The sequence below is a fragment of the Mobula hypostoma genome, chromosome 9, assembly GCF_963921235.1.
Source record: "Mobula hypostoma chromosome 9, sMobHyp1.1, whole genome shotgun sequence".
NCBI classification, from domain to species: Eukaryota; Metazoa; Chordata; class Chondrichthyes; order Myliobatiformes; family Myliobatidae; genus Mobula; species Mobula hypostoma.
Genome location: NC_086105.1, coordinates 35,444,287 through 35,588,465, shown reverse-complemented (window position 1 = coordinate 35,588,465; position 144,179 = coordinate 35,444,287). Strand labels below are relative to the sequence as shown.

The following is a 144,179-nucleotide window of genomic DNA, read 5'->3' as shown; positions in this document are numbered from 1 at the left end:
TATCATCCAGATAATTGATATAGATGACAAATAACAATGGACCCAGCACTGATCCCTGTGGCACACCACTAGTCACAGGCCTCCACTCGGAGAAGCAATTCTCTACCACCACTCTTTGGCTTCTTCCATTCAGCCAATGTCTAATCCAGTTTACCACCTCTCCATATATACCTAGCGACTGAATTTTCCTAACTAACCTCCCATGCGGGACCTTGTCAAAGGCCTTACTGAAATCCATGTAGACAATATCCACTGCTTCCCTTCATCCACTTTCCTGGTAACCGCCTCGAAAAACTCCAATAGATTGGTCAAACATGACCTACCACGAACAAAGTCATGTTGACTCTCCCTAATAAGTCCCTGTCTATCCAAATCCTTGTAGATTCTGTCTCTTAGCACTCCCTCCAATAACTTACCTACTACCGACATTAAACTCACCGGCCTATAATTTCCCGGATTACTTTTCGATCCTTTTTTAAACAACGGAACAACATGAGCCACTCTCCAATCCTCCGGCACCTCACCCGTAGACAGCGACATTTTAAATATTTCTGCCAGGGTCCCCACAATTTCAACACTAGTCTCTTTCAAGGTCCGAGGGAACACCCTGTCAGGTCCCTGGGTTTTATCCACTTTAATTTTCCTCAAGACAGCAAGCACCTCCTCCTTTTCAATCTGTACAGTTTCCATAATCTCACTACTTGATTCCCTCAATTCCATAGACTTCATGCCAGTTTCCTTAGTAAATACAGATGCAAAAAACCTATTTAAGATCTCCCCCATTTCCTTTGGTTCCGCACATAGCCGACCACTCTGATCTTCAAGAGGACCAATTTTATCTCTTACAATCCTTTTGCTCTTAATATACCTGTAAAAGCTCTTTGGATTATCCTTCACGTTGACTGCCAAGGCAACCTCATGTCTTCTTTTAGCCCTCCTGATTACTTTCTTAAGTATTTTCTTGCACTTCTTATACTCCTCAAGCACCTGATTTACTCCCTGTTTCCTATACATTTCATACAACTCCCTCTTCTTCTTTATCAGAGTTGCAGTATCCCTTGAGAACCAAGGTTCATTATTGCTATTCAATTTGCCTTTAATCCTGACAGGAACATACAAACTCTGCACTCTTCAAAGTTTCCCCTTTAAAGGCTTCCCACCTACCAATCACATCTTTGCCAGAGCACAACCTGTCCCAATCCACGCTTTTTAGATCCTTTCTCATTTCTTCAAATTTGGCCTTCTTCCAGTTCAGAACCTCAACCCTAGGACCAGATCTATCCTTGTCCATGATCAAATTGAAACTAATGGTGTTATGATCACTGGAACCAAAGTGCTCCCCTACACAGACTTCCGTCACTTGTCCTAACTCGTCTCCTAACAGGAGATCCAATATTGCATCCCCTCTAGTTGGTCCCTCTATATATTGATTTAGAAAACTTTCCTGAACACATTTTACAAACTCTAAACCATCTAGACCCCTAACAGTATGGGAGTCCCAATCAATGTATGGAAAATTAAAACCCCCTACCACCACAACTTTATGTTTCCTGCAATTGCCTGCTATCTCTCTGCAGATTTGCTCTTCCAAGTCTCGTTGACTATTGAGTGGTCTGTAGTACAATCCCACTAATGTGGCCATACCTTTCCTGTTTCTCAGCTCCACCCATAAGGACTCAGTAGACAAGCCCTCTAATCTGTCCTGCCTGAGCACTGCTGTAATATTTTCCCTAACAAGCAATGCTACTCCCCCACCTTTCATTCCTCTGCCTCGATCACATCTGAAACATCGGAACCCTGGAATATTAAGCTGCCAGTTCTGCCCCTCCTGTAGCCAAGTTTCACTAATTGCTATAACGTCATAATTCCACGTGTCAATCCACACCCTCAACTCATCCGCCTTCCCCGCAATACTCCTAGCATTGAAATATATACACCTCAGAAGATTTTTACCACCACTCACAGCCTTTCTATTGGCGGATTTGCTTGAACTTTTAACATCATTTATTTTCACCCCATCCACACTGTCAGCTCTGGCACTCTGGTTCCCATCCCCCTGCACATCTAGTTTAAAGCCTCCCCAATAGCACTAACAAACCTCCCTGAAAGGATATTGGTCCCCCTGTAGTTCAAGTGTAACCTGTCTCTCTTGTACAGGTCCCACCTGCCCCAGAAGAGGTCCCAATGATCCTGAAATCTGAAACCCTGCCCCCTCCACCAGTTCCTCAGCCACTTGTTCCTCCTCCAGAGCATCCTATTCCTACCCTCACTGGCACCTAGCACAGGTAGCAATCCTGAGATTACCACCCTCGAGGTCCTGCTTTTCAACTTCCTACCAAGCTCTCTATACTCACTCGCCAGAACCTCCTCACTCTTCCTTGCTATGTCATTGGTACCGATGTGCACCACGACATCTGGCTGGTCACCCTCCCACTTCAGAATGTCATGCAAGCGATCAGAGACGTCCTTGACCCTGGCACCCGGGAGGCAACAAACCATCCTGGATTCTCTGTCACAACCACAGAACCTCCTATCTGCACCTCTAACTATCGAATCCCCTATCACTACCGCTCTCCTCTTTTTCCACCCTCCCTTCTGCACTGCAGAGCCAGACCCAGTGCCAGAGATCCGGCTACTGCAGCTTGTCCCAGGTAAGTCAATTCATGGCTCAATTTATTTGTAACATTATAAATGCTATAAAGCTAGAAATTTTATCCTAATTCAATGAATATTACAGAGGGTGTGCTGAGAGCAGCACTAAGTATACTTAAAAAATGGAACATGACCACTCAACACAAGGCTATATGCTTTTTCTGATTACCCCCTTTTTGTTGAAAAACTTTGCCAATCTACTTTGAAGGAAACATTACATAGATTGACTAGAATGACATTTAGATTCTAAAGATTAACTCACAGAAATGAGAAATTTATTCCTGAAATTTAAAAGGTTCAGCTGTTCAAAGTTTGGGACCTAGAGAATCAGATAGGGACCTATTTCTACTATTAGGGTATCTAGACTTAGTAGTGTGTCTTAAAAATTAGAGCCATGATTGGTGAATTTTAAATCTAAATCTCATGAATTATTTAGACCTGTGAGGGAAAGGTTTATATGGCATAAGGTCAGAGAGATCTGCCCCACTGTGATTTCACTGAATTTGTTGATTGACTAAATAATCTATTCCTGTTCCTAAGTTCACTGAAGAAAAAAACACGTATATTTAAATAGATCTTTGCCTATTTCAGTTATCGGCCAGCTCCTTTTTTTGTGCTTGATGAAGTTGATGCTGCTTTGGATAACACAAACATTGGAAAAGTAAGTCATGTGCTGTAAAGATTCAAGATTGTTTAATGTCATTTCCAGTATTCAAGTGTAAATGGGAACAAAATAATTATTACTCTGGATCTGATGCAACACAAGAAATAATAATAAAAACTTTAAAAAAACACAATAAATACAAATACTTAAGCTGGCTTATATACATTGATTGTATTTACATAATAGGTTGCTAGGTACAGGAGTGTCTGTACATAAATTGACTGACGTATATGATAAAGTTGTGGTGGGAAGAGTTGTGGGTTGGGTTAGTGGGTGAAACCTTACTCCTTGGAGAAAGTATTTTTGAGTCTGGTGATCCAGGCGTGGATGCTCTGAAACCTCCTTCCTGATAGGAATGGGACAAACAGTGTCTGAACAGCGTGGGTGGGATCCTTCATGATATTGCTGACGTTTTTCTAGCACCTTTCTGTATATATGTCCTTGAAGTAGATTGCCCAACATTTACCAAAAAAATTAAGAATTCTCACTATTATTGTAGCAGTGTTAAAATGTTAAGACTGTAAGATTTAAGACTACATAGAATTGTATCTTATTCCAGAATATTCAGGAATTATATGCAAGGCTTTTATCGTTCTTTGTGCTGTTTAATACAGCTATGTGGAATGCTGCAGCTCAAAGCAATATTGTACACATTTGATCGTGAAGTACCAACTCTTTCTAATGTGCTAAAGCTTACAAAGGGAAAAAAACTTAAATGCATTTCAAATAGGAATGGAAAAGTAGGGAAAAAAATGTACTATTTCCAGAATCAGCTAGCCATTTATGAGCTATAGTGCCTCAGCTGTCATTTTCAAAAATCTTATGTTCCTCTGCTCAGGTTACAAATTACATCCGAGAACAATCCAAGAAGAACTTTCAAGTGATTGTGATTTCACTAAAAGAAGAATTCTATTCAAAAGCTGATGCATTAATTGGTGTATATCCAGAGGTACGGTTCCAATCAGGAAATTTGCAAATTTAAATAACATGTTTTTGAGTTACTGTTTTATGTTTCAGTATTGACCTTACATTATTGATTTGCTAGATGGGATAGATTCAGATCAGATTTGGCGGTTCATACTGGGTCTCCTTGAACAACTGTGGACTGTCAACAGCAGAGAACATAAACAATCTGTAAGCTCTTGGCCCGTTTTATCCTTCTCAATCATTACAACCAATCCAGAGGGTCTATATTCTATGAAGAGGCTGTAGGGCAAATAGCATGCATCAGATATAGCTAAAATGAGGAATCAACCTGATGAAGCTGTAATATAAGACTTACAGATGCTTAATGATCCTGCAAGTTCCATCAAATTATATTTAAAATCTAAGTTCTACCACATCTACTCATCAAGTAGTGAGGAAGGGAACTCTACAAATTCCTCTATTATAGCAGGATCCAGAATGTGAAACAAAATTCAACCAAAAGCACCAAGGAGATGATTCATTCTTTCCAAGGTTCATACCATTACAGAAGCTAGTCTTCACCCATTCCATGTATTATCAAGAAATGGCTAAGAGCACTATGCTTGGAATACAGGACCAGACAAGATCTGCAGATCATTACCAAATTTGGATTTTGCCAAGACTACTCAGCTTTAAAGCTCTTAGAATCCTTGGTCCAAACACAAACCAAGGAGCTGAATAACAGATGAGATGACAATAACTGTCTTGACATCATCAGTGACATGAGAGGACATCAGGAAGGGAATGCTTTTCATGCTTTTTGGAGGTCACTCATTACAATTCTAGGGCATTATAGGAGTTTCTCAGGGCAGTGATGTAGTCTTAACTATCTTCAACTATTTCAATGACTTTCCCATATGGTCAGAATTTAGTTCATGTTTGTGCAATATTCAATATCATTCACAATTCCTCAGTAAATAAAGCATTTGGTACCTGTACGCAGCAAGTCCCAAACATGGACTGGTAACTTAAGTAAACTTCATTGTCATAGCGTCTAAATCTGAGGACTCCCTGTCCAACTGCATTGTAGCACTCTTTAAGTAAAATTGCTGCCTCATAGTTGAAGTGACCTGTGTTCAGCCCCGATCTCTGGTATAGACAATAGGTGCAGGAGTAGGCCATTTGGCCCTTTGAGCCAGCACCACCATTCACTGTGATCATGGCTGATCATCCACAATCAGTACCCTGTTCCTGCCTTCTCAGCATATCCCTTCACTCCACTATCTTTAAGAGCTCTATCTAACTCTTTCTTGAAAGAATCCAGAGAATTGTCCTCCACTGCCTTCTGAGCCAGAGCATTCCACAGATCCACAACCCTCTGTGTGAAAAAGTTTTTCCGCAACTCTGTTCTAAATGGTCTACCCCTTATTCTTAAACTGTGGCCTCTAGTTCTGGACTCCCCCAACATCGGGAACATGGTTCCTGCCTCCAGTGTGTCCAATCCCTTAAAAATCTTATGTTTCAATCAGATCCCCTCTCATCCTTCTAAATTCTAGTGTATGGAAGCCCAGTCGCTCCAATCTTTCAACACATGACATTCCTGCCATCCCTGGAATTAACCCAGTGAACCTACGCTGCACTCTCTCCATAGCAAGAATGTCCTTAAATTTGGAGACCAAAACTGCACACAATACTCCAGGTGGGGTCTCACCAGGGCCTTGTACAACTGCAGAAGGACCTCTTTGCTCCTTTACTCAACTCCCCTTGTTATGAAGGCTAACATGCCTTTAGCTTTCTTAACTGCCTGCTGCACCTGTATGCTTACTTTCAGTGACTGTTAAACAAGGACACCCAGATTTCATTGTACTTCCCTTTTTCCTAACTTGACACCATTCAGATAGTAAACTGCCTTCCTGTTCTTGCCACCGAAGTAGATAACCCCACATTTATCCACATTAAACTGCATCTGCCCACTCACCCAATCTGTCCAAGGCACCCTGCATTCTCATAACATCCTCCTCACATTTCACACTGTCACCCAACTTTCTGTCATCCGCAAATTTGCTAATGTTACTTTTAATCCCTTCATCTAAATCATTAATGTATATTGTAAATAGCTGCGGTCCCAGCACCGAGCCTTGCAGTACCCCACTAGTCACTGCCTGCCATTCTGAAAAGGACCCGTTAATCCCTACTCTTTGTTTCCTGTCTGCCAACCAATTTTCTATCCATGTCAGTACCCTACCCCCAATACCATGTGCTCTAATTTTGCCCACTAACCTCCTGTGTGGGACCTTATCAAAGGCTTTCTGAAAGTCCAGGTACAGTACCTCCACTGGCTTTCCCATGTCTATTTTCATAGTTACATCCTCAAAAAAAATTCCAGAAGATTAGTCAAGCATGATTTCCCCTTCGTAAATCCATACTAACTCGGACCTATCCTGCTACTGCTATCTAAATATGCCGCTATTTCATCTTTTATAATTGACTCCAGCATCTTCCCCACCACTGATGTCAGACTAACTGGTCTATAATTGCCTGTTTTCTCACTCCCTCCTTTCTTAAAAAGTGGGTTAACATTAGCTACCCTCCAATCTGCAGGAACTGATCCTGAGTCTGTAGAACATTGGAAATGATTACCAATGCATCCACAATTTCTAGAGCCACCTCCTTAAGTACCCTGGGATGCAGACCATCAAGCCCTGGGGATTTATCAGCCTTCAGTCCCATCAGTTTACCCAACACCATTTTCTGCCTAATGCGAATTTCCTTCAGTTCCTCCGTTACCCTAGGTCCTCTAGCCACTATTACATCGGGGAGATTGTTTGTGTCTTCCCAACTTGAGTTTACACTTACTCCGCATCCTTGCATGGGTTTTGCTTGGATCCTCCAGTTTCCTCCTACTTCCCAAAAATAGGTGGGTTGGTAGGATGTGATCAATCTAAATTGTCCTTTGTGTGTTGGTGAGTGGTAGAGTCCGGGGTGGAGGATGAGAAGTGAGTTGTTTATGAGAATAAAATATCAGTGTAACAGGATGAGTAAAGATTGTAGAGACTTTGTTTCTGTGCTGTATGATTTATAAATGCATTAGAGTATCTTCAATAGATGAGCTGTAGTGATTCAAGGAAACCATTCATCAAAGTTAAATAAGGACACGGAATAAATGGTGGATCTAACAACATTACCAAAACAATAATTAAAGATATCAGATCTTAACATTTCCCCAAGGTGACAAAATTTTCTTGATGTGCAAGTTAGGATTCTTTGGCATTCACCTAGCAGCTTTGTTGACACATACTGCTGGATTATAATGGGCCGTAAAATAACTCCACTGTTCCCTGTAAGGTTGGAAATCTAACCCTCAGTATTTTAGAGTCAGAGAGAGATATAGCATGGAAAAGGACACTCTGCTCTCCAAGTCCATGACAGCATGAAGTACTTACTTTTGTACTCATTTTACCTTCAGCCATTTATTTTTCCCACATTTAAGGAAAACCAGAGAGTGGTAGGAGTGTGAAATGAACGGCCAGTGGAGGTGGTGAATGCAAGTCCAGTTGCAATTTGTAAGAGAAATTTGGGTAGGATCAGAGAGCTATAGTTCATCTAGATGGGATTAGGCAGAAAATACAGATCAGCACAGATTGGATGGATTGAAGTGCCTCATCTATACATTGAGAGCAATTTACAGAATTTACAGTGCTTATAAAAAGTATTCACCCCCCCCCCCCGGAAATTTTCATGTTTTATTGTTTTACAACATTGAATCACAGTGGATTTAATTTCCCTGATCAACAGAAAAACTCTTTCATGTCAAATTGAAAACAAATCTCTAGAAAATGATCTAAGTTAATTACAAATATAAAACACAAAATAATTGATTGCATGAGTATTCACCCCCTTCAAAAGGAGATACACCTTTAGCAGCAGTTACAGCTTCGAGTCTGTGTGGATAGGTCTTTATCAGCTTTGCACACCTAGAGACTGCAATTTTCCCCCATTTTTCTTTACAAAAGTGCTCAAGCTCTATCACATTGCATAGGGATTGTGAGTGAACAGCCCTTTTCAAGTCCAGCCACAAATTCTCAATTGGATTGAAGTCTGAACTCTGTGTCTTGGCCACTCCAGGACATTGACTTTGTTGTTTTTAAGCCATTCCTGTGTAGCTTTGGCTTTATGCTTGGGGTCATTGTCTTGCTGGAAAACAAATCTCCCAAGTTGTATTTCCCTTGCAGACTGCACCAGGTTTTCCTCCAGGATATCAGTGTATTTTGCTGCATTAATTTTACCCTCTGCTTTCACAAGCCTTCTGGGGCCTGCTGCAGTGAAGCATCACGGTAGGAATGGTGTGATTTTCATGATGTGCATAGTGTTTAGTTTGATGGCCAAAAAGCTCAATTTTGGTTTCATCAGACCAAAGAACCTTCTTCCGGCTGACTAGAGTCTCCCACGTGCCTTCTGGCAAACTCTAGCTGAGATTTCATGTGAGTTTTTTTTCAACATTGGCTTTCTCTTTGCCACTCTCCCATAAAGCTATAACTGGTGAAGCACCAGGGCAACAGTTGTTATATGTACAGTGTCTCCCATCTCAGCCACTGAAACTTGTAACTCCTCCAGAGTTGTCATGGGCCTCTTGGTGGCCTCCCTCACTAGTCCCCTTCTTACATGGTCACTTGGTTTTTGAGGACAGCCTGCTGTAGGCAGATTTACAGCTGTGCCATATTCTTTCCATGTCTTGATGATTGACTTAACTGTACTCCAAGAGATATTCAGCGACTTGGGAAATTTACTTGTATCCATCTCCTGACTTGTGCTTTTCAATAACTCTTGCGGAGTTGCTTGGAGTGTTCTTTTGTCTCCATGGTGTAGTTTTTGCCAGGATACTGACTCACCAGCAGTAGAACCTTCCAGATACAGTTGTATTTTTACTACAATCAATTGAAACACCTTGACTGCACACAGATCTCCATTTAATTAATTTTGTGACTTCTAAAACTGATTAGCTGCACCAGTAATGATTTAGTGTGTCATATTAAGGGGGGTGGGGTTGAATATTTATGTAATCGATTATTTTGTGTTTTATATTTGTAATTAATTTAGATCACCTTGTCAAGATCTGATTTCCCCATGACACAGAAGAGCCTTTTTCTGTTGATCGGGAAAATTAAATCCACTGTGACTCAATGTTGTAAAATAATAAAACATAAAAACTTCCAAGAGGGTGAATTTTTTTATAGGCACCGTACAGTGATCTAGAGAAAGCCTGCACTGTCACTGAAAGAATGTGTGAATGCCACAGACAGGACCCAAGGTCAGGATTGAACCCCAGATTGCTAAAGCTGTGAAGCAGCTGTTTTACTAGCAGTGCCTCTGTATCACTCTCAGTGCTTTGGGTTCAGTTGGGAATGAAAGACCATTTTTCATCGATAGAGGGAAATTGGAAATATTAAAGATACATGATGTTTATTTTTTTCAAACAAGATGGAGAAGCAGTTAAAAGCTAGATGGTATGTTGAAAAAAATATAAGTTACAGCAAAATTAGTAAGATACCAGATAAATTAAAACTTGAAAGAAAAATCTGGCATGAACAAAACTTTGCAAGCATTTACAACTCTGAGTCAAGAATAATACACTATAGAGTTGTTTCTAGAAGGTTGTGGAGGTGTTGGAGAGGATGCAGAGGAGGTCAGCTAGGATGTGGCCTGGATTGGTATGCAGACATCCCACCCTGCAAAAACTCATTTCAGGGAGGTAGCACCATCAATTTGCGGGAGACTTCCGGGAGAAGTGGAATGTCTGTAATAGAGTAGCTCCTTAGCAGCTAGCCAGCTAGTTTAAATAACGTTAGCTATGCTAATGAATGAATGACACCTGTTAAAGTTACCTCAACATGTCTTTTACAGTCCTAATCCACCATGGGCAATAGAAAAGTCACTGTTGCAAATAATGCAGCAAGCAACACTGTCATTATTTTGACCCCTATTAGGCAGGGGTACACTTTAGTGTAGTCTGGGGTGATGTACGTTTTATATTTTTTTGAAACACTCTGCCATGGCGCGTGCTCGCTCTCTCTCGCTTTCTCTCTTGTTCTCTCACGCTCTCTCTCTCACTCTTGCTTGCTTTCTCTCTCGCGCTGTCTCTCACTTGCTTTCTCTCGCACTCTCGCTTTCTCGCACGCGCGTGCTCTCTCATGGTCGCTCTCGCGCTCTCTCTTGCTTGCTCTCGCTCGCTCGCTCTCCAAAAAATTGATTTCCATGACATTTTATATAATTTGCGGGCATCAGGGAGCCACTATTCATATGCAGAATACTCCCAGAATTTCCGGGAGAGGTGGGATGTCTGGGTATGTATTAGCTGTAACAAATTGGACAAACTTGGATTATCTTCTCGGATTAACTTTAGATATTTCTCTGATAGAAATGTGTAAAATAATGTGAGGCACAAATTAGGTAGAGTCTTTTACCCGCAGGCTGGAAATGTCAAATAGTAGAGGCATAAATTTAAGGCAAGGGGGCGAGTTTTAAAGCAGATTTGTGAGGCATGTTTTTGTTTTACACAATGTGTGGTAGGTGCATGCAACACACTGCTGGGTGAGGTGGTAGAGGAATTTTGACAGATGCGTGAATGGGCAGTGAATAGAGCAAAATAATAAGGTGCTAGTTTGTTTTGATTGAGATCATGGCCGGAAGGGACTGATCTTTGCATTGTATAACAGAAATTCAGTTCTACCAACTCCTATAATTCTATTGCTCAGATGTAAATCTCACTATATATGGAAGTAAATGGAAGAATATCTTTCTTTGTAATGAACCTTGCAATTGGAAAAAAGTTTAATCAATCTTAATTTTATTTACAATGCTTGATTCCACGTGCCATGGTTTTTTGGAGGGAAATTTTAACTATTCACCTGCTTCAATTATTTTTTAAGTTGCAAAGTATGACTCATGGAAAATAGTGGATAGATATTGAGAATTCACCAAGTTGCCAGTATCTCATTCACACCAGCTGTACTTTCAAGCACAATGTATAATACATATAATATCCAGAAGTTTATATTAGCATCTTCTCACTTGCAGTCCACTGTAGAAGTTGTACAGTAGATAAACTGAACAGATTCAATTAGTAACACGCTTAAAATGCTGGAGGAACTCAAGCAAGTCAGGTAGCATCTATGGAGATGACTTGGCTTTCGGCGGAGACCCTTCATCAGGACTGGAAACGAATGGAGAAGGTGCCGGAATAAAAATGTGGGGAAAAGAAAGGAGGATAAGCTAGAAGGTGATTGGTGAAGCAGGTGGGTTGGAAAAGTAAAAGGCTGGAAAAGAAAGAATCTGATAGAAGAGTGGACCATGACAGAAAGGGAAGAAGGAGGGGCACCAGGGGGAGGTGATAAGCAGGTGAGGAGAAGAGGTTAGAGTGAGGAATAGAAGAAGAGGGAAGGGGCAGGGGGAACAATAAGTTACCTGAAAGAGAAATTGATGTTCATGCCTTCAGGTTGAAGGCTACCTAGGCTGAGTATGAGGTGTTGCTCCTCCACCCTGAGAATAGCCTCATCGTGACAGAAGAGGAGGCCATTATTAGTGTGGAGGAGCACACCTCATATTCTGTCTAGGTAGCCTCCAACGATGGAATGAACATAGATTTCTCCTTCCAGTATTCTTCCTCTGCCCCTTTCATCTTCTATTCCCCATTCTGGCCTCTTAACTCATCTCCTCACCTGTCTGTCACCTCCCCTGGTGCCCCTCCTTCTCTTTCTCCCATGGTCCACTCTCCTATCAGCTTCCTCCTTCTCCATCCTTTTACCTTTTCCAACCATCTGGCTTCATCTATCACCTTCAAGCTTGTCCTCCTTTCCCTCCCCTCACTTTTTTAGTCTGGCATCTTCCCCTTCCCCCTCCTTTCCAGTTCTGATGAAGGATCTAGGCCTGAAATGTCGACTGTTTATTCATTTCCATAGATACTGCCTGACCTGTTGAGTTTCTCCAGCATTATATCTGTGTTGCTCTAGATTTTTAGCATCTGGGGAATGGGTTTAATACTTAAATAATGAAACACTGAAATATATTGATTTCCATTGCAGCAAGGTGAATGCATGTGCAGTCAACTTTTGACCTTCGACCTTACGCCTTACAAAGAAAATACCAAATTGGAACAGCAACAACGGCCAAGTCAGGACGATTAACATGATACATACTTAGGTTTAAGATAAAACCAGTGAGTTGAGCCAAAAAGTTACATTTCACTTGTTACCTTTAAACACTGGTTATCTCTATTGTTTCCAACTCTGTTGAATAAGGAATTATTGTTGTACTCCCATTCAAATATTTTGCATGTTTTGGTTGCTCTGAAAGTTTAAGGACAGACGAAAAAAGAAATAAGGCACCAGTTAATTGATGTAATTTTGACTTTGCAACTATCCCACAAGTGCTACTTGACCATCAGTTAAGATTCAGCTTCTCCACACCTCAACCTACCTTAAATCAGGTCAGTTGAATATAAACAATACATAATACAGATTTTTAATCAATTTCAGAAATGTTTTCAAATCTTTAAATAAACCACATCAGACATTCTTGGTTAATGTAACACTTTTGTACTTAGGTTAAGAATAATTACTATTTCTGAGAACAATTACCTGTCCAAGTCAGAATATGGCATTGAAGAGGTGATCAATATTATGCTTAATACAGGGAACCTAATGATCACATTTATTCTTTTAAAAAGTTGCTATACAAAAAATGAGTAACAATAATGATGAGTTATTCAAAAGATTTTAAAGGTAGATACAGCTTCTGCAGTGAATTCCTAATAAAATGATAGTATTTCAGTCTTGGGGAGAAAAGGATGAAGTAATACATGGAGAATTATTTTAGTAAGTATAAAAATCACGTTTGACAGTTTTACTGTTGATACATACTCCCATTGAAGGATTGATATTCTGTCTTTGTATTGCATATTGCTGGTTTAGTTGCCACAATGCCAGCTACAAATTCATATAAACTTTTGCAACGGGGTTCACATTGAATATGGCCTATGTACACATTAGAATCCAGCGGCTCAACTTTTACTTTACAATGGACACCAGTCAGTCAGCGTCTTGAACGCAATGGAACCGTGAAGTTATTAGGGCAATAGTACAATAACAGTGCCAAAATGATAGCTCCATGCAACAGGATGTTCATATCTGTAATGCATTGTTTGTTGCAAACAGTTGAATTGAAAACATTTTGTTGTCATCTTTTTCAATTGCATCTCAGGCTTTTAATTTTGTTTCTTAAACCTGCTCAATTTTTATCTAAATGTACATATGTTTCATTTAGATTTTAAATATTAGTTCTATATTCATTGCCTGGATGATACACAATTTCTTCAGACTTTTTTTGTATTTTTCAGCTGAAGTTGACACAATTTAAAAGTCTGAAAAGTGGAAGTGTCAATTTGCGTAACACTAAATGCCATGAAAGTCCTAATTTTGAACAGACATAATTCTGAAAAAGTGAGCAGAAGGCTGATGGGTACCTGAGTAAACGGTTGGGAACATAATGTATTAAATTTAATAGACGGCCAAGGCAAAACAGAGAAATAGAGATTGAAAGGATTATTGCCTGAATGATTCAGTTGCCTGAAAGGAAACAATTATTGCCTGCATATTAATAAGCTGATAGAGTGAAGGACAAAAAGGAGCCATTGTTGACATAGCTTTCATAGGGAAAACAGAAAATGAGACAAGAAAAAGACCAACAGCAGACAAGGTAGCAGAGAGAAGCACGATTAACTATGTAGGAAACAAGTCACAGATTGTGGGATGATGCACTGGTTCTAAAATGGTCAGAAATGTTGAGTTTCAACTAACGATTGAGATGGTTACTTATGTAATGTTTAGTTGGAAAATATTATTTTTCTTAAGTGTGTATAATAAAAGTTGAGCATTTCCATTTTTACTCATGATTTTAAATTAGAGAAATTAAAAACTTTCAATATGAACAAGTTTTTAATTAAACCAATGCCTTGATGTTGGCAAGAACTTGTATAAATATGGCATTATATTGAATTATTATTCAACCAAAATACTAAATACACAACACTCCTCCTGGTTAGCTATAAACTCCAACTCAGTATAGAATGCATCTCAACATATATACATACAGTATATTACAGAATACAATTATTATATAGACATCCACAGCATAGTAAATTGTAAATTAGCCCAGTCAGGCCAAAAAGATTTAATCACTGGGTTAATCTCTTTGCTGACAAGGCAGGGCAATACCCAGGGATGAGAGGTGCTGCTCTTGGCATCTTCTGGATGTGCTGACATTTGGCACAGTGCATGGCAAGCTGCTGGTCCTACTGATCTATCCCAGGCCACCAGACAAAGCTTCAAGCCAATGCTTTCATTTTGAACACACTCAGATGACCAGCATGTAACTGCTCCAACACTTTAGCTCTCAGTTTAAATGTTACAACAACTCTCAATCCTCACATAAGGCAACCTCTATCAAGAGCAAGTTCATCCCGCACTGGTTAAAATGAGGGAACTGGAAATTCTGCTGCGCTTTCCAATCATTTTGAGTTGCCATGTAGACCTAAGATGGTGTGTGGTCTTTTCTGGTTTCCCTTTGGATCATCACTGCTGTAATAGGGATACTTTTGATTCATGTTTGGAAGAATATATCAAGAAGAGTGTCCTCTTGTAAATTTTTCAGGTATTTCCTTTTCCAAGGATAAAACAAAACAATCCATAAGCATCTCCATGATTAGTTGTCCTCTTGAATTTGATCTTGTAATTGTGTCCTCCAAGAAAGAGAGCCCATCCCTACGTTCATGCTGCTGCCATTAGTAGAACAGTATTCTGTGGATTGAAAATGGACACTAGTGGTTGATGATCATTTATGAGGGTAAACTATCTCCCATAGATGTACTATTTGAAATGTCTTACACGCCTTACCAAGCTTAAGGCCTCTCCATGCACATTTTTTATCCATACGTGATGCAAAGGCTATGGAATGTTCGCTTCCATTATTCATAACATGTGACATGACTGCACCTGTACCATAAGGCAAGGCATCACAGGCAAGCTTCACTGGACAGTGTGTGAGTACAGTGTCTGAATTTTGGAAAGCCACCTCACACTGCTTTGTCCATTGCCATTTCTTCCCAATCTATAAGCCATATTGCTTGTTTCTCTTTAACTTTCACATATAAATCTCAATGCCTGTGTCATTCTCACCATCATCAGACTCTTCATCATCAGCATGCAGACTAGAGCTCTTTGATTTTGTTTTTGTCTTTTTCTCCAACTTGTGCAGTCCATTTATTTTAGTCTGCCTAGCCTGTTCTTTGTATGTATCCTACTTTGTTGCATCTTCTGCAAAGTTTCATCTTTAAACTTGCATGGGTCTGCTGTGTGTATGAGCCCCTGCCACAACAGTAACATAGTTTGTTCGGCCAGGCAGTTTCTGTTTTGACATTGCAATTTTGTTCACACTTACTTTTGTTCCTCACTGCAACTCATTTGCGTCTCTGCCTGCTGTTTCCATTGATACAGCAATTTCAACTACTCTTTTAAATGTGAGTTGTGCTTCAGTTAGGCGTTTTTGAATGCTTTCTTGTAAGATTCCACAAACTAATCAATCTCAGTGCATCATTAAGTCCATCACTGAATTGACAATGCTCAAGACAATCTCTTCAATTCCGCCACGTACACTGAAATGGACTCCTTTTCCTTTTGAGTCCACTTATGAAACCTAAAGCATTCTGCAATCACAATGGTTTTGGTCCTAAATGTTCTTGCATTACTTTTCGAATGTTCACTTTATGAAACCTCGTTGTTACGAAAGACCTACATTAGTTACCTGTTTTCGCTAACAGAAGGTGTTTTCACTGTTACGAAAAAAGGCAGCGTGCGCCCTGAGCAGCCAAGCTCCTCCCCCAGAACTGCATTCTAGCTGGCGTTGCTTAAACACGTGCCTGTGAGCATTTGTTAACAAGACGAGTTCTAAGGTATTAGAAAAGCCTAAAAGAGCTCATAAGGGTGTTACACTTAGCGTAAAACTAGACATAATTAAGTGTTTCGATCGTGGTGAACGAAGTAAGGACAAAATGAGTTTGGCTTGTGGAAGTTGATGAAGATGATGTTGATGAGGTTTTGGCATCTTATGACCAAGAACTGATAGATGAAGAGCTGATGCAATTGGAAGAGGAAAGGATAACAATCGAAACTGAATGCAGTAGCGAACGGACCAGAAGTGAAGTCGTCCAGGAACTGAACGTGAAGCTACTGCGTGAGATTTTCACTGCAATGATTGCAGAAAAATACGACTTTAATTTTGAAAGGGTACGTCGGTTTAGGGCATATTTGCAGGATGGTTTGAATGCTCAGAAAGAACTGCATGATAGAAAAATGCACGAGGCTAAGCAGTCAAGCATACTGTCGTTTTTCAAGCCTTTCACATCAGCCACAGCAGACGACGAACCTCGAGCTTCGACATAGAGGCAGGCAGAGATAGAAGAAGATGACCTGCCTGCCCTGATGGAAACAGACGACGAGATGACACCCTAGTGTCCCACCACCCCAACCCCCGGGCTGCGGACCAATACATTGCCATGGAGAATGCAGCGGTAGCCAGGATGCACCCAGCACATCTTTAGGGAAAAAAAGCTGAAATAAGCTAATTCATTAGGTGCCACCTGGCACGTAAATGTCAGCCCAGAACAGAGGCATGCTTCGCAGATCGGTATCGGTCGGCGGCCTGGAGGTTGGGGGCCATTGCACCACCCTAACCTCCGACAACACAGCCTAACACACCATCATCAGTGTGCTCGTGGCTGTCTTCCCAATTCCAGTAAGTGATACTACACTGTACATACATTATTTCTACTTTATATAGGCTGTGTATTTTGACATGTTATTTGGTATGATTTGGCAGCTTCATAGCTTAAAGGTTACTGGAGAGAGTGTTTTTGCCAAGAGCGCTTGCGCGAGATTTTCGCTACGGAGAACAGTGCGGCAGTGATTGTAGAAAAGTATTTCTACTTTATATAGGCTGTGTATTTATCATATCATTCCTGCTTTTGCTGTATGTTACTGTTATTTTAGGTTTTATGTGTTATTTAGCATGATTTGGTGGGTTATTTTTTGGGTCTGCGAACGCTCACAAATTTTTCCCATATAAATGGTAATTGCTTCTTCGCTTTACGACATTCCGGCTTACGAACTGTTTCATAGGAACGCTCTACCTTCGGATGGCGGGGGAAACCTGTATCAGCAAACCTCATTTTGGCTGAAGTAGTTGAACTTCTAAGAAAACAATGTGCTTTTCCACCTAATACACTCAGTCTTTTGGATCAGGACAAGCAGAGCGGCGTGGGAGCTGAATTCTGAAGGTAGGCAGTTTTTTAAAAAGCTTCTTCGAGTGCAAGAAGGACGAGACTATGCAGGCGCGTGACGTAGACAGGACAATACGGAGAGTTTAAAAAGGAGGCCACCCTATACAGTGGGCAGCGGAGTGAGTGGCAGCAGAGTGTAGGGCTTTGGCTTCAACAGGCTTCAGTGGTAACGGGAAGAGGCAAGAGCGAAGCACCAACTCTTTTTTTTACCCCCCTTGGCAAATCGGCCCGGACAGACAGAAACAGCAGGGCTCACACAGCTAACAGTATGAGCTAACGGTTTAAAAAGTTCGTCTGTTGAGGTAAGTGGGTGAGTAGAATTATTTTTTCCTGTTTCATTCCTGTAGAATTAGATAGCATGCCCTGCAGGTTTAGTGCTTTGTTCAGGGTGTCAGATGTGGGAATCCTGGGAGACCTCCAGCCTCCCTGATGGCCACATCTGCGCCAGGTGCACTGAGATGCAGCTCCTCAGAGACCGTGTTAGGGATCTGGAGCTGCAACTTGATGATCTACTGCTTATGAGGGAAAGTGAAGAGGTGATAGACAGGAGCTATAGGAAGGTAGTCATCCCTAGGCTACAGGGGTCAGAAAACTGGGTGACTGTCAGGAGAGTGAAGGAAAATGCCCGCATAGTGGAGAGCACCCCTGTGGCTGTCCCCCTCGACAACAAATATCTTGTTCTGGATGCTGTTGAGGGGGATGACCTGATGGGACGCCCACAGTGACCGGGTCTCTGGCGCTGTTGTGCAGGAGGAAAGGAGGGAGAAGAGGAATGCGGTAGTCATAGGGGATTCCATAGTCGGGGGAACAGACAGGAGATTCTGTGAGCTTGATAGAGATACCCGCATGGTGTGTTGCCTCCCAGGTGCCAGGGTACGGGATGTCTTGGATCGGTCCAGAATATCCTGAAGGGAGAGGGCGAGCAGCCAGTTGTCTTGGTACATGTTGGTACCAATGACATAGATAGGAGAAGGGAGGAGGTCCTGAAGAGAGATTTCCGGGAGTTAGGAAGGAAGCTGAGAAGCAGGACCTCCAGGGTAGCAATCTCAGGGTTGCTACCTGTGCCACGTGCTAGTGAGGGCAAGAATAGTAGGATCAGGCAGATGAATGCATGGCTGAGAGACTGGTGCAGGGGGCAGGGCTTCAGATTCTTGGATCATTGGGATCTCTTCTGGGGGAAGTATGACCTGTTCAAAATGGACAGGTTACACCTGAACCCGAAGGGGACCAATATGCTGGCAGGGAGGTTTAATAGAGCTGTTAGGGAGGGTTTAAACTAATTTGGCAGGGGGATGGGAACCAGAATGATAGAGCGGAGGGGGGGGAAAACAGAAATAGTGAGCAGTAAGGATGACAAGAAAGACAGGCAGGTGGTGGGGCAAATTTGTAGCCATTGGGATGAGTTGCAGTGCAATCAAAGTGAAAAGTACCAAATACTGGTCTTAAGGCGTTATACTTAAATGCACGCAACATAAGGAATAAGGTGGATGATCTTACAGCTACAGATTGGCAGGTATGATATTGTGACCATCACTGAGAAGTGGCTAAAGGATGCATGTCTCTGGGAGCTGAACGTTCAAGGATACACGGTGTATCGGAAAGATAGGAAGGTAGGCAGAGGGGGTGACATGGCTTTATTGGTAAGAAATGATATCAAATCATTAGAAAGAGGTGACATAGGATCGGGAGGTGCAGAATCTTTATGGGTTGAGCTAAGAAATTGCAGGGGTAAAAGGACCTGATGGCAGTTATATACAGGCCTCCAAACGGCTGCAGTGATGTGGACTACAAATTACAACAGGAAATAGAAAAGGTTTTACAGAAGGGCAGTGTTATGATAATTGTGGGGGATTTTAACATGCAAGTGGATTGGAAAAATCAGGTCGGCACTGGATCTCAAGAGAGAGAATTTGTAGAATGTCTACGAGATGGCTTTTTAGAACAGCTTGTTGTTGAGCCCACTAGGGGATCAGCTGTACTGGATTGGGTATTGTGTAATGAACCGGAGGTGATTAGAGAGATTGAGGTGAAGGAACCCTTAGGAGGCAGTGATCATAACATAATTGAGTTCACTGTGAAATTTGAAAAAGAGAAGCCAAAATCCGATGTGCCGGTATTTCAGTGGAGTAAAGGAAATTATGGTGGCATGAGAGAGGAACTGGCCAAAGTTGACTGGAAAGGGACACTGCCGGGAAGGACGGCAGAGCAGCAGTGGCTGAAGTTTATGCGAGAAGTGAGGAAGGTGCAAGACAGGTATATTCCAAAAAAGAAGAAATTTTCGAATGGAAATAGGATGCAGCCGTGGCTGACAAGAGAAGTCAAAGTTAAAGCAAAGGAGAGGGCATACAAGGAAGCAAAGATTAGTGGGAAGACAGAGGATTGGGAAGTTTTTAAAAGCTTACAAAAGGAAACTAAGGAGGTCATGAAGAGGGAAAAGATGAACTATGAAAGGAAGCTAGCAAATAATATCAAAGAGGATATTAAAAGCTTTTTCAAGTATATAAAGAGTGAAAGGCAGGTGAGAGTAGATATAGGACCGATAGAAAATGATGCTGGAGAAATTGTAATGGGAGATAAGAAGATGGCAGAGGAACTGAATGAATATTTTGCATCATTCTTCAGTGAGGAAGACATCAGCAGTATACCGGACACTCAAGGGTGGCAGGGAAGAGAAGTGTGCGCAGTCACAATTACGACAGAGAAAGTATTCAGGAAGCTGAATAGTCTAAAGGTAGATAAATCTCCCAGACCAAATGGAATGCACCGCGTGTTCTGAAGAAAGTAACAATGGAGATTGCAGAGGCATTAGCGATGATCTTTCAAAAGTCGATAGATTCTGGCATGGTTCCAGAGGACTGGAAGATTGCAAATGTCACTCTGCTATTTAAGAAGGGGGCAAGGAAGCAAAAAGGAAATTATAGACCTGTTAGCTTGACATCGGTGGTTGGGAAGTTGTTGGAGTCGATTGTCAAGGATGAGGTTATGGAGTACCTGGAGGCATATGACAAGATAGGCAGAACTCAGCATGGATTCCTTATAGGAAAATCCTGCCTGACAAACCTATTACAATTTTTTGAGGAAATTACAAGTAGGCTAGGCAAGGGAGATGCAGTGGATGTTGTATATTTGGATTTTCAGAAGGCCTTTGACAAGGTGCCACACATGAGGCTACTTAACAAGATAAGAGCCCATGGAATTATGGGAAAGTTACATACGTGGATAGAGCATTGGCTGATTGGCAGGAAACAGAGAGTGGGAATAAAGGGATCCTGTTCTGGTTGGCTGCCGGTTACCAGTGGTGTTCTACAGGGGTCCGTGTTGGGGCTGCTTCTTTTTACATTGTACAGCAACGATTTGGATTATGGAACAGATGGCTTTGTGGCTAAGTTTGCTGATGATACGAAGATAGATGGAGGGGCCGGTAGTGCTGAGGAAACAGAGAGTCTGCAGAGAGACTTGGATAGATTGGAAGAATGGGCAAAGAAGTGACAAATGAAATATAATGTTGGAAAGTGTATGGTTATGCACTTTGCAGAAGAAATAAACGGGCAGACTATCATTTAAATGGGGAGAGAATTCATAAGTTCTGAGATGCAACAGGACTTGGGAGTCCTCATGCAGGATACCCTTAAGGTTAACCTCCAGGTTGAGTCAGTGGTGAAGAAGGCGAATGCAATGTTGGCATTCATTTCTAGAGGAATGGAGTATAGGAGCAGGGATGTGATGTTGAGGCTCTATAAGGTGCTGGTGAGACCTCACTTGGAGTACTGTGGGCAGTTTTGGTCTCCTTATTTAAGAAAGGATGTGCTGACGTTGGAGAGGGTACAGAGAAGATTCACTAGAATGATTCTGGGAATGAGATGGTTAACATATGAGGAATGTTTGTACGCTCTTGGACTGTATTCCTTGGAGTTTAGAAGAATGAGGGGGGACCTCGGAAACATTTTGAATGTTGAAAGGCTTGGACAGAGTGGATGTGGCAAAGTTGTTTCCCATGATGGGGGAGTCTAGTACGAGAGGGCATGACTTAAGAATTGAAGGGCGCCCATTCAGAACAGAGATGCGAAGAAATTTTTTTAGCCAGAGGGTGGTAAATCTATGGAATTTGTTGCCACGGGCGGCAGTGGAGGCCAAGTCATTGGGTGTATTTAAGGCAGACATTGATAGGTATCTGAGTAGCCAGGGCATCAAAGGTTATAGTGAGAAGGCGGGGGAGTGGGACTAAATGGGAGAATGGATCAGCTCATGATAAAATGGCGGAGCAGACGCAATGGGCTGAATGGCTGACCTCTGCTCCTTTGTCTTATGGTCTAAAAACTGGCACTTGCTTTTCGTTGGTAATTTCATTTGCTTCAAAATACTGCTCAATCCACTCCACATAGAATATCCATACTGTTGTGTTATCAAATGTGTCTGTTTCCAATCTTTCCACTTCTGCTCTTTTTATTTATGATTATTATCATCCATTACTGTTTGTGAACCTGTGAATTAATCCATTTCTGCCTTTTTAAAAAAATTTGGCCATCTTTTTCAATTCCTGAAGAAGCGAGTACTGTGTTTTTTTTAAATCTCAAATATCTCACTGTGCCTCAATAGGTAGGTAATCATCACAGGTTCGTTTTAAAACTTACTCATCACTGCTATTATGTTTTATTACTCCAAAACATATAACTAATTGAAATAAAAACAAGGGAACCCAAGAGATATGTGTAAACTTTGTTTTTACTTTCAGCAAGACATGCACTTATGACATGGTAGCATCATGTGCTTTCAACTACCCTGAAACTACATCCTTAATAATCGACTCCAACACCTTCCCAACCACTGGAATCAGACTAACTGGCCTATAATTTGCTTTCTTATGCCTCTCTCCCTTCTTGAAGAGTGGGGTGACTTTTGCTATTTTCCAGTCTTACCCCGCTTCTTGTAAAAAATGCCATCCCCTTCTCTCAATTCCTCCGCCGCATCTTTCTCAGGATGAGGCTTTTCATTCTAGAACGAAGGAGATGGCCTCCTTTTTCAAAGAAAGGGTCTTCCCTTCCTCCACCATCAACGCTGCCAACCGCATCAGTTCCATTTCACGCACGTCTGCTCTTAACCCCTCCTCCTGTCACGCTACCAGGGATAGGGTTCCCCTTGTCCTCATCTACCACCCCACCAGCCTCCACGTCCAGCACATAATTCTCTGAAACTTCCACCACCTCCAACTGGATCTCACTACCAAACAAATCGTTCCCTCCCCCCCCCCCACATTTCTGCTTTCCGTAGGGCTCACTCCCTATGCGACTCCCTTGTCCATTCATCCCTCCCCGCTGATCTCCCTCCTGGCACTTATCCTTGCAAGTGGAACAAGTGCTTCCCCTGCCCCTACACATCCTTCCTCACTACCATTCAGGGCCCCAACAGGCCTTCCAGGTGAGGCAACACTTCACCTGTGAGTTTGTTTGGGTCATCTACTTTGTTCAGTGCACCCAGCGTGGCCTCTTATTCATCGGTGAGACCCGACATAGACTGGGAGACCACTTCGCCGAGCGTCTATGCTCCATCTGCCACAACAAGTGGGATCTCCCAGTCGCCACCCATTTTAATTCCACTTCCCATTCCGATATGTCCATCCACTGCTGGGATATGGCCACGCTTAGGGGCGAGGAACAACACCTTATATTCTGTTTGGGTAGCCTCCAACCTGATGGCATGAACATCGATTTCTCGAACTTCCAGTAATGCCTCCACTCCCCCCCCCTTCACTATTCCTCATCCCCTTGCCCCTCTTTTGTGTTATTTCGGTGCCCGCCCATCACCTCCCTCTGGTGCTCTTCCCCTCCTTTTTTTAATTCCATGGCCGTCTGTCTCTTCCACCAATCAGCTTCCTAGCTCTTAACTTCATCTCTCCCCCCTCCGAGTTTCACCTATCTCCTGGCGATTTTCCCTCCCCTCACCCCACCTTTCAAATCTACTCCTCAGCTATTTTCTCCAGTCCTGCCAGAGGGCTTTTTTCCATACCTGCTGCCTGGCCCGCTGAGATTCTCCTGCATTTTGTGTGTGTTGCAAGAGTTTCAGTTGTTGTTCAGACCAGCCATTAAAATGGGAAGAAATGTGATCTAAGTGACTTTGACTGTGGAATGATTGTTGAGTGACTTTGTGGAATGATTGTTGATGCCAGAATGGGTTGTTTGAGTCTCTCAGAAATAGCTGGTCTCCTGGGATTTTCATTCACAACAGTCTCTAGCGTTTACAGAGAATGATGCAGAAAAACTGGTGTGCCTCTAGAGCTGTACTGACACTAGCTGAAGAGTCTGCACACAACCTGACTGATAACTTGAAGCCACCTAACATGAGTAGTTGAGAGCTTTGGTCAAACCAGCTTGTTGCAGGCGATCTAGCTCTTGCTAAATGAGGCCTCATATAGTACTAGTCTTTTGGGACAGAAGCTTAGCTTTGCATCTGGATAGAGATGAAGTTCGGCTTGCAATTTGGTGCAGCACCCTAAACCTTCTTGAAACACTGCTGCATAGCACAGTTACAGTTGTTGTATGGCCTCATGTATTGATGGTGGTATGGCTTCGACTGACATGATTCGAACAGCCAGTGTTTTCGTACAGACCTCATCAAGAGATAGGCTCCAGAGATCAAGCTTGTCCATCCAGTCAATGCCAAGGACATTCAGATCTGGTTGGTCTGTTAAGTAACACACACCATTGACTTGGTTACTGTCAGCTTCACCATGCAATACAGTTCACCAGCCAGCTGGAGGGTTTCACTGGATGCACTGGAGGCAGAGTGATGAGTTAATTTGACTGGTGGGGACTTAAGTGCCCGCCATGTGTGCTTGGAGGTAATAGTAATGTGTGACACCATATTAGGTTGTAGCTTGACCAAATTATTTTGCGCACAGTTCATTACGTACTGTCACCTGGGGGCAAAGTCAACTCTGAATGTGACCATTAAACACCTTGTAGATTTTGGTGGTTTTTGAAACTTCTTGTCTTTGTGTTTCACTGGCCTTGTAGACAGTGAGGAAGGCAAAAGTTTTCCTTGTGACCACAGTGCTGGCATTTGCTGCAGATGCGTTTCTTGTATTGGCAGTTTCTTGGCGTAATGCCACGCACCACCGTTCCCACAAGCTGTGTTTAGCCGCTTGGAGACCTGTTGAGTGATGATTTCTGGGTCATGAGAAACTGCGTCAGCGTGGTTCTGTTCAACCAGGTTAGAATCGTGCTTCAGGCTGATCAAATGCTGACAGCTTGTAGAATCAAATCAGGGTCTTGCCTCTTGCTCCAGTCTGCTCCGGGAGCTATTTGTGAATGTCTGCATCGCCAGTTGCCTGAAGTCCGCAAATAAAAATTAAGACATTTGAACTGTGATTCAGTCATGTTACCCAGCTTGAACTGTTCACGTTCGCGACTGATGACACCGGCATATGTGATGAAGTCATTGGTGTCGTGTTTAACAAGTTTTAGGCAATGGTAGCAAACACTGCAGAGAGATACCTGTTCTCTAAAAATGTTTGTTAGCTGTCAGACAATTTCATCGAACGATAGTTCTTAAGCAGAATGAAGTTGAAATGATGCTCATGGTTCAGCAGTGTGCAATTTTCAGAGCAAAGTGTGTGTCCTTCATGAGTGGTCTTTACTGGCAAACTCAACCTGGAATATATCTTGGTAACATTTGAACATTAATTTAAACATAACATAACACCATTGAAGTGGAAGTTGGTAATAGACTCAACAAATGATTCATCAGGCCTGAGCTGATAAAAGATCTCAACCTGAAACGTCAACTGTTGACTCTTTTCCATAGATGCTGCCTGACTTGCTGAGTTCCTCCAGGATTTTGTGCGTGTTGCTTTGGATTTCGGACATCTGCAAATTTTCTCATGTTTCGAATTTCTGCAAATGTACCATGGAGAGCAATCTAACTGGTTGCATCACAACTGGTATAAAAGGGCCACTGCACAGGAACAGAAAAAGTCTGCAAAGGGTTGTAGACTCAACCAGCTCCATCGTAGGCACTACCCTCCCCACCATTGAGGACATCTTCAAAAGGTGATGCTTCAAGAAGGTGCCATCCATCATTAAGGACCCTACCATCCAGAACATGCCCTCTTCTCATTGCTACCATCAGGGAGGGGTTACAGGAGTCTCAATGTTTCAGGAACAGCTTCTTTCTTCCCCTCCACAATCAGATTTCTGAACAGTCCATGAACTCACGAATATTACCTTACTAGTTTGCTCTCTTTTTACACTATTATCGATCTATCAAACTAACTTTTTATTATTGCCAGTTACAGTAATTTTTGTATGTATTGCACTGTACTACTGTTGCAAGACAACAAATTTCACGACATATGTCCTGATTCTGATTCTGATACTCCTGTGTTTATAGTGTAAAAAAAAACTTGTCCACATTGATTGAGCAAGGAGTGAGCTGGGAGTGACAGTACTGGGGATCACTCAGAATCAAAGTCCCACTCTGAGAGAGAACAGAACCGTTTCTACATAGAACAGTACAATATAGTACATGTCCTTCAACCCACAAAGTTGTGCCAACATTGTTACCTACTCTAACATCAATCTAACCCTTACTTCCTGCACAGCCCTCCATTTTTCTTTCCTCCACGTACTTATCTAAGGGTCTCTTAAATGTGCATAATGTATCTGCTTCTGCCACCAATCCCTGGCAGGATGTTCCACACATCCACCACTTTCTTTGTAAAAACCCTGACTCTGACATCCCCCCTATACTTACCTCCAATAACCTTAATGTTAAGCCCCCTTATGTTAGCCATTTTCATCCTAGGGAAAAAAATCCTTGGCTGTCCACTCTATGCCTGTTATCATCTTATACACTTCTATCAAGTCACCTCTCATCCTCCTCCACTCCAAAGAGAAAAGCCCTAGCTTGCTCAACTTATTCTCATAAAAGCATTTCTCTAATCCAGGCAGCGTCCTTGTAAATCTCCTCTGCATCCTCTCTAAAACATCTACATCCTTCCTCTAATAAAGTGACCATAACAGAACACAATACTCTAAGTGTGATCTAATCAGAGTCTTATAAACCTGCAACATTACATCATGGCTTTTGAACCCAATCCCCTGAATAATGAAGGCCAACACACTATACTCCTTTTTAACCATCCTATCAACTTGCACGACATCTTTGAGGATTTTACAGATGTGATCCCCAAGATCCCTCTGTTCCTTCAAACTGCTAAGAATTCTGCCATTAACCCTGTATTTTGCCTTCAAGTTTGACCTCTAGAGTGGATCTTTTCACACTTTTCTGGATTAAACTCCACTTCTCAGTTCTACATCCTATCGACGTCCTGTTGTAACCTACACCAACCTTCTACACTATCTACAGAACCATCAACCTTCATGAACTCTGCAAACTTACTAACCCATCCATCCATTTCCTCATCCAAATCATTTATAAAAATCATACACAGCAGGTGTCCAGAACAGATCTCTTTAATTATTCTCCATTGCTGACAGACAAACCTGTATTTCTGTAGTTTCTGTCACAACATCAAGGTTGCCTCCACTAATGAAGCATTCTTAGAACAGAGCATATCAAAACATCAGAAAAAGATAGATTTCTCACAGAAACCCTTCATGGGGGAAAAGGTCAGAATTGTGGACCAAAGGGAATGATTTTAATTTTAATGTGAGGATGTGTAAATTCAAAGTAGATGGGGGGGGGGGCAAGTTTTTTTTTACACAGAGAGTGGTTGATGCCTGAATTGTGCTACCAGAGATGGTTGTGGAGGTAAATATAACAGAGGCTCTTAGAGAGGCATATGAATGTGCAAGGAATGAAGGTATATAGACTGTGTTTAGGAAGGAGGGATTAGTTTGGTTAGGAATTTAATTACTAGTTTAATTAGTTTGGTATAACTTCGTTATCTGAAGGGCCTGTTCTTGAGCAGTACTGTTCTATATTCAATCTCACAGGTGAAGATTGATAGCAATAAGATTATCATTATAGAACTATTTCCTGCAATGATTATGTTATTTGTGAAAGGTCCCACCACACTGGACAAGCACATTAGCCTTCAGTGTCACAGAGCTTGGCTCTGACTCCACTGAGACCAATGAAGCAGTAGCCTGTGGTATCTCCACTGTTCACTGACTGTGAAGTGTGCATTGAGGAATGGGTCTGAACAGGAGGGACCCTGTTCCCTGTACATCCAAAACCGTGGCACAGTGCCACCTCCAATTCATGGCTAATTAGCAGACTTAATGAGAGGGAAGGAAGGCGGCCAAGGCAAGCTCTAGGAGCATTGCTGTAAGGATGTCTGTTCTGCTGAGGCTCAGACTACGGCAGAGGCAGGGGTGATACACCCAGACAAGTCACTACTTTCTTCGAAACAACAATCTGCTGGAGGGACTCAGCGAGTTGGGCTGTGTCTGAGGAGGAGGAGGGGTTGTTGACATTTCGAGCTGAGACCCTTCACAGATTATCAAGAAGGCAAATGGAATGTTGGCCTTCGTTTCTAGAGGGATTGAGTTTAAGAGCAACTGCAACCGTACAGGGTACTGGTGAGGCCACAACTGGAGGACTGCGTGCAGTTCTGGTCTCCGTACTTGAGGAAGGATATACTGGCTTGAGGAAAGATGTACTGGAGTACATTTAGAATGGAGGTTGTTTTTCCCAGAGAGTAGTGGATCTATGAAATTCTCTGCCCATGGAAGTAGAAAAGGCTACCTCATTAAATATATTTAAGACACAGTTAGATAGCATTTTGCACAGCAGCCAAATTAAAGATTATGAAGAAAAGGCGGGTAGGTGGAGCTAAGTCCACAGCCAGATCAGACATGATCTTACTGAATGGCAGAACAGGCTCGGTGGGCCAGATGGATGATGCTTACTCCTGTTTCTCGTGTTCTCATGAGAACCTCACATCATACATCATACAACAGACAAAAAAGAACTAGTTATTCAAAACACCTCATAATTCCTCTTTCGCCCCACCTGTATTTAATTATTTTTAAGTTACAGTGATTTTTATGTATTACACTGTACTGCAGCCACAAAACAGCAAATTCCATAACAAATGTCAGTGATACCAAGTCTGATCCTGATTCTGATTATCACTCTCCCCATTTTAAGCAGCTGCGTGCCTGGAAAATATTTAAAGCAGAAGGCAAAGAAGTATTCACAGCATCAGAGAGCAATACAGTGCAGAGAGAGATTCAGAATCAAAACATATGTTGTGAAACTTGTTGTTTTGCGGCAGCAGAACAGTGCAATACATGAAATATACTATAAATTACAATGGTGCAAAAAAAGACTAAAAATAGTGAGGTAGTGTTCATGGATTGGTTCAATGTCCGTTCAGAAATTTGATGGCAGTTGTTCCTAATCCGTTGAGAGTGTGTCTTCAGGCTCCTGTATCTCCTCCCTGATGGTAGCAATGAGAAGAGGACACATGCTGGGTGAAGGGGGTTCTTAATGATGGATGCTGCAATCTTCAGACACCGCCTTTTGGAAAAGCCCTCAATGCTGGGGAGGCTGGTGCTCATGATGGAACTGGCTGAATCTGCAACGCTCTGCAGCTTTTTCCGATCCTGTGCAGTGGCCCCTCCAAACCAGACAGTGATGCAACCGTTTAGAACACCCTCCATGGTACATCTGTAAAAATTTATCAGAGGCTTTGGTGACACACTGCAGCAGATCTCCTCAAACTACTAATGAAGTCTAGACGTGCCTTCTTCGTAATTACATGTGCTATAATTGAATCAGTATGTTGGACCCAGGATAGCTCTTCATTGATGTTAATACCCAGGGACTTGAAACTGCTCAGTTTTTCCACTGCTGATCCTTCGACAAGCTCTTCAGCCACTTATCTTGTCTTCTTCATCCCTTTCTGTTCATGGGACCCTGTTGTGTACAAGTTAGCTGCCATACTTCTGTTACCAGCTGAGAGCTTCATTGCTGAGACTAGTGTTTACTATTCATCCCTGAATGTGCCTGGGAAGGTGATGGGTGAGTTGCCTTCTTGGATCACTGCAGTGCACTGATGTCATGGAAGTTAAAATCAAAGTTGAGTTTATTGTCATCTGCACAAGGACGTCTACACTCCCTGTCCGTACTCTTAACTGTATTTTTTCTATATAATAGAGAAATGTTATTGTTTTTTGTTGCATGTTGTGCAAACACTCCACAGAAAAGTCCTAAAAAACATGCAAATGTATATAGCAAATAAAGCTGATCCTTGATCACAGGCACATGGCATCAGAAAGCTGCAAACAGAACATAGAACAGTACAGGCCCTTCGGCCCACAATGTTGGGCTGACCTTTTAACCTCATCCAAGATCAATCTAACCCTTCCCTCCTGCATAGCTCCATTTTTCTATCATCCATGTGCCTGTCTAAGAGTCCTTTAAACGTCCCTCATGTACCTGCCTCTACCACCACCCCAAGGCAGAGTGTTCCACACTCCCATCACTCCTGGTGTAAAAAAACTACCTCTGCCATAAACATACGTTATGTACAATATTTTACAAGAAAGTATGCAATTGGAACTAAAGAAAGTCCATTTTAGTGCAAAGTGATCACAACTTTACTAAACTACTGTTATTTGGGCTGTGCCTGGCGGTTCAAGAATTGAATGGTTGGATGGAAGTAACTGTTCTTGAAGCTGATGATATGGACTTCAGGCTTCTGTATCTCCTTTCTGATGGCAGCTGTGAGAAAATGGCATGGGCTGGATTGTGGGGATCTTTGATGATGGATACTGTCTTCCTGAGGCAGTGCCTCCTACCGATGGTACGGATGGATGTGCCTGTGATGCATTGGGCAGAGTCCACAGCTTCTCACATTCCTGTGAATTGGAATAGCTGGATCAGACCATGCTGCCACCAGTCAGAACATCAGTAGAAGTTTGATAGAGTGCTTAGTGACAAGCTGAACCTTCCTAACATCTGAAGGATGTTGAGACACTGGCGTGTTTCCTTTGTGATTGCATCTTTGTGCTGGGCCCAAGACAGGTCATCTGAGATGTTAACACACAGGAATTTACAACTGCTGACTCTCTCCGTCACCAATCCCCTATAGCTGATAGAGAAATGGCACCAACCCAGGAATTTAAAGCTGCTGACTCTCTCCACTGTCAATTCCCCTGGAGCAGATATAGAAATGGGTTATAGAAATGCAGGTTCATTCGCAGGGCTTGAGGAGTTAGTACAACATTGAGAGATTAAAGATTAGCTCTATTTCTTGTCACGTGTGCATCGAAACTTCAAAACATACAGAGGAATGCATTGATTGCGTCATCAAATCAATGAGGTTTGTGCTGGATGAAACCCACTTGTGGCGCCAATGTAGCATGCCCACAACTTGCTAAAGTTTGGGAGGAGACCCACGTGGTCACGGGGAGAACATCAAAACTTACAGACAGCAGCGGGAATTGAATCCCAATCACTAGTGCTGTAGAGGGATTGTGTTAACCGCCATCCCACCGTGCTGCCTGTGTTACGCTGTGTATACTCATCTCCAATTGTGCAGCGCTACTGGAGTTGGTGTGACTGAGCTAACACTGGCCCCAAAACAACTCAGAACCACCAGCACCCTTTGACCAAGCTCAGCCACCCCTGTCATTATGCTCACGACTCTGACCAACCCAGACTGCACGCACCTCATCAATCACTTCTGTCTGAAGAGACTGGCCATGTGAACCAGAGGCTTTCCTGTTAAAGTGAAACCTTAAGGTTAGTGGCTTGCAACTATCACCCAGAATGTAAAAGCCATTCCAAATTTACAGAGAAAATTTCAAAGGATGTTGCCGGGTCTTGAGGGCCTGAGTTATAGGGAAAGGTTGAATAAGTTACGACTTAATTCCTTGGAGCCTTGGAAAATTAGGGGGATTTTATAGAGGTATACAAAATTATGAGGGGTATAAATGGGGTAAATGCAAGCAGGCTTTTCCCACTGACGTTGGGTGAGTCTAGAACTAGAGGTCATGGGTTAAGGGTGAAAGGTGAAATGTTTAAAGGGAACCTGAGGGGGAACTACTTCACTCAGACAGTGGTACAAGCGTTGAACGAGCTGTCAGTGGATGTGGGTTTTATTTTAATATTTAAGAGAAGTTTGGATAAGTACATGATGGGAGGGGTATGGAGAGGTTTGGTTCAGGTGCAGATTGATGGGAGTAGGCAGAACAATAGTTTGGCACAGACTGGATGGGCTGTAGGGGGAGTTTCTGTGCTGTCGTGCTGTATGACTCTATGCCATTCCTTTGTTGTGACAGTCCAATGGGAGGCAGAGTTTAGCAAACCCCACCCCCCACCAACCTAGAGCAGATAAAGATATTTTTAAGATTAGCTTTATTTGTCACATGAACATCCAAACATACAGTGAAATGTGTCATTTGTGTCAACGACCAACACAGTCTGAGGATTGTGCTGTGCAGGCCGCAGTTGTCGGCACGTCTCCAGTGCTCACAGCCTACTAACCCGAACCCAAACGTCTTTGGAGTGTGGGAGGAAACCCATACGGTTACGGGTAGAAGGTACAAACTCCTTAAAGACAGCAGTGAGAATTGAACCCCAATCACTGGTAGCTTGCACTATGAAGTGTTACACTAACCACTGCGCTACAGTGACGCCCACAGTGGTTGTAATGGAAATCAAACCGTGGGCCCCTCCAGCCAGAATCGTAAATCTTTGCGTGTTTCATCTGCTTCTGCTTGCTCTCTCTCTCTCTCTCTCTCTCTCTCTCTCTCTCTCTCTCTCTATTTCCTAGTGATTCACACAACTCCAAAGGCCATTCAGCACATCATGCTAGCACCCTTCCCCCAATTAGTCCTGCTCCCTCCCCTTTCTGCAGTGGGGCATCATGGTAGCGCAGTAGTCAGCATAATACTTTACAGCGCCAGCGAACACTGGTCTGGATTGAGTTCGTACCACTATTTCCTCCCACATTCCAAAGATGTATGAGCCAGGGTTAATGAGTTACGGGCAAGCTGTTTTGGCACCGGAGGCATCAGACCCCCCCAGTACAATCTCGGACTGTGTTGGTCTTACACACAAGCAATGCATTTCACTGTATGTTTCCATGTACATTTAACAAATAAAGCTAATCCAGTCTAATGACTGTTTCCTCCTTTAGATATTCAACTGGCTTTCTTTGGAAGTTCCCACTGCCCCTACTTCCACTGCCCTCCCACCACAAACTGCAACAACTTGTTGTGTTGAAAGAAACCCCACCTTGTGTCCCTGACACTTCTGCAAGAGACCTTAAATCTTTGTGAGCGGAAGGAACGGTTTCACTTTACTTACTGTGTCAAATCTCCATTCAATCTGCTCAAATTCCAGCTTCTCATAGTGTTAGAACTACAGCCCAGAAACAGGCCCTTCAGCCCAACTAGTCCATTCTGAACTATAATTCTGCCTTGTCCCATTGGCCATAGCCCTTCAGAATAAACTCATTATCGAAGTACAAATATGTCACCATTGACATTCACAGTAAATACAAGGAAACACAATGGAATCAATGAAAAAACCACACACAACAAAGATGAACAACCAGTGTGCAAAAGACAACAAACTGAAAATACAAAAGAGTGAAAAAAAATAATAATATATAAATAAGCAATAAATATCATGAACCCTTCCCATCCATATACCTGTCCAAGTTTCTCTTAAGTGTTGCAATCGAGCCTACACCTACCACTTCCACTGGCAGCTCCATGAGACTATGTCATAGGAGAAGAAATAAGCCATTCAACCCATCAAGAATGCTCCCTCATTCCATCAAGGCTAATTAATTATACCTCTCAACCCTGTTCTTCTGTCTTCTCCCCATAACTTTTGACACCCTTACTAACCGAGAATCTAAAAACCTCCGCTTTAAGTATACTCACTGATTTGGCCTCCACAGACATCTGTGTAAATGAGTCACACAGAGTCACCAACTTCTGGCTAAAGAAATTCCTCCTCACCTCTGGTCTAAAGATTGTCCTATTTTGACTACTGTCTCACTACAGGAAATGTCCTCTCCACGTCCACTCTATCTAGGCCTTTGCCTTTCAATATTTAATAGGTTTCGATGAGATCCCCCACCCCATTCTTCTAAACTCCAGCAAGTACAGGCCGATCAAATGCTCCTCAAATATTTCACCTTTCACCCTAAACCTATGATCTCAAAATCTAATTTCACCCAATCTCAGTAAAAAAAAAGCCTATTTGCATTTACACTATCTCTAACCCTTATCGTTTTGTCAACCTCTATAAGATCTCCCCTCATTCACCTGTGCTGCAGGGAGTTAAGTCCTCACTTATTCAATCTTTCCCTGTAACTCAGGAACAAGAAAGGCAATGTCTTCTCAGTCACCTTACCTATGACTCCTGTCCTCTTTTGGGAATTATGTATATACACTGCACAATCACACAATTCCTCTACATAGTTTGATTTATTACCTTTTCCCCTGCCTTGTCTCTTTAAATACGTCGCCTGGTTTCCTAACTGTTTTCAGTCAATCGTTTCCAAACCTTCCATGGGTCTATCCACACAGACCTCTGTTGGGTCGGACTTCATCATCGGTTTTGTGCAGAAACTAGTTCCGACCTTGTGCTGCGGTGTTTACTACAGAATTTAGGACAACAGCAGGCCTGTCAGCCCTGCATGTTGTAGTCTACATCATCAGGAGTCTGAGGAAATTTGGTACATCTGGTACGAATTTCTACAGGAGTATGGTGGAGTGCATTCTGACAGGTTGTATCACAGCCTGGGATGCAGGTTCCAATACACAGAATTGCAAGAGGCTGGTATGCAGGCTCCAATGCACAGGATAGCAAGAGGCTGGGATGATGGCTGCAATGCACAGAATAGCAAGAGGCTGGGATGATGGCTGCAATGCACAGGATAGCAAGAGGCTGGGATGATGGCTGCAATGCACAGAATAGCAAGAGGCTGGGATGATGGCTGCAATGCACAGAATAGCAAGAGGCTGGGATGATGGCTGCAATGCACAGAATAGCAAGAGGCTGGGATGATGGCTGCAATGCACAGAATAGCAAGAGGCTGGGATGATGGCTGCAATGCACAGAATAGCAAGAGGCTGGGATGATGGCTGCAATGCACAGGATAGCAAGAGGCTGCTCAGCCACGGGCACAGCCCTCCCCACCTTCGAGGACATCTTCAAGAGGTGATGCCTCAAGTAGGCAGCATCCATCATGACTGATTCTGACTGCCCAGGACATGCCCTCTTCTCATTACCATCATTAGGGAGGAGGCACAGGGAGCCTGAAGGCACACACTCAAGATTCAGGAACAGCTTCTTCCCCTCTGCCATCAGATTTCTGAACGGTCCATGAGTCCATGAACACTATCTCATCATTCCCTCTTTTTGCACTTATTTAGTTTTGTTTTGCAATTTATGCACTTTTATTGTACTGCTGCCATAATGCATCAAATTTTACATCACTGATAATAAACCTGATTCTGGTTCTTGTGCTGAACAAATTAAACTAGTAATTAAACCCATAACAAAAGTAATCCCTTCCGCCTACACAATCTCCATATCCCTCCAATCCCTGCACATTCATGTGCCTATCTAAGAGCTTTTTAAAAACACCCGTCTCGTATCAACCTCCACTACCGCCCTTGGCAATTCATTCCAGGCACCCATCATTCTCTGTGTAAAAAAACAGGTTCCACATATCTCCTTTGAGCTTTAGAACATGAAACAATACAGCACAGTATAAGCCCTTCACCCCACGGTATTGTGTCGATCTTTTTGTCATGGTCCGGTCCGTGAAATCCGCATTCCGGTTCACGGTCCAGTCCATGTTCCTTATTCCAGGTTTTCTGGTTTTCCCCAGTGTCTGTTGAGGCAGCTGATTCTCATTTGGGCTGGCTTCATAAATACCTAGAGGATTCAGCCTCTGGCTGCTGAATTGTTCCTGTCCATACTCCTGTCTTCGGTTTCCTTGCCTGAAGCCTCGTCTCAAGCCCTGCCTCATCTGAAACCTACCCTCACCTGCACTGCTGTCAAGTTCCATCGCTCAAGCAAGATAAGGAACTGTCTATCGTTGTTTTGAACTGTCTCTGTGTCCATGCCTTCGCTAGGTAGGTCTGGCTGTTTGCCTCTACCTAGTGTTGAGATCTGTCTTTGTGTCCTTGCCTTCACTAGGTAGGTCCGGCCATCTGCCGCTACCTTGTGTTGGGAACCGTCTTGTCGTATTCTGCATTCTGTTTAATGAGTCCTGGCCCTACGTCCTGTACCCAAGGAGGTGTCCTGGCTCTATGTATGAGTCCCAGCCCCACGTCTTGTTCCTAAGGAGGGGTCCCGGCTCTGTGTTCGTGTCTCCCGCTCTCCCAAGACCGAGGCTCTGTGTTCCATGTTCCTGCTCTCCCAAGACTGAGGCTCTGTGTTCCATGTTTCTGCTCTCCCAAGACTGGGGCTCTGTGTTCCATGTTCCTGCTCTCCTAAGACCATGTTATGTCTTTGTCTAGTTCTGGGGTCCAAGCCTGAGGCAAGACCCAGGTTCTGGATCCTTGCCCAATCTCTGGCTCAGAGTCCATACCTTAGCCTCGAAGAACCCAAGCCTCGTCACGTCTTCGCCTAGATCCGGGGTCCAAGCCCGGGTCAAGACCCAGGTTTCGGGTCCTTGTCCAGTCTCTGGCTCGGAGTTCATACCCAAGCATCGAAGTACCCTAGCCTCGAGGAACCCAAGCCTCGTCATGTCTTTGCCTAGATCCAGGGTCTGAGCCCGAGTCAAGACCCAGGTTTCGGGTCCTTGTCCAGTCTCTGGCTCGGAGTCCAAGCCCAGGCTGCTAGTTCCACGTTCCATGTCCTGGTTCCGCTATCCTAGTCAAGTCCTAGCCCAGGCCCTGTATCCTTGTCTCATCCAGGGCCTGTGTCATGGCCAGTGTCGTTTCCTCCCGACTCCCCTTGCCTTCTTGACACTCCTAGTCCAGTTCCTAGTATATCAGTGTCTGTGCCTTGCATTTGGGTCCGTTCCCAACGCCCCCCACTATGGCACTTTTAACCTACTCCAAGATCAATCTAACCCTTCCTGCTACGTAGCCCTCCATTGTTCTATCATTCATGTGCCTATGTAAGAGCTTTTTAAATGTCCATAATCTGCCTCTACCATCACCCCTGCAGCGCGCTCACCGCTCTGTGTAAAAGACGATTCTCTGACATCCCCCTCACCTTAAAATTATGCCCCCTTGTATTAGAGACACACAGACACACATACACACACACTAAATGGAAGCCCTCTGATATTAAAATTATTAAAGCTACCAAGTATATTGTCGCTGGCTTGTCCTTTGTGCGGATTTAAACTCATTTGCTGTACTCTGCTGCTGCCTTCTGGACTCAATAGGCACGGCAGCAGGATTCGCTTCTTTGGCCACCAGCCCCAACTGCAAACCAAAATCAGAATCAGGTTTATTATCGCCAGCATGTGACGTGATATTTGTTAACTCAGCAGCAGCAGTTTAATGCAATACATAATCTAGCAGAGAAAAAAAGTAATAATAATAAATGAAATAAAATAATAATAATAAATAAACAAGTAAATCAATTACTGTATGTATATTGAATAGATTTTAAAAAACAAATACTGTATATTTTTTTTAAATTAGGTAGTGCTCAAAGATTCAATGCCCATTTAGGAATCCGATGGCAGAGGGGAAGAAGCTGTTCTGGAATCCCTGAGTGTGTGCCTTCAGGCTTCTGTACCTCCTACTTGATGGTAACTGTGAGAAAAGGGCATGCCCTGGGTGCTGGAGGTCATTAATAATGGACACTGCCTTTCTGAGACGCCGCTCCTTGAAGATGTCCTGGGTACTTTGTAGGCTAGTACCCAAGATGGAACCGACTATATTTACAACCCTCTGCAGCTTCTTTCAGTCCTGTGCAGTAGCCCCCCCGCCCCCAATACCAGACAGTGATGCAGCCTGACAGAATGTTCTCCACAGTACATCTATAGAAGTTTTTGAGTGTATTTGTTGACATACCAAACCCCTTCAAACTCCGAATGCAGTATAGGTGCTGTCTTGCCTTCTTTAGAACTGCATCGATACATTGGGACCAGGTTAGATCCTCAGAGATCCTGACACCCAGGAACTTGAAGCTGTTCACTGTCTCCACTTCTGATCCCTCTATGAGGATTGGTATATGTTCCTTCATCTTATCCTTCCTGAAGCCGCATGGAGAGCCATTGAGATTGTGTCTGCCATTGACCTATTGTGGCGAGAGGCAAATTGCAATGGATCTAGGTCCTTGCTGAGGCAGGAGTTCAGTCTAGTCATGACCAACCCCTCAAAGCATTTCATTACTGTTGATGTGAGTGCTACTGGGCGATAAACATTAAGGCAGCCCACATCATTCTTCTTAGGCACTGGTATAATTGTTGCCTTTTTGAAGCAAGTGGGGACTTCCGCCCGTAGCAGTGAGGGATTGAAAATGTCCTTGCATACTCCCGTTAGTTGGTTGGCACAGGTTTTCAGAGCCTTACCAGGTACTCCATCAGGACCTACCGCCTTGTGAGGGTTCACCCTCTTTAAAGACAGCCTAACATCGGCCTCTGAGACAGAAATCACAGGGTCATCGGGTGCAGTAGGGATCTTCACAGCTGTAGTTGTGTTCTCCCTTTCAAAGCATGCATAGAAGCCGTTGAGTTCAGCTAGTAGTGAAGCATCGCTGCCATTCATGCTGTTGGGTTTCGTGTCAGGCAGCGGCATCACACCACATCAAAGTCAAAGAAAATTGATCATCAAAGTATGTATACTGTGTGTCACCATATGCTACCCTATGCTACCCTGAAATTCAATTTCCTGCTGGAATTCACAGTAGAACAAAGAAATAAATAACCCATGGGCAAAAGAAGACAAATTGTGCAAACAATGTATGCTTGAGAACATGAGTTGTAGAGTCCTTGAATGTGAGTCTGTAGGTTGTGGAATCAGTTCAGGGTTGAGGTGAGTGAACTTATCCATGCTGGATCAGGACCCTGATGGTTCTAGGGTAATAATTGTTCCTGAACCTGGTGCATGGGACCTAAGGCTCCAGTACCTCCTTCCCGACGGCAGCAGTGAGAAGAGAGCCCAGCCTGGATGACGGGGATTCCTGAAAACTGTGCAAGTATGTTCAAAGGTGGGGAGGGCCTTACTTGTGATGGACTGGGCCTTACTTGTGATGGACTGGGCCATATCCACTACTTCTTGTAGGATTTTCGGTTCAAAAGCATTGGTGTTTCCATACCAGGCCGTGATGCGGCCAGTAAGGGTATTCTCCACTGTGCACCTATTTGTCAAAGTTTTAGATGACATGCCGAATCTACACAAACTTCCAATAAAGTAGAGATGCTGTTGTGCCTTCTTTGTGATGGCACTTACATGCTGGTCTCAGGACAGATGCTCTGATATGATATGATAACACCAAGGAACTTAATGCTAGTGACCCTCTCCACCTCCGATCCCCTAATGAGAACTGGCTCAGGGAGGTTGGAATAGACTGTGTACTTGCCTTTGTCGTTGCGGTTTAAATCTTTTTTAACCTACTTGTATTTTATATAATCACAGTATGTATATGCCCTGGCAGTGTAGCGGTTAGCACGATGCTATCACAGCTTGGGTGTTCCAGACTTTGGAGTTCATTTCCACCGTCATTGTGTAAGGAGTGTCTCTATATCCTCCATGTGGAATGTGTGGGTTTCTCCCGGACAATCCGGTTTCCTCCCACAGTCCAGTGACATACAGGGTAGGTTAATTGGTCATTGTAAACAGTCCTGTGACAGGCTAGGGTTAAATCGGGGGTTGCTGGGTGGCATACCTACTCCGTGATGTATCGGAATATAAATAAATAAATAAATATTGCGAAGGTGTATCTGTTTCTGTCATGTAATGATGCTGCTAATCAAATTCACACCTTTACATCAAGTAGACTAGATTACTCCTCCTTCCCCATCCCCTCCATCACTCACCTCCCTCGCCTCTTGCAGAGGCAGATCGAGGCTCTGACAGGGATGAGGGAGCAGCCAGCAGGATCAGAAGGGACCCTCACACACCGACATAGCCCGGTGTCATACTCACAGGCTACAGGAGTGGGGTGGGGGGGGGGGTCTCCGGAAGGACGAGCTCCCACCTCCACCAACCCCTCCTGTCTTTCACATAAATAAAACGCCCCCCTTTCTCAGCACGACAGAGAACTCTTGAAGATCAAAGGGAATGATTGTCTAGTGGGGCACTAAGTTTAAAGTTAAATCCCCTCTGCTTGCCCAGACATAATTCTTTAACTATCTTAAATTACTATTTCTTGCAAAGGTGGTATCCTCGATTTAAGATTTTAATTTTAAAGCCCACATAAAGAAAGTGACCAGAGCAGCATTTCTATACTTAAGAAAGGCAGCACAGTAGCACAGTGTAAGCACAACGCTGTACAGTATCAGCAACATAGGGTCAGTTCCCACGGCTGCCTGTAAGGCGTTAGTACGTTTTCGCCATGACATGTGTACTTCTTCCTGGTGGTCCAGTTTCCTCCCACTTTCCAAAGACGTACCAGTTGATAGGTTAATTGGTCATTGTAAACAGTACCGTGATAAGCTAGGGTTAAATCAGGGGTTGCTGGGTGGTGTGGCTTGAAGGGCCGGAAGCACCTACTCCGTGATGTATCTGAATAAAAATAAATTTAAATATTGCAAAGGTGTATCTGTTTCTGTCATGTAATGATGCTGATAAACGAATTCGCACCTTTACATTGAATAGACTATATTACTGTAATGCACTTTTCACAGGTCTTCCAAAGCAACCTATTGACAAGCTACAACTCATTCGGAATGCCGCTGATAGCCTTCTAACTAAAACCAGAATGAGGGAACAGACTCTTCCTGTATCGTTCAGAAATTATTTTAAAGTTACCTGTTTTTATAGCTCCTAATGGTCTGGGAACGGAGTGCATCACAGAATTGTTTTCGTTTTATAATCCTGCTCGAGCTCTCAGCTCTTCCACTGCTGGTTTCTTAAATGTAAACAATCTCCCTCGAAAAGATAATTGGCAGGTCAGCTTGTTTGGACTATGCTCCTAATCTGTGGAATTCAATACCTAAAACTAGAAGGGACGCAGACGCAGTTGAAACTTTTAAATGCACAAAACCTATTTATTTAACTAACATCTTTCTGTCTTTTATTTTCTTGTTTATTTTTGTTTCTTAGTTTTATTTTCATGTTTGCACTTTATCCCATTGCAAAGCATTTGAACTACATTGTATGAAAAGTGCTCTAAAAATAAGTTATTATTACATATTATTATTAAGTTAAAAGAACTTCCCTCACCACCTGCCAATTCAGTTCCTGACTTCATCAAATGTATAATAGGTATCTAGGTGTGATTATAGTTTAATCTAGGAATTGAGGCCCTCCATCGGTCAGTGTGAGCCGGCTGGTTGTGTAATGGCGTCAGTGCCAGATTTCGGAGCGAAGGCTCCTGAGTTTGAATCCAGCTGGCTCCCTTGCATGCTTTCCATCCATGCTGGGTTGAGTGTCGAGCTAGCAAATCGGCCTCGTAAAAATAAGAAAGCCTGCTAAAAAAACGCCATCAAAAACGGCGTCCCGATGACTCCACTCGGAGTTAAGGGCTTGCTTCTTCTTCTATTGGTCAGTGTGGACCATAGATGTTGCATCTCAGAAGTCTAGTGATACGCCAGCCAGGACAGTACGATGTGGAGAATAAACTGCAGCCCATGCACCAGACTTCCCCTCTCCATGTAGCTGACAAATCCAAAGGAACTGTAGAGATCTACACAGTGTGGCAACCACAGCATTGCAGGACTTGCTAGCCAGCACTGAACTGCCTTAGAGGCTCCATCTCTGGATTTTTTTTCTCAATGTTTACTCCCAAAGCCTTCCCCATGAGTGGGTATAGCCGAAGGGCAACGGAGGTAGGAGATTAAAAATGCAAACAGGAGGAATTCTGCAGATGCTGGAAATTCAAGCAACATACACAAAAAATGCTGGTGAAAGCAGCAGTCCAGGTAGCATCTATAGGAAGAGGTACAGTCGACGTTTCAGGCCGAGATATCGACTGTACCTCTTCCTATAGATGTTGCCTGGCCTGCTGCGTTCACCGGCATTTTTTTGTGTGTAGAGGTTGGCGATCACAGTTTTCCTTCTCCTAGGTAAGCTGCCAACCACGGCTGATAAGCCCCATCTGCCCGAAGTGTATGGTTTTAAGGTGCCTGTAAACCTGCCTTTGCCTGTTCTTCTGTCAGTAGAAATGGTTCTGCTGGGCTTCGTAGCTAAGCTACGTGTGACGGCCAGGAGCTGGACGTGGTTGTCAGAGACTATTTGAAACGCACTCCACTGGGAACATTTAATAGGTAGTGGGAGATTACCCCCATGATCACAAACAAGAGAAAACCTGTAGGTGCTGGAAATCTGAGTAACACCTGCAAAATGCTGGAGGAACTCAGCTGGCCAGGCAGCATCAGCCCTGCTTATAACAACCTTAAGGATCCAATCTATGAATTCAGTTAACAACATAGGCAAAATAATATAGCCAAGGAGAGCTTTAATAAAGGGCTTTTATAAAGTGGAAGATGTCTTGGGGTGATGTGGGAACTTTAATATAAGAACTCACATCCTCATAGCAGGGAAGATCTTGTCACTGACCCAATTTTTTTTTTTTGAGGAGGCAACTGGGGAGACTGATGAAGACAGGGTGGTAGACACTGCTTCCATGGACTTTAGTAAGGCTTTAACTAGATCTTACATGGTAAGCTGGTCTAGAAGGTTAAGGCAAACACTAATTAAGATGCCATGATTCGCATAATGCTATTACAGCTTGAGGTGCTCCGGAGTTTGAAGTTTAATTCTGCCATTGTCTGTAAGGAATTTGTACATTCTCACTGTGAACTGCATGGGTTTCCTCCAAGAGCTCCAGTTTCCTCCCATAGTCCGAAGATGTACCAGTCAGTAGGCTAATTGGCCACGGTAAGTTGTCCCGTGTTAAATTGCTGGGCAGTGCAGCTTGTTGGGTTGTAGGGGGCCTGTTGCCTGCTGTATCTCTAAATACATACATTTCACAACATACGTCAGTGAAAATAAACCTGATTCTCATAAGAGAGAAGGGATCCAACACTTGTATCAAACTCATTTCAAAACTGGTTGGTGATAGGAGGCAGAGTAGTGGTGGATGGATGTTTTTCTGACTGGACTTTATTATCAGTATTATTTATTTATTATTATTATTTTTGCACAGGTTGTCTTCTTTTGCATCTTAGCTGTTTGTCAGTCTTTGCGTGTAATTTTTCACTGATTCTGTTGCACTTCTTTGTTCAACTCTCAATGCCCACAAGAAAATGAATCCCAGGGTGGCATATGGTGACATATTGTATGTGTACATTGATAAGAAATTTACTTTGAACTTTGGAAGTCTATAACAAGTGGTATACTACAGGGTACTACGGTGCTGAAACTCTTATTGCTTGTAATTCTTATAGAAATGACTTGAATGGGAATGGAACTTGGGTGATTAGTAAGTCTGCAGTGGGAGTGGAGATAAAGGAGGTTATCCAAGGATGTAATGGGTCATAGATCAGCTGGAAAATTGGGTGGAGTGGTGGCAGATGGAATTTCACCCAGACAAATGTGAGGTAAAGTGCTTTGAGAAGTCAAATTCCAGTAGAACATATAGAGTAAATGACAGGGACCTTGACCGTGTTTGATGTAGAGATCGTGGAGTGCCACAACTCTTCAAAAATTGATAGGGTGGTGAAGAAGTCACTTGATATGCTTCAAGCAACATACATCAAAGTTGCTGGTGAACGCAGCAGGCCAAGCAGCATCTATAGGAAGAGGTGCAGTCGACGTCTCAGGCCGAGACCCTTCGTCAGGACTAGTCCTGACGAAGGGTCTCGGCCTGAACCGTCGACTACACCTCTTCCTATAGATGCTGCTTGGCCTGCTGCGTTCACCAGCAACTTTGATGTATGTTGCTTGAATTTCCAGCATCTGCAGAATTCCTGTTACTTGATATGCTTACCTTGTTTAGGTCAACTCATTGGGTTAAAGAGTTGGGATGAGATGTTTAAGGCTGTACAAAAAATTGTATTTGAATTCCACAGATTCACCACCTTCTGGCTGAAAAAAAAATTTCTAAAGGGATGGATAAGACCAATATTGTGTACAGTTCTGGTCACCACATGACAGGAAGGGTGTGGTAGCAATAGAGAAATTGCAGAAGAGATTCACAGGATGTTGCCTGGAACTGAGGTTGTAGTTTAAGGAGGGATTGGATAGGCTGGGTTTATTTTCATTGGAATGTAGGAAGCTGAAGGGTATTCATGCAGAAGTTTATATAGTTATCAAAGGCATGGACAGAACAAGTCTTTTTCCCAAAGTAGGGTGGCTAGAACTAAACAGCAGTGAGAGGAGAAGACAAAGTCAGCCAGTAACATCATGAAGGATCCCACCCACCCTGTTCAAGGGACTGTTTGTCCCACTCCCATTAGTGAGGAAGCTACATAGCATCCACACCAGGACCACCAGGCTCAAAAACAGTTACTTTCCTGAAGAAATAAGGCCAATCAACACTCCCAGCCGCTGACCCACCCCTCCACAACCCCACCACCACTGCTTTATCCTTTCCTGTCAGTCACCTTGTGAACAGACACTCCTGTGTCTAGCGTCACTTTATGGACATACAAGCAACCTTATGTATATAAGCTAAGTTTGTCAAGTTTGTAGATGATACAAAGATTGGTGGAGAGGCAGGTAGTGTTGAGGAAATAGGTAGGAGCAGAAGGACTTGGACAGATTAGGAGAATGGGCAACAAAGTGGCAAATGAAATATAATGGAAAATGCATGGTCATGCACTTTGGTAGTAGAAATAAATGTGTGGACTATTTTCTAAACAGGGAGAAAATCCAAAAATCTGAGATGCAAAGGAACTTGGGAGTTCTTGTGCAGAACACCCTAAAGCTTAACTTGCAGGTCGAGTCAGTGGTGAGGAAGGCAAATGCCATGTTAGCATTCATTTCAAGAGGTCTAGAATACAAGAGCAAGGATATGATGCTGAGGCTTTATAAAGCACTGGTGAGGTCTCACCTTGAGTATTGTGAACAGTTTTGGGCCCCTCATCTTAGGAAAGATGTGCTGGCATCGGAGAGGGTCCAGAGGAGGTTCACAAGGATGATTCCAGGAATGAAAGGGTTATCATATGAGGAACGTTTGATGGCTGTGGGTCTGTACTTGCTGGAATTTAGAAGGATGAGGGGAGATCTCATTGAATCTTTTTGAATGTTGAAAGGCCTAGACAGAGTAGATGTGGAAAGGATGTTTCCCATGGTGGGAGAGTCGAGGACAAGAGCACACAGCCTCAGGGCATAGGGGCACCCTTTCAAAACAGAGATGCAGAGATAGGGTAGTGAATTTGTGGAATTTGTTGCCACATGCAGCTGTGAAGGACAGGTCAATGGGTGTACTTAAGGCAGAGATTGATAGGTTTTTGATTGGATGTAGCATCAAAGGTTACAGGGAGAAGGGCGGGAACTGGGGTTGAAGAGGAGGGGAAAAATCATCCATGATTGAATGGCAGAGCAGACTCAATGGGCCAGATGGCCTAATTCTGCTCCTGTCTTATGGTCTAATGTCTTTCTCAGTTCACTACTTGGTAAGCCTTTGATTAAGGGGCAATAATAGCTGGCTCTCCCAGTTATGCCCAACACACTGTGGCTCAATGAACTAGAGATATTGGGCTTCACAGCATACTTCATTATGAAAATGTTTACTGACTGAGAATTAAGGAGAGTTATTTTTACACTATTCTACAGAATCAAAATTTACCAGACTGAATTAATAAACTTGCATCTGTTTGTCCCCACGTGCTCTCAATTAAACAAGCCAATAGAATTAATAAAGAAGCAATTTGTTTAACCCATTTCTATATGTTGTACCATACTAAGGTACAACTTGATATAGTGATAAGCAGCAGTGCGGCTTGAGGGAGACACAAAGAGGCTTCAGGAGATGTAGACAAGCTAAAGGAAGGGGCAAGCAAAGGCAAATTAAATATAGTGTTGAGAAGTGCAGGGTTATCAACCATGATAGAAAAAAAATGGAAAGGCAGTGTAGTCTTGAAGTGGTGACAGATTAAAATATTGATGTTCAGAGGGACCTGACTGTCCTTGTATATAAATCAATAAAAGGTGTAGGGTGAGCATGCAGTTTGGAAAGCAAAATGATATTTTGGCAGTTATACTGGAGGAGTTGAGTACAAGAGTAGAGACATCTTGCTCTAGTTAAAGAATCTGAATAGCACATCTGGTTCCTGTCCATAAATCCCTCAAAGTTGCCATGCAAGTTGATAGGAGCGTTGAGAAGGCATGTGGTGTCTTGACATTCATTGATCTGGGGACTGCATTCAAGAGCCATGAGGTAATGTTGCAGTGTTGGTTAGACCACACTTTAAGTATCGTGCTCAATTCTGGTCGCCTCATTATAGGAAGGATGTCGAGGCTTTCGAAGTGAGGGCATAGGAGATTTATCAGGATGTTACTGAGATTAGAGGGCATGTCTTATAAGGAAAGGTAAAGCTTTTCTTCTTTGGAGCAAAGGAGAATGGGAGGTGACTTGATAGAGGTGTAAAAGGTGATAAGCATAGATCGAGTGCACAGACACCTCCTCTTTCCCAGGGTGGAAGTGGCTAATTCAAGGGGAATAATTTTAAAGTGATTGGAGGAAAGCATCGGGCGTAAGTCAGAGGTAAGATCTCCACCCCTCACAGAGCGGTAAATATATGGAATGTACTGCCAGTGGTAGTAGAGGCAAACACGTTAGGAACTTCTTGTATTTGCAGTTTGTTCTTTTTTTGCACATTGGTTGTTGTCCATCCTGCTGAGTGTGGTCTTGCATTGATTCTACTATAAATTTACTCTGCACTTTGAAGACTAGCTGTATTGTAGTGGACTACAGATTTCTACGGCATTCGTGAACTGGGGGTCTGGACTTTTTTTTTGTGGCTGTATTTTACTGATATCTTACATGTGCCTGCTACCTTGTATGTGCTATGTGTGCTTTGTGCTGTGTAACTGTTGGCACTGTGTTTTGCACCTTGGCCCCAGAGTAACGCTGTCTCGTTTGGATAATTCATGGGTATTCATATGTGGTTGAATGTCAATTAAATTTGAATTGAATTGGAAATTTTTTAAAACTTTGAACATTTAAGAAACTTTATAACACACATGGATGAAGGAAAAATTGAAGGCTATATGGGAGGGAAGGGTGAGATTGATTTTGGATAAGGTTAAAAGGCTGGTGCAACATCATGACTGAAGGGCCTGTTTTATATGAGGGCATCAGTCTGTGGACAGTTGTTCTCTTTACTGGAGATTCAACTTCACTAGATAGTCTCTTTGACATAGCCCATACCTCCGTTCCCTGCTCTTGCCCCACTCACCTTCATTGAGACTTTTGTTTTACTGTTTATTTTTTTTATTGAGAGGATAGGGGTCCGACGTGTTATTGAGCATGGGAGGGGTGCTGACGACTTGGACCAGGGGTGTGAGTGATTCAATATGTTTGTGGTGATAGCCGTAGGTACTTGAATATGCAGAGAATGGAGGATATGGACATTGTGAAGGCAGAAGCAATTAATTAATCATTTAATGCCTAGTTTAATTAGTTCAACTCTTCCCTTCCCTCTCCACCTTACTCACTTCCTTTCCTGTTTCCCACTCCCTCTGCTTTGCGCTCTCCCTGCCTTCCCTAATTCCCATTCTGTCCCTCCCAGGGACATCCTGGGGGTTGGGGATGTTCTGGGTCTTCATCTCCATCCATCGACCCACTGGTGCCTTCCCTGCCCATCAAGAATACCCTGCAGTACCGACATTTCTGAATGTCACAACACCTCTCTCTCGTGGTGCCAGGAGGGTACCGGATTCTTTTTGTGTATAATATACATTTTGTTTCACCTCAGTGGTGCTAATCATGGGACTCCCCTGCTGCCTTGATTTTTAGCCTGCCCCTTCTCTCTGCTCCCCTTGGACATGAGAAGAAGGGGTTGAATTGTTCACTTCCTACCTTCCACCCTTCCTCTGTACTTACAGGGACAGAAGGAGGACCAGGCAATGCTTGCTGCCGAGGGAGTGGTGGCCAAGAGGAAAGGCGAGAGTGGGATATGTGGTGAGGAGGGAGGGGACGCCACAGGAAGGTGGGAGCGGTGCAGAAGGAAACAGGATGATGAAATGGAGGAGGGTTACTGTGTGTGGGGGGGGGGAGTTACAAGCGCACTCAACTCTGAGACACAAGGCAAGGCAGTTTGTTCCAAACAATTACCTTATTGCTTAATACAGAACATCTCCTGCTCCCCTCCCACTATATCTCCCCTCTTCATCACCACTACCACTCCTGCCCCCCTCTCCATCACCACTTCCAGCTCCTGCCCACCCATCCCCATACGACCCACACAGGGTTACTAGGAACAGAGACATCAGAGGAGTCTTGTACTAGGCCATGGACTCGGCCGACTCTGGTCACTGACGGGGCCTGACGCTGACACTTTGTTTCTCTGATCCAGGAATTCCCTTCTTTCCGTGGCATAGCCTCCTCATGATTTGACCCAATGGGGCTGCGGCCTTCAGCCGGTGCTCCCTCGGCAATGACTCCATTCCTCTGGGAAGGTCGAAAGCGGCCCAGTGTTTAAGATTGGTACAGGACATGCACACCAGCTGGCTCTCCAGCAGAGGAGAGGCCTGGTTGCCTGTTCACCCTGACGTTGGATTCAGTCTCCTCTCACACCCAAATGGGACCTCTCCCATTAGATAGTAAGAGCCAAAGAACAGTTGCCATGACAAGGCCAGTCTGGTGTTGGAGCTCCAGCAGGGTGCGAGTGTGTGGTCACAGGGGAGGTTGGCGAGGGCCATGATGAAGGTGATGACGTATGGAGACGGGGACTGCTGCATCCTCACCACCAAGACCTGGGAGCCGATGAGAACCACTATCCTCCTCACCACCAGGACATAGGACTCCAGCAGCACCAGAATGCAATCCAAAACCACGACTTGGAGATAGCCGCTGACAAAATGGCCACCCAGCAACAGCCTAAAGGGAGTGTTGAGCTGTGTTGCAGAATGATCCCATGTCAGGAATCCTTGTATTTGCACAGTTTGTTCTCTTTTTTTTTGCACATTGGTTGTTGTCCATCCTGTTGACTGTGGTCTTGCATTGATCCTATAAAGATGGGCTGAGTGGTAGGTCCAATCCTGGGAGAGGAGGGAGAGGTTAGAAATGCCAAACAAAAAGAAATTACGCCAGAATTCTCACATGTGAATGGTGCTCACAGTGTGGTTTGGACCCAAGAGATACAGAGACAGGATCTGTGCACAGTGCTCCAAATGTGGTTTTGATCCGGGGACACAAAGTTGGGAACCATGCATGGTGCTCCTATGGTGGATCTGAACCAAGTATAGCAATGGGAACTGTGCATGACACTCGCAGTGTTGGTGTGACCAAAGGATAGATATGAGAACTATGCATGATACTCTTGGTGTTGGTCCGATCCAGCCCATTCCAGATTTAACCCACATTAGACAGTCCCACTGCCACTAAATACCCGTAACTGATTCTCCATAGGTGCATGCGTTTCTTCGGTTTTCCACGTCGGGAAGTGTTCTCTGCTGCTCGTCCTGGGGAACTGCAGATGGGCAATCTGTTGTTCAGCAACATTGGGAACCCTGTGGGAAGAGATCACACAAGGATTCTGAATCATTACACTGACTGGGACTGATCAGTGTGATCCGACCTAGTGATACAGGGATTGGAACTGCGTACGGTGTTCTTAGAAGCAGAGATCTGGCATTGGTCAGCAAACTGGCATTACCTCAAGCCTCACAAGTGAAGATTTTAAAAAATATATAAATGCAGAAGCAGCTGATGGTGTAGTAAAGCAGGTTGGTTTTACTGAGTTACTGCCCTCTGGTTATAGGATGGTAGGGCAGAAATTCCTGCTCAGGGACTGTTGAATCTTTCCCAGAGTCTTTTTGGGGATATCAAACAGGCCACAACATTGTATGGAACTAATTAAACTCTAGTAACTAATCTCTACCTACAATGTCCATATTCCTCCATTCTCTGCACATGTATATGCCTATCTAAGGGTTTTTTAAACCACCTTTACCATATCTGTCCCCACTACCACCCCTAACGGTGCATTCCAGGAACCCAGTGTTCTATGTGTAGGTAAAGTGCAATACACATCTCCCGGGAGCTTATCCCTCCAACCTTAAATGCATGATATCTAGTATAGACAATTCCACCCTAGGGGAGAAAGATTCTGGACATTTACTATATACCTCTAAATCTTATACACTTCTATTATGTCGCCCCTCAGCCTTCATCACTCCAGAGAAAACAACCCAAGTTGGCCAACTTATCCTCTTATCCAGACAGGATCCGGGTGAATCAAATCTCTCCAAAGCCTCTGCATTCTACCTATAATGGAGCGACCAGAACTGAATGCAATGCTCCAGTTATGCCTTAGGCAGAATCCTATACAGCTGCACTCCAACTTATTGACTGCTGAACAGAACTCAGATAACCTTGCACTAAAGGCAGACTTGTTTAGAGCAGGTGCAAATCAATCACAATGTGTTAATGGTTCATATGCGGAATGGAGTTAATTTTCTAGACGGGTGGTGGTTACCAGTCAGGCTACGTCCACACTATGCCGGATAATTTTGAAAACGAAGCATTTTCTCTTCGCCTTGACCCTCTGTCCACATTGAAATGGCGTTTTCATCCCCTGAAAATGGAGCTTTTCTAAACCATAGAAACCATAGCACAGAAACAGGCCCTTTGGCCGTTCTTGGCTGTGCCGAACCATTTTCTGCCTAGTCCCACCGACCTGCACACAGACCATATCCCTCCATACACCTCCCATCCATGTATCTGTCCAATTTATTCTTAAATGTTAAAAAAGAACCCGCATTTACCACCTCATCTGGCAGCTCATTCCATACTCCCACCACTCTCTGTGTGAAGAAGCCCCCCCTAATGTTCCCCTTAAACTTTTCCCCCCTCACCCTTAACCCATGTCCTCTGGTTTTTTTCTCCCCTTGCCTCAGTGGAAAAAGCCTGCTTGCATTCACTCACTCTATACCCATCATAATTTTATATACCTCTATCAAATCTCCCCTCATTCTTCTATGCTCTAGGGAATAAAGTCCTAACCTATTCAACCTTTCTCTGTAACTGAGTTTCTCAAGTCCCGGCAACATCCTTGTAAACCTTCTCTGCACTCTTTCAACCTTATTTATATCCTTCCTGTAATTTGGTGACCAAAACTGAACACAATACTCCAGATTCGGCCTCACCAATGCCTTATACAACCTCATCATAACATTCCAGCTCTTCTACTCAATACTTTGATTAATAAAGGCCAATGTACCAAAAGCTCTCTTTACGACCCTATCTACCTGTGACGACACTTTTAGGGAATTTTGTATCTGTATTCCCAGATCCCTCTGTTCCACTGCACTCCTCAGTGCCTTACCATTAACCCTGTATGTTCTACGTTGGTTTGTCCTTCCAACGTGCAATACCTCACACTTGTCAGTATTAAACACCATCTGCCATTTTTCAGCCCATTTTTCCAGCTGGTCCAAGTCCCTCTGTGGGCTCTGAAAACCTTCCTCACTGTCTACTACACCTCCAATCTTTGTATCATCAGCAAACTTGCTGATCCAATTTACCACATTATCATCCAGATCATTGATATAGATGACAAATAACAATGGACCCAGCACTGATCCCTGTGGCACACCACTAGTCACAGGCCTCCACTCAGAGAAGCAATTTTCTACCACCACTCTCTGGCTTCTTCCACTGAGCCAATGTCTAATCCAATTTACCACCTCTCCATGTATACCTAGCAACTGAATTTTCCTAACTAACCTCCCATGCGGGACCTTGTCAAAGGCCTTACTGAAGTCCATGTAGACAATATCCACTGCCTTCCCTTCATCCACTTTCCTGGTAATCTCCTCGAAAAACTCCAACAGATTGGTCAAACATGACCTACCACGCACAAAGCCATGTTGACTCTCCCTAATAAGCCCCTGTCTATCCAAATGCTTGTAGATTCTGTCTCTTAGTACTCCCTCCAATAACTTACCTACTACTGACGTTAAACTCACTGGCCTATAATTTCCCGGATTACTTTTCGATCCTTTTTTAAACAACGGAACAACATGAGCCACTCTCCAATCCTCCGGCACTTCACCCGTAGACAGCGACATTTTAAATATTTCTGCCAGGGCCCTCGCAATTTCAACACTAGTCTCCTTCAAGGTCCGAGGGAACACTCTGTCAGGTCCCGGGGATTTATCCAGTTTAATTTTCCTCAAGACAGCAAGCACCTCCTCCTTTTCAATCTGTACAGTTTCCATGGTCTCACTACTTGATTCCCTCAATTCCATAGATTTCCTTAGTAAATACAGACGCAAAAAACCTATTTAAGATCTCCCCCATTTCCTTTGGTTCTGCACATAGCCGACCACTCTGATCTTCAAGAGGACCAATTTTATCCCTTACAATCCTTTTGCTCTTAATATACTTGTAAAAGCTCTTTGGATTATCCTTCGCTTTGACTGCCAAGGCAACCTCATGTCTTCTTTTTGCCCTCCTGATTTCTTTCTTAAGTATTTTCTTGCACTTCTTATACTCCTCAAGCACCTGATTTACCCCCTGTTTCCTATACATTTCATACAACTCCCTCTTCTTCTTTATCAGAGTTGCAATATCCCTTGAGAACCAAGGTTCCTTATTCCTATTCAATTTGCCTTTAATCCTGACAGGAACATACAAACTCTGCACTCTCAAAATTTCCCCTTTGAAGGCTTCCCACCTACCAATCACATCTTTGCCAGAGAACAACCTGTCCCAATCCACGCTTTTTAGATCCTTTCTCATTTCTTCAAACTTGGCCTTCTTCCAGTTCAGAACCTCAACCCTAGGACCAGATCTATCCTTGTCCATGATCAAATTGAAACTAATGGTGTTATGATCACTGGAACCAAAGTGCTCCCCATACACAGACTTCTGTCACTTGCCCTAATTTGTTACCTAACAGGAGATCCAATATTGCATCCCCTCTAGTTGGTCCCTCTATATATTGATTTAGAAAACTTTCCTGAACACATTTTACAAACTCTAAACCATCTAGACCCCTAACAGTATGGGAGTCCCAATCAATGTATGGAAAATTAAAATCCCCTACCACCACAACTTTGTTTCCTGCAGTTGCCTGCTATCTCTCTGCAGATTTGCTCTTCCAAGTCTCGTTGACTATTGGGTGGTCTGTAATACAATCCCACTAATGTGGCCATACCTTTCCTGTTTCTCAGCTCCACCCATAAGGACTCAGTAGACAAGCCCTCTAATCTGTCCTGCCTGAGCACTGCTGTAATATTTTCCCTAACAAGCAATGCTACTCCCCCACCTTTCATTCCTCTGCCTCGATCACATCTGAAACATCGGAACCCTGGAATATTAAGCTGCCAGTCCTGCCCCTCCTGTAGCCAAGTTTCACTAATTGCTACAACATCATAATTCCACGTGTCAATCCACGTCCTCAACTCATCCGCCTTCCCCGCAATACTCCTAGCATTGAAATATATACACCTCAGATGATTTTTACCACCACTCACAACCTTTCTATCAGCAGATTTGCTTAAACTTTCAATATCATTTATTTTCACCTCTAGAGTGTGTAAATTTGAAAATGATTGTTGTGTGTTGTAGTGTGGATGGGGTAAACGGAGATATTTAAAAATGCTGTCATGACAACACCACAACAACAATACTTTTTCTGCTTCTGCTTGGTACTGCACAAGCACTGCCGGACGGCTGTTATAACGTGTAGTTGGTGTGAACGACGTGAGAGTTAAATTGTAAAGTGAGCTTTTTTGACTAGATCCCCTAAATTGATTTGATTGAGTCTATCTTTAAAAATATTAATGTCAGAAATACTGCACAGGTCTGGCGGCAGAAGATTCCGCTCTCTTGTTGATCTTGGGTAGAGGACGGCTTCATGCGTGTATTGTTTACTTTATTGTCTATGTTAATAGCTTGTTTGGAGTTAGTCACGGGTATAGAGGGAGTAGAGCAGTGAGCTAAGCACGCATCCTTGAGGTACACCGGTGTTGATTAGCAGCCAGGAGATGTTATTTTGGATCTGCACTGACTGTGGTCTCCTGATGAGGAAGTTAAGGATCCAGTTGAAGAGGGAGGTACAGAGCCAGGTTTTTGGAGCTTGTTGATCAATACTGCAGGTATGATGGTATCAAACTCTAAGCTGGAATGAATAAACAGCAGTCTGACGTAGGTATTGCTGTTGTCCAGATGGTGCAAGGCTGAACGGAGAGCCAGTTGATAGACCTGGGGACTGTCTTGTTGAGCACCTTCACTTTGTCTGCCACAAAAGGTGGGATTACCTAGTGGTTAAGGAGACGTGCAGGAGTGTAATAGATCTGCTGGTTGACTGGTGTTGCAACAACAATCTTGCACTCAAAGTCAGGAAGACCAAGTAACTGACTGTAGACATCAGGAAGGAGAAGTCGAGGAAACACGCCAGTCCTCATCAAGGGGTCAGAAGTGAAAATGGTGAGCAGTTTCAAGTTCCTGAGTGTCAACATCTCTGAATTTCTAACATATTCTTGCAATTACAAAGAAGGCACTACAGAAACTATATTTCATTAGGAGTTTGAGCAGATGTAGTATGTTACCAAAAACAGATGTACTGTGAGTAGCATTCCAACTGGTTACATCACCATTTGGTATGGAGGGACCACCACACAGGCTCTGAAAAAGCTGCAGAGTATTGCAAACTCATGCAGCTCCATCATGGGCACTAGCCTCCCCAACACTGACGAAGGCAATGCCTCAAAGAAGCAGCATCGATCATCAAGGACGCCCATCACCCAAGACATGCCCTCTTCTCATTGTTACATGAGGAAGGAGGTACAGAAAGCACAGTCACCATTTTAGGAACAGCTTCTTCCCCTCTGCCATTAAATTTCTGAATGGACAATGAACCATTAACTCTACCTCACTATATTTTACCCCACTCTTTTTGCAATAAATACAAATATAAATATATAATTGTCTAAAGCATTGTATGAAGGCAGCCCATTATTTGAACTGTGTCTGCACTGATTTTGGTCATTTACAGTAAATCAAAATAACGCAGCATGTGAATTTCTCCTTCAATAACCATTGGGAACTAATAGTTTTATAGTACAATAGAGGTATTAGTAGTGTTATAATTTGTTCTGCAGTTGTAATTTATAGTGGTGCATGGTGCATATTTTCAAAAGAAAATAAACTGCAGATGTTGAAATTTTGAATAAAATCAAAGAATGCGGCAAGCATTTAGCTGGTTAGCTAGCATCTGGGAAAAAGAAGCAGATATAAGGTTTCAGATTCTGATGAAAGGACATCGACTGGCATTATTAATACCTATTTTTTTTTCTTCACAGACACTGCCGAGCCTATTGAGTGTTTCCAGTTGTCCGTTTTCATTATGTAGTTTGTTCTTTTCCCACATTTTTCATAGATTGAATGGATACTCTTAGTTAGTATCTTCAAAATGAAAGGTGGGGGGTGGGGGAGCAAGGAAAGGCAGAATCAAGAACTGACAATAACAACAACAACAGAATAGGGCTGTGCTTCCAATTTGGAGTCATGTGCAATCAATTTGCCATGAGTGATTGAGATCCTTCCTCAAAATTTTAGGATTGCACTAGAGGCGGCAGCGAGCGTCATGTTATCAGACTGGAGAACTGAGGTAAACTGGTTAGGGAGGGATTTTTTTTTTCCAGAACCTTTGTTTGCAGAAGTAAATTAAATTTAGGCAGAAAAAGAGAAGGTGCCAGATAAATAGGATACAAAAAACTATAATTTTCAGGAGAGGTCAATAACATTGATAGAGGTAACTGGTAGAATGGAGCAAAGATGATTTTTTTTTCCTCTACAGAAGCACTGTGATAATTAATTTGAAAGTGACAAATACAGAAGCCTTTGTAGCAGAATAATTACATGGATATAAACTTAGGGCTATAATGTTTTAGGCTCTGGGCAAACAGCTGCAAGGTGAGAGTAGGCTAAATTGATCTTGTTGGTGGCAAGAAATAGTGAACAGGATATTTTTCTGTGCCTCGAAACTCAAGAATTGCAAAAATGAGATCTATATTCAGTAAGACAAATGGAGGATATTCTATCACACTTGCAATATTCCTTGTTGCCTGAGGAAAAGTATTGTGGAATCAGGAAATATTATTCAAAATCACATACTAGGCAGATTAATAGTTTGGCACAGACTAGATGGGCTGAAGGGCCTATTTCTGTGCTGTAGTGCTCTACAATTCTAACTTCCTGTTGTCATTAACAATTTGGCCAAAATGTAAACAGAAGAGCAGATACTAAATGTTCCTACTACAGCAAGTCACTGCCCAGGTAGCAATATGTGGTGATCCACCATAAAGCAAATTAACAATTCATTGTGAATAATTACTGTATGCCTACTCTATGATACAAATTCCTCTCTCTATAAGAGCTTTGACCACCAGCCAATCTGGACATTGGAAGTTTTGAGAGGAGGGATCTTCTTTGCCTGAGGATAAAAGGCAGCAGTAGGTCGCTACAGCAAGAAAAAGCTTTGACCAGTGACCAATGGCCATTTGGGATTGATTACTAAGAGCAAATTAAAGGAAGGCAGGTGCAAGCACAGCAGTCATTGTAGTAGACACATTCAGAGTGATGATCTTGAGGCTTTAGCTCTTCAAGGCCTCAGCGAAGAAAGGCTTCAATCAAAGAAAGCAGAGTAAAGAAAAGCTCAAGTTTTTTCGTTCTCTTCTTTATATCTGCTCAGGTATAAAAGTAAGGATGCCAGGCAGGATAGTGAAATGCTCCTCTTATGGGATGTGGGAAGGCAGAGAGACCTCCAGAGTTCCTGGCGACCCCATCCGGAGAAGTGCATCCAGCTAGGGCTTCTAATAAACTGCGTTAAGGAGCTGGAGCTGGAACTGGATGAACTCCAGATTATTCGGGAGGCTGAGGATAGGACATATAGAGGAGGCAGTTACACACAAGGTGCCGGACACAGGAAGCTGGGTGACAGTCAGGAAGGGGGAAAGGGAAAGGGGTTAAGGAGGCAGTGCAGAGTACCCCTGTGACCATCCCCCTCAACAACAGGGATATCACTTCAGATACAGTTTGGGGGGGGGGAGCGGTGGGGTGGAAATGCTGTAACAGAGGAAAGCCACAGTGATCGGCTCCCTGGCACTGAGTCTGCCTCTGTGACTCAGAAGGGAAGGGGGTAGAAGAGGCACACAGTGGTGATAGGGGATTTGTTAGTCGGGGGAACAGACAGGAGGTTCGGTGCGCGAGAACGAGATTCCTCGATGGTACATTAACTCCCTGGTGCCAGGGTCCAGGATATCTTGGATCGAGTCTTCAGCATTCTTAGATGGGAGGGTGAAGAGCCAGAAGTCGTGGTCCATGTAGGTACCATGGGTAGGACAAGTGATGAGGTTCTGCACAGGGAGTTGCATGCTAAATTAAAGAGTAGGACCTCCAGGGTTGTGATCTCAGGATTGCTACCCGTGCCGTGTACCAGTGAGGCCAGAATACAATTAATACGCGGCTGATGAGCTGGTGGGGGAGGGAGGGCATAATATCTTTGGATCGTTGGTCTCTCTTCCAGAGAAGGTGGGACCTGTACAGAAGGGACGGTTTGCACCTGAACTGGAGGGAGACTAATATCCTAGCAGGAAGGTTTGCTAATGCTGCACGGCAGGGTTTAAACTAAAGTTGCAGGGGAAAGGGAACCAGAGAGCCAGTGGTGAGGTTGTGGAGGCAGATGTTGGTAAGATCTCAGACAAAGTTAGGGATCAAAAGGTTGAACATTGTGTCCTGAGCTTGCATATTTCACTGCAAGAAGTATCGTAGAAAAGGTGGGTAATAGTGCTGAAGATGAGGTATCTGACTTATAAACAGCGGCAACAGAGAGAGACTGCTGATAGGGCAAAATTGCAGTCAACAGGATGAGTGGCAACATAAAAGGCGGACAAAATCAAAGGATGAATACAAGACTGAAGGCGTTGTATTTGATTGTGCGCATAATGTGAAATAAGGTAGATGAACTTGCAGCACAGTCACAGATTGGCAGGTGTGATGTTGTAGGCATCACTGAATCATGACCGAAAGAAGGTTATAGCTGGGAGTTTAATGTCCAAGGAAAGACATTGTGTCGTAAGGACAGACGGAGGCAGAGGGGGCAGTGTTGGTAAAAAAATGAAATCAAACCATTAGAAAGAGGTGAAATAGAGTCAGAAGGTGTTGAATCATTGCGGATCGAACTAAGGAACTGCAAGGGTAAAAAGACCACGATAGGAGTTGTATACAGACCCCCAAACAGTAATAAGGATGTGACCTACAAACTATGACAGGACATAGAAAATGCATGCCAAAGGGGCAATGTTATAATAGTCATGGGGGACTTCCATATGCAGGTAGATCGGGAAAATCAGGTTGGTGCTGGATTACAGGAGGGGGTATTTCTGGAGTGCCTACGAGATGGCTTTTTAGAGCTCGTGCTTGAGCTGATGAGAGGATCAGCTATTCTGGACTGGTGTTGTGCAATGAACCGAAATTGATTCGAGAGCTTAAGGTAAAAGAGCCATAAGAGAAAAGTGATTATAATACAATCAAATTCACCCTGAAATTTGAGAAGTTAAAGTCAGCTGTATCAGTATTACAGTGAAATAAAGGGAATTACATAGGCGTTAGACAGGAATTAGCCAGAATTGATTAAAAAAGAAGATTGGCAGGGATGATGGCAAAGCAGCAATGGCTGGAATTTCTGGAAGCAATTTGGAAGGCACAGGATATATACATCCCAAAGAGGAAGAAGTAGTCTAAAGGAAAGATGACAAAACCGTGGCTAACAAGGGAAGTCAAAGCCAACATAACAGCCAAAGAGGGGACATACGATAGAGCAAAAAATAGTGGGAAGTTAGAGGATAGGGAAGTTTTCAAAACCCAACAGAAGGCAACTGAAAAAAGCCATGAAGAAGGTAAAGATGGAATATGAAAGTACGCTAGCCAATAATATTACAAAGAATACCAAAAGTTTCTTCAAGTACATAGTGTAAAAGAGAGGCCAAAGTGGAGAGCAGACTGCTTTGATAAGGTGCCACACATGAGGCTGCTTAACAAGCTACCAGCCCATTGTATTACAGGAAAGATTCTAGCATGGATAAAGCAGTGGCTGATTGGCAGGAGGTAAAGAGTGGGAATAAAGAGAGCCTTTTCTGGCTGGCTGCCGGTGACTCGTGCTGTTCCAGAGGTCTGTGTTGGGATTGATTCTTTTTACGTTATCTGTCAATGATTTGGATGATGGAATTGATGGTTTTGTTGCAAAGTTAGCAGACAATATGAGATAGGTGGAGGGGCAGGTTGGTTTGAGAAAGTAGGGAGGCTACAGAAGGACTTAGATTAGAAGAATGGGCAAAGAAATGGCAGATGGAATACAGTCTTGGGAAGTGTATGGTCGTGCATTTGGTAAGAAGAAATGAAAGAGCTGACTTTTTTAAATGGAGAGAAAATACAAAAAAGACTGAGGTGCAAAGGGACAGCAGTCCTTATGCAGGATTCTCTAAAGGTTACTTTGCAAGTTTAGTCCATGGTGAGGAAGGCAAATGCAATGTTGGCATTTATTTCAAAAGGACTAGAATATAAAAGCAAGGACATAATGTTGAGGCTTTATAAAGCACTGGTGAGGCCTCCCTTGGAGTATTGTGAGAAGGTTTGTGCCCCTTATTTTCGAAAGGATGTGCTGAACTGGAGAAGGTTCAAAGGAGGTTCATGAAAATGATTCCAGGATAGAATGACTTGTAATGTGAAGAGTGTTTGATGGCTCTGGGTCAGTATTTACTAGAATCCAGAAGAATGAGTGGTGACCTCATTGACACCTATCAAATGGTGAAAGGCCTTGACAGAGTGGATCTGAAGAGAATGTTTCCTATAGTGGGAGAGTCTTGAACCAGAGGACACAGCCTCAGAATAGAGGGGTATCCTTTTAGAACAGAAATGAGGAGGAATTTCTTTAACCAGAGTGGTGAATCTGTGGAAATCTAATAAATATTTATATTTGAGTCAGAGGTTGATAAATTCTTGACTGGTCAGGGCATGAAGCGATACGGTAAGAAAGCAGGAGATTGGGGCTGAGAAGAAAATTGGATCAGCCATGATGAAATGGCAGAGCAGACTCAATGGCCCAAATGGCCTAATTCTTTTTAAGGAATCTTATAAAGGTTCAGGGGTGGAAATTCTACCTTGAACAAACCAATCATTTAATTAGTTTCTGATGGTACGTCACTCAACATAGGGCAGCATTCTACGTAGGCCAGTTCTACAGCTGTGCCCTGCCTTTGGTGATCCATGGATCACCAAAGCAATTAGAAGCAATCTAACCTGGCACCAAAAGGCAGTCAGGGACTGGACCGGAATTGTCGCTAGTGGTCCCAAACTGTCACATTGAAGGAATGGAACGGATTGGTTAATAAAACTAAGCTGAATAATGGGAAATTTTAAGGCATAGTGAACACATATTAAAGCTATTTGGAACCTGTGGCATGAGTGCCACTCAGGTGAATCCTCTGTCATTATTCATTTTAATTTAATGCTCCTCCACTGCAGAGATCCTCAGATACCACCACAACAGTAACAACAGGAAAAAATGTTTCTGAAATCACCTTCAGTAGCCTGAAAGGCAATCATAACAGAAATATTTACCATTACCTCAGCAGCTGCAGCAAGGACAAAAGGAAAACTCTTGTGTGTGATGCTTCTGCTGTTCTCAACAACGGCTGCCCTCTGTTCCCAGTATAAAGGAACAATAGAGCATATGGTGCATTGGCAATACAAGGAATATCATCTAAGTCAAAATTAAATTCTATAATAATTTCAGGAATACAAACCACAAAGAAGTCAGCTTAATACTACCTTCTCTCTGCAATTTGAGATCTGCAGTGCCTACATGAGAACAAATCAAATTTGTAAAATCAAAAAAATGTTCTGTTTTCATAAAATCCAGGATATTCACAGTGTAACTGAAATCTACTCAAGAGTACAAAGTATCACTTAACACCAAAGGGCACATCTTGCATACCATCTTGTTGCTGATTCATAGCTTTAAAATAGTAAGGTATAAAAAATGGAAAATAAAACGTAAAGAGCTTACAGTGCCTATAAAAAGTATTCAGCCCCTTGGAATACTTCATATGTTATTGTTTTACAACATTAAATCCACCGTGATTCAATTTGGCTTTTTATGACACTGATCAATAGAAAAAGACTTTCGTATCAAAGTGAAAACAGATCTCTATAAAGGGATCTAAATTAATTACAAATATAAAACAAAAAATAATTGATTGCATAGTTACTCACCTCCTACAAGTCAGTATTTAGTAGATGCACCTTTGGCAGTAATTACAGCCTTGAGTCTGTGTGGATAGGTCTCTATCAGCTTTGCACATCTGGACACTGCAATTTTTCCCCATTCTTCTTTACAAAACTGCTCAAGCACTGTCAGTTTGCATGGGGATCATGAGTGAACGGCACTTTTCACTCACGTCCAGCCACAAATTCTCAACTGAATTGAAGTCTGGACTCCAACTTGGCCATTCTAGGACATTAACTTTGTTGCTTTCCACCCATCCCTGTGTAGCTTTGACTTTATGTTTGGGGTTGTTGTCTTGCTGGAAAAGAAATCTTCTCCAAAGTCGCAGTTCTCTTGCAGACTGCATCAGGTTTTCCTCCAGAATTTCCTGTATTTTGTGGCATTCATTTTACCCTCTACCTTCACAAGCCTTCCAGGGCCTACTGCAGTGAAGCATCCCCACAGCATGATGCAGCCACTAGCATGCTTTACAGTAGGAATGGTGTGTTTTTGATGATGTGCAGCATTTGGCTTATGCCAAACTTGGCGTTTAGTCTGATGGCCAAAAAGCTCAATCTTGGTTTCATCAGACCATGGAAACTTCTTCCAGCTGACTTCAGAGTCTCCCACAACTTCTGGCAAACTCTAGCCGAGATTTCATGTGAGTTTTCTCCCCCCCAACAGTAGCTTTCTCTTTGCCACTCCCCTATAAAGCTGTGATTGGTGAAGCACCCAGGCAACAGTTGTTGTATGTGCAATCTCTCCCATCTCACCCACTGAAGCTTTTAACTCCTCCACAGTTGTCATAGGTCTCTTGGTGGCCTCCCTCACTAGTCCTTCTCATAGTCTGCTCTAGGCAGATTTACAGCTGTGCCATATTCTTTCCATTTTGTGATGATTGACTTAACTGTACTCTAAGGGATATTCAGTGACTTTGAAATTTTCTTGTATCCATCTCCTGACTTGTGCTTTTTAATAACCTTTTCACAGAGTTAATTGGAGCGTTCTTTTGGCTTGGCCAGGGGTGCCCAAACTTTTGCATGCCACTGTACGTGTTCAGCACAGCATTATAAGCTGAAGGGCCTGTATTGTGCTGTAGGTTTTCTATGTTTCTATGATACAGAGGGATATAAGCTGAACAGTGATAGCAGATGAAACGTAATCCAGATAAATGTAAGGTAAACAACAGGAATTCTGCAGATGCTGGAAATTCAAGCAACATACATCAAAGCTGCTGGTGAACGCAGCAGGCCAAGCAGCATCTATAGGAAGAGGCGCAGTCGACGTTTCAGGCCGAGACCCTTCGTCAGGACTAGATGTCTGGATTAAATGTAAGGTAATGCTTTTTGGGACATCAAATGCTATACAGAACATGTTCAATAAATGGCAGAGACCTCAGGAGTTGATGTACAGAGGACCCCTAAGGTGCATGTTCATGGTTCCTCATATTTTTGAGAGGTTGGTGATGAAACATATCAACTCCTGCCAGAGAAGCAATTTGCATATGCTCCAATTTGCCTATCAACACAACAGGTTCTCATCTAATGCCATTTCCTTGGCACCCCACTCAACCCTGGAACATCTGGACAACAAAGGTGTACACATCAGGATGTTCTTTATTGACTGCAGCTCGGTATTCAATACTATAATCCTCTCAAAACTAATCAATAAGCTTCAGGACCTTGGCATCAATATCTCCTTGTGCAATTGGTTCCTTGATTTCCTCACTTACAGACCCGAGTCAGTTTGGATTGGCAAAATCTCCTCCTCAATCTCCACCACAAGACCGTGTGCTTAGTTCCCTGCTCTGCTTGCTTTATATTTATGACTGTGAGGTAATAAGTTTACTGCCAACACCACTGTTATTGATTGAATCAAAAGTGGTGCCAAATCAGCATTTCGGAGAGAGATTGAAAATCTGGCTCTCACTCAATTTCAGCAAGACCAAGGAGCTGATTATTGACTTCAGAAGGAAAGCAGAGGTCCATGAGCAAATCCTCATTGGGAGGGATCATAAGTCAGCAACTTTAAATTTCTTGGTGTTATCTCTTCAGAAGACCTGTCCTGGGCTCAGTATGCAAGTGCAATATGAAGACAGCACAGCCACGCCTCTACTTCCTTAGAAGTTTGCAAAGATTCAGCATAACATCTAAAACTTTGACAGACTTCTATAGATGCATGGTAGTATACTGACTGGTCGCATCATAGCCTGGTATGGAAACACCAATGCCCTTGGACGGAATATCCTACAAGAAGTAGTGGATACATTCCTGTCCATCGCGGGTAAGACCCTCCCCACCACTGAGCACATCTACACCAAGCGCTATTGCAGGAAAGCACCACCCAGGCCATGTTGCTGCCATCAGGAAGGTGGTTCAGGACTGTCAGGACCCACACCATCAGGCTGAAGAACAGTTATTACCCTCTCAACCATCAGGGCCTTGAGTCAGAGGGGATAACTATACTCACCCCATCACTGAACTGTTCCCACAACCTACGGTCTCACTTTTAAGGACTCGGCACCTCATGTTCTCAATATTTATTGCTTATTTATTTATTATTATTTCTTCTTTCATATTTGCAGTTTGTTGTCCTTTGCACGTCGGTTGTTTGTCCTCCTGTTGCTTGCAGTCTTTCATTGATTCTATTGTGTTTCTTGGACTTACCAGTAGGTCCACAAGAAAACAAATCTCAAGGTTGCTTATGGTGACATACGCACTTTGATAATAAATTTACTTCAAAATTTGACCTTCGAAATGTGCAAAAATTACAACCATTTTATAAATACAAAAATCAGCTATTTCACCAATATGGAATGGAGGCAACTGTATGAACGACGAGATTTTAGCCACATAATACATCCTTTTAAGTTTAATAGATTTCTGGAACTATTTCCTATTCACTGTAATAACCATCTACAAAAGTGACAGTGATGCTGCTATTTTATCAAAGGAAAGTTATACACCCACCCCCAACAAGGGTTAACATTTAATCCCATATGAACAACCCCAAGCAGTGTTGTCAGGAGCTAAAGTTGCAATCATGTCATATAAACAAAATGAAATTGATAAAAATACATGATTAATAGCATAAATAGGATTAAAGATGCACAGAAAAAAAAGTCAATTTTAAAATATTGACCAAAATAGCTAAGAAATCAATAGGTGCTCCCATAAGAGCAGCTGAAGCTCCATGTAGAACCGAACAAAAATATATTGGCTCAGAAAATAGCCACTATAGTTAGATTCTGGACTAGTTCCTGAGGATTGGAGGGTGGCTAATGTAACCCCACTTTTTAAAAAAGGAGGGAGAGAGAAACTGGGGAATTATAGACCGGTTAGCCTAACGTCGGTGGTGGGGAAACTGCTGGAGTCAGTTATCAAGGATGTGATAACAGCACATTTGGAAAGCGGTGAAATGATCGGACAAAGTCAGCATGGATTTGTGAAAGGAAAATCATGTCTGACGAATCTCATAGAATTTTTTGAGGATGTAACTAGTAGAGTGGATAGGGGAGAACCAGTGGATGTGGTATATTTGGATTTTCAAAAGGCTTTTGACAAGGTCCCACACAGGAGATTAGTGTGCAAACTTAAAGCACACGGTATTGGGGGTAAGGTATTGGTGTGGGTGGAGAATTGGTTAGCAGACAGGAAGCAAAGAGTGGGAATAAACGGGACCTTTTCAGAATGGCAGGCGGTGACTAGTGGGGTACCGCAAGGCTCAGTGCTGGGACCCCAGTTGTTTACAATATATATTAATGACTTGGATGAGGGAATTAAATGCAGCATCTCCAAGTTTGCGGATGACACGAAGCTGGGTGGCAGTGTTAGCAGTGAGGAGGATGCTAAGAGGATGCAGGGTGACTTGGATAGGTTGGGTGAGTGGGCAAATTCATGGCAGATGCAATTTAATGTGGATAAATGTGAAGTTATCCACTTTGGTGGCAAAAATAGGAAAACAGATTATTATCTGAATGGTTGCCGATTAGGAAAAGGGGAGGTGCAACGAGACCTGGGTGTCATTATACACCAGTCATTGAAAGTGGGCATGCAGGTACAGCAGGCGGTGAAAAAGGCGAATGGTATGCTGGCATTTATAGCGAGAGGATTCGAGTACAGGAGCAGGGAGGTACTACTGCAGTTGTACAAGGCCTTGGTGAGACCACACCTGGAGTATTGTGTGCAGTTTTGGTCCCCTAATCTGAGGAAAGACATCTTTGCCATAGAGGGAGTACAAAGAAGGTTCACCAGATTGATTCCTGGGATGGCAGGACTTTCATATGAAGAAAGACTGGATGAATTGGGCTTGTACTCGTTGGCATTTAGAAGATTGAGGGGGGATCTGATTGAAACGTATAAGATCCTAAAGGGATTGGACAGGCTAGATGCAGGAAGATTGTTTCCGATGTTGGGGAAGCCCAGAACGAGGGGTCACAGTTTGAGGATAGAGGGGAAGCCTTTTAGGACCGAGATTAGGAAAAACTTCTTCACACAGAGAGTGGTGAATCTGTGAAATTCTCTGCCACAGGAAACTGTTGAGGCCAGTTCATTGGCTATATTTAAGAGGGAGTTAGATATGGCCCTTGTGGCTATGGGGGTCAGGGGTATGGAGGGAAGGCTGGGGCGGGGTTCTGAGTTGGATGATCAGCCATGATCATAATAAATGGCGGTGCAGGCTCGAAGGGCCGAATGGCCTACTCCTGCACCTATTTTCTATGTTTCTATACAAGAGAATTAAGATTTTAGAGTGTCTTGTAAGGAGAAAGCTGCCTACCAAACATCTGGCAATACTTGAACAGCTTCAAAAACTATCTGTTGAATTGATTTAAATCCGAGGCAGGATCATATAAGCACATCAATCATTTGTATATATCCTTTTCAAAAAGAAACAAAATCTTCCAGGCTCTCTTAGTTATCTTTACTTGGAGAATTTATCCTCTATGGCTTCAAAAATACATGGATACATCTACTCAAGTGAAAAAGGCAGCACCAAGTATTGAGATGATATGCTCATCTGTTTGATGTAAATGAGTGTCAATACTAGAAGTTTACATAAACATGTTATATTTTAGTATAATGTGGTTGAGACCACAGAAATTACAGTTTTAATTATATATTAGACACCAAAAAGCAGCCTAGATTTGTCCTCATCAAAAGTACTCAAATATTTAAATATATTAAAAAAGAGACAAAAAAAATAAGCTTATGAATTGTGTCTACTTTTATTTACGTGCATCATTCTGTTTGAAAGTAAACTTGGAGCAAATAATTAACTGCAGCAGATGATGCAAAATTATCATTTATCTAGACAAGTGAAAAATGTATTGGATATCCAAGACCACAGGAATATGCCATCTGGACAGTCAAGGTTGCACACATTTTAATATCATGGATGATCTCTACTCGTCTTAACGCCTTTTCTATGCGAACTCTCCATTACCCTCAACTCCCTGTTCTTTCAAAAATTTAATGGCTCAACCTTAAATGCTTAAATAATCTAGTCTCAAAAATCTAGCCTCCTATATATTCTGTTAAATAACATATAATTACTATTGGGACCAATTATTGGTTTTGCATTCTGCTAATTCAAACATCAAAAGGTTTTACTTTGAAATGATACTGGCTTCCATAGCTATGTTGGTATTAAAGTAATTAGTTGAAAAATGGAAGTAAAACCAAATATTTTAACTGACTACAGCAGAAGAAATATTGTGTTCATATCCTTTCCAGCTGTATTTACTGTATTATGGTAATATGCTGAAATAATGTGCCAAAATCTCCATATTTCTTCATTGCTGAGTCCAAGCCAAACCTTTAGTTTTGGCCTCATCAGAATTAGCACTATTCTTAATAACTTTACAATTAATTAATTTTTCATTTTTTAAACTTTTTACTCCTTTGATGAACTCAGTTAAATATTGGTTCTAAAAATAGCATAGTGCAATGCTTACCATTAAATTTTGATCATGCATTACATCCTTGTATCCCAGTGGATCTAACAGCAGAGTCCATGTGTATGAAGAACAGTGTAGTTTTGAAGACCTCTTGTTTGTAGAACTACATAACAATACATAAAAAATATGAACATTAAATCAATGAATGGACAAAGCAAAATAAAGACTAAATATTCAGGACTGACCTAAAAATTATATGGAAAATTAAATTGTCTTCCATATTGTTACATTTACTTCCATCTTGAAAAATCTTTTCATTCTTACTTCATAGCTTCTTCTGCAAGATATGAAAGATAACTCGGTGACTTGCAAGATTCTCATTGACTTAAAACAATATATACAAACCTTTACTTGCACTTAAGATCTACAAATTCCATAGGTTTGCCTTGTTATTGACCAAAAATCTCAAGCAGATTATCATAGTTTGTGGTGAGAATCAATGTTCGCCGATCCATAAACTGTAGAATAGAATCCAAGAGCATGGGATTTTGAATTCGACAACACCTTCATCAAACAGTCTTGGAAGAAATTTGGCTTAGGATCTCCATTTCTCTGCAAACAAAATTAAAAAGGGATTGCAGAATATGCAGTCAAATCTGTTTAAATCCTTGCAAGTCAAAAGTTGCTATGGAAGAACAAGTGTAGGAAATATATTCAGTTATCTATGGAATTTTAAATTACAGGAACATGGCCATCTATTATTATCCAGTATTACACAATTGGGCAAATACGAATGAATAGGCACAGTAAGCCAGTTACCAAAAAGTATTCAAGTCAAGTCAAGTTTATTGTCATTTCGACCATAAGCTGCTGGTACAGTACACAGTAAAAACGAAACAACGTTCCTCCAGGACCATGGTGCTACATGAAACAACACGTGGGAGGTTGTGTAGTTAAGGTTGCTATGGGAGTCCATTGCTACAGTACATGGTAGATAATGGTAGACAGTTTCTCTTCTGACTTGGAGGCAGATCTAGAAAAAGAAGAGCAATGTCAGAAGAAGGAAAATGTGTTGGGGGGAGTGGGCAGGTGGCAGGGTAGAAGTTGGTAGTAGAACATAGAACATAGAAATGTACAGCACATTACAGCCCCTTCGGCCCACAATGTTGTGCCGACCATGTAACCTACTCTAGGAACTGCCCAGAATTTCCCTAATGCATAGCTCTCTATTTTTCTAAGCTCCATGTACCTAGGAGTCTCTTAAAAGACCCTATTGTATCTGCCTGTACCACCGTCACCAGCACCTACCACTCTGCGTGAAAAACTTACCTGACATCCTCTCTGTACCTAATTCCAAGCACCTTAAAACTATGCCCCCTCGTGTTAACCATTTCAGCCCTGGGAAAAAAAGCCTCTGGCTATCTACACAATCAAAGACTCTCATCATCGTATACACCTCTATCGGGTCACCTCTCATCCGCTATCGCTCCAAGGAGAAAAGGCCAAGTTCACTCAACCTATTTTCATAAGGCACACTCTCCTATCCAGGCAACATCCTTGTAAATCTCCTCTGCACTATTTCTATAGTATCCACATCCTTCCTGTTGTGAGGTGACCAGAACTGAACACAGGACTCCAAGTGGGGTCTGACCAAGATCTTATATAACTGTAACATTACTTTGCTGCTCTTGAACTCAATCCCACAGTTGATGAATGCCAACACACCATATGCCTTCTTAACAACATTGTCAACCTGCTCAATGGTTTTGAGTGTCCTATGGACACGGACCCCAAGATCCCTCAGATCCTCCGCATTGCCATTGAAATTAGTTTTCCACAGCAGCACAGTACACTAGTAACACAATAAACATAACTTACATGAACTTAAAGCTCATTATAGATTTCAGGAGAAAAAACCAGAAGTCCATAAACCAATCCTCATCAGAGGATCGGAGGTGGAGCAACTTTAAATTCCTAGATGTTACGATTTTGAAGGACCTGTCCTGGGCCCAGCATGCAAGTGAAATAAGTGCAATAACCAAAAAAGCACGATTGCGCCTCTACATCCTTAGGAACTTGCGGAAATTTGGCATGACATCTAAGACTTTGACAAAGTTCTACAGATGTGTAGCGGAGAATATGCTGATTAAGTGCATCAGAGCCAGGTATGGAAACGCCAGTGCCTTTGAACGGAAAATCCTATGAAAAAGTAGTGACTATTGCCCAGTCCATCACAGATAAAGCCCTCCCACCTATTGCGCATATCAGGAAAGTAGAGTTCATCATTAGGGATCCCCACCACACAGTGCATACACTCTTCTCATTGCTGCCATTAGAAAGAAGGTACAAGAGCCTCAGGATTCGCATCACCAAGTAGAGGAACAGTTACTATCCCTCAACCATCAGGCTTTTGAACCAAAGGGGAAAAATACACTCAACTTCACTTGCCCCCATCACTGAAATGTATCCACAACCAAGGGACTTACTTTCAAGGACTCTTCATCTCATGTTCTCGATATTTATTGCTTATTTATAGATTATTATTTTTACTTTTTCTGCCTTTGCACAGTTTGTCTTTGACAGACTGGTTGAAAGCCCTACTTCATTGAGTAAGCACACAAGAAAATGAATTTCAAGATTGTATATGGTGACATATATGTACTTTGATAGTAAAATCTGCTTTGACTGATGGCACCAATAGATTTAGCTGATCCAGGAGACTTCTTCAATTTCATCCATAAAACAGAATCTTCTTCTCTTAGAAGGTGGTTGGAGTTCTGTCAGAGTCCGTGATCTATGACAGCATTTTTAATTGTTAAAAATGGTTAGTCAAAAATTGAGAAACTGCGTCCAATTCTGTCCAACATGATTGAGGAACAATTTCTCCAGCTATAAGAGAGGGTACAGAAAAATTGGTTCCAACAGTGGGATATATCAAATACAAGGTTTCACCAGAAAAGCTGGAGTTATTCCCCTTGCAGCAAAGAAATTTGGGAAGGTAAAGGGAATATTCAACATCATAATAGTTTTATGCATAGTAAACAGAAATATATTGCAACCTTTGAGATGGTTCAAGGAATATGGCACACAGATTCAACTTCATGCACAAGATACACAGAGGAGACCAGAATGAGTGGGCTTTATAAAGCAGGGGTTGGATATACTTGATATTGGCTTCTACAGAAAGCCCAAAAGCAGATTTCAAAGTTTACGCTTAACTTTCAGTTAAATTTCCATAAATGCCTGTCTGAGGGATCTGACTGAATATCTCTGCCAGATGTACCCCACTGTTATAAAACTATTGAATGGTTCACTGGTACTCCAAGATGGACTCTTGACATCATGAACTACTTCCTTAAGAATTTGCACTTTATTGTTTACCTGGACTGCACTTTCTCTGTATCTGTTGCATTTTATTCTGCATTTTGTTATTGTTTTACATTGTACTACTATAATGCACTGTTGGAATGATTATGTAAGACATTCTTCAGTGTACCTCAATACATATAAGTGAACCAATTTACCAGATCTGCTATCCCTCTTGCCTTATTGACGCTGCTTAAGCCCCGGGTTGGAATGGACAAAAGTAGTTTTGTAGAATCATTCTCTAACAGACAAGGTGATGGTCTGTAGTGCATGAGCGGCTTCACCGGTAAAAGAATAACAATACCATGCAAAGAAGTAGCACCAATGTAGTCATCGACCATGAGACTGAGTGGCTCTGCAACTACAACAAAGTCAGAACAGTATTTTGCAAGAACAGAGGAGTCGAAGGTCATGGGTTAGAATGGGGATGAATGGCAAAGCTCATGACTCACAACAAATGATCTTAGGGAAAAAAAACTGCATGAAGAGATGAAGGAAGCAGTGTGAAGGAAAGTTAAATACAAATCGTGTGAATAAAACTGCACAACTTTTACATCCACTTACACCCTGCCTGGCTACAACATTTACATTCAACTAAGCAATTTTCTTAGTTTTATAAATATGCAATAGATTTTAAGGGAAGAGTCAGTAGGTGATGCATTAGCTAATCTGGGAACCAAAAAAAGGGAACAGCTAGTGGATCTCATAAACAAGCTGATTTCAAAGGTTGTTAACACAATAGGGAGAAACCAGAGGGATACAAGTCTTGCGTTTCAGAGGCATCACTGTTTTCATAGGCTTACAGGGATGAGAAAATATTAGAAACAGCAAAATAAAACATCACAAACCTTACTGATGGCTGATCTTAAAATGGTAACAAATAGATCTATAATCCATACAGCATAGTTAATGCCCTTCATTAAATAACCATTGCAACATCCTCAAAACTAATAAGTGAAACGAAAAGGTAAAAATGAATCTGCTTTTGAAATATTCTAGGTAAAAGCCCAAAGATCAATATTAATTTCACAATTCTGAAAATTTCTCTCATTTAATTAATTAGTGGATGAAACTATCTGCCATATAACTGAATGTTTCTAAAAAGCGCTATTTGCAGTGGTGAGGAAATCTGAGTAATACCCATATAAACGCATCTTCCATCTTTCTTATACTCAAGATAGAAATGAAATACAAATTCTTGTCTTCAGAGTTCCTCAGTAATCTTTGAATGTCTTTCTAATTACTTCCATCCCCCAATTCTCCCATGTGACATTATAGTATATAATGAGAAGGGGGGGGAAGAAAAAAAACATCAATTAATTCACCAAGAGGCAAAACTTCAAATTTTCTCTGTGTGCTATTTATAACAAACATGGAAACATCAAATAATGCAAATGAGTAATTTTCACAAATCCCCTTCATGCCTGATGTTGGAAGACATTTATTATCATTCTTCAAAGTGGGCACAGGGCCAAGTGGTTAAGGCATTGGACTAGCGACCTGAAGGTCGTGAGTTCGTGCCCCAGCCGAGGCAACATGTGTTGTGTCCTTGAGCAAGGCACTTAATCACACATTGCTCTGCGATGACACTGGTGCCAAGCTGTATGGGTCCTAATGTCCTTCCCTTGGACAACATTGGTGTCGTGGAGAGGGGAGACTGGCAGCATGGGCAATTGCTGGTCTTCCATACAACCTTACCCAGGCCTGCGCCCTGGAGAGTGAAGACTTCTATGGTCTCGCAAGACTAACGGGTGCCTTTTACATGCTAAAAAAAAATTAGATTTCTATCAAGTAATAAGTCAAATACTATAATACCATCCTAGTATCAGAGAACCATTTTGAAAACCTAGATTTCAAACTGCCAGTTATTTTATTGTAGTCAAATACATTTATTTCAATCAATGCACTACTACTCCCATTTCTGCTTTATTTACTTTGCCAACTGTCGTTTTTGAGAATACAAAGAGGAAAAAAAACACATCAAAAATTAGTCAATACTCAAAGTTACTTCAAATTACAGCCATGTTAAAAATTTATTCAAAATCAAGTCACAAATAGAATGGTCCACATGACAACAGAACCAGGACCCTTACAGATGCTCAGAAGTCTTTACGAAGTTAAAATAAAAACAAAAGCAGTAAATAGATAAGGACACTATTCGGAAGACAAGGAACAGGGATAATGTTTAAAGCTAATGACTGCTTCAAGACATTGAGCTGAAATACTGACTCTGTTTCATTTTCCTTTGATGTTGCCTAACCTGAGTATTTGCAGTTTTATTTCAAATCTCTAACATCTGCAGCCTTTTATTTTCCTAAAAGGATGCAAATAGAAAGGCAACACAAATTCTTCAAAACCTTCAGAATAAAATGGTCAAAAGACGTGTCATGATCCAGTCAAAAGGTACAAATTGCCCTTGTCAATTTCTAGATCATCAGCCGTTGAAAACAGCAATAAAACCCTGCAAGGGTTAAAGTTCATACCAAATAAAAGGACTTTGGTTAAACTAAGCACCTTACATTTAAACGGACAGTTTTGATCAGCATTGTATCCAAAATTACACATTCCACAGCATATTCGCGCAATCAGCAGTTTATAAAACGACACCCGAGTTTCGGGAAATTTAACCAGGGCATTTGTCAAAATAAATACTTCTCACCTGCATTTGTTTCCTCCACTATCCCCCAGAGAATTCTCACCACGAACTCGCTGGGTGGACGTTGAGGAAACAATTGTGAAAACCCTGCCCTCCACAAGAAAAGCCAGGAAGGAGTGCGAACGCAATGAGAGGGAAGGTGTGAGCTTTATTTTACAGTATAACTGGAGAGTGCAGACTGAACACTGGGTGCCATGGCCTGCCTCGGGCGCTGGCTGTGCTGCAAATGACTCCCGCCGCACGGATCCAGTGAGTGTCAGTGCGCCCCCAAAAGCTGTCCGCGGCACCGGCGATCCATTTACGCAACGCAAGCGTGAAAGAAAGAGTGAAAAAAAAATCCTGAAGAAGGGTCTGGGCCCGAAACGTCGATTGTTTACTTTTTTTCCCCCACATAGATGCTGCCTGTCCTGCTGAGTTCCTCCAGCATTTTGTGTGTGTTGCTCGGATTTCCAGCACCTGCAGATTTTCTCTTGTTTGTGATTCAGCGCCTGGACGAACTCGGTGGGCAGGGCAGACATGGACAGTCGACGCTTCAAATGGAGACCGTTCAGCGGGAGGTCGTCTCCTTCTCTGTGGGCGAGAAGTCGCTGCGTTTTGCATAGTTAATCCTGGCACTTTACCTTTTTTTTGTTTACTCAAGATTAGCTCCTTTGTTCCCGGTGCAAAACCGGACTGAATACACCGTCGGCTTTTTCTTTGACTTCGAGTATTTGTATCACGATTTAGGATATTTTAGGGTGAAATAAAGCGTCTAGAAGTGCCACAATCGAAATATTGCAGTTATGACAAAGAAAGTAATACGATGTATAGGAATCGCACTATGCTGACATAAATGGATATCAATTACAACCCGTTATGTCCAAACGATTCGGATTAGCCCGCTATTATTTTACCGAAAACTCCCATGACATCCGTTATTCCCATAGCATTTATTTTCATATTTGACGTTACTGTTACCTTGGTTTCTATCAACACGTCCCCTGTTGCCATACAGCATTTCTCCTTTCTACAGATTACATTTTGCAAACTTTTATTTTTCCCAGCAACAGAATGAATCTGTTTAACACCACCCAGACTTGGAAATAGATCAATGTTCGTTTCTTATTACTTTTTCCAAGTACTGAAACCTTCTATGCCAACAACTTTATGGGAGACCCTTCACTGAAAGGACCAGAGCAATCAAGGCTCCAATTATGTTGTACCGGTTATAAAACATAAATTTTCCAGTGTAGCAATCTACACATTGGCAATAACCGCAGAGTGCAGTAATTTATCCTGCCAGCTATAAGGGAACATTGAGGCATTTTGCTGGGTATTCAGCGATAGGCAATGAATGGAGGTTTTGCTAGTGATGTCTACATCCGGTGAATGAAAAGAAAGCCTGTGCTGATTTTAATGTCTCATTGGAGTCACTTTCCAATTCGTTTTCAGTGATCTCAGCATAACTTTCATTCACCTTATCCTTCACATGCCTCCATTTCTGTGGTAGCAAAGCATGTATTTTGATCTTTCTCTGGGTAAAACTTTAAGAATATCAATTATGTTGCCCTCAGTGTTCTGTTTTCAAGAAAACAAAAGATCCTAATCTCCACCTTTCTTGTAGGTATGTATTTCCACATTTCTGGTACGATTCTTTTAATTTTATTCACTTGCTTCACTAATTTTAGTGATTTGTGAATCAGATGTCAGACTTCCACTCTACAGAGCTGATTCCAGGAGATGATAAACACACACAAAATGCTGGTAGAACACAGCAGGCCAGGCAGCATCTATAGGAAGAGGTACAGTCGACGTTTCGGGCCGAGACCCTTCGTCAGGACTAACTGAAAGAAGAAATAGTAAGAGATTTGAAAGTGGGAGGGGGAGGGGGAGATCTGAAATGAGAGGAGAAGACAGGAGGGGGGAGGGATGAAGCTAAGAGCTGGGAAGTTGATTGGTTAAAGCGAAACAAAGCTGGAGACATGGGAGAAAGAAAGGGGGAGGGAAGCACCAGAGGAAGATGGAAAGCAGACAAAGAGTGATTGTGAGAGGGAAAGAGAGAGAGAAAAAAGGGGGGAAATAATAAATTAATAAAAAATAAAGTAGGGGATGGGGTAAGAAGGGAAGGAGGGGCATTAACGGAAGTTAGAGAAGTCAATGTTCATGCCATCAGGTTGGAGGCTACCCAGACAGAATATAAGGTGTTGTTCCTCCAACCTGATTGTGGCTTCGCCTCAACAGTAGACATATCAGAATGGGAATGGGATGTGGAATTAAAATGTGTGACCACTAGGAGATCCTGCTTTCTTTGGCGGACAGAGCGTAGGTGTTCAGCGAAATGGTCTCCCAGTCTATGTCAGGTCTCACCAATATATAGAAGGCTGCACTGGGAGCACCGGATGCAGTATAACACCCCTGCCAACTCACAGGTGAAGTGTTGCCTCACCTGGAAGGACTGTCTGGGACCTTGAATGGTGGTGAGGAAGTGTAAGGGCATGTGTAGCACTTGTTCTGCTTACAAGAATAAGTGCTGGGAGGGAGATCAGTGGGAAGGGATGGGGGGAACGAATGGACAAGGGAGTTGCGTAGGGAGCAATCCCTGCAGAAAGCGGGGGGGGGAGGGAAAGATGTGCTTGGTGGTGGGATCCCGTTGGAAGTGGCGGAAGTCACGGAGAATTATATGTTGGACCTGGAGGCTGGCGGGGTGGTAGGTGAGGACAAGGGGAACCCTATCCCTAGTGGGGTGGCAGGAGGATAGGGTGAGAGCAGATGTGCATGAAATGGAAGAGATACGTTTGAGGGCAGAGTTGATGGTGGAGGAAGGGAAGCCCCTTTCTTTAAAATGGAATTTCCAGCATCTGCAGATTTTCTCGTGATTGCGTTTTTAAATCCAGGAGACAAAAGCTCACCGAGCGGGAAGTTAGAATTCTAGTAATGGTGGAGTTGAAAGAGGCATTACCTCAAAGGAGGGGAGAGAATTAATCACCGGATAACCCCTCGGACCAGATTTTTTAAAATTGTCCTGTTTGACTTCATTGCCTTCCTCCACTCAGAACTCTTGTTACCTCCTGCTCTTTTTTGCCTTAAAATTTTTATCCAATCGCTTTGCAATTTAGATTTGCTGCTGTTACCCTTTCAGGCGATGCATTCTGGTTGACAATATCTCACTGGGGAAAATGTTTCTCCATATTGTGTAAGCATAAGTGACTATTTAAAAATTGAGTATACTATTTGGAATAACTTTTGATACATTGTTGGGAGTGTACTGCCAACTTCAATAAGGATTAATAACTCTGCTCTTATTGTTTACCTTTGCAAGAAGTAACACTGGTAAGTCTACCAATAGAATGCTTGATGATTTGCCAATGATCTTGCATCTACTGTATGTTCAGTTTTGTTATTTGAAACAACTTTATTAGTAAAATCATTTATGAATTTGACTACTCTATTTCATTGTGCCTTATTATTTTCCAAGTACAACTTTAGTCCTTCCATGTAAGTTTATTCTTCACCCTAGGGAAACTGGTAACTTTCCTCTTGACTGTCTCCAGAGAGGCTCTGTCTGAATTCTTGTGCTCTGAAATGAACCTTCTTCCTCCAATGATAAAGCCAAGGTTCTCTTGCCTTTATAACCTATCCTTGCACCTTGAAAAGTCTGTGAACATATGCAGGTCTTGCTCTCCTTTCAGCCCTATTGAACTGATTTATTGCCTTTCCTATTCGCCCTGCCAGGTTCACACTAGACTATGTGAATTAAATTCCATCATACTTGTGTTTACCCATTTCACCAGTCGACACTGCCCTGTCTGAAGCCAGCTCTGCCTCAGTTTGTTACACTTCTCAGTTTCACATCACTGTATTGCAGTAGTTACAGAACAGAAAGAAAGATTCCACCCAAAAGGTTTCTGTCGCTGTTGATGTTCCACACAAGCCTCCTCCCACATGTTATCTTACCTGAACAACTTGACCTTCTGTAAATGAAGATGAAAGGAAATTGAAATGCAAAATAAAACTATAAAATAATGGAGACTATTGGCAGGTATGGAAAGAGAAACAGTCAACATTTTCTGGTCAAAGACTCTTCATCAGATAAGGTGATATAGATCTGATGAAAAGTCTTTGACTTAAAATGTTAACTTTGTTTCTCCTACCACAGATGTTGCCTAACCTGTTGAACCTTTTTATGATTTTATATACATTGGAACCTTCTATTCACCATCTATTTATCTAGGACCCTTTTGAATATATCCAACCACTACCTGTGATAATGATTTCCACATTACAACAACTTTCTAGATAAAGGTTTTTTCCCTCAAAGCTTTATTAGAATTATAGACGACTATAATATATTTATGGTTCAATTTCTTGTCTGCCTTACAAGGTAAAAAAATCTCCAGGCCCCCTCACTGAAACTTCTCACAGGTTTAAAGACCTACATCATGTCGCTCATCATTTTCTGTCTTCAAGATAACAGACCTAGCCTGTTCAATCTTTGAAAGGCATAACCTCTGGATTCCAGCAGCTTCCTGTAGCTTCTCCAGTGCCTCGAAAGTCTTCCTCATCAAATGGAAATCGGAACAGTTCACAGTATCCTGAGCATGAACTATTATGGGTTCCATGCAAGTTTAAGAGAAATGCTTTCAATTCTATCTCTCTAGAAGTGAATCCCAGTGCTTTATTCTTCATGTCAGCAAACTCTAATTACCCTCTTAACGTCATGGAGCTACTTTTGCCATCAAAGTACACACTTTGAAATTATACATGGTTTTCCTTATTCTGGTCTGATCAATATTCTTTGCTGTCACTGTCCTTTTAATTCCAATAGGCAGGTTTATTCCGTTGTACTTTATCAAAACTTTTGAAAATCTACATACATAACCAAATTACCTCATCGAGTTCATTTGAGACTGCATGTGAGATTTTCTACATTAGAGATATTCAATAGATGCAGATTGTAAATTTTGTTAAGAAATATATCTCATAATCCATTCAAAGTAAACCTTTCAATGTAATAATTCTAAATTTAGTTAAGCTGAATAAAACAAGAAGTCTTCTTGTTAAACAAAATCCTTCCAGTGAATGATGTTTAATTAATTCTTATTGTTTTTCTGTGTATAATGCCTTTAATCTACTGTAAAATATGAAGAACCATAATTCCTAACTCCTACTGCAGTTCATGATGACTTCAGCTGTGTAGGTACTTTAGCGCTATTCTAAATGCTCCTTTTTCTTTATGAGTTAACATAGGCTCGTGATTCCCACCGGTTACAGATTTTCAAGGAGACTTTCAGAATATCCTTGAATTAGTTCCTTTCTCTGCCTTACCACAATGAAACCTGGAAAAGAAATTTTGTTTCAGAAATCTGGTATCAGATGTGAAAATGACACAGTTTACACACTGGAGCCAAAGGAATACATTTAGAACCTCAAATCAGGGTTGTTAGCTTTAATAAAGTAAAGTTGTTTCAAATAACAAAACTGAACGTACAGTAGATGCAAGATCATTTGCAAATCATCATGATACCTTTCAGTGCAGGTGCCTGTTGTGGGTGACTCAGCTGCATTCAAGAGGACATGAAACACTGTTGCCTAAAATAAAAACAGAACATGCAAAACAAAACAGTAGGTCAAGCAGGATTTGTGGAAAGAGAAACAGAACTGATGCAAGGTGTTTGACCAGAAACATTTACTCTGGTTCATTTTCCACAGGTGAATCCTGACCTGCCAACTGTTTGCAGATATTGTTTTGTGCTAAGTGATTGCCAACTCTCCTGACCCTTTTGCCATGTATTTTGTACAGGGTTTGACATTTGACATTCAAGAACTCTTTACTTCAAACAGTGTTGCCATGTGATCTTTCACTTGTCTCTCAGGTGAAATGATATGGGTTATTTCAAGATCATGCTACATACATACTACTCTTTGCCTTGCCAGAATGTACCACATCATCTTGAGTCAAAATTAACCAGTTTGACTCCTAATGGGTTGTGGGTGAGTTTTTTCAAGGTCAGATCAGAAGTCCTCCTTGACCCTTTCTGGGGCTTACTGGTTTGGGTGTATTCATTGATGATAAAAGTACATAGGTTCCATATTACTGTAACCTAAAGGGATGTTCACTCTCAACCTCAAGGGATAGTTGCTAAAATGCCATACAAGTTCATTTTCTGATGTCAAAGATCACCCCATGAAAAAGATGTTTCTCTTTTATCTGGCTTTCCTTGCTGTTTAGATTTGCCATCTCTTGTCTGTTGTCTCTCATTTAGGGTGGTGGAGGTCCATGTCAAAATATCTAAGTTCTACAGCTATGCTAGCAGAGGAAGTTTCAGGATTGTTAGTGTTGACGTTGTCCATGAGTCCAGATGTTCCAGGGATCAAACATGATTTTTGAGAAGCAGAGAATGCCTGTGCAAGAGTTTTGTTAACATGGATGTCCGCTGCATACCGGCCACCACCTAAGCTGGACATTACAAGGTCACACTGCCTTCAGCAGCAACTCAGAGACAGACTTCAGTTCCTGCCCACTAGCTGAAGCCACTGGCATTGGTTGCAATGCACTCAGTACGTTGCTATGAGAAAGCTGTGTGGGATTTTCCTCAGAACAACAGGTTTTTCACCTGGAACTTCCCCTCCCCCACCCCTTTATCTTTCCCCTTACTGGTTTTTCACCTGGAACCTACCAGCCTTCTCCTTCCCACCCTCCCCCCACCTTCTTTACAGGGCCTCTGCCCCTTCCCTCTTCAGTCCTGACGAAGGGTTCCAGCCCGAAACGTTGACTGATCGTTTCCACAGATGCTGCCTGACCTGCTGTGTTCCTGCTGTGTTGTGAGTGTTGCTTTGACCCCAGCATCTGCAGAGTATTTTATGTTAAGGGGAGGGCTTGAGTGAGGGGAGGAGTGTTTTGAAGTGCAAGGGGAAAAGGTGAGGAGGGTGAAGAACAGGAACATGGATAAAAGGAAGTGGAGGAGCAGAAAAGGAAGGAGAGGGCCAAATGGCAGAGTGAAAATGAGAAGTGGTATGAGAGTTGGAAGAAACAGCCCTGCAGGAGCGAAGGAGGAAGTCAGGAGTAGGGAAAGATGGAATGGTTCAGGGACTACAAGGTTTGAGAATGAGAGGTGTTAAAAGGAAGCTGTGTGTGGTGCAAAACAAGATGGTGGCAGTGGGTACGGGCATTTGTGTCTGAGCCAGCCTGTGTGTGGGAGTGTATGCATGCAAACAGGAATCTACTTTGAGCCAACCTGTGTGTGGGAGTATATGCATGCAAACAGGAATCTACTTTGAGCCAACCCATGTGTGGGAGTGTATGCATGCAAACAGGAATCTACTTTGAGCCAACCCGTGTGTGGGAGTGTATGCATGCAAACAGGAACCTATTCTGAGCCAGCCCATGTGTGGGAGTGTATGCATGCAAACAGGAATCTACTTTGAGCCGACCTGTGTGTGGGAGTGTATGCATGCAAACAGGAATCTAGTTTGAGCCAACCCGTGTGTGGGAGTGTATGCATGCAAACAGAAATCTACTTTGAGCCAACCCGTGTGTGGGAGTGTATGCATGCAAACAGGAACCTATTCTGAGCAAGCCCGTGTGTGGAGTGTACGCATGCAAACAGGAACCTATTCTGAGCCAACCCGTGTGTGGGAGTGTATGCATGCAAACAGGAACCTATTCTGAGCCAGCCCGTGTGTGGAGTGTACGCATGCAAACAGGAACCTACTCTGAGCCAGCCTGTGTGTGGGAGTGTATGCATGCAAACAGGAACCTACTCTGAGCCAGCCCGTGTGTGGGAGTGTATGCATGCAAACAGGAACCTACTCCTGTATCCACCTACAGGATATTGGTGGATTAGTGTCATCTTGAAGAACTTTATCTCCAGTTGTTTTGGAGACAAAACTAAAACCTTATTTCATAATGACAAATGAATAAAAGCTCTGTGAAATTAGATATTTAATAAATAGGCCTAGAAATTTGCCAGTGTTGTGAAAAATACTGTAGCTTGATTATTAGCCTGAAAATTGAAGCTGTTAGACTGTGCAGAATTGTTTGTTTATTTTCTCGGTGTTGATTTCTATGGGAATTTGCGCTGTCTTTGGTGGTTAGTTAATTTTGAGAAAAGCTTTGGCTAATACTCTGTCCATTGTCATTGATTAAAATGATGGTTTCACAAACAATCTAACAAATTTACATTTAACCTAATTCAATTGTCCTTATTTTAGCATTCTGTAATGGGATAAATTTTCAGTAAATGCAATAGAATATTTCACCAAAACAACTAAAACTCTGTAGACTATACAAAGAACTTTGTTCCTGAACATTTTATATTCAGCACGAACAAACAGCTAATCTATTTTAGTAATGTTGCTCAAGGAAAAGGCCTAGGCCAAATGACTGGGGAAATTCCCTTCATTTGCAGTGATGGGATTTTTCACAGTTTTAAATCAACTACATGTTCAGGAGAGGTCATGCCCCATATGTGTTTGTTTGCATTGTCCCAGGCAACGTGTGATACTGGCACGTCTCTCTTTACTGCAACTCATACACCCAGCCAGCGTTACTTACATCAATACCTGCTATTCGGGTCTTTCAGGAGGGCTGAGTATTTTAGCAATGCTAATACTCTTAAAGGCAGCCAGCATTTACACCGCTCTCACCAACCTCATCGTCCAACTCCCAACACTATGCCTAACGCATCATTCCTTTCACTGATCCTCTAAATAGCTCTGCCTTTGACTAATTAGAGGCATTTTGCATTCAACCCTTCCCACTACTCCCCAGTCTCTCTGCCACTTCAATATCTTCTCCTTCTTTAAGAGCTCTTTTAAGATTTCAGACTGTGACCAAGATTTGTTTACACACCCCGAAATTTCTCTTTGGCTCGGTGCTCATTTCCTTTTTGACCATATAGTGTGCCTAAGGTGAGGTATATGTTAAGGATTTGTTGATGCTAAAATCTGACTTTTAAACTTTACTCTCAAATTGAAAACAATGCTGGCAAGGCTGTATTTATTTGTTCATTTCCAGAAAATGGAGGTAGGCCTCTCCTTATGCGCAAACATGGGAATTAGGTGCTGCATGAAGCTAATCAATCCCTCAAGTCTGCTGTGCCACTTAATAGGATCATGGCAAATTTATAACATCAGTTTTGAATTCCCATCCACTCCCAGTAATTTCTCATCCACTTGTTTATCAAATATCTGTCAACGCCTGCCTTAAAAGTATTCGGCCTCTGTTTGCACTATCCTTTGAGGAACTGAGTTCAGAAGATTCATGACCATTTGAATTAAATACTTGTAAAAACAAACATCTCATCTCTATTTTAAAGGGCAAACTCCTTATTTTTTTAGTGACATCAAATTCTAGATTTTCCCACAAGAAGAAACATCCTCTCTATCTCCATCCTGACAATCTTTCAGTATCTGATATGCTTTAATCAAGTGCCCTTGCACTCTCCTAAATTCAACTGGATACAAGCCCAGCCTGTCCAATCTTTCCTCATAAGACAACCAATGCAGACTATTAGACAAGTAACCTCTTTTCCTAAATCTTTCCTTCCCTCCTGAAGAAAATGTGCTTTGTATATAGTTTCACCAATGCCTTATCGAAGTGACATAGCAACCCTAATCTTGTATTGAATTTCCTTGCAGTAAGCAATCACATTCTGTTAACTTTTATAATTACTTGCTCTAACTGGCACAATAACCATTTGCACATCATACATTAGATTACTCAGATCTCAGTACATCTCAGAGCTTTCACCATTTATATAATATGCTCTTTTCCTTTCTTCTTCTTTCTGTTAAAAAGGACAATTTCATTTGAAGCCCTCTCATCCTTCAGCTCCTCCTACATTAGTACAAGGCAATCACTTTCAAGATATTTACTCGAAGAGGATGAAAGAATAATGATCAGTGCCAATTTCCCTCAATCCTCAACAGCACTATCAACATTGGGTTCCTTCACTGGCAATATTTTGGGGATCACAGTTGACTGGAAAGTGAACTGGACCATATCTGAAAATGCAATGGCTTCATGAGTTGTGCATGGGTGACAATTCTGCTGATCTGCAAGGTCTCAGATTCAATGTCATGTGGTGGATCACATCACCCCCACCGCGTTCAGTTATTACACCATAAAGTATTTCAAGCTGATGTTTGCTACTTATGACGGTAAGGCTAAGCACAGCTCCAATGCCATACTTAAGTTTGCGGACCACGCCAGTTTTGCTGGCCAAATCAAAGTTGGTGACGAATCAGCATACAGGAGGGGGATTGAAAATCTGGCTGTGTGGTGCCACAACCACAACCTCTCACTCAAGCAACACAGACAAAATGCTGGAGTAACTATCCAAAGGGTCTCGGCCCGAAACATCGACTGTACATTTTTCAATAGATGCTGCCTGGCTGGCTGCATTCCTCCAGCGTTTTGTGTGTGTGTTGCTTGGATTTCTAGCATCTTGCAGATCTTCTCTTGTTTGTGACTGAGACCTCTCATTCAATGTCAGCAAGACTACTGAGCCGATTATTGACCTCAGGAGGAGGAAACTGGTGGTCTGTGAACCAGTCCTTAACAGGGTTGGGGGTGGGGTGGTGGTGTCAGAGGTGGAGAGGGTCAGCAACTTTAAATTTCCTCTGTGTAATCTGTCCTGGGCCCAGCACATAAGTGCAATTACGAAGAAAGCACAGGGCGCCTCTACTTCCTTAAAAGTTAGTGAAGATACGGCATGACATCTAAAGCTTTGACAAATTTCTATAGCGAGTGGTGAAAATGTTATTGACTGGTTGCATCACAGCCTGGTAAGCGAACACCAATGCCCTTGCACATAAAATCCTACAAAAAGTAGGGGATAAACCCAGTCCATCACTTGTAAAGCCCTCTCCACCATTCAGCACATCTACATGAAATGCTGTCACAGGAAAGCAGCATCCATCTTCAAGGACCCCCCCCCAGCACCGAAGCCATGCCCTCTTCTCATTGCTGCCTTCAGGAAGAAGGTACAGGAGCCTTAGGACTCACACCAGAACAGTTATTGCCCCTCAACCATCAGGCTCTTGAACCAGAGAGGACAACTTCACTTGCCCCATCGCTGAACTGTTCCCGTAACTTATGGGCTCACTTTCGAGGATTCTTCATGTCATGTTCTCAATATCTATTGTTATTATTGTTATTATTATTTCTCTTTCATATTTGCACAGTTTGTTGTCCTTTGGACATTGATTGTTTGCCTGCCTTGTTGGGTGCAGTTTTTCATTGATTGTATTACGTTTCTTGGATTTGCTGTGTATGCCCGCAAGAAAATTAATCTCAGGTTTGTATAAGGTGACGTATATGAACCTTGATAATAAATTTACTTTGAACTTTGAAGTAGTTAAGACTACTTTCCAATTCAGATCTCACGCAAAAATAAATAAGTGGTCTTGTCATAACTAATATGATTATTTAGTTTTTATTTGTGATGGAGTCTTTGGATACATGTACACTAAGTATTGAATATTAACTGTAACATCAGTAATAACATTCTTGCAAATTCCATTTAATTCTGCAAACCATACATCAATATATTCTGATGTCTGCAGTTCAAAGATTGTTGGGTGGTCAGATTTAACAATGTGCTTCTTATCCATCCCTAATTTGGAATGTATTAAACCTCAGGTGCCTTGTTATTGATTGATCTGAGGGCCATCAATAGCAAGTTAATTCACTGAAAATGAAACCCTTTGTTCACAGTTTATTGAGACTCCTGTTTCTGATTAACACAAAAATAAAGACAGAAGAATGTACAATGCTGTCTAAACTACTGACCCTTCACAAAACTCAAAACGTTGAATGTCTGAATTAATAGCCCTCATTTAAATCAAACAGAGGGGATTGTCCACTTCTGTGTGGATCTTGAGGATCCAGCTGTTCACTACAGATTCTGTGGACTGTACCTTCAGTTTTCGTCTCTGTCCAATTTGCATTCAAGGTGACAGGTAACTCAACCAACTGTAACCAACATTTTCCAGTTTTTGTAAAGAAAAGTGTATCAAAAGCCAGTTGAGAAGTAATTATTGGGCAATACAAGCTACACAATGAAACTGATTCTAGTTCAAGACACCTCCCACAGCTACTTTATTTCTCTTGCATATTACATGAAATGAAGTGAACAGTTTTTCTAATGTGACTGAAGTTTGTACACTGAAATGGTTACTGTTATACCCTCAGTACTAACCATCAAGCTCCAAAACCTGGCACTCTGTACCTCCCTCTGCAACTGGATCCTTGACTTCCTCATCAGGAGATCCCATCAGTGAGATCAGAAATGACATCTCCTCTGTGCTGATAGTCACCTCAAGGATGAATGCTTAGCCCACTGCTCTACTGTTCCTGCACCCACAACTGCATGGCTAGGCACAGCATCTATAAATTTGCTAATGACACAACTATTATTGGAAGAATTTCAGATGATGAAGAGGTGGTGTACAGGAGTGAGATAGGTTGAGTGGTGTCACAACAACAACCTTGCATTCAATGTCATTAAAACCAAAGAATTAATTGTGGACTTCAGGAAGGGAATGTTGAGAGAACACAGTTCAGTCCTCATCGAGTGATCAGTGGGGGAAAAGGTGAGCAGTTTCAAGATCCTGGGTGTCAACATCTCTGAAGATCTATCCTGGACCAAACATATTGATGCAATTACAAAGAAAGCACAACAGTGACTATATTTCATTAGGAGTTGAGGAGTCTTGGTATTCTGTAAAGACCCTCACAAATTTCTACAGATGCACCATGGGGACCATTCTAACTGGTTGCATTACCTTCTAAAGGAGGAGCCGTTGCAAAGGACTGGACAAAGCTGAAGAAAGTTATATTTCTGCCAAGATGACTGAGGAGACAGACTCAACTGCAGTATTTAAAAGGCAACTGAAGAGGTATCTGAAAGGACTGAACTGCAGAAGGAATGAAGGAAGGCAGGGAAATGGACGAGCTAGACCGTGCTTGTGTTTAGTACAGATTCAACATGTCATAGAGCCTCTTTCCCTTCTGAAACCATCCTGTAATTCTGTACAGAGCTCCATGCAAGTGCTCAACTGCAGGTGTACTTCTTTTCTTCTCTCCTCCAATTCCAGTTAAACTAACCGGTATCTCCTCCTTGGCTCCTCCTAGTTCTGAGTCACAACTCTTGCCTATTTTATCAGCATCTATCTTGATCCACCTGACATTCCGATTGGCTCCTGAGAGTCTGTAGAGCATAACCATTCAAAACAGAGAAGGGAGGATACAGGAATGCATTGAGTTAATGCCATGGAAACCCAGCGTAGAAGGAGTGCACCACTACACGCACTCCACATACTACATGTCCAGTAGTCAAGTACTTACTGCACCAATGTGGTAGACGCTGCAGGCACTTCCTTTGGCCTCATCAGTCATCCAGCTACATCCTCGATCTTGAAGGACTGCCTTAAAGAAGAGAAGACATCTAACCATTCCAAGATAAACTGTCCTTTGCCTGCTGCAGTTTCTGTGTTGGTGAAGTGAGTGTCCTTGACATCAAATCCTCCCCCTCCATGCAATGTCATTTTCAAGTAGATTAAAACGTAACAATGTGTGACTAAATGGCAATACTTCCACCAATGTAAAGTTTTGCTTTAAAACAATGAAACATCCGAAGAGCTCATTCGTGCGTTCACCTATAAGGAGACTGCTTGAATCCGGGGACCTATTGTTTGTTCACAGCAGAGGTTCCCAACCTGGGCTCCAAAGACCCCTCGGTTAATGATTAGGGTCCATGACATAAAAAAGATTGGGAACCCCTGGACAGCCACCCAATCTGAACGCACTAAATATAACTTCATTCCATCTAGCTCAAGTGAGATAGCCGCAGCTTTAGCATATATAAATAATGGGGCAGTAGCAATGTTGAGGATATTCCTGAACTGTGAGGGAAGTGTTGGTGCTGATATTTGGAGCCATAAGCCATACTTGGTTTGTGAGCATCCAAGGAAGAGCACACAGAGAAATACTATTTTAATTATTTTATTTGCGTAAGTCACATTTAGTTTCTTAGTATTGAGAATAGCATCCTTTCAAAATGTAGGTTTTCTATCCTCTGTCAACATTCTAACTGCTGGTTCAAATCCTCCCCTGTCAACATTTAAACTGCCAAGTTCCACAGCTTCCTTGAATTCCCAGCCACACCACAGTTCCGATTGCACTGAACCCAGAACACATTCTCTGCAGGTAGTAACACGTGGGGCAGTGTCAGTACTGAACTGTCTAATGCCAAGTTAGTAATGTTACAAATTCTTCAGCTCACCTCCAAGTCATCTGCAAACTATTTAAAGATGGATAATGTGCAATCCACATGTATTGTGGTTAAGAATATTATTTTTTAAAATGAACTTGCATGTTATATGGACACAATGATACACTGAAATTATTTGAAGATCATAGTCAAAACTTTGTTCATGCAAAGTACTTGCTCTGCATTGAATTCATCACACTTCCGTACAGTTATCACTCAGTTAATCACTGCTAAATACAAGTTAAAACAGAAGCCTTCAAGTTGAATAGTGGTGTCATAGCTTAATAATATCAAAATATGCAAGGAGTTATTTTACATTTATGATCAATTAGTTCATAGCAAAAATTACAGGAAGGTTGTGCATCAAAATGTTATCCTCCCTGGTGTCAAAAGTTTAATGTTCAAGTGATTAGTTGCCTGTATCAATCTGTCTAGTATAATGACAGCCTTGGTATAAATAAATATTAATAAAGCATCAGGACATTATATTAATCTCTGGAAACATAAGAATCATGAGTACTTATGATGTCCACCTTCTTTTCAATGCAACTACACATCTTAGTTTAATAAGCCAAACACATTAGACAAAAGTAATTAAAAATACAAAAGGCATTTTCTTTTTATATAATAATTGCAAACGGTACATCTGAAATACTGCTGTAGGACCGTAGACGTATCTTGTAGATTTAAAAATGCTGCCCCTTCAACTTTGCTTACACTTGGGAGTCCTTAGGTCAACATAATGTCTTTCTTTCCCGGCATAAGTGCTGTGATGAATACATTCAGAAAAAGTGTGGTCCCAACGAGGAAGGTGACAATGATGTTCCATAGATTCAGCTTTTTCTGTTTTTCAAGTTCATTCACATTGGTTTTAGCTGTACAAAAATCAGCAGATTAGAAGATTAAACTGATAGTTGATTAAAAGACAAGCTTCTATGTTACATAGAGTTAGCACATAAAGCACTTTGTAGTTCTTCTTAATGTGATAACCACAATGTAAAACCCTATTTCTAATACAGTCAAGCCAAACCTACTATTCAGCGATAGACTCCAACAAATAAAGTTATGTCCATTTGTAAGATGTGAGTGGCACGGAAGATCCCTTATTGATTATCAGTTAGGGAGCAAAGAAAAGCCAAACACGTCGCTGAGGACTTCAACAACATATAGATTGAGACTGGTGGCTGGGACCACACTAAAAGCCAAAGTGGGTAAGAGCTGCCAATTTTCTGCTCTGAAGAAATGTAACATTCAGTAGTTCATGTTCAACATTACTGATACCTACTTTCAAATTTCAGAATTTATTCAAATAACTGAGTTTAATTTCCTTGCTGCTGTAGTGAGATTTGAGTTGATTAACCGAGATCATCAACCCAGGTGTCCAGCTAGGTAGCACAATAACTTATACATAAGGCTACCATACTACTTAGCTCTTAGTAATACTTTGTACTTTAATGTTATTTGTATTGTTATAATTTTGTCAATATTCAGATGCTCTTTTAGAGACTTTTGCCTTCTGAAAGATCATATGGTTGAAGTCATCTCAAGACAGTATTTCATATTTAAAATAGTTTCCAATGCTCTTCCACAAAGGTATATTATACAATATATATGATATTCTACTTATTAAGGTTCCTTAAGGTTGTTATAGCTGGGGGTGGGAATGGTGATAAACTCCCATTACCTATTAAATGCTCCCAATGGCATGTGCCTCAAATAACCTCTGACAACCAAGTCCAGCTCCTGGCCTTCACGTGGGGCTTAGCTACTAAGTCTGGTGAAACTGTTTCTACTGACAGGAGAAGGGGCAAAGGTGGGCTACTGGCGTCTTGAAACCAGTCACTTTGGGCCGAAGGGCTCATCAACCGTGGTTGGCAGTTCATCTAGGAGAAGGAAAACTCTGAGCTCAAGCTCTGCTGCCTTGCGGCTACACCACTCACAGGGAAGGCTTTGGGGTAACTCACGGGGAGGGCTTTGGGGTAACTCACGGGGAAGGCTTTGGGGGTTACTCACAGGGAGGGCTTTGGGGGTAACTCACGGGGGAGGCTTTTGGGGTAACTCACGGGGAAGGCTTTGGGGGTAACTCACGGGGAAGGCTTTGGGAGTAACTCGCGGGGAAAGCTTTGGGGTAACTCACGGGGAGGGCTTTGGGGGTAACTCACGGGGAAGGCTTTGGGAGTAACTCACGGGGAGGGCTTTGGGGGTAACTCACGGGGAGGGCTTTTGGGGTAACTCGCGGGGAGGGCTTTGGGAGTAACTCGCGGGGAGGGCTTTTGGTAACTCAGGGCTTTTGGGGTAACTCACGGGGAGGGCTTTGGGGGTAACTCACGGGGAAGGCTTTGGGGGTAACTCACGGGGAAGGCTTTGGGGGTAACTTGCGGGGAGGGCTTTGGGGGTAAGCCACAAGGGAAAAATCCAGAGCTGGAGTGGCTGAGGCAGACCTACATTGAGTTTAACGCTGACTGGCAACTCCTGTGAAGCTGCTGGTGCCAAACTGTATCAGTCTCTGCTGTTCCTTTGGGTTCATCAGATGCGTGGAGAGGGTGAGCTTGCAACATGGGCAACAGCTTGCTCCCCATATCGTACTCGCATGTCTAGATGCAATATCCATGGTCAACTCTGGCCAATGGTGACCTCAACTCTTTTTATTCTATACTGTTTTATATTATAGAGTCATATAACTTGGATACAGGCCACTATGTCCATGCCAGCCATTGTACTTGCCTACAGAAAACTGATCACGTTTACCTGCATTTGGTCCACTGCTTTATATGCCTTCTTTGTCTAGATGCTTTGTAAATGTTCTGAGAGTACCAGCCTGCTCAATCTCCTCAGGCAGTATATTCCAGCGATGAACAACCCTCTGGGTGAAAATACTGCTTCCTCAGATCCTTTTGAAACCTCCTATCTCTCATTTTATATCAGTTCCCTCTTGTTTTATATACCCCCACCAAAGGGGAAAAAAAATCTTAATATCTATTCTATCTATCTCTCATAAATTTTTATGCCTCTATTAGGTCAGACTGCAGTCTCCTCCACTCCAGAGAAAACAAATCAAACATACCCTGCTTCTCCTTGTAACTGAAATACTCCAAACCAGGCATCATCTGGGGATGCTCCTCTGCACCCCAGACTAAGAGGTGACATCCCTCCCACAAAGTCCCAGAAAACATTGAAGCCTAAGGCATCAGTTTCAAAATTCGTCAATAATTGGACACATGTGGGGGGGGGGGAGCTGCAGATTATTGGTGCATGTCATGATTGACAGAGGTTTTAAAAAGGTGAGCAAGAGGGCCTGAGGAATTTACTAATGTTTGATCTATAGTTGGTCTGAAAATGTATTGGAATCTAAAATACAGGCCTTGACCAATGCAACTGAAACTATATTTATTAATATTATAAACACAGAATACTCTGCAGATGCTGGGTTCAACGCAACACTGTTGTGAGTGTTTATTAATATTATGTTTTATTGATACAGTAACAAATCATATCACAAAGTCTGCTTCACTACATCCAGGTTCTGACATTGATCACCCAGATTCGCTGCCTGCATTGACCCTGACGTTAATCTCCATGGCTCTCTCCTCCCTGCCTTCTGAGTCCTTACCTGGCACCTGCAGAGACTTCTGTGTTTCTTTAACAATAATCTCAAGCTATCTGGCGAGTTCCTTGATCTGTGGACTGCTCAGCTATGGAATGCAGATACTTCCCTCCTTGATATGGAGGCAACACTGTGGCTTGGCTCGCTGACATGATAGAATATGTAAATGAGATGTAAATGTGGTTTCCATGACAGTGGACAGCAGATTCATACTCTAAGGAAGTACTGACTCTACCATTAGAGAGTGTTTCAGCCAGTTTAATAATCGACCGGAGAAAAGATTGCCAGGCACTAAGCCCTCTTGAATACAGCCATGATGGCAGCACACAGAGCTTACACGGTAGAAAGTATGCATGACAGCAAGCTGACTTTCCACTGCACCACCCTAGCATTGGGCAATCAGTGCCCATGATGCAATGAGAGACTGCATTGTGGTTGGGTTCACAAGAACACAGAATGAGTTGGAGCTTTCATGCTGCAATCCATGTAATTACTAGTGCCATACTCCCCCTAGTTTCTCATCAGTGATCTCAAGCTTCTCTATATACCAACAAAGCACAGTTCACACCCTCCAGCCCTTCCTCTAGGCTGCCTCAGCAAAGTCCTCCCTCAGGCCTTGGCCTTTGCTCACCTCTTGTCCTGGCTACAGTTCACTTGTAACACACACAAAATGGGAGAAGCTCAGGCAGCATCTATGGAAAAGAGTTAATAGTTGACATTTTGGGCCGAAACCCTTCATTGGGATCTGATGAAGGGTCTCGGCCCGAAACATCAACTGCTGAGTCCTGATGAAGGGTCTTGGTTTGAAACGTTGATTGTTGTTCTGATGAAGGGTCTCAGACGGAAACATAGACTGTTTACTCTTTTCCATAGATGCTGCCTGGCCTGCTGAGTTCCTCCAGCATTTTGTGCGTTGCTTAGATTTCCAGCATCTGCAGATTTTCTTATGTTTGTACAGTTCACTGGTGCCCGGCGATCCACCCATTCCTCATCCAGAAGCAATACTCCTACTTACAGAAAAACATCAAATCAGAGGTGGCGGCTAAAAATCTGAAATCAAGGGGTAAAATATTGATGTCTTGGTGCCTGCATATGACTTGGTAAACATTCTGGTACATTTGCAACTAGTAATTCAGAAAACGTTGTGAGTTTAGCTTAAGATGATATGTCTGGAAAAGAAGATTAATGTGCAAGATTTGAAAAACTATGCTTTTTCCACAGAACACACATGAAATGTTGGAGGAACTCAGCAGGCCAGGCAGCATCTATGGAGAAGAGTACAGTTGACGTTTCGGGCCGAGATGTCAACTGTACTCTTTTCCATAGATGCTGCCTGGCCTGCTGAGTTCCTCCAGCATTTTGTGTGTGTTGCTGGATTTCCAGCATCTGCAGATTTTCTCTTTTTCCTCGGACTTGCTGCCAGTCAGAGGCTTAATAGCAGATATCCATACTTTGGGCAGAATCTGGGACCTAGACATGCAGGCAGATCTGTCCTTCTCTGGTGCACCCTCCAGCCTTTAGTTCCATCTCACTTGATCTGGCAGGAAAGAAGAAGGCATGTCTGAAAGTGTTGTGCGATGATCTTGTGATATGGTTGTAAAGACAGTGCATGTGTGTTCGAAGATTTGGGTGTGGAGTATGGATTATTGAAGGGTGAGTGGAGTGTGATGGAGCACTCAAATGTTGGGTGTGGGGATGATATTAATCCAAAGTGTGCCTGAGGCTAGATGTGTACCAATGAGCACAAGACATCACTAACCACCTTAAGCACAAAATTCTTTACATAGTTACCACTTCACAAAGTCACAAAAAACTGCAAGAACCTGTAAAGAGAACTTGGTCGAGATCAGCCGAGTGGACGAACAGGATTTCAGTTCCACTTTGTCATTCAGGCAGAAGGAGGGGAGAGGGTGGAATCCAATGTTAGGCAGGGCTGTGACACTGAGGCTTCATAAGGCACTGGTGAGGCCTCACCTTGAGTATCGTGAATAGTTCTGGGCTCCTCATCTAAGGAAAGATGTGCTGGCATTGGAAAGGGTTCCAAGGAGGTTCACAAGGATGATTCCCAGAATGAAAGGGTTATCACTGGAGGAATGTTTGATGGCTCTGGGTCTGTACTCGCCGGAATTTAGAAGGATGGGGGAGGGATCTCATTGAAACCTTTCAAATATCGAAAGGCTGAGACAGAGTAGATGTGAAACGGATGTGGTGGAGTCTAGGACAAGAGGGCACGGCCTCAGGATAGAGGAGCATCCATTTAAAACAGAGATGTGGAGAAATGTCTTTAGCTAGCGGGTGGTGAATTTGTGGAAATTGTTACCACAGGAATTTGTGGAGGCCAAGTCTTTGGGCATATTTAAGGCAGAGCTTGATGGTTCTTGATGGACATGGCATCAAAGGTTACAGGGAGAAGGCCAGGGAGTGGGGCTGAGGAGGGGAAAAAAGGATCAGCCATGATTGATTAGCAGAGCAGACTTGATGGGCCAAATGGCCTAATTCTGCTCCTGTGTCTTATGATTATAGTTTTATGTAATCTCAGATTTGTATTCTGTATACATACTTTGCTAATAAATATCTTTTTACTTTGACTTCACTCCAAGGCCATGGGGCAGGGGTTGAAACTTGGAATATGCTCTTTTCCACATTGAGATTGTGTTTTCTATTTTCCCAGTTCACGTTTGCTTGTAGAATGGCAGCCAAAATCTGGCTCCAGCCACAATGCCCCTTCATTGTCAACAACAGTATGTTCAATTGAAACCTTTCCCTGATAGCATAGGCTCTCTCTGGTCCACCTAGCAAGGCAGCCAATGATGGTGTGCTGCTGGAATTCTACTCAGTCAGTATAGGTTATCCCAGTTAACCAACCGTATCAAATTTAAATACCAATTGGACCTCAGTCATTAACACAGCACCCCCGTGATCAAACTTGACAGACTGGGCCAGCTCGTGAATGAAGTTAGCAGCTATAAACTGCAGAATACACTCACCAATAAAGATAAGGAATAAGAAGATAACAATCTGAATTAAGAGGCAGAGACAAATGAGGACAGTAAGAGGAATGTAGAATCTATACTCCGGTCCTTGATTGATGACTATTGCCAGCTGCTTTGCATTCGACATGAGTAAGGTGACATCCAGCATGCCCTCTGCCATGCTCTTTATTGTGGCATACTTGTTGAAGTTGAATGGTGCCACCAGTGCCGGACCAGTCTCTTCACCCTATGGAATGTATAGAAGAAAGAAAGAAAGTTATCTCAGACAAGCTACCCGTGGGTTTTCGTAGGGTGAGGGGTCATTTAGGGAGTGATGTGACATTGAATGTAATTCCTTTGCATTTGTTATTAAAGGCTCAACCCCTGGCCCAACCAGTCCTCCCTCATGCCTGTCAGTAGACACTGATGTAGCATTGCAGTCCCCTCCACCCAATATTGTCCAGTTCAGCACTGATCCCTTACTCCATGTAAACCAAGGAACAACATCCCAACTTTCTTCCTAGCATGTTGTAGAGCTTGGAATTCAATACTGAATTCAGCGATTTCAGACAAGTATCTGTTCCTCTTTGTATCAGAAATGCCTAGTTCTGACCTACTGCCATCTAACTGTATCATTAAGTTAGATTTTTTTTCCTCGCTATCCATAAATACCACATGGCTTGTTAAATATTTCCAGCATTCTGTTTTCTTTCTGCAGTTGGTGTGTTCTGCAGCTCATAGTTCCAGCACTGTGTCTGCCTTTACTATTCTCTATCTCACTCATTTCCCTCCACGTGCATCTCCTCCCATCAGGTCAGCTACAGCGAGTAAGCCTGGACCACCCACTTTCAGGAGACACCAGCAACATCAGCTGAATCTTGTGTCCCCACCCTATTGTAAACATTCCTTTTATCCTTTTCACCCACCTGTTTTCTCTCAAATTAAAATAGGTTTGTTTTCTAATTTTACCTCCTGATAAAGGTATATTGAATGGAGATAGTAATTGCATTAGTTACCCAACAGACACTGCCTGACCTGCTGAGATTTTTCTATTTGCAGGTTTCCAGCATCTGCAATTTTTGAAAAGAAGTAATCATACACAGAACTTAAAATTAAATATGGAAATATCATTTTCAAACAATTTTGTCCAATGCCTCTCTACTTATTGTAATGATTATTCCTATGCATTCAGACGAAACAAAACAAGTTACCAGACCTGATGGATTTAGCAGAGGGAAGTGAAGCTGAGCTTGAAAATTAGTGAATAAGGGAGCAAGAGGGAAGCAAACAGCATCATCCAGTTCTAATTTGTTACGTTCTTACAAAATGTTTATTTTATCAAATTGTGCAGGATGCATAAAGGTCACAATATTTGCGACACATCCACCAGTAACTATATGGTAACTGGTACATATAGTAACTAGTTTTATAGTATAAAGCTATACTGTATATATAGAGTTATATATAGTAACTATACAGCTTTACTGATGTAGGGCATTGTTTAACTTATGTAACTTAGGGTGCAGGAGTCGACCACTTGGTCCTTTGAGCCTGCTGCATCATTCAACCCAAAACTGTTGATCATCCACCTCAGAACCCTGTTCCTTTCTTCTTCACATATCTCTTGATCCCTTTGGCATGAAGAATCTTCCTCCTTCTTATCTGTAATTAATGACTTTTAATAACCCCACTCTTTTTGTAGTAGAGAATTTGACAACTTCACTATCCTTAGGGTGAAGCATTTTCCCTTTTTCTCAGTTCCATGTGGCATAGCTCATAAACCATGACTATGGATCCTAATTAAGGATTCGCCAGTGTTTGGGAACATATTCCATTATCCTGTAGAAATGTTATAGTTTCCATGAGACACTCTTTCATTCTTCTCTACACCAGTGACTATAGGCCTTGGTCTCTCCCTCTACATCAGTACAGCTGGATCAGGAACCAGTCTAGGGAGCCTTTGTGCACTACCCCATAGCAAGAATATCCTTCCTCAGACAATTCTAAATGCCACACAAAATTTCAGGTGAGGTCTCGCTAAGGCCAAAACTTCCTTGCTCCTGTACTCAAATCCTCCTTCAATGAAGGTTAAGCTATCACTTGCATCCCTAACTGCTTGCTGCATCTGAACACTTGCTGACATACAAGGTCATCTTGCTCTCGTTGCATCTTCCTTAGTTCAGATAATAACCTGACTTCATAATTTTAGAACCAAAGTGGATAATCTGTGTTAAACTGCACTTGCTATGCAATTGCCATTTCACCTAATTTCTCCATCTCACGTGGGAGCCCCTTTGCATTCTTCTTCATAACTCACACTCAAATAGTTTTGTGTCATCTCCATACTTGGAATGCTGCATTTAGTGCCCTCTTCAACTCCTTGAGATATCTGTGAATAGCTGCTTATTTTGGTACCCATCTACCACAGTCCAAGGATTGTGTTGGGCAGCCTGCAAGTATCATCACCCTTCAGGGTGCTAGTCCCCATCTAACACCCAGAGAAAGACAGGTTCATTCCTACTCTGCACCTTCCTCACCAGTGACTCAGACAATGTTAGCATCCATTTCGAGCAGACGAGAATATAAAAGCAAGGATATAATGCTGAGGCTTTATAAGGCACCAGTGAGGCCTCACTTGGAGTATTGTGAGCAGGTTTGGGCTCCTTGTTTAAGGAAAGATGTGCTGACATTGGAAAGGATTCAGAGGATGTTTATGAGAATGATTCCAGAAATTAAATGGTTATTATATGAGAACCGATTGATGGCTGTGGCCCTTTACTCACTGGAATTTAGAAGAATGAGGGGGAATCTCACTGAAACCTATCAAATGTTGAAAGGCCTCGATAGAGTGGACGTGGAGAGGATGTTTCCTATGGTAGGGGAGTCTAGGACCAGAGGGTGCAGCCTCAGAATAGAGGGACATTCATTTAGAAAGTGGATGAGGAGGAATTTCTTTAGCCAGAGGGTGGTGAATCTATGGAATTCACTGCCACAGGCAGCTGTGAAGGCCAGGTCATTGGGTGTTGCTAAGGTGGAGCTTGATAGGTTCTTGATTAGTCAGGGCATAAAAGGTTACGAGGAGAAGGCAGGGGAATGGGGTTGAGGGGGAAATGGGCCAGCCATGATGAAGGAGACTCAATGGGCCGAATGGCCTAATTGTGCTCTTATGCCTTATGATCTTATGGTTTCCGCTCCATCAACAACACTGAATCCATGCTAGTATATTATCCCCAAACAAGTGTTTAGATTCTTTTACTCTCTTATTCAGGCTTCTACCACTTCCTTTCCAGTCCTGATGAAGGGCCTTGGCCTGAAATATCGATTGTGTATTCTTTCCATAGGTGCTGCCTGATCTGTTGAGTTCCTCCAGCATTTTCTGTGTTGTTTTACATTCTTTTCATGTCCATCCCCATTTTAAATTCTATGATGGTCCATTTGTTGCCAAAAAATGCTGAGTGGTGTTTTGTGTGGACTGTGACCTAATCCGTGGCCAAGTGGTTAAGGCATTGGACTAGCGACCTGAAGGCCTTGAGTTCAAGCCCCAGCCGAGGGAATGTGTTGTGTCCTTGAGCAAGGCACTTAATCACACATTGCTCTGCGATGACACTGGTGCCAAGCTATATGGGTCCTAATGCCCTTCCCTTGGACAACATTGGTGTCGTGGAGAGGGGCGACTTGCAGCATGGGCAACTGCTGGTCTTCCATACAACCTTGACCAGGCCTGCGCCCTGGAGAGTGAAGACTTTCCACACGCAGATCCATGGTCTCGCAAGACCAACGGATGCCTTTAAGACCTAATATTATAGAAGAACTAGAGGTCACAAGAATCTAAAATTAAACAAATGACTCCCCTCAATTCCAACTCCTCCTGACCTGACCCAACCCACTATCATCACAAAACAACTTTTACATGAAGCAAATGAACCTAGTTCAGATGAAGTATGAAGCCAGCGCAGTACACCACAGCCAGACCTAACCTGAAGCTGAACGCTTTATGACAATATACACCAAATCTGACCTGAATCCAACACATATAGTTATACCTTTTGGGTGCACTTCATTAAAGAAGCACATAAAAACCAGCTCCAATGCAAAATGAAAAACTCCTCACAATCTTACATTCCTGTGTGGTGATACGTTCTTTTTTGAGGATACCAGTGTAGACAAATTAGATTCTGCCAGCAGGGATGGGCATGTCTCATCAGCTTGTTTCCAGTAAACTTCTACTCCAGGTATGCTGCAATGGGCTTATCTCAAATAACATAGGGATGATATAGTTTTAAAAAAAGCTGAATGGTGGTAACTTAAAAAAATTAAAAGTACAGGAAATGATCATTCTGTCATTATTCAGCTATAAACTTACAACAGATTCTCATCTGCCACTTTAATATGTTAGCTTCCTTTCAGATATAATTTCAAATAGCATTTATGGTACAGTTCCTTAAGGTTGTTTTAGCTGGGGGATGGTATTGGGGAATAACTCCCCCTACCTATTAAATGTTCCCAATGGCATACATCCCATATTGCCTCTGACAGCCAAGTCCAGCTCCTGGCCATCATGTGTAGCTTAGCTTCTGAGCCTGGTGGAACCATTTCTACTGACAGAAGTGGCAAAGGTGGGTTACCGGCAGTTTAAAACCAGTTACTTCGGGCAGATGGGGCTCGTCAGCTGCGGTTGGCAACTCACCTAGGAGAAGGAAAACTCTGATTTCAGACGTCTGCTGCCTGGCAGCTTATCCACTCATGGGGAAGGTTTCAGGAGTAAACGCCAAAAAAAAAATCCGGAGCTGATACATTGAGTTCAGTGCTGACTGGCAACTCCTGCAATGACACTGGTGCCAAGCTGTATCCCTATGTCACTCTCCCCCCTCCCCCAGCTGCCTACCTCCTCCCTCTTGGTTCTGCCTCCTTCTACTACCCATTGTGTTTTCCCCTATTCTTTCTTCACCTTTCCTGCCTATCACCTCTCTGCCTCCCCTCCCCCACCCCTTTATCTTTCCCCTTACTGGTTTTTCACCTGGAACCTACCAGCCTTCTCCTTCCCACCCTCCCCCCATCTTCTTTATAGGGCCTCTGCCCCTTCCCCCTACAGTCTTGACGAAGGGTTCCGGCCCAAAACGTCGACCAATCTTTTTCACTGATGCTGTCCGACCTGCTGAGTTCCTCCAGTGTGTTGTGAGTGTTTCAAAAAACAGAATGGTGTTTCACACATATGTATTGGGAAAGGGGTATCATTTAATAAATCTAACAATAAATCCTTTTTAATAAATTGGTTCCTTTCCAGTCAGAATAGCAAACACATTAAAAATTCCATCCTGGCTCCTGCAGTTTCATCTGGAATCAAGGAAATATGAGAGGTGGCAGAAGCTGATGACTTGCAGTTTAAATCAGCTTAACTCTTCTAGTTTCAAGCCATTAGTTCCCTGAAAGGCAGAATTAGAATGACTGTATCTTGATCGGAAACTAAATCACATCCTTCATCCCTTTTTGGTCTTTCTTTTTATACATTTCTCTGCTTCATTTAGAACAGACAAGAGTACAGTACAGGAACAGGCCATTCGGCCCACAATATTGTGCCGGCTCAGCTAAAAAGCAAATCAAAACACACCCAAACCCAAACATTTCTCAGCTGTTTGACTTATTCATCCAAACTGGTCACACTGAACATCCTTTCATTCTCCAGATGTACTGTACATCTTATTTTTAAAGCACCTTTGTTTTCAACTCCATAGGTATAACCACTTGTCAGTTACATGGTGATGTGTGAACCCTGGTACTGTCCCTACTGGGGAATTCATTTTCACAACTAGATCCAGGCTTGCCCCAGTTCATATAAAAAAAACTGAAAATTCTAGAAATACTGATGTTCTGATGAAGAATCCTTGACCTAAAGCATTGGTTATGTTTCTCTTCCCACAGATGAGGCCTGACCTGCTGAAGATTTCCAGTGTTTTCTGTTTCCATTTCAGACATCTGCAGTCTTTTTAAAAGAATTTTCTTTGTATGATGTTCATACACCCAAAATACAAACAGGATTTATTCAACAAATGTTGAAGACCGATGATAGCCAATGACTTTCTCCTCTTTGACCTACTCTCCACTTTCTGAGCCTCAAGACCCGGGTTGGGTGTTGAGTGTTGACCTCTGGCATTGTCTGTGTGCAGTCTCCCTGTAAACATGTGTGTTTCCTCTGGGTGCTCAGGTTTCCTCCCACATCGGTAAACGGTCCCTGGGAATACGGGTGAGTGGTAGAATCTGGGGAGACGATGGGAATGTGAGAGAATAAAATGGGTTGGGGTAGGATTAGTGTGGTCGATGGTCAGCATGGTCTCAATGGGTCTGTGTTTGTATTGTGACTTTTGGCACAAGACTGGCACTGTGAGCAATTAGTTTTTGTAGTACTGCAGATCACGGTCTTTCTTGGGGCTTTGCTATTGCTTGCTTGGTGGCTGGAGGGTTCTGATACTTTTTGCTGAAGTAGGTGGGGGAGGGAGAGGGTTGATGCTTTGCTGCTGCACGTGTGTCGGAGGGGGGAGCTTTGGGTTCAACACTTTTACTGCCAGTCATTCTTTGGGTTACCCTTCTGTTTTTGTGGATGTCTGCGAAGAACAAGAATCTCAGGTTGTATATTGTACACGTTCTCTGATATTGAACTATTGGCCAGCTATGGCTCTTACCTTTTGTTAACTGCGTTCCATTAACTTAACATGAGCCAAGAATCAAGGATTTCTGAGCACCGCTGTGAATTCGTCATTCCATTTTGATAACAACTTGTCCTCTTTTATCTTCTTGATAGTCCAAAGCAAAATTAGGTGGGGGAGAAAACCGATGAATGAACGTCCACTCTGCAACACCATCCATGGCGTATCTCACTGTTGCCCTCAGCTCCACGGAAAAATCCACCTGCAGTTGTAGATGGTCTCAAGAAGGGGTTTCACTAGGTGGCACACAATTATCAGAGTTGAATGAGGGATCTCTCTCACAGCTAGGAGTAGATACTCTCAGAGACACCAACATCTAGTTCTCCAGTCTGCTGTTTGCAATTTGTGAGCAGGCTCCATGCATGAAAAGGATGAGGCTTCTTTTTGATGGCAATGCACTCTTGTCAGGATGTAACTGTGTTGTTAGAGAAAACCTAATCACTGGATGTGCCTGTGCTCTTTCCGTTTAAAGAAGCAGAATCTGGGAAGATATCCAGTAATAACCACAAGATGGCACTGGATACATCAAAATCAGAAAGAAGATTGTGCATTTTAGACAGTCCCTGGGTTCCCCTGCTTTAGTGGCCTTTCTTTATGAAGAAAGTAAGATTATATGTTTTCTCTTGTATAATGTCTTCATTCTAGCCACATTTTAATCAGCTGACCAATTTACGTCCCGAGCATTGTCCCCATTCCCCTCCATCACTGGAGTCACTGCACTGCACTGTAAACACACTAAACTACTTTTTATAATGCTATTTACATTGTAAATAATGCTGGTATTTATGGATTAATGCACATTTTATTCCATATCTACATTTCTAACTTTATTTTACATAATTCATTATTCTTTACAGTCACTGAACTTTTGATACACGTAGCACAGCAAATTTCCTAATACACGTAAATGTACATGTTTATGGTGAATAAAGCTGATCCTTGATCTCAGATTAATATAAAGAACTAATTTTTTAAAAACCCTGCAACAAAAAATGGTGACATCAGACCCACTTGCTCTAAGTGTTCAATACAATATCACAATTTTTCAAGAGTCTCTGCAACAGAGACTCTTTGAGTCTCCAACATTTAAATGATGGTGTGACAGCAACATATTCACCCAAATATTACAAAAAAAAAGAAATGCTGAGGCAGAAAACAATCTGGTGTTATGGAGTAAAATCTTTGTGGGGTCCATATGGGTGAAGCCCAATGTGGAACTCCCAAACCCTTGGTGCAGTCTGTATTGTTCCATCAAAAGCTTTGCTATGTTAACTTGTTAACTATGTTTGCTATGTGAGCTGAGTATTGAAATCCATGCAAGAAACTGAGGTTGTGATAATTGCCCTCATAATAACTACTAAACTGGTCAGGAATTTAGGCTGAATGTGAAATTTTAAGGGTAGGATATCTTAAGTACAGCAAAAATGCTTCCCTGGGACTGTAAACCTAATTTTACAAATATAGAATCATATTACTTCAGATTTTAATTATTATTAGAACATTTAAAGTACATCTTTAATTTATTTGCCCCTGTCACTTGAAATCCAATCCCACACTGCTGGCAGGAAAGTACAAACAAACTCAGCAACAATCAAGGAACAGTGACATAGTTGTAAATCAGGCCTGTTGAATCTTGTAACTGCTGATGTTCTCATGTAGCTGCTCCCCTTGTCTTGCTTGGTGGTAGAGGTCATGTATTTGGAAATGCTATCAAGGCAACTTAGTGAATAAGTGCAGTGTATTGTGCTGATTCAACATATTGCAGCCTCACTATACTGGTGGTGGAAAGAAATGCATTCCTTGCATGCTGAGTGGGCTTCTCCATTCTGGATAGTATCACTCTGTCCTCAGTGCCCTCTCACACATATTGGTGGATGGCAAATTCAATAATGTTGCAAAATATCCAACTTCTGCCTGGAGGGAAGTAGAAGTCCATTGCCCTTGTAATTGTCAGCTTGAAGCTATAGACCATCCACTTACTGGCAATGTAGCCCTCAACTGGCAAAGTGGTCTCCTCCTGCTCTGAATTTATTGTCATGCCTGCAACAGACGGCCGACTCTTAATGAAAGAAAATCGTGTGTCTTACACAGTGCTCCTCTGTGAGGTTCAGTTGGAGGAATTGTTCCCTGAATGGACTCAGAAGGTATGGCACCTGCTAACAAACTTTCACCTGCTCCCTGTTCCTTCAGCATGGCCTGTTCTGCATATCCTCTTTCCACTCTACCAGACACACTGAATTTGAATTCTAATGAATACTAATGAATCAAGCATGTCCAAAAAAAAACTGGTTTGTGCAGCACTCTTAAAATCATCAAAAATCCTTTAGCCTAGAGGTTCCCATCCTTGTTTGTGCCACAGAGCCTTATAGTTCACCCATGCTATCTTTTGGCAATTTTTACTTTGAAGTAACTGTAAAAAGCCCCAAACTCTGGTAGAATTTTCCAATACCCAGCCAAAATCAACTCACGATTATCTTATAATTATTTCTTTAAATAGAGCTGGCAGGGTTCCTTGCTGCAGTGAGACAAGGTTATTAGAAAGTCTTGGCTGGAGTCTTGAGCACTGCAATTGCAGTGCAAACATCACATCAGCATTACACATCAAATGATTCCACAATCTGCTACTTTCATCAGATGTGTCTCAATGAGTAGAATTCCCATCATTGATCATAAGGTATGGATTTAAAGACCACTCCAGAGATGTCTGTACACAAATTAAAATGGATCTCACCACAAAATACTAAGAAGGTGCTACATTCTCTGAAATAACGTGCCTCCTTCAAATGCGACCCTTAATCCAATGCCATCTACTACATGTCCCCAGTGGATATCAAAATACCGCAGCAATACTTCAAAGAAAAGCAAAAGATGTATTCCTTATGCCTTGGCCAATATCGATCAATTATTCATCATTGCATTCAAACAAGTTATCTGGGCATTGCAACAACCATGAAAATTGGGACCTTTCAGTACATAGTCAGCTCCCACTTTTCTTATATTCTGATAATAGCAAAAGTGTGAAAAATGTGCACACACCTAACACTCCTGTTAAAATGCATCCACGTAAATCACTCCCCATCTGAGCTGCACATCAGGGGGCATTTTGAAGCTTTAAAGTGCTGAGAAATTGGGTGCAACAATCCTGCCTATCTGAGGATTCTTCAGTCTGACTCAGATGTCTAATGGCAAAAAAATGAGCTGGGCAGTGGTGAGCATTATAATCACTCAGTGACTTTCCTTCAACAAACACAAAATAAAGGGCACCAGATAGGAGAAGAGTTTTGATGTAATAGCCCTTTCACAGTATCTTGCTATCCTCGGGTTGCTAGTGTGATGAGAGAACAAACAGACAAGAAAAGCATTGAGAAGTTTCCTCCTCCAGATTATTTGTTTCTCGGGAATGTTGGTTCTTGTGAACAGCTCCCTCAACTAAAAACTCAGAAATCGATTTGGACTGTCCAGTAAAGACTGGGTAAAAGGCTACGATGGATACAATCTCTCGTATTTTGGTCCACAATTAAATTCATTACCATTCAAATTATTACTTCTTAACGTCTCAATTAATATCTTTGCACTATCTACTATTGTAATAATCACTGAATCACAGACACTTTACCAGAATTACTATTGGCCTTGCTTGCTGTTTGACCTGTGTGAAAAGGAACAATTTCTTAGTCATTCTTGAAACAAGCATTCCTCATTATTCAGTTTGAATGGCAATAAGATATGTTTAAAATTTATACAAGAACGAAGATAGAGTCACATTGCTTTTTGAGATGTTCCCTCACTAGTAAGAATCACTAATTGCAAAAATCTAGAATGGGATTCCTTTGGCAACCGAGGGAATGCTGTACAGTTGGAGGCTGTCTTTTACTTTAGATATTAAACCAAGGCCTCACACACAAAATGCTTTGTGTGTGTTGCTTGAATTTCCAGCATCTGCAGATTTCCTCGTGTTTGCGTTTTTAAATTAAACCAAGGCCTGTCTGCTTTCAGATAGGGGAGATAGGGGATAGGTGCCAGTGAGGGTAGGAATAGGATGCTCTGGAGGAGGAACAAGTGGCTGAGGAACTGGTGTAGGGGGCAGGGTTTCAGATTTCAGGATCATTGGGACCTCTTCTGGGGCAGGTGGGACCTGTACAAGAGAGACGGGTTACAATTGAACCACAGGAGGACCAATATCCTTTCAGGGAGGTTTGTTAGTGCTATTGGGGAGGATTTAAACTAGATTTGCAGGGGGATGGGAACCAGAGTGCCAGAGCTGACAGTGTGGCTGGGGTGAAAATAAATGATATTGAAAGTTTAAGCAAATCCGCTGATAGAAAGGTTGTGAGTGGTGGTAAAAATCTTCTGAGGTGTATATATTTCAATGCTAGGAGTATTGCGGGGAAGGTGGATGAGTTGAGGGCGTGGATTGACACGTGGAATTATAATGTTGTAGCAATTAGTGAAACTTGGCTACAGGAGGGGCAGGACTGGCAGCTTAATATTCCAGGGTTCCGATGTTTCAGATGTGATCGAGGCAGAGGAATGAAAGGTGGGGGAGTAGCATTGCTTGTTAGGGAAAATATTGCAGCAGTGCTCAGGCAGGACAGATTAGAGGGCTTGTCTACTGAGTCCTTATGGGTGGAGCTGAGAAACAGGAAAGGTATGGCCACATTAGTGGGATTGTACTACAGACCACCCAATAGTCAACGAGACTTGGAAGAGCAAATCTGCAGAGAGATAGCAGGCAACTGCAGGAAACATAAAGTTGTGGTGGTAGGGGATTTTAATTTTCCATACATTGATTGGGACTCCCATACTGTTAGGGGTCTAGATGGTGTAGAGTTTGTAAAATGTGTTCAGGAAAGTTTTCTAAATCAGTATACAGAGGGACCAACTAGAGGGGATGCAATATTGGATCTCCTGTTAGGAAACGAATTAGGGCAAGTGACAGAAGTCTGTGTATGGGGAGCACTTTGGTTCCAGTGATCATAACGCCATTAGTTTCAATTTGATCATGGACAAGGATAGATCTGGTCCTAGGGTTGAGGTTCTGAACTGGAAGAAGGCCAAATTTGAAGAAATGAGAAAGGATCTAAAAAGCATGGATTGCGACAGGTTGTTCTCTGGCAAAGATGTGATTGGTAGGTGGGAAGCCTTCAAAGGGGAAATTTTGAGAGTGCAGAGTTTGTATGTTCCTGTCAGGATTAAAGGCAAATTGAATAGGAATAAGGAACCTTGGTTCTCAAGGGATATTGCAACTCTGATAAAGAAGAAGAGGGAGTTGTATGAAATGTATAGGAAACAGGGGGTAAATCAGGTGCTTGAGGAGTATAAGAAGTGCAAGAAAATACTTAAGAAAGAAATCAGGAGGGCAAAAAGAAGACATGAGGTTGCCTTGGCAGTCAAAGTGAAGGATAATCCAAAGAGCTTTTACAAGTATATTAAGAGCAAAAGGATTGTAAGGGATAAAATTGGTCCTCTTGAAGATCAGAGTGGTTGGCTTTGTGCAGAACCAAAGGAAATGGGGGAGATCTTAAGCAGGTTTTTTGCGTCTGTATTTACTAAGGAAGCTGGCATGAAATCTACGGAATTGAGGGAATCAAGTAGTGAGACCATGGCAACTGTACAGATTGAAAAGGAGGAGGTGCTTGCTGTCTTGAGGAAAATTAAAGTGGATAAATCCCCGGGACCTGACAGGGTGTTCCCTCGGACCTTGAAGGAGACTAGTGTTGAAATTGCGGGGGCCCTGGCAGAAATATTTAAAATGTCGCTGTCTACGGGTGAAGTGCCGGAGGATTGGAGAGTGGCTCATGTTGTTTCGTTGATTAAAAAAGGATCGAAAAGTAATCCGGGAAATTATAGGCCGGTGAGTTTAACATCAGTAGTAGGTAAGTTATTGGAGGGAGTACTAAGAGACAGAATCTACAAGCATTTGGATAGACAGGGGCTTATTAGGGAGAGTCAACATGGCTTTGTGCGTGGTAGGTCATGTTTGACCAATCTGTTGGAGTTTTTCGAGGAGGTTACCAGGAAAGTGGATGAAGGGAAGGCAGCGGATATTGTCTACATGGACTTCAGTAAGGCCTTTGACAAGGTCCCGCATGGGAGGTTAGTTAGGAAAATTCAGTCACTAGGTATACATAGAGAGGTGGTAAATTGGATTGAACATTGGCTCAATGGAAAAAGCCAGAGAGTGGTGGTAGAAAATTGCTTCTCTGAGTGGAGGCCTGTGACTAGTGGTGTGCCACAGGGATCAGTGCTGGGTCCATTGTTATTTCTCATCTATATCAATGATCTGGATGATAATGTGGTAAATTGGATCAGCAAGTTTGCTGATGATACAAAGATTGGAGGTGTAGTAGACAGTGAGGAAGGTTTTCAGAGCCCACAGAGGGACTTGGACCAGCTGGAAAAATGGGCTGAAAAATGGCAGATGGTGTTTAATACTGACAAGTGTGAGGTATTGCACGTTGGAAGGACAAACCAACGTAGAACATACAGGGTTAATGGTAAGGCACTGAGGAGTGCAGTGGAACAGAGGGATCTGGGAATACAGATACAAAATTCCCTAAAAGTGTCGTCACAGGTAGATAGGGTCATAAAGAGAGCTTTTGGTACATTGGCCTTTATTAATCGAAGTATTGAGTATAAGAGCTGGAATGTTATGATGAGGTTGTATAAGGCATTGGTGAGGCCGAATCTGGAGTATTGTGTTCAGTTTTGGTCACCAAATTAAAGGAAGGATATAAATAAGGTTGAAAGAGTGCAGAGAAGGTTTACAAGGATGTTGCCGGGACTTGAGAAACTCAGTTACAGAGAAAGGTTGAATAGGTTAGGACTTTATTCCCTGGAGCGTAGAAGAATGAGGGGAGATTTGATAGAGGTATATAAAATTATGATGGGTATAGATAGAGTGAATGCAAGCAGGCTTTTTCCACTGAGGCAAGGGGAGAAAAATACCAGAGGACATGGGTTAAGGGTGAGGGGGGAAAAGTTTAAGGGGAACATTAGGGGGGGCTTCTTCACACAGAGAGTGGTGGGAGTATGGAATGAGCTGCCAGACGAGGTGGTAAATGCGGGTTCTTTTATAACATTTAAGAATAAATTGGACAGATACATGGATGGGAGGTGTATGGAGGGATATGGTCCGTGTGCAGGTCAGTGGGACTAGGCAGAAAATGGTTCGGCACAGCCAAGAAGGGCCAAAGGGCCTGTTTCTGTGCTGTAGTTTCTATGGTTCTATGGTTCTAAAAGTTCCACAGCATAAAGAAGAGCTGGGAAGGTACAATGCTCAGGGAGCTACCTCACCCTCAATTAACATCACCTGACCTCCACAGGGAGGTCAGCATGGACAATAAAGCAACTATCCCAGGGCTGGAGATAGGGATTGAGTAGAAATGGCCAATTGGGATCTATCTCTTTTCAAGTCATCTGATTAAGTTTTGATCTGGGGAAATAGCACAAGGAAACAACAGCTGAGACCTGTAATTGCAGTGAGAAGCAATGCTCTTTGGTTTGCCATTGCTCACTACTGAGGATAGACAATGTATGGTTTAGGATCTTCAAGAGGCTATCTGCCTGTCACTGTTATGGGTGGAAGTTCCCGCTTGCTTCAAAAAGGCAACAATTATACCAGTGCCTGAGAAGAATAATGTGGGCTGCCTTAATGACTGTCACCTGGTAGAACTCACATCTACAGTGACGAAATGCTTTGAGAGGTTGGTCATGACTAGACTGAACTCCTGCCTCAGCAAGGACCTGGACCCGCTGCAGTCTGCCTATTGCCACAATAGGTCAATGGCAGACGCAATCTCAATGGCTCTTCACAGGGCTGTAGACCACCTGGACAATACAAACACCTATGTCAGGATGCTTTTCATCAACTATAGCTCAATCATTCCCACAATCTGTACATCCCTCTGCAATTGGATCCTTGACTTCCTAACCAGAAGACCTGTGTGGGCATGTGGCCAAGTGGTTAAGGCATTGGACTAGCAACCTGAAGTTTGAGTTCGAGCCCCAGCCGAGGCAACATGTGGTATCCTTGAGCAAGGCACCTAATCACACATTGCTCTGCGACGACACTGGTGCCAAGCTGTATGGGTCCTAATGCCCTTCCCTTGGACAACATTGGTGTCGTGGAGAGGGGCGACTTGTAGCATGGGCAACTGCTGGTCTTCCATACAACCTTGCCCAGGCCTGCGCCTGGAGAGTGAAGACTTTCCAGGTGCAGTTCCATGGTCTCGCAAGACTAACGGATGCCTTATAACCAGAAGACCATAATCTGTGCAGGTTGGTGATAATATCTCCTCCTCGCTGATGATCAACACTGGTGCATCTCAGGAGTGTGTGCTTAGCCCACTGCTCTACTCTCTCTATACTCATGACTGTGTGGCTAGGCATGGCCCAAATACCATCTACAAATTTGCTGATGATACAACCACTGGTGGTAGAATCTCAGATGGAGACAAGAGGGCATACAGTAGTGAGATATGCCAACTAGTGGAGTGGTGTCACAGCAACAACCTTGCATTCAATATCAGTAAGACGAAAGAGCTGATTGTGGACTTCAGGAAGAGTAAGACGAAGGAACACATACCAATCCTCATGGAGAGGTCAGAAGTGGCGAGAGTGAGCAGTTTCAGGTTCCTGGGTGTCAAGATCTCTGAGGATCTAACCTGGTCCCAACGTATCGATGCAGCTCTAAAGAAGGCAAGACAGCACCTATACTGCATTCGGAGTTTGAAGGGATTTGGTATGTCAACAAATACACTCAAAAACTTCTATAGATGTACTGTGGAGAGCATTCTGTCAGGCTGCATCACTGTCTGGTATGGGGGGGGAGGGGCTACTGCACAGGACCAAAAGAAGCTGCAGAGGGTTGTAAATATAGTCGGTTCCATCTTGGGTACTAGCCTACAAAGTACCCAGGACATCTTCAAGGAGCGGTGTCTCAGAAAGGCAGTGTCCATTATTAAGGACGTCCAGCACCCAGGGCATGCCCTTTTCTCACAGTTACCATCAAGTAGGAGGTACAGAAACCTGAAGGCACACACTCAGCGATTCAGGAACAGCTTCTTCCCCTCTGTCATCTGATTCCTAGGTGAACATTGAAGCCTTGGATACTACCTCACTTTTTAAATAAATATTATTTCTGGTTTTTTTTGCACAATTTTTAATCTATTCAATATACATATACTGTAATTGATTTACTTATTTATTTTTTACTTTTATTATATTTTTTGTTCTATACTGTATTACATATTGCATTGAACTGTTGCTGCTAAGTTAACAAATTTCACAGCACATGCCGGTGATAATAAACCTGATTTTGATTCTGATGATCTTTCTTCTGTGTCCATCAAAGGAACAGTGTATGATTGTAACCTACAGAGGAGAGAAGAAGTAGGAGAAGAAGAAGAAGGATGAGGAAGAGAAGGAGGAAGAAGGGGAGGAGAAAAAAAACAAAAATAAATAGGTTGGGTGCTCATTTTGCATTGTTGTTTGTAGGAGTTTGTTGTGCACCAATTTTCAACATTACACCTACAAATATACTTCAAACAGTGCCTCATTACTTATTTGTCTGTAAAGTACTTTGGAAGGCTATGAAGTCATGAAAGGAGCTACAAAAATACAAGACTTTATTTGAACTGTATAAATACACATAACCAGTGACTGGGTTCAAATAGCTGTAATGAATTGAGCTACAAAAAAGAACACTTAACTATTCATAATGCAGTCAATCTAATTTATCACTACCACCAAAGCCCTTATAAACACTTCTCACAACTTTATTTAGTATGGATCTTTCCAGCTCAGCTTACATAATATCCCCAAAGTTCATCCGCTACCAGTGCATAAGGCCCATTATTCATAGCACCAAGAGCACATTCTTCAGCCTGCTGCTTGCTTTACTCGGCCAGTTTATATTTTTAATGTATCTTGTTTTCCAGCTGGAGAACATTGTTTTGCATAATTGTCCTCATTATTTGTGTTAACGTGGAAGATTGTGAGGAGTGGACTGTACTTGAAACTGTTTTCCAACAGTTGTTGCACAACATTACACCCAGAAACAATTACAGGCTGGAATCTACTTAAAAGTTTCATGAAGTTTAAAGTTCAAAAGAAACTTATTATCAAAGTACATGTATGTCACTGTATACAACCCTGAAATTCATGTTCTTGGGGGAATACTCAATAACTGCATATAGAATAATAACCATAGGAAAATCAATGAAAGACTGCAACAACTTGGGTATTCAACCAGAGTGCAGAAGACAACTGTGCAAATACAAAAAAAAGGAAAAATAATAATAAATAAATAAACAATAAATATTGAGAGACTGAGATGAAGAGTCCTTGAAAGTGAGTTCCTAAGTTGTGAGAACATTTCAATGACGAAGTGAAGATGAGTGAAGTTATCCCCTTTGGTTCAAGAGCTTGATGGTTGAGGGATAATAACTGTTTCTGAACCTGGTGGTGTTAGGCTTCTGTACCTCCTTCCTGATGGCCACAGTGAGAAGAGAACATGGCCTGGGTGGTGGGGGTCCCTGATGATGCTGCTTTCACGTAGATATGCTCAATGGTTGGGAGGGCTTTACCCCTGATGGACTGAGCCATATCCACTACGTGTTGTAGGATTTTTCTGATCAAGAGCATTGGTGTTTCCATACCAGGCTCTGATGCAGCCAGTCAATATACTCTCCACTACACATCTATAGAAGTTTGTTAAAGTTTTAGGTGTCACGCCAAATCTTCACAAATTCCTGAGGAAGTAGAAATGCTGTCATGCTTTCTTCATAATTGCACTTACATGACAGGTCCTTCAAAATAATAACACCAAGGAATACATAGAGCAACAGATGCCTGGAAGCATTTAGAAGGCTGGAACCTAGTTCAGGTTATGTAATAAAAGGAAGAACCTTGAGAAAATTATGAACACTAGTTGAATGCGAAGGTTAAGAGAATGGCAGCATTTCAATGTTTGGCCCTGTTTTAAGATTCTCTCTATACTAGCAGTGATGAGCAGTATTCATTGCGGCAATGAGTACCCTCACAGATACACAGTATTTTAAAGTTTCAAAAATAGACTTTACTCATAATAAAAATATAGACCAAGGGCGAAACTGAGCAAAAATATCTTCTACACTCATGGTTGTTAAATTCAGTTTTGTGAACTGTTAACAAAAAAACACAAACATAGTACCATTGCCCCTCATATGGCTCCCTGAGGTGATACCAATTGCAACGTTTAAGAGGCCTCCCCACTGAACTTTGCACCTTCATGTGCAGAAGTGGAAGGAACCTGTGCTGTGGTCCTACCCATTGCTGCCCCAGGCTTTAGTTCATCCCTCACCATATACTCCTGCAGCCTGCACTGTGCCAAGCTACAGCATTTCCCTACAGACACCTCGCTGTACTGGAAGACCAACAAGTTCCAGGCAGATTAAAGGCTGTCCTTCACCAAGATACACAGTGCTTTTTTACAAATACCACTGGGGTTTTAGAGAACATGTCTTGTACCAATAACTGACTCCAAATAGAAATCTCTCCATGAGAAATACTACAGTCCTCAGGAACCTGTGAAGTTAAGTCAGTTTTTCTCTCTCCAGAGTTTTCTGTTTATTTCTAGAATTCTTTTTTATTTAATATTTACAGTAACTGCAGTGTCCCATAATAACATTTCCAGGATTTTTGTTTTCTCAAACAAGAGAAAACCTGCAGATATGTGTGTTGCTTTTAGTTTTCTCATTTTTTCCGCAGCTCTCATTTATCTCCTTCTATTTACATTTCTCTAAGCTGTCTCACCTAGACTACTATCATTTGCATCAATCTCTTCTGGCTTCCACCCAATCACAACTATTGTCTTTGTTCTCTCTGCCCCATCCCCTTCTCTGTAAATGAAACCTTGTTTGGTTTCTTAACTTTTCCTAGTTCTAATAAAAGGCCTGAAATGTGTGGCAGCAGAGGAATGTAATAGCAAATTATGGAAAGCATTGAGTATGAACGTCACTGTCAATGAAATGGCATTGCACAGTTTATTTTTGTAAATATTTTTATTATGAATAAAGATTATTTTAATAATAAAAAATTACCTTTCCACAGATGTTGCCTGTTCCACTGAATATTTCCAGAGTATTTTCTTCTTTTTTCATTACTGCTAATGTGAATGGGTAGCTTGACTACTTTTAACAGTTCCTTTTGTTTCTATAGAGATTTGATGAACTTAGGTAAAAAAAATCAAAACTGATTGAAGATGATAATTTGTGATCAATAAATACCTCAAACATATGGTTCAAACTTTTTTTTAAAAAAAGAATTTAATTTTTCTATCTGTAAGGTACAAAACCAACAGGGTTGTTATCATGGGTGACTTCAACTTCCTGAATGTTGAGTGGCATTTCCTTAGTGCAAAAGGTTTTGAGGGGGTGAACTTTGCTGTGCATCCAGAAAGAATTCCTGACACAATATGTAGACAGGTAGACTAGAGGAGAGCCAAACTGGATCTAGTACTAGACAATGATCCTGGTCAGATGACGGATCTCTCAGCGAGTGAGCATTTTGGAGATAGTGACCATAAGTCCCTGATCTTTACGTTAGCCTTGGACAAGGATAGGAACGGACGGTATGGAAAAATATTTAATTGGGGGAGGATGAATTATGAACTTACTAGGTAAGAACTTTGGAGTGTAAATTGGGAAAAATATGTACTGAGGGAAATGTTGAGGTTGTGTAGGGAAAACTTGCATGATAGGTTTGTCCCACTGAGGCAGGAAAAGAATGGTAGACTGGCGAAGGAACCATGGTTGATAAGAGATGTAGAACATCTAGTCAAGAGGAAAAAAGAAGCTTACTTAAGGTTTAGGATCAAGGGTCAAATAGAGTTCTGCAGAGTTATAAGGTAGTTAGAAAGAAGCTTAAGAGGGACTTAGCTGGAAGGGACATGAGAAGGCCTTGGTAAACAGGATTAGGGGAAACCCCAAGGTACTCTACGTGTACGTGAAGAACAAGAGAGAAAGTAGGATCAATTAGGGATAAAAAATGAAACGTGCCTGGAGTTGGGGAAGGTAGAGGAGGTCCTTAATGAATACTTTGCTTTGGTATTCACCGTGATCAGGGCCTTGATGAACACAAGGACAACATAAAACAATTCGAAACGCTGGAACAAAGTTAAGAAAGTGGATGTGCTGGAAATTTTGAAAAATATTACGATGGACAAGTCCTCAAGGATGCACCACAGGTTACTAAAGGAAACAAGAGAAAAGATTACTGCTCTTTTGGTAATGATCTTTGTGTCCTCATTGGCTACAGGAGTTGTATCAGAAAATTGGAGAATGGTAGATGATATTCTTTTGTTCAAGAAAGATAATAGGATTGATCCTGTGAATTATACACCTGTGAGTCTTAGGCAGTGGTGGATAAATTATTGGAGAGGATCTTTAAAGACAGGATTTACGAGTATTTGGAGGAGCATAGGCTGATTAGAGATAGTCAGCATGACTTTGTGAGAGGCAGGCCATGTCCCATGAGCCTGATCGAATTCTTTGATGAAGTGACAAAGTGGATGTGGTGTAAGGCGTTTGACAAGGTTCCCCGTGGTAAGCTCATTCAGAAAAGTCAGGAAGCATAGGATCCATAGAAAATTAACTGTGTGGATTCAGAATTAGCTTGCCCACAGAAGGTAGAGGGTGGTAGCCATTGGAGCATATTCCGCCCAGAGGTCAGTGACTAATGGGTTCTGTAGGAATCTGCTTTGGGACTCTTGTTCTTTGTAATTTTTATAAATAACTTGTATGAGGAAGTGAGGGGACAGCAGAGCTTTGCTTTCAGATGAGCTCAATGCCTTCCATGCTCAATTTGACACCAGAACAGGGAGGAACCATTGTGCACCCCCATGTCTCCCAATGATCCTTTCGTCTCAGTATCTAAAGATGTTGTGTGGACTGCCTTCAGGAGAATGGATCCAAGGAAGGCATCTGGTCTGGACAGAGTAACTGGCCGAGTACTGGAGAGCCGTGCTGACCAACTGGCTGGTGTGGTCACAAGTATCAGGCCTCTCACTCCAGCAATGTGTGCTACCCACCTGCTTCAGGTAGGCTTCAGTGCCTAAGAAGAGTGTGGTGAGCTCCCTCAATGACTATCGTCCAGCTGCACTCACATCCACAGTGATGAAGTGTTTACAGAGGACGGTGATGAAACATATCAGCTCCTGTCTGAGTGGCGACTTGTATCCGCTCCAATTTGCTTACTGAAGCAACAGGTCCACCACATATGCTATCTTCACACAATCCTGGAACATGTGGACAGCAAAGATGCATACATCTGGATGCTCTTTATCAATTAAAGCCCAGCATTTAGTACCATCATCCCCCCAAAACTAATCAGTAAATTCCAAGTCTTGGGCCTCAATACCTCGTTGTGGAATTGGATCTTGGATTTTCTCACTTGCGTACCCCAGTCAGTTCAGATTGGCAAAAACATCTCCTCCACAATCTCCATTAGCACAGGCACACCACCAGGCTGTGTGCTTAGTCCCCTGCAATACTCGCTTTAGACTGTGTGGCTACGTACAGCTCCAACACTATATACAAGTTTACCGATGACACCATTATTGTGGACTGTATCAAAGGTGGTGATGAATCAGCATACAGGAGGGAGATTGAAAACTTGGCTGAGTGGTATAATAACAACAACCTCTCACTCAATGTCAGCAAGATTGGAGACTTCAGGAGAGGGAAACCAGAGGTCCATGTGCCAGTACTCATCGGAGGATCAGAGATGAGACAGCTAGTAACTTTAAATTCCCAGGAGTCACCATCTCAGAGGTCCTGTCCTGGACCCATCATATAAATATGATTGCAAAGAAAGCACGACAGCTCCTCTACTTCCTCAGGAGTCTGCGGAGGTTCGGTATGTCATTAAAAACCTTGGCAAACTTCTATAGATGTGTGTTGGAAAGTGTACTGACTAGCTGTATTACGGCTTGGTATAGAAACACCAATGTCTTTGAGTGGAAAATCCTACAGAAACTAGTGGATTTAGCCCAGTACATCATGGGTAGAGCCCTCCCAAATACTGAGCACATCTACATGAAACATTGCTGTAGAAAAGCAGCATCAATCATCATAGCTCCTCACCACCCAGGCCATGCTCTTTTCTCGCTGCTGCCATCAGGTAGAAGGTACAGGTGCCTCAGGACTCGCACCACCAGGTTCAAGAACAGTTACTACCTCTCAACCATCAACCTCTTGAACAAAAGGAGATAACTACACTCATATTTCTGATGTTGCCACAATCACTTTAAGAACTTTTCAACTTGTTATTTCATGCTCTTGTTATTTATTGTTATTTATTTATGATTGCATTTGCACAGTTTGTCGTTTATTGATCCTGTTTACAGTTACTGTTCTATAGATTTGCTAAGTATGCCCACAGGAAAAAAAAGGAAAAAGACATGCATGTACAGTACTCTAATAATAAATTCTACTTTGAACTTTTGAACTTTGAGGAATAGCAATGTATGAGATGATAAGAGGCATGGAAGCAGTGGACAGCCATCGACTTTTTCTTCCAGGGCAGAAATAGTTAATACAAGAGATCATCATTTTAAGTTGATCGGAGGAAAGTACAGGGGGGTTAGAGGTAGGATTTTTACACAGAGAGTCGCGGGTGCATGGAACGCACTGCCAGGTATGGTGGTAAAAGCAGATATATTAGGGGCATTTACAAGACCCTTAGATAGGCACATAGATGAAAGAAAAATGGAGAGTTATAGGAAGGAAAGGGTTAGAGTGATCTTGGAGTAGGTTAAAAGTTCGGCACAATATTGTGGGCCAAAGGGCCTGCCAGTGCTGTACTGTTCTATTTTCTTTGTTCTATCCAGTAAAACATCAGGCAGATCTCCCGGGTGAGTTTTGTAAGGACTGTATGTTCCTGGATAGTGCAAAGTGCCACCTGAATGAATGACCATTTACTTGTAGGCACCACAAGTCAATCTGAAGTTCTGTAGCAAACAGAAGAGATTCCATCTTTCAACGGCCAGCTAGTGCCTGCCATCGTAACACAACTTGCAGACCAACACTTAAATGTAGACCCTGGTTACTGGGCAAACCACTGAATCGTGGCTTTTAACTCCAATATTGAGTTCATAACAGAAGGGCTAAGCACACGTGCTGATTTCTATGCTACCAAATGGCACTGCATAAGGGAGCGGATGGGTGGGCGGAAGGCAGAACAAAAGGGCACAGCCTGAGGGATGGGTACAATTACCAGATCTGCCTCTGCAAGGAGTGATGAGCTGATGTGCTGAAGTAGGGTGGAGAAGAGAGAGTGAAAGTGTTGGGGAACAGTTCAGGATGCAGCTCAGATCGCTGATTCAATTTGCCATTATGTCCACAAGCCTGCCAATTCCTGCTGCTCTCTCCGATGCAACCTCCTGCCAAGCTCCTTCTCTAAAATCTGTGGAGTGAAAACCATAGCTAATGGTTCAGGGTGCTGAACATTTACAAGTTTTTATATTTATATCTGCAAGTATTTATGTGTGTGGTAAAAAAAAATTGTTTGATAAGGGCAATATATTTTACTGGAAGTATTTGCAAAATGCGCAGGAGAAAGGAATAGCAATTTTGCACAGTGATAACACCAGTCCAAAGTGCTGAAGAGCCAGAGCAGGTCAACAGGAGAGAGGTGACTGAACTTAATGCAACGTGACTATCTGACTTCTAAACAATTTGGGTTGTGCTGTTCCTGACTGGTTGTCTCACAGTGAGTAGGGCAATTCAAATGCATAGTAATGTAAAAAGCTGAAGATGTAATCAATTCAGCCAAGTACGTCACTGGTTCATCCCTCCGCACCATTAGAAGCATCTACAGAGAGTGTTGCATCGAGAAGGCACCATGCATCAGCCAAAATCCCCATCATCTGGGCTATGCCATCTCTCCTGCCCTGTTTCCTATCTCCTGAATACAGAAATTCCACACCATCAGGCTCAAAAACAGTTACTTCCCTTCAACCATTTAGTTTCTGAGCCAACCAGCACAACTAGATATACTGTCATATTTTTCTTGTGAATGCTGCTTATATTATGTTGCTGCAAGCCGGTTTTTCATTGCACTGATGCACACACGTGCTGTGCAGATGACAATAAGCTTCACTTTGACTTTGTGTGGCAGTGAAGAGCAAGTCAGATATTAAAGCTACAGTTGGTAAGGTCATGGATGGGATCTTTGAGTACAGTGGGCTTAAGACGGTGCATTAGATAGAAAGCGTTACAGAAATTGAAATGGGCATTCTCAGAACTTTTGTGGGTTTGAAGCTGCGGTTGGAGACAATTCTGACTACCGCACATTAAGGTTTGACACAGCTAAGAGGGGCCTGGAATTGGACACTAACCTGTAATTTCTATTGAGGGCCAAAAAGGGTTATTTCTGCCTTGTCTCTGCCAAGCCAAACAAAGTTATGCCACAACCACTGCTTGGATGTTAGACAGCAAAGTATCAGATCTATTTTAAGCCACAATTCCATGAGTTCACACATAAATAACAAAAACAAAATGCCTAACATACTTTCACAAGACAGGACTTACTTGTCTTAACATCAGAAGGCTAAGATAGTGCAATGCTAAGTTTCCAAATCAATAGTAACATCAGTCTAGAGCATATCAGTAGAAGCAAAATATTTTGCATACTTGCAGCTTATTTTTTGTAAAAAAAACTAAGGTAAACAATGGTCATTATGAATTAAAAATGAAGGTTTGAAGGTAGAAACCACTGCGTGGTCTCCATTATTCTGTACCACAAACATACAGTAGAGAAAGTGTCAACACAGAGATTGACAATCAGGGTTAACATGAATTTCAGCTAACATTTCCTGTGCAAAAATTTTCAAGCAAGTCGCTTTAAAAGCACATAGTTCCTCTCACTATTTGTTCCTTTATAGGTTTCCTATCCACCAGTTTCCAACCAACATTCTTTTCATAAACAGTAGATTTCTAAGCCCTCAGTGAATTACAGTAAGACTGTTTCTAGCTTCCCAATGCCAAAACTGCCTCTAAGTTTGATGTTGCACTCCCTTGGCAGGAAGTGAAGTTAAACTGTTAGCATGTTAAGTCAGGCTGACTCTTTGCTGACATGATGCTGATATTTGGAAGGACATACAGTCTCAACTGAAAATGTACTTTCTGCAGATGTATGATAAGAAATAATAGACACAAGAATCCTCAAAGTGATTCATTCTTCTTCTGCTTTGGAGATGCTCAAGTCTGAGGTCTACCTTCATTTTTATCAAATGCTACTCCAGAATCCATCAAAATAATCCTTTTGCTGGAATTAAAATGTGTGGAATTTTAGTTATTTGTTGACTATATCCTCCTAAACATTACTGCGTTTGAAAATCATTATTTAAAAAGGATTTCACATTTTGCTCATCTGAACTCTGTGTAATTTTCTCTAGGCTGTCATTTGGGAATTAGAGCTCCCAACATACATTTTGGGTAGTTTTGTACTCACTTGTATTTAACAAACTTTCCAGCTTCACTATATTGGACATGTACGTGACCTCTTAAGAGATCATGTTTTCCAGATCTTCCAATTGTTTATGGAGCAGGGTGCAATTTCTGTCATACCTTCACACAAATAGCACTGTCTCAACCTTAATAATAGGAGTGAAAGATCTACATTAAAACCACAAGCTAGAGCAGCATACCCAAAATAGTGTGGCAGTATACAAAATTCCAAAAGGCTTCTGAAGTGCTATTTAAAGTAGGTTGCTTATGCTGTGAAGCAAATACTCATGTGATGGTTTTTCACTCACTGACTTTTACTCAAAGATAAACATTTATTGCATCTCATTTCTTTCTGGTATACTTATCTTTCACTCTGCAGCCCATACTCCTGTTGACACATGAAGTGCATAATCTCAGGACAATAAATCATTCACTGAATGTATGGAGTCATATGCATTGAGAGAAGTAGCAATGGCTGAACAGGTCCATTCTTCTGCATAGGATGACGTGGAGAATTCAGAGTGAAGAAAGAAAGGCATTATATACCATCAACCACACTGACTGGAAAGGGACACCAGTGTTATATGTACTGGGAGTGGATTCAACAACATTGATGCACAGAGAGAAGAATGGTCAAATCATGTAAATCACTGCCAGATTTAGAGAACACAGTCAAGGTTTCAATTACATCTGGTACTACAAATGTGGAACTATGATGTCACCTTCTCTGTATTCCATGTGTGTAGTGATGTCATCAGTGCACTTTCCACATATGGCACCGGATCAAAAGGCTGCAAATTACTTTCAATGGAATTAATACACAATTCAATAAGTAGATCACACTAAAAGCAGTAAATCTGGCAAATGGTTTAATGTGTTCCCTGACCCACTGATATTGATTTTATATTTTACAAAGCAAATACAGTGCTCTAAAAACAATGCATTAAACATCTGATTGTTGACGACTCTGAGTATAATTTGATGCAGCACAACACTCTGGAGGAGCTCAGCAGGTCAGGCAGTATCAGTGGAGGTGAACGGACAATCTACAGTTGCTGTCTGACCTGCTGAGTTTCTCCAGCGCTTTGTGTGTTGCTACAGATCCCTGCATCTGCAGCCTCTTGTGTCTGCAGACTGAAGCAGCGGTTCTTGCCTGAAGAACTGTGCAACTACCCCCTCACCCCCTACTGCTACATGCTCCCCCGCCCCTCCACCCGGCTTTCCCTCATTCGCAGACAAGTAGTGCTGTGACCCTTTATTATTGCTATGGAGCAATGTAATTGTGTGACAGTGCTATAGCAGCCCAATCAACGCCACACTGTTTGATCACTCTCACACCGTAGAGCGTAAACTGTTCAGTGAAGGAAAGGCTTAGAGAGATAAGGGCCAAACACGGGCAAGTGAGATCAGCTTAGATGGAAGCCTTGATTAGCATGGATCAACTGGGCTGAAGTGCCTGTTTCTGTGCTGTGTAGCTCTGTGGCTCTATGAACAAAATACAGGACAAATGAGCAAAATGGCCAAATTTTGATGATGGAAAACTTCCTAATGCTGATCTTTATTACTCCAATCAATCAAAGCTTAAAGTAATTTGATTATCAAAGACCGTATACATCAATATAAACAACCCTATGCCAGCCGGTGGCGTAGTGGCATCCACACTGGACTTTGAGGTGAACGGTCCCAGGTTCAAATCTGGCCAGCTCCTTGCCAGCTATGTTTTCCATCTGTGCTGGGATTGAGGGTCAAGCTAGCACCTCGGACTTGTAAAAAACAGACATGGTGCACCACAAGGTACAGAGAGGAACAAGATATACAACCATGAGATCTATTATGGATTTATCATAATTTTTTTGTAAAAGAAGCACGTTGGCCTTCACAGATCAAAGTACTCAGTAAAGATGTTATGTTGAAGTTGTATAAGACAATGGTGCGGCTTTATTTCGAGTATTGTGTGCAGTTTTGGTCATCTACCTACAGGAAAGGTGTAAATATGATTGAAAGAGTATGGAGAAAACTTACAAGAATATTGCCAGGCTTGGAGGACCTGAGTTACAGGGAAAGATTGAATAGATTAGAACTTCATTGATTGAGGTATACAAAATTATGAAGGGTCCATCCTGTGAATTGAGAAGCCTTCGGGTCTGATCGCTGTATCTGGTGTGCTGGGAGTAAGCCATATCTCTCATTTCCCTTCGATACAGCAATCTTGCTTCAATCTTCAACTTTGTTCACCAGCAACTGTACATTTGCTGCTAACAAAATGCTGGGTGGGGTTGGGGTCTCATTCCTTTGTGTTTCAGCAATAACCCTGGGATTTCCACACATTTTTAGAGTAAAGTGGAAATTCCAAAGCTGGTTCCTGTACAGTAATTCATCCCAGCTTCAGACTCTGAGGCTTTTCCAAGCTTCAACTGAATAAAGAGAAGTCACTTGGAATGTTGTGAAATGTAGGTATTTAAAAATTAATCACAAGTAGAAAATCTTACCCATTTATCAGGATGTAAATTTAAACAGTTGACTGAGGAATGATTACCACAAAAATACCAACATTAACAATGAACTATATGTATGCATTCCAAAGTCTCTGTGTGAATATTTTTGTATTAAAAGATGCAAATATTTGAGATATTTCAGCTACTACTTTAAACACATGTGTATTCCAGTCTTTGTAACTGTTTTTATAAAGGAGCAGGAGAGAGTTAGTTAACATACCATATCAGAGGCCTCCTGTAAATTAGAGGCCTTATCTAGTGATGAGACTTCAAATACCACCGTGGCAGAGTGGGAGCTGAATAAATAATATGGAGTAAAATGTCACATAAGTGGTAGTGACTCATGAACTGTCTGGAAAGCACATTTGATTTGCTGACTTTACCTGGTCTGCTCTTTATGTGATTCCAGACCAAGTATCCTAGAATCCTGGAATACCTGGACAGCAAAGATGTATACATCAGGATGCTCTTTATCAACTACAGCTCTGCATTCAATGCCATCATTCCCTCAATTAGCTCCAAGACCTTGGCCTCAGTACCTCATTGTGCAATTGGATCCCGGATTTCTTCATTTGTAGACCCAACAGTACCATGTACAAGTTTGCCGATGACACCACTGTCGAGGGCTAAATCAACGGTGGTGATGAAACAGCACATAGGACGGAGAGTGAAAATTTGGCTGAGTGGTGTCATAACAACAACCTCTCACTGAATGTCAGCCAAGACCAAGGAATTGACTGTAGGCTTCAGGACCGGGAGAGGGAATCTAGAGGTTCATGAGCCAGTGCTCATTGGAGGATCAGAGGTAGAGAGTATTAGCAACTTTAAATGCCCGGTTGTTACTATTTGAGGATCTGTCCTGGACCAAGCATGTAAATACAATAGCAAAGAAAACATAGCAGTGCCTCCGCTTCTTCAGGAGTCTGCAGAGATTCGGGATGACATCGAAAACCTTGACAAACTTCTATAGAAATTTAGTGGAGAGTGTATTGACTGGCTGCATCATGACCTGGTATGGAAACACCAACGCCTTTGAGTGGAAAATCCTACAAAAGGCAGTGGATTTGGTCTAGTCCATCACAGGTAAAGCCCTCCCAACCATTGAGCACATCTACATGAAATGCTGTCATAGGAAAGCAGCATCCATCATCAGAGACCCCCACCACCCAGGTCATGCTCTTGCTTTCTGCTGCCATCAGGTAGAAGGTAAAAGAGCCTCAGGACTCACACCACCAGGTTCGAGAACAGTTACTACTCCACAACCGTCAGACCCTTGGAAAAAAAGGGGATAACTACACTCACTTGCCCATCCATTGAGATGTTCCCAGAACCACTTCAAGGACTTTTTGTCTTGGTATCTCATGTTCTTGTTATTTATTGCTATTTATTTATATTTACATTTGCACAGCTTGTTGTCTTCTGCATTCTGGTTGATCTATCATTGATCCTGTTATAGTCACTATTTTATAGCTTTGCTGAGTATGCCGCAGGAAAATGAATCTCAGGGTGATATATATGTACTTTGATAATAAAATTGACTTTGAATTTTGAGATTCTTAACTGCTCACTGTGGTGGCCTTGCAATCTATTTCAGCTCTCCGTCATCTCTTAAAGGGCTGGTATTATCAGGAATTCTCACATCTCAATAAAAATGCTTGCTGGCTTGCTGTCTGAGGAAATTCTTTAATGTGGCTGTTTGCTAAACCAGCTTGTTCATGCCTCTGCTGCTTGGAGTCAAACGATGCCTCCTGAGCCAACCACTTGACAGCAACATGTTTAAAGAAAGGGAAGCTCTTGTCTTTGGGATCAATGGATTTTTGTGAGGAGTTACAGTCACAGAGTCATAGAAAACTACCGCACAGAAACAGGCCTTCTGCCTATCTAGTCCACGATGAACCATTTAAACTGCCTAGTCCCAATGACCTGCACCCAGACATAGTCCTCCATACATCTCCATCCATGTAACTATCCAAACTTCTCTTAAACATTGAAATCAAAATCGCATCAACCACTTGCACTGGCAGCTCGTTCTGCACTCTCAGAACCCTCTGAATGAAGAAGTTTCCCCTTGTGTTCCCCTTAAATACTCACCTTTCACCATTATCCCATGACCTCTAGTTGTAGTCTCACCCAGCCTCAATGGAAAAAACCTGCTTGCATTTACCTTATCTATATCCTTCATAATTTTGTATACCTCTATCAAATCTCCCCTCAGTCTTCTACGTTCTAGAGAATAAAGTTTTAAACTATTTATTGTTTCCTTATAATTTAGGTCCTCCAGTCCCAGTAACATCCTTGTAAATTTTCTCTGTACTCTTTCAACCTTATTTTCATCTTTCCTGGAGGTAGGTGACCGAAACTGCACATAACATTTCAAATTAGGCCTCACTAATGTCTTATACAACTTCAAAATAACATCCCAACTCCTGTACTCAGTACTTTGATCTACAAGGTCACTTTGATCAATCGTAAGGCCAGTGATGTTGTGGGGATGGAACTGGACTCTCTCATGGTGGTGTCTGGAAAGAGGATGCTGTCTAAGTTGCATGCCATCTTGGTCAATGTCTCCCATCCTCGACATAATGGACTGGGTGGGCACAGGAGTACATTCAGCCAGAGACTCATTCCACCGAGATGCAGCACTGAGCGTCATAGGAAGTCATTCCTGCCTGTGGCCATCAAACTTTACAACTCCTCCCTTGGAGGGTCAGACACCCTGAGCCAACAGGCTGATCCTGGACTTATTTCATAATTTACTGGCATAATTTACATATTATTATTTAACTATTTATGGTTCTATCACTATTTATTATTTATGGAGCAACTGTAACGAAAACCAATTTCCCCCGGGATCAATAAAGTATGACTATGACTATGACTATGAGGGGTGATTGATAAGTTCATGGCCTAAGGTAGAAGGAGTCACTTTTAGAAAACCTAGGACATTTATTTTTCAACATAGTACCCTCCTAAAATTGACTCCTTCTACAGCAGGCCACGAACTTATCAATCACCCCTTGTATGAAGGCCAATGTGCCGAAAGCTTTCTTTACGACATCATCTGCTTATGAAGCCACTTTCAATGAATTATAGGCCTGTATTCCCAGGTTCGTTTGTTCTACCACACTCCTCAGTGCCCGGACGTTCACTGTGTAAAACCTACCCTGGTTGGTCCTACAAAAGTGCAACACCTCACACTTGGCTGTGTTAAATTCCATCAGCCGTTTTCAGCCCATTTTTCCAGCTGGTCCAGATCCCACTGCAAGTTTTGATAGTCTTCTTTGCTGTCCACTACACTCGCAATCTTGGTGTCATCCACAAATTTGCTGATCCAGATAACCGCATGATCATCGAGATCGTTGATACAGATGACAAACAACAGCGGATCCAGCACCGATCCCTGTGGCACTCCACTAGTCACAAGCCTCCAGTCAGAGAGGCAACTATCTTCTACCACTCTCTGGCTTCTCCCGCAAAGCCAATGTCTAACTCAATTTACTATCTCACCTTGAATGCCAAGTGGCTGAACCTTTTTGACTAACCTCCCATGCGGAACTTTGTCAAGTGCCTTGCTGAAGTCCATATAGACAATGTATGCTCCCTCGGTTTCATCAATTTTTCTGGTAACTTCCTCCAAAAACCCTATAACATTGGTTAGACATAACCAGCCTCATACATAGCCATGCAGACTATCCCTAATCAGTCCATCTATCCAAATACTCATATATCCAGTCCCTTAGAATACCTTCTAATAATTTTCCCACGACTGACGTTATAATTTCCTGGTTTATTGTTAGAGCCTTTCTTAAACAGCGGATCAACATTAGTCAACCTCCAATCCTCCGGTATCTCACCTATCATGAAAGGTGATTTAAATATCTCTGCTTGGGCCCTTGTAATTTCTGCACTTAACTCCTTCAGGGTGTGAGGGAACACTTTGTCAGGCCCTGGGGAACTGTCCAGCCTAATTTGATTCAAGACAGTGAGTTTCTCAAGGTCAGTGAATGATGAATGAAGGTTCTAGTTCAATGCATACTTACACATTGTAAGTAAAAAATTTTCTTGTGTATTTTTTTACATGCTAGCCTTTTTAAATTCTCTGTCGGATTTGTTTGGGAAACAGCTTGGTGTCCAAGTACTCAAATGTATTATTAGATTATTTGAATGTCCTGGGAAGCACTTCCCCGAAAACTGATATCATTTGACTTACATAGTAAATGAATGTACATTTTAACTGATAGAAAGTTGCCAAACCAATGCTCCATTTCAGGGAGTTGATCAATTAGCCATTTAGTTCCTCTGCTGCACAAAAACAAGCCATCATACTTCCACATTAGAAAATAAAACATTTATATTAGTACCAAGTGCTGTTTCCTATTAGTCACATGGTACAAATGCTCTCATGCCGATCATTTAACTTCCTTGGAAAATTATCATGAAGAGTAATTTCCAGTAGTCGGAGAACTTCCTTAGATCTGTAATTTGGAGATAACTGTGTTATTACAGACCCCGTCTCTCCACAGTAGGGTTTTCTCAAGGGTGTTATCTACAGCTGCCTCGCCAATGACCTTTAGCTCGTCAAAAGGTCAGAAGTGGTACTGTGCACAATGATTTGACACTGTACAGTTCTATTAATAATGATCAGATAATGACGCACTGTGTGCTTGCATACACCAAGACAACATTCAAGTTTGAGCCGATGAGTGGCAAGTAACACAAATGTCACACAGCCTTCAATTCATCTCCAACAAGACAGTAATGTTATTGAATGCCACTAGCCCTCGGCATTCAATAACATTACCATTGCCTAACCGCTCACCATTAATGCATTGGGAGTCACCGTCAACCAGAAACTTAGCTGGACTGGCCACATAAGTGATGTGGTGTGAAGGAGCAGTCGGTCTGAATATTCTGTGGCAAGTGACTCACTACCACACTTCCCAAAGCCTATCCACCATCCAACAAAGCACAAGTCAGAAGTGTGACGGGATCAAGTTGCCTGAATTTGTGCAGGTTCAACCAGTTTCAGAAGTTCAAATACCAGCCAGGACAAAATAACCAGATTTATTGACACTTCATCCATTAGCCCATTCATTCATTTAGACCTATAATGGTTGCAGTTTGTATTGCTTCTTATACCAATGCATTGCAGCTACTCCATAAGAGTTCTTCAGTAACAGATCCCAAACCTGTGGCTTCTCCCCAGCAGATGAACATAGGACACAGGTGGATGGCTAGTCACGCATCCTTCTGACTTGCCATTCCCTCTGCGCTGCTGAGCAAAGCTACGGAATCCTCTCCAGTGACGATGTGTGGGTATCCTCGATAGTAGACTGCAGCAACTAACGCCCATCTTTCCAGTAACGGTTAGGGGCATAGTAAGTGCTGGCATCATCAGTCATGCTCAAAGCCTGTAAATGAATGAAGAAACTGGCTCGATGTAACACCAAAAGTGCAGCAGAAATATCCAAAATCCAGAATAGATGAAGTTGGTATATCAACTACGTGTGTCCTAAACATTTGCTGGAAAATCTCTCCTCTCATGTTCCATAATCAGAACACTTTCCTTTCCACTGGCTTTCTAAACTTGGGCCTCATTTTAGTACCTTTAATGCTGTGGTAAAAATATTCTTAGTTGCTCCCAGTTCTCCTCATAACTATATTTTCCAGTCCCAGTATCATTTAGTGAATCTCCATTGAATAACCAAAATGGCTTTCCGTCTATTATGCAATGGTCATCAAAATCTGCATATGGCAACTAATAGTTGGTGAAATCAGTAAAAAGTTCATAGTAATTTCTTTGTTTTTCACTACAGCCTATTCAAAAAGCCCAGAGCACAAGGAATCATCGATCTGAAACCTAGTTTCTCTTCTTAGCTACATATTTTATTACATATTTATTTCTGTTCCACTCTCTCACATTAAAGACGTCCTCTTTAAGTTTCTTTCATCTGACTGCACATTCCACTCACTTGGCAGAGCAGACTTGGTGGTTCAAATGGTCTAATTCTGCTCCTATAGTCTAATCTTCCTACATCTTCTTGAGGTTTTTATCATCTCCTCACTGCAGTCCAATATTCCTGCTTATATACAACCTAAGAATGCTTGCAGTCTGTTAGCTCATCAGCCCGATGATCTCTGGCAAGAGAGAAAAATATGTTGTCAGCTCTCTTGAAATAGATTCCCATCTGTGACCTATCCTAGGTAACAGAGTTAGGTGACCTGGGAATTATTGTTATGCTCAGTTCCATCCTGTAATGAGGCAGACGCGTGAAAACCATAGTCACTGCAACATTAACACCCACCGTCTGAATGAATTCTGGCTTGTTTTTGCTTATTTTTAAACAGTGATACCAGATTAGCCACTCTCCAGTACTCCAGAGCCTGCCCGGTAGCCAGAGATGAAACAAAAATCACTGCAAGAGCTTCCATAATTTCTTCTTCAGCTTCCCAAAAGACTTGAGAATGCACCAGGAAAGCCCGGGGATTTATCCACTTCAATGCTCTTTAAGGCCTCCGGACCTCCTTCCCAAATTTGTATCTGCTAGTTTAGATCTAGGACAATCAACATGACTTTGTGTATGGGATGTGATCTGAGAGAACACCACTCAAAAGAAATACTCATTTAGCCTGCAACAACCTCTTTAGAATTTTACCAAGAACTTGCTATGCTCTCAGTGGGGACAGCTAATGTGCTACCATTGCTTAAATAAAGTAGCAAAAACAAGCCAGGAAACTAAAGGCCGGTGGTGGGAAAATTGCTGGAGGGGGATTCTGAGGGACAGGACCTACCAACAATTTAGAGAAACAAGTTCTGATCTATGACAATAAACATGACTTTGTGTATGGGGAAACATGCCTGACAAATCTCTCGGAGCTCTTCAAGGAGGTGACCAAAAGGGTAGGAAAGTGGATGCAGTCTACTTGGATGTTAGCAAGACCTTTGACTTGTTCTTTCATAGTCTGGATGATTAGGTCACATGGGATCCAAAGGGAGATAGCAGGTTGGATTCATAATTGGTTCAGTGGTAGGAAGTGTTGGATCTCCCAGTGGCCACACATTTTAATTCCACATCCCATTCCCATTCTGATATGTCTATCCACGGCCTCCTCTACTGTAAAGATGAAGCCACACTCAGGTTGGAGGAACAACACCCTATATTCCGTCTGGGTAGCCTCCAACCTGATGGCATGAACATTGACTTCTCAGACTTCCGCTAATGCCCCACCCCTCGTACCCCATCCGTTATTTTTTTTATTTATATACACACATTTTTTTCTCTCTCTCTCCTTTTATTCCCTCTGTCCCTCTCACTATACCCCTTGCCCATCCTCTGGGCTTCCCCCCTCCCCCTTTCTTTCTCCCTAGGCCTCCTATCTCTTGGCTCCATCCCTCCCCCTCCTGTCTTCTCCTGTCATTTCGGATCTTCCCCGCCCCCTCCCACTTTCAAATCTCTTACTAGCTCTTCCTTCAGTTAGTCCTGACGAAGGGTCTCGGCCCGAAACTTCAATTGTACCTCTTCCTAGAGATGCTGCCTGGCCTGCTGCGTTCACCAGCAACTTTTATGTGTGTTGCTTGAAATTCCAGCATCTGCAGATTTCCTCATGTTGGTGTAAATGGATAGGAGAGGTTTAGTGGGCTACGGTCAAATATGAGCAGATAGGACTAAGTTGCCTGGCAACAACGTTGGCATGGACAAGTTGGGCCGAAGGATCTGTTTCCATGCTGTATGACTCTGTGTCGCTGTAAGCTGTGGCTCAATTGAAGCATCACTGAGTAAAAATCAATCAACGATTCCTTTAATCACCTCTTGTGAGAGGCAGGAGAGTTTTGTTTCCAGCTGCTGAACACTCGATCAGTTGTCTGAGATCAACCTGTGGCGTGAGAGGCATCATTAAGTTCCAAGTAGACAGCTGCATCATCCACTCACCTAGCTGGTGTTATACACTGACTAACATTGCATCTCCCTACACTGGCAATGCCCAGCTGGCGGCAATATTTCACACACCAGCCCCTCCCTGGTGTGCCGGAGTTTATGCTTTAGGCATCATGTTGGAAATGCATCCACTGTGTCCAAATGAAGAGGCTATGCAACTGGATGTTGTGGTTGTGGTGAATTAGACTTTAGAATATAACTATCTGTGAGTAAGCCTACTGCCACAGCAAAAATTCATTCTATAAGTACTAACATTTCACTCACTAGGACACTAGGAATTAATAAGCAAGCCTGGATTACTCTAGCACAGACAGAAAACCCACTTGTGCATCACTTAAAGGAAATATACTTCAAGCAAAGGATAGTTGACTCCTACAGTCTCTGGTGTGCTCACATTTTGTGAAAAGCTTTTCTGACGTCCCTGCAAATTGTGTTCTTTGGCTACAAATCAAAGCCAGACAGAAGGAGCCGCATGGTCATGACACGTGAATTCAGCAATGATAGTGTTTTAAAACTTCACCTCAAAGTTCACCAACAATTGTAACTGAATCATATAATTTATCTTTACATGCACATATTATATCATACATTCATGTCATGTTTCACCAAACTGCTAAAACAACAGATTCTAACATTCACAAGATCTCTTTTACAGGCTACTAAATTCCAGCAGCAATAACAAACCCACCTACTAACAAACTTTCCTCATTAAGCGAATTTTTAAAAAAACCTTATGGAACATGCTCCTTGAAATAAACCTTTTAGAAGCAGTTCATGTGGCGTCGGCCAACATGCTGAATGTCTGCCTTTAGGCATCTGGACGAGAAAGGTGCTCACAGCTGAAGCTTGGTATTATTTCTTAGGAAAAGGAAGGGTTATAACACATTGAGATTGCTAGGTCTTGCATACCTCCTGTTTGTTAAGTAAGTCTCCAATAAATTGATCTTACATACTGGGGGGAGGGGGCACTGCCCTCCCCCACTTCCTTTTCCTGAAAGGAATACTGTAAACTAAAAACAGGCAGAAGTAATGAATGAAGTGTAAGAGGTAGAGTTTTTATCAGCCTGGTGATATTTTGGTTGATCAGTTTTCCTTTCTTCGATATTCCCCCATTTTGTTTGCTGATTCCCAGTTCCCAAAAAGGTCATTTTCAGATTTTGCAGACAAATGAGCAAAAGACACAAGGAAGTCCAAACATATTGTGTCCTGTTTAATAACAGGAACTTTACAGTATTCATCACTTGAACTTCGTAAAAATCTTGCTCCAGTCCAAGGAGCAATTAGTCACATCACCCACTCTGAAGCAGTAACAACCTTAAGGCAAAAATTATTGCTCACATCTCAATATTACTTATTCTATATACTGTTCCTCATTTAAAAAAATAAAAATTAAGTTTAACCTTCTCTGTTTTTCTTTTCTGCTCTGTTTTCTATGATCTTCTCAACTATTCTGGTGGCACCTGCAGTGAACTCGTAGATTACCCAAATATTCTGGGAGCACAGTGCAACTCCAGACTCAGTAATGTTGTCGTTAATCAGCGGTTCTACAAATTGAGTTCTCTTGACTAGTTGAAGGACAAACTTCAGAAACATCTTCAACTTTGTAGAATATAATGCCAAATTTCACAAGAGAAATTATAGTCTGTTATGTCTGCTATTTCTCACTATTCTAACTCCACAACTTGAACCTGTTTCTTTGCTTAAATCATATCCATTTCATCTCCTCCACTTCCCCCTCCAAGCTTTGTTGGACTAGGCTCGACCTCATTATGAGTTTCCTTTTCTGTATCATTTTATCATAATATTTTCTTGTTGATGAGTAGTTAGAAAGACTGCTAAACTCCAGTGTTTCGTGGTCAGGCGCAAATGGCCATACATGAGCTGTTCCTTCAATTTCTCAACTCTCTCCTTCTCCGTTGGAAGCTGAGTAGCAAGAAGTGAAACAGAACTCTAGTTTATGATTCTTAATAAATCGCTCAAGGTACTGATCACTAGGCTGACCATTGTAATGAAATGGCTTCATAGCCTCATGTAGTCCTACATTTGAATCTGTCCATCCACCTGACTATATATTCATACAGCAATTTCAAAACTGGGCATGTTTGAATGAGTCTGTGCAGTTCCACTGCCTTGATGTGGAAGTCATCATCCACTGCATGTATAGCAAAATATCCTCCATGCTTCTAATAAAACATAGAACACTACAGGCCAGGAATAGACCCAACAAAGTTGTGCAGAACTTATTAAGATGGTGACACCGAATTAAACTCATCCCTTCTGCCTACACATGGTTCATTTCCTTCCATTCTTTTCATATTCATGTGCCTACTAAGACCCTGTTAAATGCTTCTATCATATCTCCCTCCATCTGCAAAGGGAGCTGGAAAAGACATGTAATAAAGGAAATGTCACAATTGTAATGGGGGACTTCAATATGCAAAGAGATTGGGAAAATCAGGTTGGTGCTGGATCACGAGAGAGGGAATTTGTTGATGGTCTATGAGATGGCTTTTTAGAGCAGCCTATGCTTAAGCCTACTTGGAGAAAGGCTATCTTAGATTGGGCATTGTGTAATAACCCAGATCTTATTAGTGAGCTTAATGTAAAGGAACTCTTAAAAGACAGTGATCATAATTCGTGCTGCAATTTGAGAGGGAGCAGCAAAGGTCAAATGTATCAATATCACAATGGAATAAAGTGAATTACAGAGGTATGAGAGAGGAGCTTTCCCAGGTGGATTGGAGGTGGATACTGGCTGGGATGACAGCAGAGCAGAGTTGGCTGAAGTTTCTGGAAATAGTTCACAAGGCACAGGATAGATAAGTCCCAGAGAAGAAGTAGTTCTCAAATAGCAGGAGTAGGCAACCGTGGCTGACAAGGGAAGTTAAGGACTGCAAAAAGCAAAGGAACGGACATATAAAGTAGCAAAAGTGAGTGGGAAGTTGGATTATTGGGAAGCTTTTAAAATCCAACAAAACGCGACTAAAAAAGTATAAGAGAAAAGATGGAAATTGAGGGCAAACTAGCCAATAATATAAAGCAGGACACTAAAAGTTTATTCAGTTATATAAAGAGTGAAAGGGAGGTGAGAGCTGATATTGGACCACTGGAAAATGATGCTGGTGAGGTAGTAATGGGGAACAAAGAGATGACAGATGAACTTAATGAGTACTTTGCATCAGTCTTCACTGTGGAAGACACTGGCAGTGTGCCAGAGGTCCGTGAGTGTCAGACAGCAGGAGTAAGTGCCATTGCTATTACAAAGGAAAAAGTGCGAGACAAACTCAAAGGTCTTCAGGTGGATGTCACCTGGACCTGATGAACTACATCCCAGAGTCCTGAGAGAGGTTGCTGAAGAGATAGGAGAAGCATGGGTCATGATCTTTCAAGAATCACTTGATTCTGGCATGGTCCCAGAGGACTGGAAGATTGTAAATGTCACTCCACTCTTTAAGAAGGGAGGAAGACAAAAGAAAGGAAATTATTGGCCAGTTAGCCTAACCTCAGTGGTTGGGAAAGTCTTGGAGTCTATTATTAAGGATGAAGCTTTGGGGTCCTTGGAGACTAATGATAAAATAAGTCAAAGTCAGCACGGTTTCTGTAAAGGGAAACCTTGCCTGACAAATCTGTTATGTGTTCTTTGAGGAAGTAACAAGCAGGGTGGACAAAGAAGAGGCAGTGAATGTCATTTACTTGGACCTTTAGAAGGCATTTGACAAGGTGCCACACATGAGGCTGCTTAACAAGATAAAATCCTGTGGCATTACAAGAAAGATACTGGCGTGGATAGAGGAATGGCTGACAGGCAGGAGGTGCCTACTGGGAATAAAGGGGGCCTTTTCTGACTGGCTGCCAGTGACTAGTGGTATTGGGACCGCTACTTTTTACATTGTTTATCAATTAATGGATAATGGAATTGATGGCTTTGTGGCAAAGTTTGCGGATGATACGAAGATAGGTGGAGGAATAGGTAGTGCTGAGGAAGCAGTGCAATCGCAGCAGGACTTAGACAAATTGGAAGAATGGGCAAAAAAGTGGCAGATGGAATACCGTGTTGGGAAATGTATGATAATGCATTTTGGTAGAAGGAACAATAGTGCGGACTATTATCTAAATGGGGAAAAGGTTCAAACATCAGAAGTACAGAGGGACTTAGGAGTCCTTGTGCAAGACTCCCAGAAGGTTAATTTACAGGTTGAGTCAGTGGTAAAGAAGGCAAATGCAATGTTGGCATTTATTTCAAGGGGAATAGAATATAAAAGCAAGGAGATAATGCTGAATCTTTATAAGACACTAGTCATGTTGCACTTAAGAGTATTGTCAACAGTTTTGGGCCCATATCTCAGAAAGGATGTGTTGTCATTGGAGAGAGTCCAGAGGAGATTCATGAGGGTGAATCTGTGAATGAAGGGGTTAACATATGAGGAGTGTTTGGCTGCTTTGGGCCTGTCATCACAGGTATATGGGATCTCACTGAAACCTACCAAATGTTGAAAGGACTAGATAAGGTGTTTGTGGAGAGGATGTTTGCTGCGTTTGGTGGGGGTATCCAGAACTAGAGGGCACAGCCTCAAAACTGAGGTGCGACCTTTTAGAAAAAAAGGAAGGAGGAAGTTTTAACATGACACATGCCTGTGATAATAAACCTGATTCTGATTCTGAACCTGTGGAATACTCTGCCACAGACTGTGGATGGAGGCCAAGTCCATGGATACACTTAAGGCGGAAGTTGATAGTTTACTGGTCGGTCAAGGCATCAAAAGATATGGTGAGAAGGCAGGCATATGGGTTGAGTGGGATCCGGGTTCGGCCATGATGGAAATGCAGAGCAGATTCAAGGGGCTGAATGGCCTAATTATGCTCCTATGTCTTATGGTCTTATGGTCATCATCACCCCCTACATTCTCAGCAGCCATCACTCTCTCTGTAAAAATACTTGACCACTCAACTCCTTGAACTCTCTCCTTCTGCCCTTAAATGCATGCCTTTTGGTATCAGATATTTCAATCCAGGAAAAATAAAGATTCTGGCTATCTACTCTCCTTGTGTCTCTTATAATTTTATAAACCTCTATCAGGTCTCCCCTCAACCTCTACTGCTCCAGAGAAAACAACCCTATTTGTCGAGTTTGTCCTTTATAGCTCACACCCTCTCGTCTGGCAGCTTCTTCAGTACCCCTTTCAAAGCCCCCACATTCTTCCAGTAATGGAAGGCTGGAATTGAATGCAATCCTCCAGATAAATGGCCTTTTCATTTGGTGGCTGCAGCAAGGTATTCTTTGCAAAATTATGTTTGAATGTTTTATATATCAGCATACAAATCTCGGGAAGAAGACAGGGGGTTCTTGCTCTCTACCTTCTGCTCCATTAATGGTCACTTGGTAATATTCATCGAGCCAAATGGCTAAACTGCTCTGCAGACCATTACTGGGGCTATCAGCCACATAGTCTCCTCGTTGAACTGTGGAAACAACCAGATTTAGTCTTTGCATTAGATCCAGCAAAACTTTTATGAAGCTGGTAATACCTTGTCCCTCAGTTGCTCATCAGTAACACAAAACAGCCACCATGGTACTGTGGCAGTTAAGTTGGAACTGCAAACTGGAAGCTCGTCAGGCAATGGAACAAAAGCAGAGTCTGCCTGCAGCTATGGCTGGAAGGCCAACAAATCAGATCTCAGTCATCAAAAACAAGTAGAAAAAGCATCTAAAAATAAGGTCAACACTGCATGAGAGGAATTTAACCTGATCTCACTCAGCATCACTTTTTTGATGTTTATAAATTATCAGGAATGTAGCAATAAGTGGAGTTAGAAAGAAAACAAACAATTTCTGTTCATGAAAGCATATTCTTCTCCATGCCATGACTGCCACTGACACCCAATATTTGCACCAGATTTATGTCAGAATCATCCATCTGCTGAACCTTTTGGGGAAAATGCATGATAAAGGAAGGAAAATGATTAGAATGCATTTTCCATCTTTGAAAGTTCTAGCTGCCTCATGCAAACATTCAGCTTTCAGGCTGAGTTTCACTCCTATTTTGTGACTACACAGAGGAGAGAGACAACAAGGTCAGTAAGTGCTTTGCTGATTCTTGTCTACATATTGAAAACAAAGAACAGTGCTGAATATTTGGTCCAATGCCAGGCATTGACCTCTACAGAGTACATGTCGAACTGAATTAAATCCTATTTAGGATAACATGTGAGGGTGATTCCAGAACATTTAGGAAAATGGGCACTTTAGGACAGTGGCATAAACACATAACGTTTGTAAACAGTGGTTCTATTCCAAATTTGTGCATTCACATCTCATTATCAACCTCATTCTTTAACACATTGCAGGCTATGTTCTATAACTCCAAATCTAATCAAAAAGAAAAAAACATGTGAGTCGGGGCACATTTTATCTATTTTGTTTTACTTTAGTGAGGAGTGCACTTATGACTTGGTGGCGTAATAACACATGCCATTCACTTAATTCATATACATAACATAATGAACTATGTAAACAGCAAAGAATGCCTAATCAAACAATGCATTTGCAATATTGCTCAAATATTAAATACACAACTCTTCTCCCTGCTGGCTATAAACTTCAACTCAATATAGAATGCATCTCAACTATATACTACACTATGTAATCCAACTACTCAACTACTATATAGACATCCACAGCATAGTTAGATTGTCCTATTCAGGTCTAAAGATTTAATCGCTGTGTAGGATTTCTTACTCTTGTGGGATAACGTCTTCCCTGACCAGGGGTGGGGGGATTGGGGAGGGATCACTCCATTTGGCAGGTGAGACTTGTGGCTATGAAACAAATTCAGGTTCTGGTGTCTCCTCCGTGGTGGTTGTAGGAATTGACTCTGGGACTGCAGGAAGTTGTTCTGACAGCTCTGGACACCTTTCTTCAGGACATGTTGGTGTCCTGAACAGTGCATGGCAAGCTGCTTGATCGGCTGTCCTATCCCAGGCCACCAGAAAGAGCTTCAAGCCAACGCTTTCATTTTGACTACACCTGGATGACCATCATATAGCTCCTCTAACACTTTAGTTCTCAGCCTGGGTGGTACAACAACACTCTATCGCCACATAAAGCAACCTCTGTCAAGGGCAAGTTCATCTCAGTGCTGGTAAAGATGGGGGAACTGGAGTTTCTGCTGCATATTCCAGTCTCTTTGGGTGGCCATGTAGACCTGAGACAGTGTGGAGTCTTTTCTAGTTTCCCTTCTCTGCCAGATCATTTCTGCCATAATAGGGAAACTTTCTATTTGCATTAGGGTGAATAGGAGAGCCTTCCTTTGTAATTTGTTCAGGCATTTCCTTTTCCAAGGGTAAACAGTACAATCCATCAGCATTTCCATGATTAGTTGTCCTCTTGAATTCCATCTTGTGAATTTCATCAGTTTTCTATCTTTCTGTGCTTCCTAACAAAAATACAAGCTGCGCTTTTTTAAAAAGTCAACTCTGAAGGAAAAGCGAACTTGTCGCACCCCAACAGGTAGGTAGTCATTTCAGGTTAATTTTACATATTCTTACTTCAATAATTCAGCAATTACTTTCAGGTGAAAATGTTCTGCCAAGTATTCCATTTCCCTCATAAATGCTCAATTTTCAACAAATGCCTTCTGGCACTTGAAATCTACCACAGAGAAACATTTTCCTTGATAATATTTATTCTTTTCATATCCTTGAAAATTTCAGCTCAGTACTTCAGAAATGTCTTCTTTGCCAAAGCAAATAGTCTGAATGCGCAGACCATTATGGGATAATTTTATTGGAGTAATTCACTTGAAAGCTCATTAGTGGCAATATTTCTGTGCTTTGAACATTGATGGGTATTCATTTATGGTAAGGGAAAAGGAAATGTCATGCTGCAGGTTAACAGAAATACTATATATGGACAATGTATATTGGGTGTCAGTGTGAAGACATGCTTCATCAGTTTGCCCACAGAGTAGTAAAATAAGAAAAGTTATAACAACACCAGAGGGAATCAGTGAGAGACAACGCCTGGTGGACTTTCAGACACGGAAGGGTATCTGCTGCATTGTTGGCCTTCAGGGGAAAAACAGTACAGAGCGCATGAATACTCCTTGCAAACTGGTGTAAATAGTGTGTATGTAAACTCTTTAACTACAGTTTGACACGTTACAATTTGAAGAGGTTTTAGTGTACATGTAAATTAATTGGGTTCTGTGAGGCTGGGCATTGTCCAGGCTATACATGTTCATTATCCAGCAGCTTTAATCTGATTTGTGAAATGCTTACGAGGTGCAAACTGATCAGCTTCTCTCCTTCTGGGTGGTCAGCGCCCTGCAGCGGCTGCTACAAGCACAATACTTATGTTTAGCAACCGACTCACAACTAGTTATTGTAAAGTTTGCGGAGGCCCGAGTCCCAAAGGAAGTATATCCAAGTAGCTATTGTCTTCTCCGATTCTCTGACTCTGAAGCTGGCTCCATTACTACTGCAGAAAGGCCTAAACATTTGAAGTAACTCTGCAGCACGGAGGACATTTAAATATAAGTCATAACTCTGTTAGAAGTCCCGTTTATTTCCCCACAACTTGTGCTCTCATTCATCACCAGCGGAACTGTCAAACAGAGAAAGTACAGTTCCCCAGAGGGGGGAGAAACTTAAAGGGCGAGAAAGCGGTTTACAAAAGTTTAGAATGTGCAAGATGATGAACAACCCTCTCAAAAGTATCACAGAAGGCCCCAACATAATTATTTATCTGAAGGATGGTCATGTGGAGGAAGATTCAATTAAATTTTGCATTTTTTTAAATATTGTGGAATGTCAGGTCTAAGAACATTCAGAATTAAATATCCTCAGCTCAAATGTTTCATGATCAGAATTCCTGCTGCTATGCCAACATACAGCAAGAGTGCTTCTTGTCTTAAATTTAGAATTAAAACATAGGCATCGGAAAGTACACACAGGAACAGGCCCTTTGGCCCACAGTATTGTGGTGAACCAATTAAATTAGTCGTCAAAAGGCCAATTAAACTAATCTCTTCTGCCAACACAATGTCCATATCCTTTCATTTTCCTCACATCCACATGCCTATCTAAACATCTCTTAAAGATCCCTGTTGCCTCTACCTCCACCTCGGGTAGTACGTTCCAAGCACCCATCATTCTCTGTGTAATCAGCTTGCTCCTCTCATCTCCTTTGAGCTTACCTCCCTCTCTTTAAATGCATATCCTCTGGTATTAGATATTTCAACCCTGGGAAAAAGATATTGTCTATGCCTCTCATAATCTTATAAACCTCTATTAGATCTCCCCTCAGCCTCTGGCACTCCAGAGAAAACAAGCCAATTTTGGCCATCCTCTCATTATAGCACATGCCTTGTAATCCAGTCAGCATTCTGGCAACCTCTACTGCACCTTCTCCAAAGCCTCAACATCCTTCCTATAATGGGGCTGCCAGAACTGAATGCAATAACTCTAGATGCAGCCTAACTAGAGTTTTATAAAGCTGCAACATAACTTCCTGACTTTTGAATTCAATACCTTGACAAATAAAGGCAAGCATGACATTTGCCTTCTTAACCACCCCGCATTTCAGCCTGTGCAGCCATTTTCAGGGAGCTATGAACTTGGACCTCAAGATCTCTCTGCCTATCAACACTATTAAGGGTCTTGCTCTTAACAGTGTACGGTCTCTTTACATTTGACCTATCAAAGTGTAACACTTCACATTCGGCTGGGTTAAACTCCGTCTGCCATTTCTCTGCCCATATCTGCAACTGATCTATGTACTCTCTGCCATTCTTCTGCACCATCCACAACACCATCAATCTTCATATCATCTGCAAACTTACTAACCCACCACCTACACTTTCATTTGTTAGGTGATATTCCAACTCCCTCATTTTGATGGAAAGTGAAGAGAACAGAAGTTCACTTGCTGCTTTCTGGATAAGAGATCCCTTCTCCTCGGTGGAAGTGGAAGGGGTGATTTTGCTGTGAGGTGGAAAGGCAAGTGAGAGGAGCTCAACAAGACCGTGTGGGCAGGCCGTGGAACACACTGCCTGTACTGTTGCTGCAGAAGCGCTCACCAGTTGAGTGCACTCTCGGTATTTACATTTCCCAGTTGTGTTATAAACAGCATCTGCGCCAAAGACTGAGCTGTTCAACTGTCAACTGTGGTTTTGCCATGCAGGCTTGTAAATCTCACATCTCAATTCACATGCCTGTGATGGTTTAAAATTTAAAAAAGATGAAAATAAACTGATTTCTGATTATCTGTCCCAAACTATTTCAAATGTGCACAATCTTTTTGCAGATTGATTTAAAACAAGCAAGAGAGGATATTTTAGATGATAATACTTTGCAAGAGAAACTTGACTTATAAATCTTTTTTCTCTCCCTATGGGTGTTTTCAATTTATTAGGAAAGTATATTGAAGTAATGAAAGGAGATTCAACAACAGTCCACACCCTAGACATCAGATCTATTACCCAGCTCATTGACTCTGTTGCAGTCTGAACACAAGTTGGCTGACAATCAGAAGCATACAAGCAGATGCACAGAAGCACCAAGCACTCAGGCTCAGTGAAGCAGAGTGCAAACAAGTCTGAAGATGCTTGCAGATTGTGCGGCCTTTGTGGAGGGAGCAGGAAAACTGAGTGTTCCAGGTGAGAAGCCGTGTCAAAGCTGATGTTTATGAATGTCATTTAAAAAGGGAGGGAGGAAATACTTCCAAACAAAGTAAAAAGAATAACCATTAAATGCTCAATTGTAAAACAAGATATTCCTTTGTAATGAACAGGATGAGAGGGAGAGAAATCAAGAAAATTATGAACGATAATTAAGCAGGACGTCCAGCATTCAGTTGTAAAGAGTAAATACTTAGAATGCAATATGTATAATTAATGTTATTTCCCAGAGATCCACGTAGATAGTCACACAGTTGGGGTGGGTTTTTTAACTTGGACCACCCTGCCTGAATGCAGCACAGCCGAAACAACATAGGTCTGCAACTCTTTGGTGCTCTGACCACCGCCATGCTGAAAAGCGCTGAACTGCCAGGCAGCCCGAGTAAAAAAACTGCTTTAGCTTCTTAATATGCAAATTATGGTCCCATAATGAACCGGAAGTTACCAGTGGTTTACACTGGCATGTGAAATATTGCAGCAGCAGAACTTTAAAGCAAAAGCATCTTCCTATTCCTCGCCTATCATGTACAGGATTATACAATATTTCTGCATGGATTATGGGAGCTAAAATAATTCAGAAGCAGCAGCATGTATTAAATAGATTTATGAATTTTGACTATTATGGTAGCTGATCCAGTCTAACTGGCCACAGGCGAGACGTAAAATTAGTTATATAAATGCACTTGAAAGCTAAAATCCAACTTTCAATCTCATTAATGGCCTAAATGTTATTACTCCAATTACTCTAAGCTAATCCATTCTGCATTTGCTGCACTCTGTTCACTCATCTCTACCCCACAATCCTGCAGCTTAAAACTACTATGTGTTCTCACCGTTATGGCTTTGATTCAGTGCCTGCCACTTGAAGAATCTGCTTCTCTTGCTACAGATGTTGCTTAACCAACTGATCAGTTCTATTTCTGTATCAAATTTTTAACCATGTTTTTAAAACTGATAATATACAGAAAAAACTATTGACCTGTCAAAGAAGTAGCTAAAAATATTGTATTGCAAGAAATGTGATATCAGGCTTCAGTGAATCTACACAGGAGAAGAGGACATTTGAAAACAGAACGATGACAAAGCAATCGAAGCACCTCTCTGTTGCCAATCACATTGCAAAGAGGAAGAGACAGCTAATGGAGGGAAATAACTGCATTATAGAAATTAAGTACAGTACTTCATTATTGAATTAATTCACTGCTAATAATCGGTTTTAAAAATGGGTAGTAAATCATTACTACTATTTTATAAAATGCTGTGTTATACTCAAGTCAAAATAAACTGTTGTTGTATAAAGGGATTGATGACCCAAACAATTCTTAAAGAAATACTGTAACTATGGCATATTGCCTTGTTCTACATCTTGTGAGCCAGAACGCTATATTTTTCCTTAGTTTAATTTTTATTTTTTCAAATGTTATATTTCTACAAAATATGGTTTCATCTCTCACAGATCACTTTCCCTCTGTTAACTCCTGCTTACGTTATTCAATTTATAACGGCAGCAGTTTCATCCAGTTTTTGGATGATTCTCGCTCACCTGGAACTACAAAGTAAACTGACCCCTTACTGGTGCTATCAATAACTTGCAGTGAGAGGGATTGCAGCAAGAACATTATTCAGCCTTTTGTCTGATGATTTAGGAAACTCGTCTATCTCAATAGGCATTAGTTTTAAAACTAGGCCAAAATATCGACTGAGTGTTCAACTGGGATCAGAAAAATAGACAGAATTCTGGAAATACCCAGTTGGAGGCAAATGTAAATGTTGCCACCTTGGGCCAAGAGTTTCCACCAGGACTGAGAGGGAGGAGGAAAGATTGCCAGTATGCAGCAGTATACAATTTGATTGTGCAAGGTCAAATCCAATCACGTTTTCCCATCCAAAATTAAGGAAAGAAATTCTGTCAACTGACCTTGCGAAGTAGTAATAAAAACTTATCAACTTAGTACACTCTTCCCAAGCCAGAAGTCCTGGATGAATCAAGAGATTCTCAGTCTGCTAAAGTGGTATTCAAGACCAGTAATACAGAATCTTACAGTAAGTTCAGGTACGGCCTACAGAAAGCCATCACGAGAGGAAAAAGGCAATTCTAAGTGAAGCAAGAGACAGAACTGAATGCAGAACAGCTGTGGCAGTGTTTGCATACATTACTTACAATAAGGAGACACCTAACAACATGAATGACTGTGATGCTACAGCCCCCAAGGAGCTCAATGCCTTTTATGTAGGGTTTGAAAGGGAGAATAGCACCACATCTGTGTGAATCCCTGCAACATCTGATCACCTTATGATCTCTGTCTTGGAAACCAATCTCCAAATATCATTCAAGAGGGTGAACCCTCACAAGGCCTCAGGCCCTGACAGGGTACCCTGGCCGCATACTGAAAACCTGTGCCAAGCAACAGGCTGGAGTGTTCAAGGATATCTTCAAACTCTCACTGTTGCAGTCGGAGGTTGCCACTCGCTTCAAAGGGGCATCAATGATTTCAGTGACCAAAAGAGCAGGGAGAGCTGTCTCATTGACTAGTGCCTAATAGCACTCACATCCACCATAATGAAATGCATCAAGAGGTTGGTTATGGCTAGAATTAAGTCCTGCCTGATTAAGCATCTGGACCTGCTGCAATTCACCTACTACTGCAACAGGTACAAGTAGGTGGAAATCAGTGTCCCCTCTAATTTGTAATGACCAGTGTGCGCAAAGATCTTGTGCTCTGGAAATTTTTTTGTCCAGTAACAACACATGTGTGCACTGAATTTTATGTATAGAGATATTCATTTTAACAGCTAGCAAAACACTGTCAATAAGAACTCTGATCTCCTCAGGGTTTGATCACTTTTGCTCTTGTTCATCTGCACTCTCACAAAATATACTTAGTAGGCCTTTAGCGGATAATGAAGGATTTTCTCGCTGGAGCTTTCCCACACCTCCTATATGTGATTTGCTTGCTAAATCACACTTTAAAAAATCAGGTTTCCAAATATTACTCCACTTCTTCCTACTTGAAAATTCTCAAGCAACTTTTGCATTGCGACAATACAGGCAGGTAATACCAGTTTCTGTATTGTACATAAGTATTTCTGTAGTTACACACTCCTGACCTAATGTGTTTTTGGTGTAGCAGTTTCTACAGTTTTATTAAGCCATTCTGCTTTAAATGAACTGGCAGTTCCTTTGCACTTCATGCCCTTTTCTTCTTTGGAATTCAACACAGTAAAACACCGTCTACATCGGAAACCGGAAAAGGAAACGTGATTGTGTATGACCGTGAAATATACTTAACATGCCAATGGGATAGAGGGTGACAACCTTTTGTGTGCAGTTTAAATCCCTTTGTGCACTTGTAGCAAAAGATGTATGTGCACGCGCACACCTCAGAGGGAACATTTGTGGGCATAATCTCACAGGCTCTCCACTCTGCTTTGGAGCATCTCAACAACCACAAGACATACTGTTTATCAATTACAGCTCAGAATCAAAATCAGAATCAGGTTTATTATCACCAGCATGTGTCATGAAATTTGTTAACTTAGCAGCAGCAGCAGTTCAGTGCAATACATAATATTGAAGAAAAACAGTAAAAATGAATAAATAACTCAATTACAGTATAGGTACATTGAATAGATTAAAAATTGTGCAAGAACAGAAATGATATATATTTAAAAAGTGAGGTAGTGTTCATGGGATCAATGTCCATTTAGGAACTGGATGGCAGAGGGGAAGAATCTGTTCCTGAATCACTGAGTGTGTGCCTTTGGGCTTCTGTACCTCCTACCTGATGGTAACAGTAAGAAAGGTGCATGCCCTGGGTGCTGGGGGTCCTTAATAATGGATGCTGCCTTTCTGAGACACCGCTCCTTGAAGATGTCCTGGGTACTTTGTAGGCTAGCACCCAAGATGGAACCGACTAAATTTACAACCCTCTACAGTTTCTTTCGGTCCTGTGCAGTAGCCCCTCCATACCAGACAGTGATGCAGCCTGTCAGAATGCTCTCCACGGTACATCTATAGAAGCCTTTGAAGTTTAGAAACATAGAAGTTTTTGTTGATGTACCAAATCT

The 144,179-nt window shown here is 42.1% G+C and overlaps 1 protein-coding gene across 1 annotated transcript in view; it reads left to right on the top strand.

The window, feature by feature from the left end:
• Positions 1 to 4,477, top strand: part of LOC134352361 (structural maintenance of chromosomes protein 1B-like) — a 107,347-nt gene extending 102,870 nt beyond the window's left edge. Inside the window, exons 23-25 of the mRNA XM_063059670.1 lie at positions 3,244 to 3,313; positions 4,155 to 4,265; positions 4,362 to 4,477. Of these exons, the coding sequence (XP_062915740.1) occupies positions 3,244 to 3,313; positions 4,155 to 4,265; positions 4,362 to 4,370 (190 nt within the window). The 3' untranslated portion in view covers positions 4,371 to 4,477. The remainder of the gene's footprint in view (positions 1 to 3,243; positions 3,314 to 4,154; positions 4,266 to 4,361) is intronic.
• Positions 4,478 to 144,179: the final 139,702 nt, after the last annotated feature.